Here is a 137719-nt window from a genome sequence, read left to right as displayed (position 1 = left end):
TACACTCACTCTTACCTTGCGCAACAATTTACTGAACTTCTTAATTCACCAGATCGCACTCCTGCATTCTTTAGGTATCACTTACATGCTCCCAAAAGACAACAATACACAAGACCCATCTAAATATAGACCAATTACATGCCTTCCTACAATATACAAAATCCTTACATCATGCATTACAAACAAAATATACCAACACTGTACTGATAACAACATTTTATACGAAGAACAAAAAGGGTGTACCAAGTATTCCAGAGGCTGTAAAGAGCAACTCATTATAGACTCTGTAATACTCGAACAATCCAGACATAACAAACGAAACATACACACTGCATACATTGATTACAAAAAAGCATTCGATTCAGTACCACACTCTTGGTTACAACAAGTACTCTCAATATACAAAGTCAGCAACAATATTACACAATTCCTCAATTACATAATGTCATGTTGGAACACTACGTTAACACTTACACTAAACGACACCAAACTTATTACTGACCCAATACAAATTAAAAGAGGAATTTTTCAAGGCGATTCTTTAAGTCCGCTCTGGTTTTGTCTTGCTCTTAACCCACTTTCACATTTGTTAAACACTACTAACTTTGGGTACAATATTAAACACAACCACGAAATACATCACAACATTACACACCTGTTTTACATGGACGATCTTAAATTATACTCTTCCACAAGCATAAAACTTAATCACCTTCTACACATTACCGAAACATTCTCACGTGACATACAAATGGACTTTGGAATTGATAAATGTAAAACACAACACATCACAGCTGGTAAAAGACAACTTTTAGATTATGAGCTAGAACAGGGTAATTTAATAAATTCCATGGACGAGAATGAAACTTATAAGTATCTTGGTTTTCAGCAAAATACACATATTAAACATACGAGTATAAAACAAACACTTATCACACAATACCTACAAAGAGTACGCAGTATACTTAAAACAAAATTATCACACAATACCTACAAAGAGTACGCAGTATACTTAAAACAAAATTACACGGTAGAAATACAATCAAAGCTATTAACACTTATGCCACACCAGTGCTTACATACTCTTTCGGGATTATACGTTGGACAAATACAGATTTAGAACAAATACAGAGAAACACACGTACACTATTAACAAAACACCATATACATCACCCTCACTCCTCCAGTATACGACTTTACCTTCCTCGTTCGGAAGGAGGTAGAGGACTTACAGATATAAAACTATTACACCAAACAGAAATACACAATTTACGACAATACTTTTATAACAAATCAGATACTTCAGTCTTACACAAAACAGTAACATATGCAGACAAATCTTACACACCACTTAACCTACACGAAACTAATGTACTCCCACCCACATCCAAACTTACATACATCACAAATAACATACAGACATGGAACCAAAAGCCTTTACATGGACGATTTCCACAAGAGGTTGGTCAGGATTGTGTTGACTCTATAGCAACGCACAGTTGGTTGTCTGAATGTGATGTCTTCCCGGAGACTGAGGGTTTCATGTTAGCAATACAAGACCAGGTCATTAACACACACAACTATAAAAAACACATACATAAAGATAAAACAGTGACAAATGATTCTTGTCGACTTTGTTCACAAACATCAGAAACAATCCAACATATAATATCGGCATGCACACGACTTGCACAAACTGAATACAAACATCGACACGATCAGGTAGCTAAAATCATACATCAAAAATTAGCACACAATCTCATAACAGATACGACACCATACTACAAATACACGCCACAGATCATACTCGAAAACAACACACACAAATTATATTGGGACAGGACACTACTCACAGACAATACTATCCACAATAATAGACCAGACATTACACTTATAGATAAAACACAAAAATCCATTTGTATTATAGACATTGCCATCCCCAACACTAACAACTTAACTAAAACACATGCAGAAAACCACCGCAAATACACCGATATAGCTATCGAGCTTAAGACGCAATGGAGAATGAAATCTACTGTTATAGTTCCCATTATTCTTAGTGCTACTGGAGTTATACCAAAGACAAAACACCACAATTTACAACTATTAGGTTTAGACAAAAACACATACAAACATTTACAAAAAGCAGTCATTATCAACACATGCCATATTGTTCGTAAATTTCTAAACATAACACAAGATACTACATACAGAAATGATCCACAACGTATACATGTAAACAACAGTACTCGCTCACAACACGGTACACAACATACTGTAATATCTCCACCTCTAACCCAAACAAGCACACAAATACAACTTACCGAACAAACAAGTACAACAAATGATACAACATATACTACAATCAGAGATTCACCTCTGAAGCAAACCACATTATCACAACCCATTAGTATTCAACCCAAACGCAAAAGCCTAAACAGCACTTTAGACTCACAACATGACACACAACATACTGTAATATTTCCAAACTTAACTCAACCAACCACACAAACACAACTTCCTGAACAAACAAACGCAATAAATACAAGTAACGCAACACGCACTACAAAGACGCCCTCACCCACACGACCTAGCACAGCTGAAAAACACAATACTCTTTCTTCTCAGAAACACACCACGTTATCACAAACACAACCCACTCGTACTCAACCCAAACGCAACAACCTTAACACAGGCTCACAAAATACTGTAATGTCTCCACCAATAACCCATGCAACAACAGAAATACAACTTCAAGAACAAAGAAACACCATAAATACAAGTAACGCAACATGCACTACAAAGACAGGTCCATACAATAAAGTTACACGCCCTAGCACATTTAAAAAACACAAAACTCCTTCTTCACAGAAACACACCACATTTTCACAACCCACTCGTATTCAACCGAAACGCAAAAACCTTAACAGAACTACAGGCTCACAACATACTAAAATATCTCCAGCAAAAACCCAAGCAACCTCTCAAATACAACCTCAAGAACAAAGAAACACCATAAATACAACTAACGCAACATGCACTACAAAGACAGGTCCACCCAATAAAATTACACGCCCTAGCACAGTTAAAAAACACATAACTCCTTCTTCACAGAAACACACCACATTTTCACAACCCACTCGTATTCAACCGCAACGCAAAAACCTTAACAGAACTACAGGCTCACAACATACTAAAATATCTCCACCTAAAACCCAAGCAACTTCACAAATACAACCTCAAGAACAAAGAAACATCATAAATACAAGTAACGCAACATGCACTACAAAGACATGTCCACCCAATAAAGTTACACGCCCTAGCACAATTAAAAAACACATAACTCCTTCTTCACCGAAGCACACCACGTTATCACAACCCACTCGTATTCAACCCAAACGCAGAAACCTATACAGCACTACTAGCTCACAAAATACTGTAATATCTCCATCAATAACCCAAGCAACCTCACAAATACAACCTCAAGAGCAAAGAAACACCATAAACACAAGTAACGCAACATGTACTACAAAGACAGGTCCATCCAATAAAGTTACACGCCCTAGCACAGTTAAAAAACACAATACTCCTTCTTCTCAGAAACAACCCACTCGTATACAACCGAAACGCAAAAACCTTAACACAGGCTCACAAAATACTGCAATATCTCCACCAAAAACCCAAGCAACCTCACAAATACGACCTCAGGAACAAAGAAACACCATAAATACAATTAAAAAACACAAAACTCCTTCTTCACAGAAGCACACCACGTTATCACAACCCACTCGTATTCAACCCAAACGCAAAGCCAAAGAAACACTTACACAATAAACTCCATTTAATAAAATTACAGGAATTATTATAATGATTTTTTTTTGTTTTGTTTTCCTCTTTCCTGATAGCGTTGGCTATTGTGCCCATCAATAGGTATGTTGGTAAGTACGAATTACATTATCCCTAGATGTCCAATGTACGTGTGATTTTTTTTTTTTTTTTTTTAATGACCCTACATAACTTCACCAGACACAGACACTAATCGTTACTTGATTTTAATCCGTGCGATTAGTTAACCAGGCTAGACCTGAGTTCTCACAAGAAACACCGACAATAATAATAATGTTTATTGTGAAAAACACAAATGGTAGGAGTTCAGCCAAAGCTGTTCTTCCACTCCACCAGCAAGTACAGATACATTAAACTAACTTAATTTTAAGTGCAATATAAAAGAAAGAAGATAAACTATAATAACAGAAAGATAACTTACAAATAATGTTAAATAGATGTAAATGAAATAGTTAAGTATAATATCGTTGAGTCAAAGTTATTCAATGGTACAATTCAATCATTTGCGGTTTCAGATTATTTTTAAAAAAATTCTTACTCTTAATGTCTCTCCCTTGAATATATTTATTTAACAAAGTGGGCGCTACTACTGAGTAGCTACATTCATATTTTGAAGTTCTATGGGCTGGAATATTGTACAAATGTTTGAACCTTGTATTCACGCTATGCAAATCAGATCGCAAAATCAACTGGCTGTATAAGTAACCTGGACTTTTATTTACAAGTAGATTATATAAAAACCTAACGTATTGTAAACAAAACGTTTCTTCCATTTTTAAGATTGAGTTTTTGTAATAATATGGCGTAACATGTGCACTATAGTTAATACTAAAAGAGTAACGTAAACAAGTGTTTTGTAACATTTGAATTTTGTTCCTATACACCTTTGTAAGAAAACTGTAATATACAATGCTGCAGTAATTGAAGTTACTCATAACTAGGCTTGTGGCTAAAGACCATTTCAATGAAGACGACAACACCTTTTTTAAATTTATAAATATATTTGAACTTCGCAAAAGATACCTGCAACATTTTAGATACGTGTTTTTCAAAATTTAAATGTTTATCAAACCACACCCCCAGATTCTTCCCCACATCACTAAGCGGAACAGTTACGCCACCTACTTTTATTTGCTCACTTAAGTGCTCTAATGCGCGTTCACGTGAAGTTTTACCACCAATACACATAGCTATTGTTTTAGTCGGATTTAGAATCAAACCATTTGCCACAGACCACTCCGAAACAAGACGCAAATTGTTGTTTAAACTATGCACTGCTTGATTCACTCGAGACGGATTACACGATGTATACATTAGCGTATCGTCCGCATATAGATGAACAGTACAGGCGTCGGTAAGTGACAGCGGTAGATCAGAAGTAAAAATTATAAACAACAAAGGGCCAAGTATACTGCCTTGTGGTACTCCTTTTAGAATCTTAACTTCATTGGAGATCTCACCATAAAGTTTTACGCACTGCGTTCTGTTATCGAGATAACTACAGAACCATTTGATTGAGTTGGCAGAGAGTCCGTAGTATGCCAATTTGGCGAGAAGCAATTTATGGTTAATCACATCAAATGCTTTGCTGTAGTCCATTAGTACCAGTAGGGTGACGTCCTTTTGATCAATTGCTGTAGCAATGTCGTTAGTAATTTTGAGAAGTGCTGTGTTTGTACTGTGAAATGGCCGAAATCCTGATTGAACGTTGGGGATGATATATCGGTGGACATGTTGATGTAATTGTTCGTACACTACTCTTTCCAGAATTTTTGAAAGGGTCGGTAATATACTGATTGGACGCAGGTCGCTCATGGAAGTTGGGCTTGAAATTTTAGGAACAGGAATTATAATGGAGTTCTTCCATAGAGATGGTACTACTGAGTGACTGAGGGAAGTGTTAATAATGTGCGTTATATTGCTGATGCAATAGGGGGCAACAAGTTTTAAAAGCTTTAAGTTAATGTTGTCAATTCCTGTCGCATTTGACTTTAGTTTTTTAATTATTTTAGATACGTCGAGTTCACTAACTGCTTTTAAGTCAAATTTATCCATCACATCCCTTTTACAGTTGTTGTTGTAGAAATGCAAGAGGTTATCGTCAATGTTTGGTGGATTTATTGAATTAATGAAATATTGATTAAGGTCTGAAGGGCGACAAAGACCTGGCGGAATTTGAGGTTTATTAGGCCTATGGATTTGGAGGTTTTGAAGGGTTCTCCAAAGCTTTTGTGGGTTATTCGAATTTAGTTCTAAAACATACTTTACATAACTTTCCTTTTCTCTTCGTATAGCGGCCGTACACACGTTTCTTAAACTTTTGAAATAACGATAATCACTCACTGATTTGGATTTTAAAAACTTTTTATATGCTTTGTCCTTTAGACGAATCATTTCAATCACTGTTTGAGTTATGTAAGGCCGATTTCGTCTCCTATTGCAGGTTATTGTCTTCAGAGGTGCATGCATGTCAAATAAAAACAAAATGGCCTCATTTAGAAAAGAAATTTTAGCATCAACTTCGCTTAATTCTTGAATAAAATCCCAATGCATGTTGCCAGCGTCTCGAGCAAAAAGTACTGGATCAAACAGACTAAAATCACGATAAGTAATAGTTCGCGCCTCAGGAATCTTTACAGGGATCTCAATTTCGCAAAATGTAAGTCGATGGTCTGTCATGTGTAGGTCAACTGTACCCACCTTTTCTGCAGATATTTCCTGACTAATGCAAATCAAGTCTATCAGTGTATGCGAAGAAGCGGTGACACGCGTAGGTTCCTCAACTATTTGTTTCATTTGATACATATCCAGAATTCCCATCAGATGCTTTTGATCTCGCATGCTAGTTTTGTATATGTCTGTATTGAGGTCGCCAACAAGCAAGAGCTGGTCAACGTGTAAGCAAATTTCAGATAAGGATACTTCTAGTTCATTTAGGGCAGTGCTTCGTGAAAATGGTTCCGGAGGGATATAGACGACACCAACACCAACGTTTATTTTATTGACGCAGATTTTCAGCCATAATTGCTCCAAAGTTGAACCTTTTGGAAGAGGTATATCAATTAATTTGAACTTAATGTGTGAGACAATATACCAGCAAACTCCACCTCCTCCCCGAAATGTAAATCAGTAATGGTGTAAAATACTATTAGTAACCAAATATATCATCTTCGTTCGTAATGGTTTTGCTGGCTCCCGGGACCAACTGATCACAGTCGATCTGACATCGTGGCACATCATTTGGTTTGACGCACCCAGGATTGCTGAGGAATTCTGCGACCTGGTCCATGGCATGATGGATACTTTGCCGTACTTTAGATAAGGCAATGTTCGCAAACAAGATCAGCTTGATGCCCGATTTCGCACTGGGAACAAGGCAACATCAAGAATGACCACAATGCTGTATCCGACTGCGTGTTATTGGATGGATTATTAAATAACTTCTAAATTGACGAGTCTGCTCCTACTTCGCGGTACGCCATATCGTCTAATAAGATGTAACTTAAATGTATCAACATCGGAGTAACTGCTCGATACACAAATGAGGACCTTCGATATGGGAAAAATAAGCAAAGCAAAAATGAGGTTAAAAATAAATACTTAACTACAACTGCGGGATTTTTTCTTTCAAGCCACTCAAATCCCGCCAACCTCAAGAAAAAATATTTAAAACGCGAAATTTAAATTTGATCACGTGGCGGCGAATCATATGACTTCATCTGCATATATCTACATTGTCAGATAGGTTGATCTCAACCGAGCCCTTAGGTAATAGGTATACTCCTAGAACTCCATAATCAATAATGCACCTCACGTCATTGATGACTACCTTCACAGTGTGTATTTGTAATTTAACGTCTTATCTGTTCCAAATTCTGCATTCATAAGGCAACACGATGAATTCATCATAATAGAATGAGCTTCCGAAAAATTACTCTTACGCCGCGCGTGCAATTAGAGGACCCGTAACGAATAAAGACGTGACTGATCGCCCCTATTCTTGAAATCCGGTGACAGAAAATGCCTTTTGTCTGAAGTTAGGTACACAAAAATGTCACCATCCGAAAATTATGAAGGTGCATTACTGCATTACGACAACAATAACAACATCAGTCATGTACGACATCATCCCGGATGTAAGTGTCAACGTAATTAGTTGCACAATGTCAAAAGACCCACAAAGAAACTTATTTCCCTCATTTTGTATAAATAGATTAAACTCAAATGTCGTTAATTACCTACAATTGTTTTAACGGAAATGATTATCGTGTAACTTACAACGAAGAGTGATCCCAGGTTTCCTTTATTTGATGTAAAAAAGTATTTTGCGCGAATATCACTTTCAAGTTGGAAAATGAAATTACCTAATAGAAATTTAAACTAATGGGAATATGAATTGTTGGAGACAAGATGATTTAAACAAGGTTATATTACGTGTCAAACACACAAGGCAAGTTTCTGGGCGACATAGGGTTAAAATGGCGATAAGGGAACGCACAGCATCCCTAATTATGCTAATTGAAACCAGTCACTCGTAATTAGAACCCGAGGAAAGGCTTACTTCAATTACAACTGCCATCTTTGTAATTGGTGCCTGTTTCGCTTTCAATTGAACGTTTCAAGTAAAACATTTAACTTTCCATCATAAAAGTGGGTGGGTTGGTGGGTATTTTATAATTCAAGTTACGTTTAGCACTTACGATTAGGTTAGCGCGTAATTCTCTAAGGTAAATTGAATGTAAGTATTAGAGAAAATAGGAACATTTGTACAAATTCGATGATTTGTTTCTTCTCGTCGGGAACGAATGAAATCCCAGTAAAAGAAAAGTAAATCTGGTGGTTTATTCGATGTAGACTGCTGATAGTCCCATTTTGAGACACATAAAACCAGTGATGCTCAAAATTACTACATTACATTCGAACTTTGTAATAACAGAATCCACAATTTGGGACGAACTAAATGTGATGTAATTTTATATAATTGCCTATTTGCTTTATAGTGTTGTTAAGTTTATTACTACGTGTTTTAGAATAAAAACAGAGAGACAACTTCACATTAAGTACATATTTACTGCCTGCATGCTATCATTTTGCGTACATTACGAGGGCTAAACTAAATTTATTGACGAATAAAGCACGGTTAATGGTTTCAGGTATTTATTTAAAATATAGGTATTTTACGTGCTCTTAATACGCAGCGATTTACCTTTACGAGTGATTTCTCTGGTAATTCATCCAGCTTTATCAAAATAGCAATTCGCAACGTTAATTAGGTAAAGATGATTGGAAACAGCTTTAATCCATAAAGAAAGGTAAGGTTAGGTATCATATCAAAATATGAATAATATTAGGGTATAAAACCGATTAACCTCATGATGTGACAGTATTTTAGTCATTCTTGCGGGATTTCTATAGTAGTTTAAGCATTCTACAATTTTAGCACTTTTAGCACGATTATGAAGCTGGCAAAACAGACAGGAACTCAAAATAAGTAAAAGATTTGGATTTTAGATTTTCAAAGGCGCCAATCTCAATTTTTGAACAAGATCTGCTAGCTAACTTGGTAGAGAAAATAGCCCAAACTAAGGCTAGATGTTCTTGGGATCCATTTAAGGCCTCATCAGGCTAAAAATTTATATCAATTAGGTACAGCCAAGTAAAATACATACATGCCACAGTTGTTTCAAGTATAAAATATTTCGACGTTGTTCGATAGAGGTTAGAGTGGGCAGGTTTTTGCGAGTGGGTTTAATAATTTACAGTGTTATTTATTAAGAAGTATCCATAGGGATTTATGTGTATTGTTTTTCCCTCTGTATACTTTTAAATGACAAAATCTCTTCTGAAGGACGCCTAATTTTATGTAACCAAAATAACTTCTTAGCTAAACTAAATAAAGATCAGGCTGTCATATTAATTATTTTGAATGTTATTGCATCCGCTTCCTTTTTAGCGCATTTTTGCAAATTTATTTGTAAAAAGTAGCTTTTAATCTCTGCTGCTGGCTGCAAATGTGGGCGCGTAGAGGAACTCTTGTAGAAAGGCAACGGGTGTACGTGTATCTACAAGGCCGTGAAATTTGTCAACCTTAGGGACATGGCTACATGATGTGGGGTTGGCGACATCTGGGCGTCATCCTCGAGCGTAGTATACTAACGTGAAGGTTTTTCAGTTGTTTCCTATCTTCTACTACAGTTTTGGTCCGATTCTTTTCAAATTGGTGTCGTCGGAAAGATGTTGTAAACGCGCACAACTCCTGCGTGGCGGAATTTTGTATTTTGTCCTAGGGGCGAAATTAACGACCTTTTGCGAATCGCGCGCGCGTCTTCGAGAAGTAGTCAACTTCGGGCGCCTTTTACCTTCCGTTGCGATCTCACGCGGTTTACCGTTTCGTAAATCTCGAATCGCTGTCTCTCTTTCTCGTGTCGCCAATAGAAGCGAATTGTGGGTGAACGGGACGTCGGAAGTGGCTACCGTCAAAGGGAATGTGGTAGCCCCCGACACGATTTTAACCTTAAAGCGAATTGCGGGTGCACGCGGAAAGTGGGAAACGGTTAGGGAATGTAGTAGCCTTCGACAAGATCTGTTATTGATGGTTGAGTCGAAAGTGGCTAATAGAATACTGATCTGCCACACAAAAATGCGCTGAAGCCCCTTCGATTTCACACGAGGACTTTGATAATTTTTTTTTTAATTTTTGTTCGTATGCGATGTATTCAACTGAACAAAAAGTTTGTCAATTCGTATATAGTGCCAGTAACAGTTTAAGGAGCGTAAGCGATTTATTTTCTGTTAAGCCAAGCAACAATATTCAAATTAATTAATATGATTGCCAGATCTTTATTGGTTTTTTAAAAGTTATTATGGATGCATATAATTAGGCGCGCTTCAGAAGAGATTTTGTCGTCTAAAAGTAGACAGGGAAAAACAACACACATAAATCCCTATGTGTACCTACTTCTTAATAAATATCACTGTATATAATTCATAATCTATAACAAACGAATCCTGCGATGTTCGGTTGTAATTACGTGTACATGAAAAATGCATTCCGCCACTCTAAGATACGTAGTTTAATGGTAATTACAGTCATAAACTTCGTAAGAAACACGACTATGAATATATTCTTTGTTCGAGTATGGTTGGTAGGTATGGACATAAGGACGTATACTAAGCAAGTAAACATGCAAAATACAAACAAATGCGATAAATTACCTGGAAGCAGGTCTGCTTAAATATTCGGGTACCAGAACGGGACAATTCCGGAATTGTACCTCGTACAAGAGCGAAGCTTCAGGAATGGTCTGGATAGAATGCTGGTAAGAGAACAGTAAATCAGCAATTGAACCGAATTACAGACGTTACATCTCTGTTGCAAATGTTTTGAGATCACGTGTATATATGCAGACATTGCAGCTTGCACTTGTTACAGCTTCCGAGCTTCGGGTGATCAAAATACGTTGTCGCATTAAAAAACCAACGTTTCTCTGGGGTATTGTCATGAAACGGGGCATTTCTAGAGTTTTCGTACAGAAATTTCTTTACAGAAGCAACAATGTCATCTTTTCTACGTGGAAAACCCTTTCTATAAGTATCTAATATCCAGGATACGAAGATTTTTTCCTCTTTTGGGGTGAAATAAGTGTTAGGACTATGCCGAATTTTTTTAACTAACTTGTTGCTCAATCTGAACCTGGGAATCTCGAATTTTTTGGAAACCGCCTTTTTAGATATCCTCCGCTGGATTTCTTTTAAAGCTTCCCGGATTTTCTTCTCGTTGTATGAGTTCGACCTACAGTAAGTAGTACCTACTAGACCATATGGAACCTGGACAAGTTTTTATTTATTTACTGCATTTTATTTTTTATCGTAATTCGTAAATAGGTGTTTGCACTGTGCCCTTTTAAAGTTACTTAGAATTTACCAGGGAAGGTAGATACGAGCATTCTCCAAATTGTATAACGTGTCATCGATTCTGAAATTCTGACAAGAATTATAGTTTTCCGAGAGCATTCGAGAGCGAAGGCAAATGAAAAGCTTGTTAACAGGAAATAAAACCGAAAATTTACCACGGGATTAAACTTTAATCCCTTTATACAATAGAAATATACTGTTATATATTAATAAAAGAGCGCACAGAGTGAAGGCGAACCTCAAAAAGGTACTCAGAATTTGTTCTGCACTTTTGAGCGCTTATTTTTCAAGTTAGCATGAAATTGACTCTACTTTTTAACACACACACGCAAATTAGATCAAATTCTTTTATTCTTCGGCTCTTAGTTGGCAAGGTGACGGTCCACTTTTCAAAAATGAACCTTTGAGTTTAACTATCGGGGCTCAATTGGGAGTGTTGCTGTTTAAACCTTCAAAAACATTTGATAATAAAAAAAAATGAAAACTGGTTAGCTCTCTTACTTATCCTGCTCTAATAACATGAAGCTTGAATTCACCATTCATTTGATCGGGCCATTTCAGTGAACATCTGAAAATGCGTAAGCACTAGGCATCTACAGGATCTAACTTTCAGATTCGAAAAAAAAACGATTTTATGGTCGGTTTTCAATAAAAAAAATTTTTTTTTAGAAAGAAACCATATTGCTGTTCTACTGGGAGACTGCTGGCAATTTTGCTCAACTAGGAAAGGATCCAAACGGTTTGTCGCGTTGAAGACTACGGTTTTCTTGAAACCTTATACGTGTTATGAGTGTCTCTCTACTTTTCTTTAAAATGAAAAGCTGGATAATATCCGCCTCGTTCTCAAATTTTGTATGATCGAATGCATAAAACATAAATTTACCGTTACACAGTGGTACGTACCATTGTTTTACTGGATAACTTCCAAAACGCTTACATATCCTCGCCTGCTGTAGGAATAAGAAACAATTTTGCATCGTGGCATGGGAAATAATATAAAATAAAAATCGGCAACATCTGCTATCTCCAACCAAGAAAATCTCACACCTTATGAACGCCACGAAATTAGAGATTCATTTCAAATGCGAAACGATGACAGCCTTCGTTATTATTACGAACCGTAATGTATAAAGTAATGCAGGGTGGAAATAAGGAAATTTGTGACAGCATTTCGTATTAGTTTTTAGTAGTGCACCTGAGCTTGATTACTTTTACACCATCGCAAAGGGGACATCATCTTTTATACATTTCTAGTTTTATATCTTTAACGCCAAATCGAACGAAATCTCTCCACTAGGGGGTCTTTTCAGCCCACAATATGACATAGTGTGAAAACGTTTCAATTACCGGTATCATTAGCCACTCAATTATACCTTTTGATTAATATAACTATTAATTACGTGTAATGACCATTAGTGTTGAGTGAATGTGATTAGCCTCAGATATTTTTCATAATGTACCTTTGTCAATGGACTAATCTGCTGGTATGTTGGTAATTATCGCTCAATCCATTACGCAGTTGAAGTATCTACATAATTACCTATTTAATCTTAACTATATGAATTAGATCTAATTACTCTACTTTATAACCCTTCAATGTATGGGGCTTTTGTGGATAGAAATAATTTAATCAAATAATAATTAGGGCTTTCTCTTTTCCAGAATATAAGGCGTCGTCCCAAATTTCTTGTAAACAGTGTCGTATAGATCTTCAGTAAGAATGGCTACACCGTTTCCGACTTCAAGACGGCCGTATACTGACAATGTTGCAAGAAAACGGTGTCCATGTATGATCAAGAGAGAAATTCAAGCTTTCACGTACAGCTTACTACGAGAAACCAGACCAACCTTGGAAGAAAAGGATATACCAGGAGTTGCGCGAAATTTGATTGCTAGAGCAACAGAGGAGCTTGTCACGGAGAGAACTTCCGGGAAGAAAGAATGCAAACGCCCTGCAAGTGGATGAATAGTGATTTAGATAATAATTAGGCATGTTTGTTTGTATTTTAAGGCAATAAATTTGTTATAAACTTGTACATCATTGACGCAAATCTTGCCCTTGTTATTAGTGTTTTTGAAAACAGTAAAAGAACGAAACCGATATTCTAGTCTCAAAGAGTTGCTGGGCTCATTTTGTTTAGTACATATACCCAAACCTTTGATATGTTAAATCGTGAAGTTAGCAATAGCTGGGGATGGTACAACTACACTCGCAAATGGGGTAGGTGTCAAATGCTCGTTGCTTCATAATTAATACAACCCACTCGTTCTGACTGGCGAACTGGTATCATTATTTGCACCGCAATTACACCATATAACAGGCCTGATGGAATTCAAAACCTCTAGTTACATTATGAGAATTAGTAGGAGATAAACTTTATACCTGTCAAATTGCAAGACATTCCTCAATTTCTTGTAGTACGAGTTTTGTCTCTCATTTCTGAATACGCAGTGAGCAACTAATCGAAACGATTCCAGCATCCATAAATCTTAAACTTATCTCAACGAAACTTTTTCTTGCGTAATATGTAGAATAAAGTAAAATGAGCTCAGTTGGAGAAATAAATTATAAAGTGCCTATTGAAATCGAACAAAGACATTTTGGAACAATCGCAACAAAAACCTGTTATGAAAGATTGATTACGAATTTCTCTACAAATAATTCCTTTTAGAATCGAGGCTTCTGTCATCCTTCAAGCCTTAGTTTTATGTATCAGGTCCGCAGTAGCCACATTTAATTGATTTCAACGTGTATAAAATATTGACAGAAGGAGAACTTCACAGGTCAGAACTGGCAACGGTTGCCTGGAGTGGCAAATGTTTAGTGTGCAACCCTATTTGTTAATATAATACTTACAGATTCGGATAAAATGGCAAAGTTGTGTAGTTTTTGATGCTGATGGAAATCCCGATGCGATATTTTGAAAAACAAGTTGTAAATCAGCATATGCATGATTAAAGCGCATTTTTGATAATGCAGGTCAGTATTTTAATAGCGAAGTTTAAAATTATCGATCTCACGAGTAATTTTGGCTGCGTTAAATAATTAATTTTATTTAATTTCAATTGAGGATACGTCTTCATTTTGTAAAACAAATCACAAACTAAATAATAAGTTTTTATACTGGTAGCGCCATCTAACGGTAAAATTATAGCACCTCCGAAACCCATATCGAAATTATTTTCTTCAATTATCGATCTCACAAGTAATCTAACTCAAAATAGACTAGTGCCTGCACATCTACACTATAGCAGAAAGCTTTTAGTGAAAATTTGAATTCTCTAGCTATTGTAGTTGTGGAGATCTCACGCGGACAGCCGGCCTGCCAGCCATAACGAATATAATAGCGTATTTTTTTCAAAAATGCGCTAAAAATAAATCGTTTCGTAGATAAATGTTTTAGTAACAACGAGAGCTATCAAAAAAGCTTCAAATACGAACGTTAATGTGTTTATTATTAAAAAATGTAAATAAAGTACTTAATTTAATCTAATCTGGTTTGGCGATCGGTACGATGACAAAATATCAGAAATTGGTGTAATTACGAAAGGAATATGAATTAAAGGACTCACTTGTTGTTTCGAAGCGTTGTTGAAGCGACAGCGGATTACATCTGGTTAAAATGGCAGCATCGACGAAGGCGATTAATTATAACGACTCCAATATGTTTTGAAGAGTTTATAATTCTCATGTCGCCTCTCCTTAATTCAAAAACTCTTTTTCACTTGTAGACTAGCAACAATTCCAAAAGATTATCAAAATGAATACATTTATTTATGTAAACAATGAAATTAATTTATCATGAACACACTAAAGAAGGAAAGGAAACCCCTACTAAATCCTAATAAAAAATCCTTTAGGTAAATAACTCTATTAAAGCAGGTAACCATTATGCCTATATAAACAAATTCCAATAATTGAAAGTTTATAGAGAATTTTATGGTGACGCACAAATATAAACGCGTTAAAGATGAATCATTTATAGTTCAAATGCAGTACGTAGATAAAGAAAAATAATAGATACCTTTTTTACTGTTGCGGACGAAGGAAGTTGCCCTTGGCTGGGCTGCTGTGTCAACCAAACTTCTTAGCTCTACGTATATTTACTGCACCCCTCTACCACCCCTTCTGGTACACTTCACGGATTAGCTTTAGCAACGGGGCGCTTTCTATACGGCTTTCGTCAATTTTCCGTGGTACCTTCCAGGTCCAATTTCTCCAACACGGCAAATAAGAGCTTAACTCAAGCTGGTGATAATAATTCGCAGTCTTGTAAAAAACAAAGCGCCGACAATGAAATCGAAGCACGTCTTCTTTATTACAACGTTGTTATTTTGGCGAACAATTATGGCACTAAACTTTTCACTCACTTTTATAATTCACTGAGCCCTTAACTATAGGACCAACCCGTTTTTTTTATAACAAATTCTAGCGTTAATTGTTTTATATAAATCACGAATGCTGTAAGAGGCCGAATGCTCGTTTTGTTCCTTCCCGCACATTCCTTAGTCATATGTTATCGCGCCATAATTCCGAATTCTTTGCTTATCTTACTAAAATATTCTTACGTACTTTAATTAGAATTGCAAATTACCGCAATATACAGGATGCTAATCAACGCATCCTAAATTATAAATGAATTTGCGCCTTTGATCATGGAACTGTCTATACAGGTCAATCTGTGAAAAGAATGACATTTTTTGACGGGCTCCTCTTCCTAGTCAGTAGTGCACCGTTGGCTCTTCCGAGCTCTCGACCATTTTGATCTATATTTATCTTCTGCTCTGGAAGTTATGGATCATCAGTTTTCACCTGTAGCCCTAGGAAGGGACTCTCACAGGATGTTAAAGTAACTGGATCAGCTGAATCCCGGTTCTTGATCACTCCTCTATCCCTCCTCCTTTGTCAACTTGGATTGGCACAATCTGCACCGGAGGGCGTATGACTTTCTGAACACAACTTTTGGACAGTTCTTGCATACGAGGTAAGGCCTAAGAGTTATATATCGATGCAATTTATCTTGGGCAGGATATCGTGGGTATAGGGTAGGTATAGGTGTATTTTCCAAGAATATCGAAACAATTCAAATAATTCAAATTGATGATCCCTTATATCAAATTTTTTGTAAATTTATAAATGAATTATAGTGCCTCTCATTTAAAATAACGAAGTGTTAACTTTTGATATACCGGAAATTGAATACAGCTGAAAATATGTTATCCGAAGTGGGGTGATTGAATAACCCATACATATAGTAATTGACCCTACCGAAAACAATTAAAATAGCTACTGTTTTAATTTGCATATATGTATATGATTTAAAGAAAGGTTTTATGGAAAATGTAGTGGGTTTGATTAATATAACATGCAAATTGTAATTAGGGTTAGATTGTGGAGGTTTTGCTAATGGTTGGTATTTCAATAGTGTTAAATAAAAACAGGAAAGCGGAGTGTGGTAATGAAATATGGTTTGCATTCTAGCAACGACAATTAACTTTAGTTGCAGAAATAAACTAGCACGATCAAGCACAATACGAGGGAGGTTGTAACACCCACATGTTTAAAGCAACACTCCTAACTGAAGAGACACCGAATGCAAATTGTGTATACCAACTTCGGTTCATAAGTTTAATTAAGTTCACTATAGGTAATTGCATGAAAAGTTTTAATTAAAATAATGTGTTCGCCATTAGTCGATGCTGAAATGCAAGGGATGAAAAATTAATTTCAAGATGAAAAACTGGCAAAGCCAATTTTCAATTATTCTAAAGTACCACCTGCAGGCAATTTCCCGTTTGCTACTTACATCTACAAACAAACAAATTGGCCCAATATCCCGGCACATCCCGCTAGCAAATTTACCTACATTAATTTAGCGGAACGCCCTCGCACTTGGCGGAGGTCCGTCAGTGTTAATACATGAGTTTGCCGACAAGGCTCGGTATCGATCGACTACGAAATTAATTGAAATTTCGTATGTAAATCACCCCCATACCTAAACAACGCTTTCAGTTAACGCTAAATTTCCCAACCGAACTCGTTCCTATCGAAAGTAGGAAACAAAAGAATTCTTACTATGTAATTAAATTAAATCAGCGCAGGTTTTAATTTAAATAAGTGGCTATTTAAACACCAAGAAACAAACAGACACGCCAGATAATTTAACGTTCAATTTAAATCAAGATCTAAAGCAATATACAATCATTAAGTAGCGACTCCCTTACGTTCTTGTTGATGCCAAATCAGGCAAAATAAAAATATTCTCTTTATTGGTGCCACATATCCGACATTTTAGCATAACCTCTACATAATTTAAAGGCTCCCGGTATTGTGTTTAAAGTAAACGCACTTGCACTTATACTTGTACCATTATTTTATACAGCAAACGTTGTAAACTTTCTTGAGCAGAATACCTTCAAGCTAAATATTTAACGGGTTATTAATCTGTTTATTACTAAAATCAACTGAACACTTCCAAAGTTTTGTTTGGTGTACAGAATTAATTAACTTTGTGTCAAATTAATCATTTTTGTGAGTGTGTGAGATGTCTAATATGACTGTATGTCAACTATAGATATTATTCCAAAGGGCATAACAACCCTGTTCGCCCTTCGTTTCTGCTTATTCAAGAAACATCTTCCCAATGCCAATTTCCGTTTATCATTCAAAAGTTTAGTACAGTATATTTGCGGTTAATGGTTATCCACACATCCTTCCATTGTATGTGCATGTTTTCCTTTAGGTATCTTCTAAAACTCTATAATTACTCCCACATTCTGCAACTGTTGCACGTGGAAGTTCACATTGTTGTAACTGCACCAAACGTTTTTTATAAATGCTGTTACTTTAGAATTGCAATACAAAGCACCAAGTAGCATAAACATGCAATTATGGAAGACATATTATATGCCTATTATTACTTAATAATTCAATTTAATTGTGGCTTGCATGTAAGCCGTTCAATTTATCGAGTTGCACAACGGAAGTAAGGGTAGGGTTGCCATAAAAATCGTACATTGTGCGTTTTCGCTGGCTAACGAAATACCTACGGTAAGTAATCCAAACGTGCATCCTGTATAAACTGGTGCTAATCAGATACGCCCATTTTTAATGAAGTGAGTTTACCTAGAATAAGGACTTTTGATACGAGTGCAAATGGAGTAATTAAAGCGATTTTCATTGCTCCATTGAAAAGTGAAAGACAATTCTGTTAAGAACGTGATAAAATGGTACCCGAATGAATATATTAGCAATAACAGTTTCCATAAAAACGCGAGATACTTAAAAAGCGTATCCGATTCGTAAATAAGAAATTTCCGGCTTGCAGTCACTGCCTTTTTATTCTAATCGATTATTAAAATAGCCGCCCGTGGAGTACGAATTGCCTACCCTACAACATTCAGTTAATAACTGGGAGGTTTTTGGTAACCGTATTAAAATAATTAGATTTAACGTTGGAGTTTTAGAAAATTTACAAACCTTATGTTAAACTTACGAGGTTATAATCTTAAAGCTAAGGTTATAGGTGAATTTTAATTGATGTCCCTCTATAATTGGCAGCAATTAATTTCTAAATGATGAAAGATGAGTAGTACATAATTAATTATACAGGTTGATTTTAGGGCCAACATGAGGATCTCGGGAACCGTAAGAGATAGGTAGGTAGTTTAAATTTGGGAAAGTTGCGAAATTGATGCTTCACAAAATGAAGTTTTGAAAATGAAAAAATTTCTACTTTCGGAATTATTCGGAAAAAATTTTTTTTGCAAAATCGTTTTTATTTTTTACTGAAGTTATTTAATTTATGGTTGGTCGATAATTCAGAATGAACATAATTTCGATCATGTTATTCGAATTTGTTGATTTTATTTAGAATTATTTATTTAATTTGTTCATTTTGTGTGGATAATCCCCTTTTAAATTGTTTGTTTTGTTGTTTGGATGGATTGGCGTGTAATGTTTTGTGAAAAGTTGTCTCACGTTATCTCCGGTCATTGCTATAAGTGCGTTATCGCTGCGTTGGCTAATTAGTGTCAAACTAAGCACGTGTTATCGCACGTTTTCTCGCCTACGTAAACGCAGTTCGGAAAATTGAGAAGAAAGGAAATTGCTTTAAATAGAAGCGACGGACGCTAATCGTGTTTTTCTAGTGGTGTACGTTAGCGGCTTGCTTGTTTGGTGGTGGACGTTGATTTTTTTGTAGTGAAACTTGTGGGGTATCTCAGTCAGCGGGAGTTGAGCGTAGTTTGTTACAAGACATATGTAGTTTTTGTGATAATAAAGGTATTATAGAAGCTGTGTGCTCCAGAGTTGGACTGGGTCAAGCATAGAGTGACCCAGTGACCCGGTGACCCAGTTAGTTTACTGACCCAGTGACCCGGTGACCCAGTTGACCCGGTGACCCAGTTTGACCCGGTGACCCAGCTTGACCCGGTGACCCAGTTTGACCCAGTGACCCAGCTTGACCCGGTGACCCAGCTTGACCCAGTTTGACCCGGTGACCCAGCTTGACCCAGTTTGACCCAGTGACCCAGCTTCACCCGGTGACCCAGCTTGACCCAGTTTGACCCGGTGACCCAGCTTGACCCAGTGACCCATCTTGACCCAGCTTCACTCAGTGACCCGTCCTGACCCGGTAGCCCAATAATTAAATTATTGTTAGGTATCATCCAAAACAATTTCAAGTAACTTTTAATTAAAAAAAAAACTTCCTCAATAATATTCGGCAACAAGCACGTAGCCCAATTTCATTCAAGAGAACTAATACCTAAAAAAATCAAATGCATTTGTTTATAGTTTGTAGTCAAGTAGTCAATGAAAGTATTTAGAGAAAAGATTTATTTGGATTAAGCTACTAGTAGAAAAAAATTAAATGTGAATGAACACCTGTAAGCAAACTGGTAAGCCCTGAAGCAAAGAAATAACATTATTCTAATACAATTCGGGACATGGAAAGTTTTTTACGGCAGTATTAAAGCAAACATCACAGAAATGGCAGTTGTCAAGCAATCGAGTATTATTTTCAACAAACCAGCATTTCATTTATTGCATAATCTGTACACTTGAACCGAGGGCACTGACTTAACTGCGTTATTCAATCAAACTAGGTGACTGGGTCGAATTGGGTCCCCGGGTGAAATTGCGTCGCTGGGTCAAACTGGGTCAAACTGGGTCACTGGGTCAAACTGGGTCACTGGGTCAAACTGGGTCACTGGGTCAAACTGGGTCAAGTTGGGTCACTGGGTCAAACTGGGTCACTGGGTCAACTAACTGAAAAGAGTATGACGTGACCCAGCGACCCAGTGACCCAGTTTAATTTAGTGACCCAGGTGACCCAGTTGACCCAGTGACCCAGTGACCCAGTCCAACTCTGGTGTGCTCTAAGAGAGAAGAGATTTTATCTAATACGTCGTTTAAAGTGAATTTTAAGTTAAGTGAAGCGGAAATTTACTATCTAGATAAGAGTTCCCATGCTAAATTTTTCTGTTGGTACCCAGGGTTATTCCAGGTGTTGTTGTTAAATAATCCTTTGGAATTGTGGAAGTGGTTAAGGCTGCTGAGTTTCCGAAATTAATAAAAATATAGTCTTATCGAGACTTTTCATAGGAATATGCCCTGGAAAAAGTGATTTCGTATAAAGAAATTTCCATACATATGAATATAAACATCAAGAGAAAGCTGAAAAGCACTATAGAAGAACGCAAGTTCTTTTAATACATTTGGTAGTACAAAATAGTTATAATAATGTAAACACATATTTTTAATTATTCAAATAGCGCATGTAATAGCCAACCCATCTACGCAATTTTGGTATGTCGTTGTCGCAGTCTAATCCCGACGACGGCGACGCCACGTTTAATATTCTTAACGTCGACCTTTCATTTTCACGTCGAATATGAGTAAGAGGTTTGACAAATGGCTTCCCTTAACTTTCCGATCATGTAGTAGGAAAGAAACTCTCAAGATAATTCATTAAAATTGGAACAGTTTGATTTGAACTTTGAACCGGCATGGAATAATAAACCATAATCGTTAGCAAAGGTTCGACGAGGGTATAAGATCGGACTTCTAAATGCTTACTTTTTACCATTGCTTAGACATTCTACATTCCAAGTTTTTTTTATTGTGAATTCATAATGTGACTTTAAGAGGTTTTGGCCAACTCTCACAAAATTCAGCAAGCATCACTCAAAATCAGGCATGCAGCGCATAAATTTGCTTCGACAAAAAGGAGTACGAGGAGTTAAGGACACCCATCAATAAAATCGGACAACACATAATTTAACGATAAACTGAATTTACCTGTAAAATATGACGTGTCCGAAGATTAAGTAATTATTGTTTATACTATGTAGTACGCTCTCTAGGTGTCATTGCCACAAGGTTTAAAGAAGAAAATCCCCGTTCTTCCCGGTTCCTGCCGTGCGCACTCATTTCCTGTCATCATGTTTAGAAGAAAGGTGAATTTTCCCACGGGAGAGGAGGGTCAACGGTCATAGCAAAAGCGGCTGGCTGGTGAATCGGCCTGTTGTAGAACCTGGCGACTTCTCCTTCCATCCTGCCGTTCTTCTGATAGTCTCTAAGGAAAGGCCCCGGTGAAAAGCCGCAGGACTTGAAGCATGTGTGAGTGTCCTTTAAAAACCTTTGTATCCACTCCTTACCTTAACCCAGCGACTTAGAGTTTCTTTATTGGCAACGTTGTGTGACTTTTTTAAACTCACAAAAGAAAGGGGGCCCTTGGTCAGAGAAATATATTCTTTTCAGAATACATAAATAAATACTTAATCAGGCATGTTCACCTGTACAGCATAACAAACAAACATGATTCAGGTAACGGTACTTAAAACAAAAGCATGGAGTACGCCATACTTCAATAACAAACGTTTTATGCAAAATGTAAACTTCATGGTTTTTGTATACACAAAGCGTTTCGTATTTTTTTCCCATGCTATTCTTTCAGTTATGACGTGCATTGCCTAACATAGGGGTAGGGAAAAATTTTAGGCTCCCTTAGAGCATTTGTTATTGTTTTCTTGATGTTTGAATACCCATTTCTAAATAATTTTTGTTTCCTGAAGCCAAGAACGCCACCCGCCACGTTATTATAATGTGAACCGTTACATTCCATTTTCTAAAAGTATATAAATATTCTAGGAAATACAGACAAAATAATTTATGTAGTTCCAATTTTTTTCGGGAGTGTGCGGTTGAAGGTCCCTTGATGATTGTGTAATGAAGTGTCGAAAGATTTCGGGGCCGCCGAAAATTGAGGGTACAGTTTTGCCTATATCTCAAAAACGGTGGGTCGTAGAATAAAAATCGAAAGCTCATAAGATTCGCTACAGCCTTGTTTAAATCTTTATCGAAAAATACATCGTTTTCGACCTACGGGTTCTTAAAAGTGTGTAAGTTAAAAAAATCACGTTTTTGTTCGAACTTTTTCCTCTAGAGCTCATTACCGGCTCACTTTTTGCGCACAAATAGGTAACTGTAGGGAATTAAATTTTCTTTAAGAATCATTGACATTTGGTAATTTATCTTCATCCCCAAAAATTAAGCCTAACACTAAGCTATCATGTATATTACGAACCCCTAAAACTAAGATATCGAGTACCTACATTTGAGCTATTAATATACTCATGTTTTATTTGAAAAAATCAACCTTTTGAGGTTTGAAAGTTGATACTAATTCTAAAACACCCTGTAGAAGGGCGACCAAATTTAAATCATTCTCATGTAGCATCAAGTCAGTATTGTTAATTTTGAAATACTTACTTTAAGCAAAGAGTATATAACGTTGTATACTCTTTGCTTTAAGAATTCAAATCAAGGGAGTCATAAGTACAGGCACAGACACCATATACGTAGGTATATGTCGTATTATGTTGTCTGTGGTACAGAACTCAAAAGAAAAGCAGTCAAACTTCAAAAATTTTGAATAACTTGAAAACCTTCCATGTTGAGCATAAGGAAATGTATCAAACGACGTAGATTTTCATGTAGATTTCGAAAATGCAATAAAATACATGGTGTTCTATTCAAAACGAGAAAGTTTCTGACATAAACGGAAGTGAACCGATCATGCTAATATTTCCGTTTGATAGATTATGAAAAAACTATGTTGGTTTGCAAATGTTCAGATTTAAATTATCAAAGAAAGCCTGAATACTTTTAGGTAACGGTTTGCGTGAAACATCCTGTACACTTAGATGTTGTGGAATACGTTTTCAAACGCACTTACAGTTACAGGGACGTGAAGTAGGTACTAAAGGTGACTAGTTGAAATATTGTAGGTATGTTGTTAAAATAGTGGGCGGCAGAATTTAACATTAGTTTTAATGGAATGAAACGTTGGCCGTCCTATTAACAAATTAAATTGAAATTCGATAACCGCCAAGCGTGTAATGAGTGACAAAAAGCAAATGCATATTGAATGCGTGTCGCCCAAGTTGACAAATTTATTCGCTAACAAATTGGCGTTTTTAATCACTATGAGATAAAAATACGAAAAGTAATTTCAATATTTGCGTTAGTGCGTAAACAAGCAAAGGGCGAAAGTTCTGAATGTAATAATATGCCATTTAAATTTCAGAATGGATTTTAACCGGTATTTCTATTTACACTCAAAATTTCGGCGGAACTAAGTTGCTTTATTTAGTGAAATTAGCGAGAGAATATTTCGAGACCTAAAATCTGCTCCTCCTGCTTCGCGCTATGTCAACTTTAGCAATATGCCGAAATCCCTGGGTGAATTTTTTTATGTATACCTCAATTTATGCGCTGTTTTCCGTTTAATCGATGTCGTACGTTTAATTATTGCCAGACAAAAACGCCAACATTGTCAAACCGGAAACTGTTCGTAAAGTATATACGGACCTCACGGTAGATGCGCTTCTGTAACAAGCGTTTGGGGTCGTTTACTGCACAAACACCCAAGACTAAACCCTGCTCCCCTTTATCTCTCAGACTGTATCTATGCAAATTTCCGCCGAGTGTGATCTGCATGCACGCGGTCCGATCCGTCCTTAGGCATCTGGAAACTTTGATCATACTCTCGGACACGGATTTAACACGCCTCTCTCCTTGATTAACCGTGCTAATCCTTGCAAGGTCTTTGATTGAGCTTTTAAGCAAAAAATCGTAATCGGGAACAATTAACATTTAAATGGAAGGCGCGCACGTCTGCTGAATATTCAAAAAGTTGTCAAATTTCGTGTAAACCCACCAAGTGATAAAATTCTGCGTATAATAAATTTGAACAAGCGCTTCTTTTTGTTCCCCATAAAATTACACTTAATAATAATTATATTGTGCGAACGGAGCTTTTGAAAGTACCACAATTATTGTGATTAGATTAATTTGACAAAAAGGTGTAAACCCAGACGCGACGTAATTAAAATCTAGAGATGCAATCGCACTTTAATTGCATTCGCTTGCGGTGGGTACGTTCGGCTTTGCCTGTTACTGATGGCCACGTTAAATTATTATGTGCAATTAACAAGGTATCTTACTGATTGGAAATGTATGAATTAATATGCCACTGTGGTTAATAAATGTGCATGAAGTCAGAAAAAAAGGGTGCTGTTCATTTTAGGTTTCTTTTATAAATGTCACTATTCTATTTTATAGTGCAACGTGGATTAGTTTTTATAGCAGTAGGCCCCTTAAGCTTAGTAGACCAGATTCATTGCTGTGGATTAGCAGATTCTTAAAATTAGGCCACCACTTGATGCTTTTGTCTGTTTCGTAGTGAATTCAGTGTAGCATTATGCATTTGGAGTTCCCGCTGTAAAACTACCTCTGAACTGTCTGAACACTCAGAGTGAGAGGAAAACCCATATTGTTGATCTCAATTCTTGTCATTTGCATAGGCAGGCAAACAAAATTAATTAGAGCAACGTATTTGATCAAACGTCCCAAAGACAGCCTGAATATGCTTCGTTTCTACCTTTACAACAAAGAGCTTAGGGAGATGTAGGGTACATTATGATGCAAAGTAACACCAAAACGGCCGTTTCAACGGTAAGCACCATTGATTGTTCTACTTGATGATATAAACCCAAAATTTGACCTAAATCGACAAGAAGTAACTCAATGGCGTTAAATTACATGATCTCGGAGACCATTTAGCACCATCACGATAAAGAACCGACTCTTTTGAGAGCAGTGGCACACATTGCACCGACATAGTGGAACCAGCCGTTTCTAAGATCCATACCAATCAATTGAAACAAAAAATGCACCTTTACAAGACCCGGTGCCTTTTTCCACTGATAACCAGAACATCTCTATGATCCATTGGAAGAATAAACAACAAGAAAGCAAAAAGGATAATTGGTTCCCAAATTATGGTTTCGAAAATGAAAGAGCCAATCGTTTTTAGATAGTTTCGTCTATGCGCAATCCCTGATAAAACCCTGTTTGAAAAACGTCACAAGTGAATCGTGATACCATTCGTACCCCCATTCACAAAACCGCACATTTACAAAGCGGTCTCACTGCGGTTTTATAACAAGTGGCCGGTTTAGTCTTAGAAGATTTTTTTGGTGAATTTACAAATTTGTCAGTATAGGAAATTTTATACGTATAATTCGCTTCATTGCGAAAAGGAACGGAACTAATATGCAATAAAATGAAGCACATGTCAAAGCAAATAAAAGTCGAAACTTTACGGTGTTGTCAGTTCTAAAAACTGTCGCGACGGAGCCATAAGACGAGTGATCTCTGCAACACCTTTACTTGCATAAAAAATAAAGTGAACGCTTCGGTTGGGGTGGGTACGTTTGATATATGGAATTTGGCCAGTACTTAACCAAAAATTTGATGGGAGAGCGGGATTCTTACTAAAATTTTCGAAGAGAACTTATGCAGGTCAACCGCTGCACTTTTAGATCACGTTTAAACGGAATTATTTGCCAAGCTTTCGAGAACAATATTGTGAGTGTAAGCTATTTTTTGAGATCGCGTAAAAATGTCATTGTTAATTAAAAGTTCGAACCGAAAGCCGTATAACTGCCGTATATAAACCAATCGTTAGCTGTGTAACTGAATATTTGTGCCACCATTTTCGAAGAATTCTTTGTCGTGCATACTTTCTACAGTCAGTGATAGCAGCCCTTTCAAAACTATAATAAGAATTAATTTTGTAGCGCAATAAATAAATAAATAAACAAATAAATAAATAAATAAATAAAATAAAGTCACTGAGGAGTCACTAGACAGTGCGGCCACATAGTGGTGTTGTTTTTTATTCGTAGTTGAGCGACCCGCACTTAACCTAGAAATCCTGGTAACAATTGTGGAAATAATATTATAACCATGGCAAAATATACCAATTCTTTTAAACAAATGAGCTAAATGATAATGGAGCATTATGGCCACACTGCCTTTATACAGTCGTTGTAGCCTGTGTTAAACACTTATTTTATTAATAGGCTTTTATGAGATATTAATATAACGTTCGTTAAATTAAACGTCTAGGGGCTTTTTCTTGGTAACCTTATTCTGGAGTGAAAATTAAATTATTGTGTTCCCATAACAACACTTCCCTCCTTAGACAGGAAATGGAAAAGTAAAATCTACTCTAGACTGTCACATTTTGGTGCCTATACTCCGTCGACCAAGGACCTAATTTTTTGCTCTTATATGAAAAAAGGCATTACCTAGACCGTGGGTTAAAATAGTATATTAAGTAACAAGGGATTAAAAATAGTTTTTGTTCCTGAAAGAATGGTTTAAAGCCCGAGGCCTGCCGAGGGCTTTAAAATTCTTGAGGGAACAAAAACTAGTTTAATCCAGCGTTACTTATACTATTCTTTCCAATACCGACCGATCTGAATCCATTTCAAAATTAATATGCTATAAAAACTATGAAAAAGTAAGGTAGGCGTTTTAGGATGTCATAGTTACGCTCGCTTGTTTGTAACTGTCAACAAAAATTAAGAATTTTTTATTTTAGTAAAATCATGCCTGTAAACCCTTCTAAAAATATTGAAGACGAAAGTGACGAAGCATATGAAGGCGCTTCTTTCATCCCCTAAGATGTAATTTGCTGATAAAGGTTAGTTTGTGTAAAACATTGCATGCTCATGCTTCCAAAGTTTGTGGTTGAATTATGGATATTGGAGGAAGTTGCAGCTTGCAGATCAGAGGAATGGTTGAAAATGAACGTAGACTACATAGAAGATGGAGAATCGATGCTGGTAGTTAGAATTCCAGATACAAAAACTAAAAGTCAAGAGTTGTTACCATTGTTGAGGCGGAGAAGAACTCAGTTATTTGGCATTATATCAGAAGAGCTGGATGTACACTAAGGCCCTTTATAAATTGTGCTTTTCGTATTACCTGTTCTGAAAATAAAGAATATGAATAGGTACTTTCTGAATGTTTTACAAGAAATCAAAAATGAGGGATTAACATTTTTTTTAATCCCTAGGGATTAAAATTACCTATTAATGCACAAAAATTAGGGATTAAATTCAATAAAACCGTGTCGGCATTGCAAAATAGTATATTATATACCGAGGGACTGAAGTAGTACTTTTAATCCCGAAGGTAAAGTTTATGGCCCGACCGAAGGGAGGGCCATAATTTACCTGAGGGATTAAGACCACTACTTCAGTCGCAAGGTATATACGATATTTTTCGTACTTCCGAAACTGAAACACTTAATATGTATTGAGTTAGAGAACGCGTTCTTTCAAAAAATCGCTGCTTAACAAGTTACCATAGGCACGTTGCGTTGGTACGACAATCCCTATGCTATGGTAACAAAAATAATTTGGAAACTGTCATTGCTATAGTGTCATAATTTTGGTGGTGGGTGACAAAAGTGCATTTGATATTGATAAAAAGTAGCCAAACTAGGTACAGAATTGATACCACCGAAATCCAAAAAACTATATGAGCAGCAGTACGATGCGTTTAAGAAGTAGTGCCGCATACAAATTGTGGAACAACCTACTGAAATTGCTTGTTAATAATTACATCCTTCCGGGATTTTCGTCCAAATTTAATCCCGGCGGGACAAAAAGTGACACTTCTGCCTCAATTCTTGAATTGCAGGGAGTAGAACTTCCTAGGGAAGTGGGCGTGGTTTTCTACCAAATGTGTCATACTGTATTCTTGAAAAAATATTAAGGGAGGGAGCTGCTCCCAAGAGAACTAGAAGTTCCCCTACTATTTACCGAGAGAAGAAGCAAACTTAACCTAGAATCGGTAGTGTGTTCATATCGGTTAGGAACTTAAGTTTGGTGATAACAATTTAATATAAGTATTTAAAATGAATATAGACGATTTTAATTTAATATTATTGAATGACATTATTAATGAGAATATTGAGGAAGCAGCAGCACATGTGGCTATTGGGAGGGACGTTTTGTCTCAGACCAATCCATTTGAATTATCGGACAGAAAATTTGTTCAGTTGTTTAGGGTGGATAAGGACCTGTGTCATGAAATAATTGACATGGTTAGCCCCTTTTTAATTCACCCTTCAAGAACCTCTGCTTTGTCTATACAAACCAAGGTAGATAAGAAAATAGTATAGTTGCTTATCAAAGCATGCTCACATACCTAGACTTATTTATTCGTTTTATGCGAATGGAAATGTTAATTATTATCTATTTATGTAGGTACTTGCTGCTTTGAGGTTTTATGGTTCAGGCAGCTATCAAGAAATTACTGGCTCAAACAGTTTTGTGGCCATTAGCCAGCCTTCAGTTAGTCGAGCTGTAAATGAAGTCACAAATGCCTTGAATCGGCCTGAAATTTTAAACAATGAAATAAGGTTCCCTCAAAATGTTGAAGAGTTACAAAATCTTCGAACTAAGTAAATATAAATATTAATTTCTATTTGTAGCAATTTAATTCTGGTCTTTTTTATTTATAATTTTTCATTTAACTTTTTTTAGGTTTTATGAAAAGTATCGATTTCCTGGGGTAATTGGGTGCATTGATTGTACTCATGTGAGTGTTGTAGCTCCACATGCTAATGATGAGCATGTTCCTGAGCATATATATGTGAACCGGAAAAATTATCATTCACTTAATGTACAACTGGTATGTTTATTAGAAGGAAAAACCAAAAATTACTGACATATACTCTTCTTTAAGATTTGTGATCACAACCTGAAAATATTAAATGTAATTGCAAGATTCCCAGGTTCTACTCACGATGCACACATTTGGAGACAATGTGCAGTCTCCAATTTAATGGAACAGTTATATAGGAGAGATCCTGCAAACGTTTTTCTCTTGCTAGGCGACTCAGGTGAGGCTTGGGAGAATGTAAAAAAAACGAACATAAATACCTGACTTGTATAGTACAATATTGTGATTAATTAATTTTAGGATATCCTACTCGCCCATGGTTATTAACTCCGATATTAAATCCTGAAAACCCTGGACAACAACAGTATAATGAAAGAGTATGTTCTGTAAGGTCCATCATTGAACGGTGTAATGGTGTACTTAAAAATCGATTTAGATGTTTATTAAGGTATCGCACTTTACACTATCACCCAACAACAGCTGCCAAAATTGTAAATGCATGTTGTGTTCTCCACAATTTATGCATTGTTAGAAATACACCAGAACCAGATGATCCTCATATAGAAGAGCCTGATTATGGCATGTATAATATACCAAACTTTAACAATAACATCCAACGGGTAGTTAACCCTGATTTGGCAGCTGCAAGGGATTTGCAGCAGAACATTATTGCAAATCATTTTAATGAGTAAGTTTGATTGTACATAATAGTTAGTTAATGTTAATACAAGAGTAAGTACTTTTTTGTTAATTCATAAGTATGTTACATAGATCTAAATTAGTATTATATTACGATTGTTAGGCGTATTCAAGTATCTTGTCTTTAGTTTATAGGTAGGAGTTAAAGATGTTTAACCAGACAAAATCATTTAGGTATATACTTACTAATAATAAATTCAGCAAAATAAATAATGTAATTCTAAAAAAAAACAGTTCACCAGATTGTTATCACAGGAAAAAAAATCAATCTGTTTCTACATCACTCGCTAAATCAATAATAATCTATTTGGAAGACATTTTAATTAAAGAATTTGAAATTTCTGACAAAACTTTAAAATTTTCTTGATGATGCTTTTCACTAGCATCTATTTTTTGTTTATAATAATTTGCTTTATTTTCACAGTGCTTCTTCATTACTTCTAACTTTTTCTCCCTGTACAGTCCGGTAGAAAGAATGCCTTTCTGGCTTATTGCAAGAAATTTTTTATTATTCGATATTGAGTCGGCCAACCTTGCCGACTTTGTGTATCGATTTTTCATACCCTTCATCGGCTGTTTTTTAGCCGATACAGGTACTGGATCTGCTTTACTTGTTGAAGGTAAAGATAAACTGTAATCATGGTGTAGCATGATATCCTCCCCTACTTCATCAGGCATGGCATTTTTCTGCAAGATTTCCATAGATTCCTCTATTACCTAGAATGGTGAAGATTATAAGATAATTACAACATATTATCAAAAATTAGTTATACTTGGAAATTATGTACGTATTATATTTCTTATCATTTTATGGTGAAAAAATAAATTCAGATTTACACAAAATCATGCACATATGGAATTATTTTATCAACTCCAATTCAAATCAATATGAAACGACATTAATATTCCTTAACCGCCAATAAAGCTGTTCAATAATTAGGTACTTACAGTACTTGAGTGTGCTGGCAATTCTGTGGTTTCACTTGATCTTCCACTTATAATAGTGTCAAATATAATGTCCGGTTCGGGTACATCCTCATTTCCCTCGATTGCAACAGGTGTAATTATTTCTAAGATTTTGTCGTCAATTGATTTATCGTCACAGGTCTCTGGGTCGGGAGGAGATAATGGTGGACCACCTCCTGTCCCTTGACTATATCGTTGCTCCTTAGTCTTTCTACTTTTGACATTCTTTTTAATATCCGTCCATGTCTGTTAATAAAGTTAAAGTTTAAAATATGTAGAATGAAATTTGCAGTTCATTTACTAAAATCTCGACTGAAATTATGCTGTCCCCAAGGGACCTAGTCTACACAAAACATACCCAAACAACCTACCTTTCTCCACTGCTTCCAATCCTTTGTAGCCCCTCCAGGAATTGAGTTTAGCAGGCAGGTTACCTCTTTCCACAATGCCATTGCTACTGCATTTGTATAAGTGCCGGTTAATTTGCCCTTATACATGTCAGGCCGGGCGTATACAAAATTTACCAGGGTCTCTTTCTGTTTAGAACTTAATTGCCTAGATTTCACATCCATTTTAAAAGATAAACAATGAAATGTAAAATGACTTAAAATGTAAACAAAACGTTACTGAAAATGAGGTTAATGAAAAAATATGGAATGTCAAAAATTTCCTGCGACTCTATTGGTTGACTAAACTGGCAACGTTGCTCCCCAGGTACTGCTCCCTCCTTTATGTTCCCTAGCGCTTTCAATATTTCAAGAATGTGACATTTTCCTGTCGGGGAATAGAAATGAGGGAACATTCCCTGAAAGCTCCCCGGGAGCACTCCCTTCTCTTTGCTTCAAGAATAGGCGTCGTACTTGTCATAATGGAGTGAAGTTGTCACTTTAGTCTCGGAAGTACGAAAAACAATTAATCTATGCCTATACTAATTAGACTTCCTCTCGGACTTCCTTCTGTAAGTGTTGGCTGTATTGATAGTTCACCTATTTTACCTAGACGAGATTTTTCCAATCCATTAATTCTACTCAGATTACGAGGTGCCTACTTTAAAAAGGCCGAAAAGATGTAAATCATACCCGACTTCAAGAATATCCTTACCTATGATAGCTTGATTTTGCGTTTGTTTTTGCGTATATCAAATAAATTGTGGGAAAATATGTTTTTAATGTACATGTGAAGGGTTTCATAAAATATATCCATTGACGAAGGTCAAGTTAATGATAAGTTAATGCAATCACTATCCAGTAGATATACTATAAAGCCTTTCCACAAGTCTGAGACCGCAAGCACTTTAAGATACAGAGACAGATTTGGATCTAGGTGTGCTCATGAGAACGCGATAAATATTTTTTTACTAAATGTGAAGTGTATTGCAAAACAGAATTATTGATAACGATAAAGTAAACGGTTACCAAGTGAGACAACTCCGTAATAAAACTTTATTTTCATACCTGATTCTTTAATTACGCCATTAGGAGCACCTATATTTTTCGTAGAGATCCAATATATTATCCACCACAAGCCATAAAATTAGGGCAACCTAGGATAAGTTACCCGTGCAATGCAAACGTTACTCATCCATGATTAACATACCGCCAAAGAAATTAATTAGGTACTCTTTGATACCGCTTAACCATTGCCACACTATTGTATTTCACATACTGCATAATTCTTCTCTCTGCCCCATATACACCAATGCCTACTCTCCCAACTAACACAATAATGCGTGGTCCGTATTTGGACGAATGTCAAGACTTTAAATGTCTATCTGAAAAGAGAAGGAGAAGGTCTGGAAGAATCATTTAAACGCAGTTAGAGTTCCTTTACGACAGCTTTCGGAACTGACGCGATGATCATGGTCCACCCTTGCTCAAATTTGTCTAAATGACATGGTCCATTCTTATTACAATATAACACCGCCTAATCCCGGTAAAGGATTTGGGTGATAAACTGCGCATATAATATTCGGCGGCCCGTGTGACGTAGTTCAGTTAAAGCTGGACTGTGGTGCTAAGGGTCCCTGATTAGAATCCGGGTTCGGGCATGGATATTTGTAAATGTATAGTGGGTTGGGGTGGTAGAGCAGCCTTAGCTAGCTGATACCCCGCCCACTCAAAAATAAAGGCAAAATAAAATAAAATAAATACTTGAGAATTTGTTTTCGAGGATTTAGTAGATTGATAAGTGATATGAAACCGCCAAATATAAATGTGCGAGATCGTCGTACTACATGAGTAAGTTGATCTTATTAATACAATGAAGTTCGTCCTCTATATACTATTGTTGGTGCTGGTAATTTTCTCAACAGCATCTGCAGTTTGCCCTCTTGAATGTATGTGTGTTGCTAGTGGTTGTGATAGCAATTGTAATTTGTAAGTATACTTTTCTGCCCTTTTTGTGAGGTGGTTGATATATTGATTGATCGCGATTTCGACTATCATTATCAGGCGTCAAAGCAAACGCTTTCTTATGGAAACTTATGCTACTGCTTGTTCAGAATAAAGTTTTTTAAAGAAAAAGTAGCAAAACCGCTCGGCAGCTATGGCACAGTAAATATATCACAACGACCGAGTTGCATCACTCGAGCTTCCTCTCGACGAGAAACAGTATTTTATTTATTTTTTATTATTTAATCTTTTATACTGACGTTTTATTATGTAATAAGCTTTATTTGTCTTGTGAAATTTACACACTTGGCTAATCTCACTTCAGCGGCTAGCTAATGCTAATCAAAAATTTGCTCTATATAACAGATTTAATATGGGCTCAAGATTCTTTTTTCCTTCATCGCATCATCAAACTTAAAACCGTAATTAATTCGCAAACGTCATTCTGTACCTTCAGTTTTATCTCTTACGCTGACGTGCGTCTTTGGGTCATTAAGGTATTTTGCGGTCAGGAAGAGTTTGGTATTGTGACTTGTGAGACAGTACAGTCGTTTATACTCAACGGTTCAGGGGTGTTCAACGCGCAATTTCAAATGCGCACAGAAAATAAAACACCAAACAGCAAAATTCGTTTACACTAGTGACTTTTTTGCTTTTAATTGAAGCCAGAAAAATAACTTGATCATTGTCTTTAACAAAATCGTTAGTTTTCATCAGAAAGTGTATACTTTGTCCAATTCTTTACCATATCTAGTACATATTTATCTTTTTTTTTTCAGTGGAGCGTGCCCGTCTAATGCGTCCCAGGTTCAGTGCTGTCAACCTTTCTAGTACTGTCACCTCTAAATGTATTATGAAGAAGCTAACATGCGAGTAGTAAATCCGGATTTAAGAATACAAATCAATTGAATCTATGCCATTTTCGTCTTCAAAATTATCTTAAAATACAATAATTATTATTAAATCTAAACGCACTTCTTGTAAATGTAATTATCAATAGGTATGTACCTACTTTTAGCACAGATTTAAATCTGTGCTTTTAGTTAGGAAACTATTTGTGTAAATAATAAAACCGGAAATCGAATTTGTTATGTTACCTTATTATCGAAAGTGTTTTCAATTACGATGATATACTATTGGAGAACTTTGGTTTTTAATTAATATTTAAAACTCATAAAAAGGAACATAGACAAGTGCTGTGGCTTTTATGGGACTCCCATAATGTACCCCACTTATACTTACCTGGAAGGCATTTATTATTAACATTAGAAATTAGAGAGAAATGGGAGAATTAATAGTAGAAAACGACAAGGTAAGTAAAAAGAGATCCCGCATTATTGCCCTTCAAAATCAGCGGAAATGTTGTAAGCTCACTGTATTTACCAAATGATCGCAATTCATGTTATCAAATACTTTACCTAAGAAAGCAATTGCTCAATGACATAACCTCGTATGCATATGTGGAACAGAACGCATCGCAAATCAGCTTGCCAAATAATCGAAAAATCTTAAACATTACAAACAGTCGCAGTAACGAGGTCGTATTAAGAAATAAAAATAGTATATTATATTTATACCAAGGTAAAGAATCAAGTATTATTGCCTAAGCACCAAGATTACATCCCGAGACCTTATTATCAAACTGTAAAGAAAATTGCGAATACTTCCGAAGATATACCAGAAAAACCGAAATGTTGTTATAATTGGAAGGTAGAGTTGGCGCTGCGATTCCTTAAACCCGTCCCATAAACGACCAACTAGCTCACGGTTAAACACAAAATGAGAACTTGGAATCTTCCACAGCGGTAGTTCGTTCTGGGTAAACTGATCTGCCACCCAATTGAATTGATTACTTGATCTTAAAACACGTTTCTACAAAGAAATTGATCCGAACACAAATGCGCACGTATAGGCCAAATGCAAGCAAAACAAAAATGCAACGCTTAGCTTAATGTAACTTAGTTGTCATCCAGAGAAGTGAGCTCAGTTCCCCGAACCATAAACCTTCAAACAGCCAAAAACGTACAAGCCGTAGAGCTCGGACTGCAATTAACTGAAGAATGCCTGAAGGACCTCGCCTTACTTGAAGTAAGCTTCTGTCTTAAGTACGATAATTAACTGGTCAACTGCTTCAGAAGGAAGTAGAAGGTTGCGCTGAAATTTTGTGTTTAAAATTCTAAGGTTACGACTGTTACGAGGATCATTCAACAAGTAAATATTGACTGCTTCGTAATGAAGAAAATAAACCGTTACATTGTCAGTGAATGAAGCACATAGTACCCTTATATTCAGGTCTATTCTATAAAGTATCATGACTGAACGACTACCGTTCTGCGTAATAAGCCTTACCAAACAAAATTAAATGAACATTATTGTCATACAAGTAGCAATAAAAAACAATGCTAGTCGAACACGGACACCTTCCGTAATCTTGGATGTTGTCAGGTTTAGGATTTTCACCATTTAAAGCATAAGGTCATTGGGTTTTTCCCAAGATCATGACATTGGGATTATCCCGGTCACATCACAAGGCAATGACCTTGGGATTCCCCCCGATTACGCCACAAGGTCTCAACCCTGGGGTTTTGCAGGTTACGTCACAAGGTCGCGGCTTTAGATGACGGTCCCTTGGTTAGTGGGCCAAGGTAATGGCCTTAAGGTCGTGACCTTAGACTTTTACCCAAGGTCTTGGCTTTGGGATTTCTATGATCATGTGACAAGATCGTGACCCTGGAACTTCCCCGGTTAATACACAAGTTCCTGGCCTTGAACTTTTCCCGACGAAAGTGAAGAGATCTCCCGGTTGCATAACTAAATTAACTTGTTAATGGACCAAGATTGTGGCATTGGTGCTGCAACTAAGTATTCGAGGAAAATTCCAAGGTCATGACGTTGTGACGTGACCTGGGAATTCCAAATGTCATGGCCTTGGGAAAAACCCAATGACGTTGTGACGTAATCGGTGAAATCCCAAGGTCATGACCTTTTCCAGATTTTCTCGCGCTGAAACACACTGAAATTTTTACGAAATATACTCAAGTCTTTTAAATAAATGAATCAGTAGTGTCGGGTAATTATCAAGTCAAAGATCACTATGCTTTAGCTGTTACTAAAGACGCTTCTCTCTAGGACTTGGGGAATACTGAAAGCTATACCTTGAAGGATGATAAAAGCAATGTCTTGATGGATCATGATTTGGATGATGAAGATTCGAATGCTGATAAACAGGAGGAGGAAGAATCGCGGTACAGTCAATCAAACCCATGAATAATCTGCAACATTGAATGTCTTCAAACCTTGATAAAAGAAACTGGATTTCACAGCAAGCTATGTAATAAGGTTGAGGAAGACAGAAGTTGACCTAATATTCGTATAAGGAAACCTTGTCACATGCTCAAACGAATCAGGAAAAACGCTACTGCTTCCGAACTATCCTTGAACGATTCTTTTGTGCGAAAATTGTAATAGCGTTGTGCATTCTGGTAGGTTTGGAAAAGAAACAAGAGCAGCTATATGATACAATTGCAAAAATACAGATACTGAAGACCTGCTGTTACTCTCTCAGAAGGTATTTCCATTGTCCTGCCTCACATTTTAGGGGAACATAGGTAGTAACTGTGACCCTTATTTCTTCCACGGAGGCGGTGATACCTTCACAAGGATTTGAAATCTTTCTCAGCATTTCGTGAGCTCCAGGAATGTTTTGATCGCCTTACAAATCGATCCCCAAGACTCATTACTGATACTGCTCTGTTCATTTTTTTAAGCAGTGACGCACCAGTAATCGTTCTTTGAAAATAGGTTTTGTCCGTACGGATGCTCATGTCCTGCTCACGAGGGACGTACAACCACATTGACCTCAATCCATGTGTAGAAAGACTTGTAAGGGAAATGAGTTATCAAATCTTGGTCAGTAAGTGACATTGAACAGGTGGATGCCAATATCATGGTGGGCTAAATTTATCCCTATCTAATTGTGTTATGTACCTCTTCATTATTTCACTTGAAATGTAATTTAATTTTTTGACATCCATCAATAATCAATAATACGCTAATGTAAAAGGTTGGTTTGCTATAAACCGTCTAACATTAACGTTTGTCTTGATTCTGTAGAAAAAACGTAAGCTGTTTTGGCATCATATGACACTTTATGTAAGTATATCTAACTCGTCGTATCATCAAATCACTTACAGGAAAACGTGTGAAATATCAAAATAATCTTCAAATTTATAATTTCTTTAAAGAATGAAGACGAATAATAAATATAATACCCTTGGCTACTACAATAAGTTTCGTTCCTAGGCTAAGAATCATTGAAACGTTAAACTCATCCCAGTAATGTAGGTATACCGATATACGATTAAAAACTAAAACATGACTCAAACGGTCTCCATTGGCATCATTTCTTACGATCTGATACGGTTTCAGAATAGACTATTGATGAAAATTCTATTAACTTCCCTACACTTACCCGAACGGAAGGGATATTATACGATACGAAATGGTTTTAGGTGTCACAGGATAGAATGAAACTATGCGCTGTGCTCTGCAACCCACGATACAAAAAAAAATAAATCACACTGCGATTTAATTGAATTTAAAAGAAAAAAGTGTGCAGGGCAACTTTTAATTTAACTCTCTCTCTAATTTCCATTTTACCTGTCACGTTATAAATTAGCTCCCATCGCTTATTAATTGCATTCATTAACGCGAAACTCTCATCCGATTATTCTGGGGAATGCAATTTCATTTTTAATGCGAATAAGTCCGACTCGGTCGATTAATGTAATGTAATGCAATTCCTTTCTCGAAATATAAACGGCGGGTACAAAGGCAAAGTGAAAAACTGTAACTTTTCGTGATTATATTAAAGTTGCGTATCAAAATGTCGCGTGAAATATGAAATTCATTCCTCAAACTTTCGGTCGTGACACTTGGGAGTTGTATAACAAATCTAAGAAAGCAAGTGACATTTTTCATGCTTATGCTATAAGGGTGTTTAACTTTTTACCGCCGTACAAACAAGATTTAATAAATGTTTGGACGCCTTTCGCTGGGTATAACCATTGAATTTAGTGTTTTTAGTCAATGGGATAACCCCAATTACTAATAAGATGCGAGCGACGTCCCTAATTATTACTAATGTTGTAAATAAAAGGTAATTTCAAATTTCATTGGTTTTCGCAATTACCTACTTGGTATTTTGTATTCGACCTACTCATGGCCTTCTTCGTAATGCACCATTTGCTTTGTCTAATTTGGCGGTACGTAGGTAACGCGATTTTGTATTATGAAGTAATGAAAAAGCAGCAATCTTACGCTACCTATCGCCAAATGGGAAAAGCAATACACAACGCCACCTTGTGAGCTTTACATTTTGGAGTTAACAGTTCTATTTCCATACGGCACTACATTTGTAGGATAAAAGAGATACCTACTCTATGTGTATCCGTTAATTTACCTGCACTGTAATTAATTGGGGACTTGTAGTTTAGGATCAGTTTGCAATGAGGCGCCAGGTACACCTCTCTGGTTGTACACGCGCTGAAAATCATCTAATTAATGGTGAAATAAAAAGACTAGGTCATTTAATGCTGTTAATGTAGGAAAAACGAGTGACTTTCTTTACGGTAGGGCTTCATAACTTTTATTTTCGTTTACACAACATTTAATCGCGACACTATATAATACAATTGTATTAAAAAGTGTATATACACTGATAATACGAGTATACAGAGAATTTAAAAATTAATTAGATTATTCTAATTCTGTACATATGAAAATATACGTATAAACTTTGCTATATCAACATTTCTTTTATTTATTAAAGGTACCTATTATTAAATCTCAAAATCTGTTGTCTAATTTTATATGTTTTTTCTCGTCTTGGCATTCCTTCTATTTGCAGCTCATCCTTCTTCAATAGGAACTTTAATAATCAGGGGTCGCAACATGTTTGAAAACCATCCCAATCGTCTTTTCTACAACTTACCCGAATATTATTTAATAATGTAGCGAATATTGCAGAAATCCCGAAAGACATCGAGTAGCCATGAAAGATTAGTAATCGGCGACAAAGAACGAAAGCGAATGTAACGTAATCTTTCCCGGAAATATGACGTATTTTGTTCTAGAATGTTCGACAGTATTCGGGAGCACGTGAGTTTGCTATATAACCAAATCGAATGCGTTTCAGTTCAGTTCCAATTGGACGCCGAAGTTCACGTTGTTATAAATTGTGTATTAGCGAGCGATCAAAAGTGTTTTAACTGTTATAAATTAAATCATTTCAAGAATTTATTGTTAATTAATTGTAAATAAATAAAACTACGTAATTAATTCACGTTACAATATATTACTTTTATTCTCCTCGCTATCAGTCGAATGGTCAAGGATGCTATCGGCCCAACTTACTTTTCTTAGTATCTCTTGATTATATATTTATGTATTTGTGTTTATTTATTTTTTTAATTTATTATCTATTTATTTGCTTAGTTATGTGCACGTTATTCCACGTGAGATATTGTGAGAAGTGGAACGAAGGGTAAGGTTGGAATCTGTAAACGGAACGGATAGGCTTCTTCAAATGTAAAATATAATACAGTGGCCGGATTAATTGCTGTGGATCGAATAACATTAAAAAATCTAATTACTTAGTCTAATATTTGAGTGTCTCTTCGTTGTAAACCGATAAAATATTTTCGATGGTCTCAAAATGCGTTTGATGCCACTGAACTTGTAGCTTAACAGTTTCTAAGGATTGCGTAATTGCCTTCTGGCTGCCTATGAAGTAATTACTATGTTTAAGTGTGAAATCTTTCAACTACAAAGAAAAGAATAACTAACTGTTCGTGTACTCAGGATGTGCTGTAAAGCTTACCTCCTCATAATCTACCTGGTAAATCATTTGTTGAGCAAGACGTTGTATAAGTTCTGATACTGCAAAGCTGCTACCTCCAATACTAAAAACGGGAAGATGTAGATGTAAAGATGAGCCGTTACGCTATTACTAATTGTGTATATCCTCCATACGCTTCCAAAGAAAGTTTTTCGCTACGTAATATCCAATTTCGGTAGCGACAACGGAACCGAACACCTTTGCGACATCTTGTTTTCGAATTTCCGACGAAGGATCTATGGCCCAATCCAAATACCTTTCTAGTAACCATACTTCTCGGGTACAGCCCAGAATGTTTAGTATTAAAGATTGTTCACTCGCCGAGTTTGAAGTCTTATAAAGATTCCAAAGGAAGTTCCATTCGGATTCCTCGCCATGTTTGAGAGCATTGCAGTAGACTATTGGTTGGTTTTTTGGTGGTACTCTAATTGAAAAATGTTTCAGCTACCTTTAATTAAAGGTACTTACGGGTTTTTAATTGGATCTTTCATCAATTGCTCAAATAAACGACGGGAGTCTTTAATGCAATCATCCTTGTTATAGGCACAAAATCTTTCGATCGCAGGTGCAACCATTGCGTGTTGTTCACCCTTTGTTTTGTTATGAATTTGGCGATGTCTCTTCATATACTCCTGCAGTAAAAACATACAAGTTTAGACAAACGTTCTGTAATTCCCTATCCAAAGCGAGTTTACTGGCATCAGTAGTTACCGCACACTTCTCGTAGGTCGTGGCTTTAATCTATACGTACCCTAAATGTACCGAAAACCGATGTTCTCATGACCAATTTACCCAATATCTCTAAATTGAAGTTTGCCATTCCCCAGACTCTAGCATCTGACTCATTTTCTAGATAGCTAAGGACATCAAAAAATACGCTATAATGCAATTTTCCCGCCCATGCCAATGCGGCGGAATCCTCAATGAGCTGAATTCGATTAAAAAGACCAATATTTCCGTGTGATTTACTTTTTAGTGCCGCTATTAAAAGCTTCCAATTGTGTTCGTCGTAATTAACCCTGTAAAGTCCTACAAAAATTCATGAACAGATAATTTTGTTTATGGCCTGTTTTTACCTGAGGTATTCAAATTAAATAATATCCACTGATTTTTATCCGGTAGGTTGTTTATTATTTCTGTTTTTAATGGGCATTCCATCCAAGAATGTGTTCCAGAGTAAGTGGTATTTATCTGTTGCTCCGTGGTGTACGTAATTGGTATCCACCAGCATGATGTGTTGTCTCTTTCTTCGGTGTCCAAAATAAATCGCTCCTAAAGTTTTAGTAGTCACTACATACTATTCTTTACGTGAATTTTTCGTAGGCAATATCATAAGGGCATCTAATTTTTCCGAAAAAAATCGAAAAAACACGTTGCTATGTAAGTAATATTTTAATAAGAAGCATTTGTGCTGGTGACAACAAAAATCCTAGTTGACATTTTTACTCGGATTTTAGCTGGTCAGGATAAAATATGTTATCAGACAAGAATTAATTGGTTTTTCTACAAAAAATGTCACGTGCGAGATAAGCGATGCAGTTGTTTTGTCAGTTCTGGCGACACAGAGAGGTTTCCAGTATAGTCAGATTAATCAATTTGTTATAGGTTCTAGTTCTATTTACGTCGTAGTCTTTGAATTGGACTTGTCTGCAGCTGACCGTGTAGGGAGGTCGATGGTTATTTGGTAGACCACGCAAGTCAGGGATGTGTGTGGTGGACAAGGTGGTCATGACAATCACGTTAGCTTTTCCTGGTCCTCCCAGGGTCCGTCTGACAAGGCTTCCGCTAGGCGTCGGTTGGTGGTCGGTGGCTGGCCTTACGTCTTGGCCTTCGATTAAACCACGGAACTTTGAGCGTGCCCAAACGACGGCTAGGGATTCTCTTTCTGAGATCAGAAGTCTGCTGACATACTCGACGAGACGCAGCTCTTTTGATTAGGGGCAGGGCCAGCGAATCGGACACGAAACGGCGGTTCTGGGAAGATGTTTTTATAAACGGGATGAGTTGCTTGAAATTTTGAGGCGTGGCCATTTGGCTGATGGTGGCCGTCTTTCCCTGGGGTGTAATGATGTGCCCCAGGTATTTAACGTGTTGGTAGGCGAAGTGGAAGTTTTGCCGACGAACGCGAAGTTGGAACTACCCAAACCGATGAAATACGTTATCCAGATCCATAAGGTCCAGGCGTTCAGGTAAGCCAGGAACGGTATTTCGTTGCGAATGCGGTCATCTAACCTCTGGAAATTGGACAGGGCGTTTTTTCAACCCAAAGGACATCACGCAGGCACTGGGACGCATTGTTTTCTGCCAGTATCCTGCTCGCAGGTCTACTGTGTGATGAAGCAGGTCATCGATTCTTAGCAGAGGGTAGCAATCGAAAGCTGTCCTTTCATTTGGTTTGGGACAGCTAACATTAATAGGCGAGTTGACCCGTCTGACCCAGCACCACGGGCGAGGCCCAAGCAAAGTCGCATTCTTTGATTACACCGCTTTGTACCATGGCAGTGAGTTTGTGTGCTGGAAGACGGTAGAGCGGCAGTACGACTGGTCGTGTTTCAGGTTTAACGTGTTACGTGCGTTGACGCATCTGTTAATCTCAGCGGGTAGATCTTGCCCCTCGTCTATCCTTAGCTTTAGGGCGGCAACCTTCAAGTGTAGGTGCTCCGGGTGACGCGGCATCTTTCTGCGGTGCGAGTGCCGGAAAGACAGCATGGGAGTTCCCGGAGTCCCTCAGTTTAGTCCGCATGTTAGGAATCCAGGTCTGTGGTAAGCGGACGCGTGGCGGTGATTCCCTAAAAAATCCTATTAGGACTTCGCGGATCCGTGGAAGGCGGTCCGGGTACCGTCTCGTGCGAAAGGGAACAGTCGATGGGCTGCAGCCGAAAATGGTTGTAGCCTTGTTCTGGGTTCTGCAGGAAACAGTACTGTTCATCGGTATATTTAGAATAAGCTGCGCGTCCTCCAAGTTCATACCCAGGAAGACGCGGTTGTTGGCCTCCGATAAGACTATGAAGGTAGTCTGTAGGAAGCGGTTCTGTAGTCGGACAGGTACGGTGGTTTACAGAACGTCTCGTATCTTCTCATCTGTCGTAATCAGGTTCACTTGTTGCATATGGAGCTGGTAGTTCCTTGCTTGTAGGGGAGAATATAGGGTGGTTCCTGTGAGACTTTGGTGAGCGTCTGTGTACAGATATGCGAATTACTCCCGATTATCCGCGGCCGTAACAAGCGATACCGTTGGTGGCGGGAGCTTTGGTGAGTGCGGCGACTGGATCCGAAGGTGCGGTTGAGGTAGCGGCTTCCTCCCTCGTCTGATTGCGGCACTTTTGTTGGGTGTACCTGGTGAAACATACAGCGAGAGCGCTTGTCCTACTTTGTGGTGCTTGGTTTTGCCGCGTTTTCTGGCCTGGTGGCTTTCTCCATCTTTCGGACTTCCTCGATGAGGGCTTTGAACAGTTTGACCTTCGTTCGGGGGACCGCGCGGCATATTCGGGGGTGTAGCCACCCATAAACCATGCTCACCTGGAACTCTTCCCCAGGGAGTTGGTCTTCCCGAAATTTGGCGATGAGAGTTCTCTTTTGGCTCATGAAGAGCTCTGTGCCTCCTCTCTCCCCCTGCTCCATAGAGAAGATAGTGCGCAGGATCCGATGCACGGGCAGTGGTGGGTCTAAGTTCTTTCTGAGGGGGCGATAGCTCCCTCCTCGGTGTTTACTGTATCTTTTACTTCTTGCCACCAGGTCCCTGCTGTGTCGTGTAATAGCATAGCCCCCTCACTGCATTGGAGCCACTCACGTTTTTGCAGTCCTCGTGGAAGGCGTGGACATCTTTGCTGACGTTGCCGAACTTTGCTGGCACTGCGAGGATCGCTTTTGGAGGTTGCCATTGGACGACCTTAGTTCGTTTAAGTCCATTGTGAGGCAACGACGTTGTTTGCTTCATCTCCTTTTTCTGTCTTTGTTGCCGTGTATTCACTAACAATTAGATTTTGAATTTAAGATTTTAAAAGGAGATAGGGGGCCAAACTTCCACAAGGTAAGAGGATAAGAACATTTTTACTTACTGAGCTAACCGTTGGTTTTGCCAGTGCCGTAGAGATTCAATTTTATGTTATGCAAGTGTGGTCTTCGACCTTCGTTTTTTTAAATTTTATTTCACAAAGGTAGAAACTTTTTTATTGGAAAATATACAATTAAATCATAAATCCGAAAGGGGGGACTTGGGGAATGATAACTAATAGTCGAAGACTAATAATGCAACAACACTGTTATGCCAAAGAAAGTTCCGTATTTAGTAGTGTCATAAAGAAGACGAAAGCAAGTGTGCTTTCAAATTTTTGTAAGTCTTACCATTCCCCGAGGTTGTCTCAACATACCTGTTTAAGTACAGCTGAATTTGATTGATAATCTCTCGTCACCGTAACCAATGGATAACCAACTTGTAGGGACCATGTATCCATAATCTCTCCAATGGTTAGATGTGGCGGTAAAACTTGGTCCTTGTGTGCTTGCACAGTCAAAGCTTGCCACAGATCGTTTTGTTCTGCATTCTCGAATTTATGTTTGTTTAAATAATGAGTTACGCCCTTCTTGAAAGTATCTTCAGAAAGAAAGTTCGATATCATGTGCAGAAGAATTGCACCTTTTGTGTAAGATATCGAATCAAAAATTTGGGTAATATCTCTTGGATCTTCTACAGGGACTGATACCTGAAATGAAAGTCAACCTACCATCTACTCGTATCTACGTTTGGTACGGAAAATTACCGGATGAGACGATTTTAAAGAATCTTGACGAAAAACAGTAAGTAACGTTGTTAAAGTGTTGCGTACTAAAGTGCCATATTCCGGATAAATATAATGCAACGCGATCGTAGCCATGTACGTTGCAAATCCTTCATTTAGCCATATATCCGTCCACCATTTCATTGTTACCAAGTTACCGAACCACTGGTGTGCGACTTCGTGTGCAATAGTAGGTTCAATAATCCCAACACCGTGCCGTACATTCTCGGTGAGTAAATAGGATTCCCTAAATGTTATTAACCCCCAATTTTCCATTGCGGCTTCACCAAAATCCGGGACAGCAATCATATCTAGTTTGGGCAATGGATATGGGATATTAAAATATTCTTCAAAAAAATTCAACACACTAGGACCAAAATTCTTGGCCGTTTGAACCTGAAAAGAGTAACACTATCCACAAATGGTTTCTAAACTAAGATGTTACCTGGTTGATGGCACTACTCCTAGCCCATATTCTAAACGTTGTACTATTGCCGTTTACAGCAAACTGCTCGAATTCAAAGTCTGACACGACGAATGCTACGAGATACGTAGACATCGGAACCGATTCCTCAAAATGGTCCCAAAACCATCCCGGTTTTTTTCTACCGAATACATTAGAGGTAAAAAGTCTCAATGGATACTTACCTCATAGCTTCAGTTTTAAGAAGTGGCATGTTGCTGATACTACTGTACCTTCTTCTTCTGCCGAGACTGATTTTAAAGGACGCCTTCATTGCGGGTTCATCAAAACACGGAAAGGCATTTCGAGCGAAGATTGGCTCAAACTGCGTCACCGATAACCATTTTTTTCTACCCTTTCTTGTGTTGTTGTAACTGCTCCTGTAATAGCCGCTCAAACTTGAACCCAATGTTCCGTTGAAAGGTATAAATATTTCATATCTTTGTTCCATCCGAACGGGTTTGTCTAGTAAAATTTCAAAAAAATCATTTTCCTTATAAAACGAAAAATTGGTTGCCTTCAGTGTATCCCCAGCGTTAGCCTTAGCATTTTTTACGATGATTCGTTTGGTGTTTAGGGTCAATCCCTTTGAATGAAGAACGACCCGATTCGTTTCGTTAATGCAGTTTACCTAAAGCACTTGTGTTCAAAACGTCTCAAGTTGAGTCTCTTACTTCAGAGAGTGGGAAACGAATTTAAAGGTTACTTACGTGAATCCAAACGATTCCAGAAAAGGTAAAAGTTTTTAGGTCAGTAACTATCTTCAAATTGTAGCGTTCGGGTATTAAAGTTTGAGGTAGCCTGATTTCATAGGCCGCAGTTGATGTTCCAGAAGAGGATAACAGTATAAACCACATTCTAAAATATAGGAAAAATGACGAACGTTTAGGGCGAAGAATCTTACAAGGTTCTTTTACCGATAAGGTCTCATAATGGAATAATTATCTAATCTAATTTGTTTAGATGAGGATTGATTCATGAATGTATTTTTTTACAATGGATATGAAAAATTAATCTACACATCGGAGAGCGACGAAACTCGAAACAGCATTTTTTCTGAATGCCCAAATTTTAGTTTAATAAAGGATATGTTACTTACATAATACTGTTCTGCATGTTCACATCAATATTTAACGCCACTGTATTACTGCTTAAAACAGAGATTTCAATAGTTGTTAAAGTTTTATGGTAATGATTTTAAAAAAAAAACACACCATTATGATCGTTAATAACATTGAATGCTTTGTTTCGTAAGCGTTCGTTTTATTTCCCAAGTAATCTTACAATTTTTTTTCTTGTGAATGTCCACCTGTATTATTCTTGCAGGGTTGCCAACGCTATACGTGTGGTATAAGTATATGTCAACTGTGAAAAGCTAGAATCGAAATAGAGCTATTTTCGCGTAGCAACTTGTTAATCTCTTCATCATTTCTTAGCTTATACCACAACAAATTTTAGAGCAAGTAGCACACCGTTGGTAAAGCCTTCCTATTGAAGCTAATTAAATGTTCCTTATAATTTATTTTTAAAAGGTACTGCCCTCCTCAACTAACCTTGCACTCATGGTCTCGTAGATTAAAATATTGTACTTTTCGCACTTTTTGTTAACGACTGCGTGTGGAAAGGAAGCAGGAAGAATATTATCTTAAATGAGGTGGAGATATATTCTACATTGCAAAGAAACCATTATTATATGGCATTTTGTACCAAAATTTCGAAATCCAAATGTACGTGTTGCAACGGGGGCAGTATAAATCTTTTGAATTTTGTATATGGGTAAAATTGCATACGTACCGCTTCATGCGGATCGTATAGGCGCGAGTCAGTTTGTAAGAATCTATTTAATCTGGAACTAACCGCATTTTTTCTAAATTGGCAACTCTACCTGTATTTTCTTCTGTCTCATAAAAAACTGCAATTACCGATCAGCGCTGACCTTGCTCTAGGGTAATTTTTCCATCTCGCAGAAATCTCTAGATCTTGATGACGTTTTTGATTAATACGGACTAAGGGATATTGTGAAATTATTTTTGTATTTGGTACCAGGAAAACCGCAAATTGTTACTATACAGTGATGTCTAAATTTCAAGTAGAAAATTAAGTTTCCTACCTCTATGTGTGTTTTAACGAAACTTAACTGGTGAAGGATCTTTAATTTTTTTATTCAATTGCATTGTATTTATCATCATATCAGAGCTTCAATGTGTGAACTCATTATCCCATTTAAATTGTTACAATATTTAAAGTTAGGTTAACTGTAAAAGATTATCGCCTGATACATATTCGTTGTACAAAACCGCGTTTTATTACTAACTTGCATCTATCTATCCAGAGCGTTCACTAAAATATAACAGTTTTTTTTTCTAAGTTTATTCTCTCATTAAGTAAACATATAAACTGCCATCTTGTAAACCAGTACGAGAATATTGCTATAAATTATATACATAAACACACATTAATCAATAAGCGACGTTCAATTGCTGTATTCGTTTGGTTCTAGAAAGGTACGAATACCAATAAAATAAATTTATTGTCAAAAATAATAAGGGAAAAAATATTCTGGACGCCCGATCAATTTTTGAAACGGAATTAAAGCGCGGCGTCCTTTTTTTCTTTTTCCTTCTATGCTTTTGTCCTTGAAACGAAAGTCTCTGCCCCGAAATTACGTTTATACCACTCGGTATGTAGGTTTTATCGTCCTCGTCCGCTTCCGCGCACCCTATGCATGGGAAATTGTGGGACGATCTTCGGCCCGAAGTGATAGGAATTGAACACATGGATAATGGTATCACCTCCAATAGATGAGGTTGGCCACCGTTGACACCTTGATAATTCGTTCTTTTCGAGTTAGTAGAATTCGATTTCTTTAAACCGGGTTCCTGAAATTGAATTGGATAGAGTAATCGTAGATTGTTGGTTTATCATACGTTGAATGGCGTTTCGGTGGAGGTCCTTTTGGTGTCGCTAGATTTCCAATCATCCTCATCACTACTAGATTCGGAGCTCAATTCGTTGCTAAAGTAGCATTCACCCGAGCCGTACTTTGTGAAGTAGTGCACTACCGCAAACTGGAATGAAACATTGGTCATTTTGCTACACATTTAAGGATTGGTTTAAGCACAAGGATCTTTCTACCAAACCTTAATGTGCATTTTTACCACCCGCGCGTTAGTAAGGGAGGTATTGCATTGGGGTAAAAATGGACCCACCCTCCACTTTTTGACGGAAGCACACCAGGAATCTGAATCAAACGAAATCTCGACAATGTCGGTCTGTATGTACCTGCTCTCATAAACGACTGAACCTATTGGAATGGTTCTTTTGGTCAGAACGCGCAGGCGCAGGTGTGCGCGTGGTATCTGTGCTAGATCAGAGCAAATTTTTTCGTTATGCACGGTACTTTTGGATACGAGAGATTTTGTTCGTGACGTTTAGGAGAGGAAACACCGTAAGAAAAATTATTGTCTAACTTTCCTCGAGCAATTGACAGAATTAATAAAACTGGATTTAAATATAGGAAACCAAGTGGGCTACCCTGAAATTCGAAACTGTTAGGTGGCTGCCTTGGGTTGTTAATAAGTTTTTGCCCTCCCGAGATTAAACTTGCTACTTCAGTCTCTGGGAATAGGGACTAAAGTTGATCTTTTAATCCCAAGGGATAAAAAGTGTTCCCATAACAACCAAAAAATGAAGCGAATTTGACAAGTCTTGTCAATATTTATTTAGCTATATTAACGTTTATAATACAATTTTCACAATTATGTAGATTAATGATTGGAGCAACATGTTCACCTCTTATTTCTTTAATAGCAACGTTTGCACTGGTGCTACTATTTGCATTAACCGTACTCGTACCCTGCTCATGGCCAATTAGAATTTTTTCTGCCGTTTGAATTTTGTTATTCAGGGAATTTTCAACATACCCTTCAGCCACTGTTGCAGACCTCCATCCGCCATGACGTTTAAGAGCACTAACATCAGCACCAGCACCAGCATCAGCTAGCAACGAGGCGGAGGATCGTCTAAAACAGTGGCCTGTGTAGAAATAAGCATCCGAAAGATTCAAGAAAGTAGCGATTTGTCGCGGTAACTTTCCAAAAAAATTTTTTCCAATCGGTTGGACAGTGCACTTATTATCTTTATAATAAACAAAGAATCGGTCATGATTCGTGTTCGGCTTCCTAAGTGACATATATTTTCTGCACAATTCCACAAAGTTAAGATTACTTCTGTCGTTGTTGACAATGGTAAAAGTTCTATCCACATTTGTCTTCGTGTCTCTTATATTAACAACAAGCATATCACCGACGTCGCGAACATCAGTAATCTTTGATGTACACAGCTCATTTCCCCTACATGCCCCAGCGACTCCCAAAGTCAATACAACCTGAAAAGATTACAAAATTACTCAACGTTGTTGGTAGAATATTAACAATTTACCTTGGACAATAGATATTTATCATTTGGAGCATCTATTAAAAACCTGTCCATTTCTTCTCTCGTGAGCACTTTGGACTTCTTCGGTTTATATCCGTCATTTTGACGTTTGATAAACGCAATTAGTTTTGGAAACCTACTAATGTCGATATTTTTCTTGACCAATATTGTGGCCTTGAGCATTGAGTACAAGGACCACAGCGAAGAAGGTGAAAACCCTTGCTGTTTCTCTTCAAAATAAGCGAGCATGACATTTTCAGTGTATTCTTGTACAGTTTTACTTGCACACCATTTTTTAAATTCTTCATACCGCTTGTTATATAAATTTTTCGACTTCGTGGGTAAAAGGCTCTCGACTGCTCGTGCAGCTGCCATCTTTATGCCAAGAGGTTCCTTACATTTATTCTCAGTCATGTTTCTTGCTTACTTAAATCACGAAATGCAAAATGGTTCGTTTTATTTACACCTATTACCTTGGTTACCTAACCAAGCACAAGCTTACTAATGCTTTTTTTAATAGGTCAATTTCTTTAGGTTCAGTTGAATTGCTGGAAGTTTTTAGTTATCCGGGAGGGTAAAAAATTGCGTATATACCACAGGACTAAAGTGCGATCTAATCCCTCAAGTGGTTATTGCCCTCGCTAACGCTCGGGCAATAATTTCCACTCTCGGGATTAAATCTTGCACTTTAGTCCCTTGCTATATAATATACTATTTTGTATACACGATTTGTTGGGCAATCTATTATTGTAACAAAATATATTGTGTTCCATTTAAAATATCAAAGTTGTATTTCATCCCACACTTATAAAGCACCCTGTACTGTACACTTAGCTGGACATATCTAAGGACTTTCGCTGGAACGATCAACGGTATCACTCACCCGAAAGACATTTTATTATTAGCACATTTAAAAAAATATCATGAGAATAGGAAGAGAACAATTTGAAGTGGGCCTTGGAAAGAAGTTCCCCGCCGGTATTATTTAGTTCAACTCTGAGAACGACCACGAAACATTTTGGGCACTGTTTCCACCAAAACTAAATAGAAAGATAATGTAAAATTGTTACAATTATTTGTAATGGAGTTGATTTTTTTTCGAATTTTCGTTAGGGTTGCGGGTTTTTTAGGTGTTAAGTGTAAGAACGTATACGGAGTGGTGGTTCCAAAATTTTATTTTAAAAATCAATCATTCCCGAATGAATTCGGCTAAGGTGCCAGTCCGACGGGCGGCAATACAATCTTAATGTCTTTTACGTGACCAATACAGCAAAATCAGGATTATTCATGATGATAGAACCAAGGTTCAGGTTTTAAAACGGTTGTGGGCTTTGATTGAAGGCCTTTACGCGCCCGTGATTCCTTGTACTAAGAGAAGCTGGTTGCCTAATGATAACAAATCACCACTTTAACCTAATAGAGCCATATTGTGTCTTAGTAAAATTGCAAGGGTAAGGACGCGTTTCGGAAGGATAGCAGTAGGGCATTCGGTTTGGAATCATCCGAACGTCACGTACGTGGTCCAAAATAAAAGGTATCTTCGGAATATTCCGTGAACTGTCGAAAATCAGCGAAGACACAAACCAAAAAAATTCAAGAGGTTAAGGATTTATTATAACATTTCAGTTTTTTAAAGAACCCTAGAAAGGACCCCATCTTCGAGGAGTGCCATACGAATTTTACCATAAGAAAACCATCGATTCAGGGATCAATTTGGGTAAATTGGTTTCAATTGACCACATTGTAATGTATAAAATATATGTGCTTAGATCCATTTAGAAGGTTTGGTTTTGCAATTTTTGGTGCATATTCAAACTATTTGATTTCAATTTCATTAAATAAAACATCATGGAACATATTTTCATCAAATTAATAAGCCATTTTGCATTGCCTTCAACTTCTATAATTAAATGTAATAGTACATTCGGATCAATCAAATTTTGTCGTTTTTCTTTTGAGTTTAGGTAATATTAAATTTTCGTTTCTGAATTATCTACAGAGTACTGACTAAACTGAAAAGGGCGTAGTCATCGTGCAGATTTAATTAAAACGTTGCTAGGAGACTGGTGATGTCGGTTTACCTATATCAATATAGACTGTTAGAATACAATACGACTTCTTTTACAAGCATATGCGTGTATCCGCATGTGAATTATTATTCTTTGGAGGGTTGGTCATAACAAAGCTACCAGTATTGGAATAACTATAACTAGTAATTACAAAAAAAAACGAAACCGTTAGTTAAAGGTGTAAAAAGGGAAATAGTCGACAAAAATATTATTATGGTCATGTTGAAAAATCCTCAACATTAAGTTAGTATACTGTTTCTAGATAAAAAATGCGTAGTAAAAGAACATTGGATTTATCCACCAAACCGAATTGTCAGCAGGTAGCTTGTAGGTTCTAGATCTAAGCTAAGATATCATTGAATGGGCTCGAAAAGTGCAGTAGTGAGATAATCAAAGTAAGGGGAAGGAAGATTAGTGAGATAAGAAAAAGTAACCTTTTGCTAATTTTGAGGCCGAGTTGCTGTTCGTTGAATGCCTAGAAGACGCGCGTCCTGCGTTAAATTTCTTTATTCAATTAAAATTCGTTACGTGATAATCAGGAAGTCAGCTGAATCCGAGTGAAAGTTTTAAGACGATCGACGTACGTAAAAGTTTGGATGTAGCAATTTGTCATTGAAGTTGTCCTTTATTGTTTTCGGTTCGGTTCGATTGCGATCGATTCATCTGTCGGGTGTCTGGCCAGCCAGTATATTTAAAAATGAGTAGAATTACCTTTCTGTGACTTTATCAGAAGATTTCGGTGTGGAGGGTTCGTCTTCTGTCGGTTCGTCGTCAGGAAAATGATATTCAAAATTGGATCCATCGTTTTCAGTTCGGAAACAGTGTACCTGTCACCGTCGCGGACATTGGAACAAGGGTCGGGCTTGATTTTGAACGGATATGCTGTGCCTATATTATACCATACCCCAGGGGTAGCAGACATGCTAAACTCGACAAAAACCTGTCATGATCCAAACATTGCTTTTATCCCTGCCAGTATACATAGATTGCAGGCCGACTATAGAACCTTTGACTCCGGTGGAGCTCTTTGAAGTGTGCGCACTACGTTTGTCATCCTGGTCAATCTTTCACACCACCCCAGGATCTTATACTAGCTCACGCAGTAAGGATCCTCCGTTAAGGCATATTTGACTGGTATGACGCAACAACTCTATCAGCATCTCTGAAGTTTTTTTGTTCAAAGCCCAAGCAAGAAAATCTCCAAACTCATGGTTCCATTATGAGTACTTATAAGGTAATTTGTGTATAAAAAATGTTGCCGTATTGTTGTTAAGTTGGGCAATAATTATAACCGTACAAATCGGAAAAATCCTAAAGGGAGTTGTAAATTGAAACTATTTCATTCTTTGATTGATTGATACGTAAATATATCAAAAACTTTACGTTAATTTGTTGTTTGATTTTGCGAGCAAGCAAATTAGTAAAATAGGTTTTGAAGTCAATTTTCAGAGAAAATAGAACAGGACAAAATTTTCAGTAAGTACGTCACCGTAAAAGTTTATGTTACCAGAGCTAGCCATAACTTTTTGGTGTACACCCCTCTGAATTAATTTGAATGAACGTGAATTAATTAGAATTAACGAGAATTAATGTAAATTAACGGAATTAATTTGAATTAACATGCAATAATTTGAATTAAGTGGAATCATTTGAATTAACGTGAAATAATTTCAATTTACATGAAATAATTTGAATTAACATGATAATTTGTATTATCGTGAAATAATTACTCTGAATTGAGTGAATTAATTGGAATTTAATTGCATTTATACTTTCGTAATTAAGAATCAATTGTGACTAAACGTTATAGCGTGAGAGGAGGTGATGAAGATGGTGAGGGGGAGGGAGTGCTATCGCATGACATGCAGTAATATACAACCCTGTTGCATTGTTTGACATCAATGCAATAACCATAAGAATTTAAATTGTTTTTACCATAGAGTAAATAATATAACTCTATGTCTTTACTTAACTAAGAGACCCGCACATTTAGTTAATGTCTGAATTGATTCGTTTCTTGACTTATACTTCAATTTTGTGCATTGTTTGTCTATTTTAGAGGTAATAATATTCTTTCCAGGAGTGTTTGTGATTAATTTTCATTTTTATGTGGTCTATGGTATAGAAAACTGGCCGGAACTTGATTAACAAATTGGCGATACAGTATCAAACACTTCTGGCGAGAATTGTATGTGTATGCCATTATGACACGGACCACTTGTTCCTAAATATATTATTTCAAAACACTTAGGTATCACCACCTTCTGTTGTTCACTATTACCTGTATAATTGTTGCAAAAATAAAAGTAAACGATAGGAAAACAAAGAAATCGAGAGCAGTTGGATATGGAACCTTTGGCAAATCTGTTCTTGCTTCCAAACCCAAAAACGTCATTGTCAATACGGTCGTTATACCTGAAAACATACAATTTCGAGGGTTGCCTGAAGGTTTAATATTCTCACCTAGAGACACTCGATCGGCGGTCGCCTCACGATTTAACCAAAACGAAACCCACGATAAAACCACTAATAGAATGCACGGCCCATACACTTGGATTAGAAAATTTCCCATATGACGTTGTAGATGGAAACTCACCAAAAGCATGGAATACTCTGAAACATAAAATTAAAGTTACGCCTTGTCTGTCAATGTGTACTCGATGCACAATTGAAATGTAGAGGGAAGTTCATCTCTTAGCTCCTACTGAAGGTAGGAAAAGATATTATGTTTGAACTGAGCGACGGTAGTAAGGTTGACATCATCGAAAAGGTAATTGTTTTAATTTCTTACTAGGCGCCATGAAAAGACTGCAAACACCTGATTTGATATCGCTGTTCACTACGGTATCCGTATGATTAGCTGCGGGTGTTGCAATGAGATCGAATTGTGACAGCTTCATATCTTCAGCGATTGCAACTTGACGAGCTCTATTCCATTGGTAGATGACGTCTTGAGACGTGTATCCGACTGAAAACAGAATTACTATCAACATGCATGAAATAACCAATAGAGCTTATTCAAATGGAGTCATTCAGATAGAAACCGAGTCTTCAACAACTTCATTAATGAATGTAGAAATGTAGATATTAATTAAAATGCACTGTTAATGCAAATTTTGTGCGCATTTATAGTATTTCCAACGTTTTTTTTGCATAAAGCCATTTGACGCAATTGCATCCTCCACTTGAGACGGTTGCTTATTTCCGCTTTGAAACTCCATATAACTCGAACACTTTTTACGTGTTATTTACGATAAGTGTTGTGCAAATACAGTGAAACGTTCCGCTAAGGCATTTACTCAGTAAATAGTGTAAATATACATCATGAAGTCCATCATGTTGCAATGATACTTGTTAGTGCCTCTCGGTTTCTTGCGTGTAAAATTTTTGTTGCAATTTTCTCATTTTGATTAAAATCCTACTTCCAAGAGCTTAAAATTGATAACCGTCTGCTGTATTAACACCCTGAGGGTTCAGACAGTAAGATCTATTTTATTAAAGCTACTGTTAAATAAATTTGAACTATACTTGTGCTGTTTTAAGTCCGATTAGTAAGAAAATTTAACGAAAAACTTGTTTAACATTGAGAAACAAATCGGCAAGGAATGAAGACCGGCTAATGATGACAAAATGAAAAAAAAAATTGACTTGCGGAGGAAAAACCTGTGATAAGAATAGATCAGTATTGAATGCTTAACGATAATTATACGTGGAAAATGTTAGGCGATGTTGGAGATGGAATTCCATCAGCTTGTAAAAAGAATAGGCTGGAAAGTAACAAAGATTAAAGAAGATGCGTGATTGTTCAATAATGAATGTAGTTTTTGGTTATTATGTCATATCGAATGAAGTTTCAAGACTTGAAGTGATAAACACCAACTCAGGATCTATCCAATGCATGGTCCAAGATAATAAATTGATACTTGACGTAGAAATATTATCCTACAGTGTCCATAGTGAATTCTCAGCTAACCGAATCTAGGACGTCGATGAACAAGTGTCGATAGGAAACGGATTGTAACGTAAACTGAATTACGATATTTATTTATACAAAATTAATTATTTATATTCACAGGAAACTAAATTAAAACTTTCCTTAAGTAGATTGATTTATTACAGTTAATTATTATTTATCACTCATTACCTTCTACTAAAATTTATAATACGAGCGCGAATTGCATTATTTAACTAAACACACAATTCATTTTACTTATACAGCAAACAAAAAGCTAATCATTTATCCCCTTGACGGCGACTTGATGGCGCCTTGATGTCGCTTTCGCAAATTTGCTATAGTATAACACAAATGTGACATAAGTTTAAGAAGGGGGACACACTGTTTCTGGTTAACTCTTCGAGTTTTCGTACGGCGGTACCAAACCATCCTCGCTCCAGTCAAAAATCGCAAAGGATTAGAAACATTTCATTCTGGAGTGATTTCGAAAGGTCCGTTCATGTACTTTGCATACCTTTCCAAAAGTAGTAGGAGATATATTGTGCCGACTATAGGCGCGCAAAGAAAGGAAGAACAAGCAATTATTGCTTAGAATATTTTTTCAGAAATGAAAATGCTCTACTACTAGTGTTTGGTGGATCCGTCTGTTTATTTGCGGAACTGGATGTTTGATAGAGATTGTAACCATTTTTGCAAGCTACTTCCGGGTGATCCCCAAATGTAAACAAAACCCTCATTTCTTCTTCTAATCTTCTTCTCTAATCCTTATGCCCTTTCAGGGTTTTAGGTTTCTTTTATTTTATTTTATTTATTATCCCTCCCCTTGGGTCCTCAACAGGCTTGAGTGACCCGCATAATGCTTTTTAGAGATGCCTCTGCAGAAGGTCTTAAGTTGATCTATATTACTCCGGTATTTACCTTACGAATTAGGAAAACTGCAGGAAAACCTAATTCGGAGTAGCCGGCAGAATGCTCGAAACTGGTCTAAGGTAATTTCCGCCACAGATCAAAAATTCACCTCAACACAGGTTCGAACACCCGACCTCCAGATTTATAGTCCAACGCTCTACCATTGAGCCACAAAGCCGTATCAAATTCCTCCATTCTTTCCTGTTTGGCTAGGATTTTCATTCCCTCTACCGTCTTTCCTGTTTCCATTCCTATTCCCCTGATTTGCTTCTTTTTCTTCTTGCTCTTTCCCTTTATTTCTTCGTTGGTTTTCCCATCTTCATTACTCTTCTTGTAAGTTTGTCTGGTTCCATACTCTCTATATGCGCGGATCAATTCAATTTTTTTCTTTTTTCCGTTATTGGCTCTTGTTCTGCTATTTCTCTGATCATGTTACTTCTTACCCTCTCCCATTTGGGTTTTCCAGCAAGTTTTCTGAGATGTTTCATCTCTGTAGCATTTACTTTACTTTCGTCTTTTTTCCTTAGTGTCCAATTTTCATATTCGCGTATGTAATAGTATTAGTATATTGTTATTACATTATATATTTTTCACCCCTATGTCTATGTTTTTATGCCCTAGTATTGTTTTGTTTATTGAGTAATATAATATTGTTTTTTTTAGCTCTGTTAACTCCGCTTCTATGTTCCGATCCTCCATTATTATACTTATTACTTAATTAGGTTTTCCTGTAGTTTTCCTAGTTCGTAAGGTAAACACCGAAGTAGACCTTCTGCAGAGGCACCTCTAAAAAACATTATGAGGGTCACCCTGTAATTGGACGCAAGCCTATTGTGTTGAGGGCCCAGAACAAGAGAGGGACAATAAATAAATACTTCCCAAACATTCATGTTGTTGCTCTTTTCAACAATTTATTGTTGCATTTGATTTCTTTGTCGATCTGGGTGTCTGTTCCTTTTTCGTTTACGATCATTATTTTTGTTTTGTTTGTATTTATTTCATTTTCAAGTTTTCAATTTCTTTAGTCCACTAGTCCAGGCGTTATCTAGATTTCTATCTACCTGTCTATTGTATCAGTATATTATAGGTTTATACATATCACTTCCAAGAAACACTCGTAACTTTCGTAATTATGAACCGATTTGGACCACACTTTAAGGGTTGATGTAGCACAAAAATATTTTTAAAAAATCAAATACTATTTGGCTTTCCTATTAAGTAATTTGTCTTGATTTATTTGTTAGTGTTACCAAATTTCAAGATCTGAAATGGAATATCAAATATGAGTATCAGCAGGTCAACAATTTTGATCCGCATACACTTCTTGACTACGACCCCAATTTGATCACCGCTTTGTAATAAAATTGCAAAACTGAGTCTTATTTTGCGTACACTTACCTAAGGTCTTATTTTAACAAAGTCTTTTTGTTCACATTTTGTCCTACTCACTTATAAATTTGAACCGTATTTAAACATACCGATAGGTTTAAATTTATACAATATTTACACAAAATAAATAAACAATATTTGGATGGATACTATTGCGTTTTTCTTTCTTAATCAACATTTCTTCTTAAATTAATAATTTAAAAAAATTCCTTTCTATTCATTTCGTGTATTTATGTCAGTCATTTAGGGTTGAAAAGTGTAGAACATTAAATGAATGTTGGTTCATAAGCAAGTTAGGAATCGGGATTGTAAAGTTCCGTTGAATGTACCCTTAGTTGAGTAACTGCCTGAATGCGGTTTAGTATTTTAGGAGTTTGATATCTGAAGTGGAAATTTGAGTCATCAATCTAAACTTGTCTAAATTATTTATCTGTGGAGGTATTGGACGTGTAGTTTTTAATTTTATTACAAATATCCAGACACCTGGAGAGATGCTTATGTTTTAAAAAGTAGTTTTTGAATTGCCATAATTAATTAATAGCATATAATTTTTTAACGTTGCCAAATAAAAGTTAAATAAAGTTTCTTATTTTAAGATAAAACTTTATTTATGTAAGTGTATTTACGTTAATGAGACATGGTTGTATCTTTTCGAAATTCGAGTTATTTTCATAGGATTCCTTATTTCGTTAACACGTTTCTTTTAGGTTATGCTATATGTTTTAATTTAATTACGTATCTTTCTTTTACCCATATCGCAATCCGAAACCCATTTATTAATGTGGTTATTCCTTTATGCAATTAATTATATTTTGCGTATATGTATATTCTTTGTCAAGGCAAATACCCACCAGTGTCGAGGATTCGCAAAGCTTGTATTCTTATTTTATTGTTAGTTTATATATTTATTTACTTTTTGACGTGATTTCTGCACGCCTGGCGCCCAAAATTATATGAGCTTTGTCAAACCTTGGTGTCTGGTTTTACTAGAAGACCAGTTCCCCCTGGATAGTGGTGGCTAACTCCCTTTTCCTTCTCGAGGGTTATCTGCATGATATGTGCGCGTGTTAATACCATAGGTAAAGACAATTTTTTGTTTCTCTTTGTAAATTTATTAAAAAAAAGAAAAAAAATATAAATATCAATAATTGGAATTTGTGGTAAAAAACACAAGAATACATTAATATTGTCTTTACGAATGATTAACGTGAGAATCTCGAGATGTCTAACTGATTACCATCCCCACAAGGCAAAGAGCGTGAATATTCGCTACTTATGTCAATGTAAAAGCCCAATAGAACTTTTTGTGAATTATTGGGAATTGAAAAAGGTTGCTTGTTAAATGAAACTTAAACTCGATTCTAAATGTCGTTCTGCGAACGGAATTTCCGTTTAACGTAGAACACCATTTCCTTGTGATTGCATTATTTTCCGTTTATATTTGCACAGATAAAGTATACACTTTATCACAAATCAATCGATTTCAATCGCGTTTTGAGGAAACGCACACAACAAATTTAGCAAAAACGGCGTACCTATCCGTAATGCGATTTAATTTATGCAAACATTTAAATTATCGCGGATTTTCACATTTTTCTGTTTGCGAATCGTCGTTTGCTTAAGCTAATGGGATGAAAAAATGTTAATGTATGCAAATCTAGGTAAGGAGCATATACTTTTAATCTTCTGGCCTCGAAGCGCGGAAAAATGCAAATACACTACGCGGGAAATTTTTGAGGCAAATACGTTTAAAATGGAGCTGAACGTTTGAGAGTTGAATTGAAACATCCTTTTTGCACGCTTGAAAAAGCATATCATGTTTAAGAAGTGTAGTCTATTGAATCATAACAAAATCGCATTACACGCCTTCATTTTTCACGCGTAGTCGACGCACTTTAAAGGGTATATCCTATTTTTCTTCAATGCTGAGTTAATAAAAAAAAGTCAACAAAATGCAAGGCGTGTATGAATTTTTACGGCGCATTCTAAGGAAAATCTAATTTGCGGTTCATCGGTGTTTTAAATTAATCGAACTGTTAACCACAATGAGCCTTCCATCATATAAACAAAATGCGTGATGCGTGATTTTATTCGGATTTAGAGAGGTGTTGTTGAATTCAAAATCGAGGTTGGCAAAATCCTCTCCACGTATACAGTATATTGGGATTCGCATAACGGAATCTATCAAATGGGTTAAACCAATAAGCTCAATGATAAATTTGGCGGTATACAACCACTGTGATGTAATGGAATAAGAATATTAAATATTGATTTGCGCATGACGTGACAATTAATTATTAACTAACTGATTAAGTAAAGCGTTGCGTGCAGTCAGTAATAATCGTAATGTAGTAGATATAGGTAGTTGTTAAGTTGTAAATAAAGTTTTAAGTCATCTTAAGAGTGGTTCTTTTCCCTAAATGTTCTCTCCACCAGAGGGAACATTACAGTAACTATGCTAGCACCCACGTACGTCCTGGATGGTGCGCCGCTTGCACTAAAGGAAACGCAGATCGTAGTTTGTCGAAGCAGTCTTTATGGCAATGCTTAGGATTTTATAGCAAATAGTTGCTCTCGTAACACATTTTTTTGCTGAAAATGCACCGTCTTCAACAGTGTGAGGCCAAAAGACCTAATCACAGATCTTTATAGTGGTTACCCAGAGGCCTTTACAAGCTTCTTTCATATAGGTGTGGGAGGTGGTTTACGTTGTGAGTGCACTTCTATTTCGAACCTTGGACAAGTATCGTGTGACACAGACTTCTTCTTCTATACAGTATGATTGCTACCTAGCAACCCTTAACACACTATGGACTAGTCGTTCTGGTATCAACAGACGTCCAAGAACTCACCTGGGCGGCGATTTGACCCAAAAACACATCAGATTGACCAAAGGCGAAATCGCGTACCTCCTTAATCATTGAACCTTCCAAGCTCCACAACCAGGTCAAGCATTGAAAGGGCCTTTCTAGCAGAATTAGCGGGGCAAAAATTGATTTTTGAAGGTTTGGCAAGCTACCAAATGCTCGACTACAGCACTGAGGGTTTCTGGGTCGCCTCCTGGTTCGGACTGGGTTGGGTGCTGGGTTGGTAAATCAACCTTGCAAACTTTTAAATTATTTAGATTTATCACACCTCCCGCGTACCTTCACCCTAAACTTGAACGACGCGCTTGCTCACAAGTTTTTTTCGCACAAAAGTTTCGACCACGCCTCTAAAAAGACAATTCGATATCAGTGATTCTACACCAGCTAGCTATTTCAACATTATTTCTAAATAATTAGGTTAGATTTCTCAGAGTCTCTGAAAAAGCACCGCCAGAATGCTTGCGCACAGACTATAATGCCAATAAAACAGTGAGACCGCAGTTTTTTTATAGGGTTTAATTGTGTAAATTTTCGCGTCACGCCTACAACATTTTTCTGTGAACAATATGAACCGACTTTCACACGCATCTAGTATGTGTTACTGAGCATGAATTTCTTTTTAAATAATTCTTGTGGTGAAACACCATCTCTTTTCACACTGGTTGCGACTAATTCTCTTTTATGGTTGAAATGTATTACAGACTAAAAGACATATAGGTTGTACTTACATGATCCAAATTTTAACGGGCAGCGCTGTATATCCATAGGAAAATCTTCTAAATTCATAGGGCATCCTGCTTTAATTGTAAGCCTAAAAACAAAAATCTTTTATATACGCAAGTAATACATACCAAAAAAGGGTTATGTTTGTTTATATTGTTAGGAACCATGTAACGGGTGGTCGCTTTAAAATGAAAAAAGTAACTGCTTGAATTTATGTTTTGGTTAGCCTAATTTGTAGCAAGGTCATTCATTTTCGGCGTGATAGAATTTACGCGAGGGAACATTTTCGAATTAGCGACGCCCTCTTCAAATAAAATCGGAATTAAATGTACTGAATTTAAAAACTCGTGATAAACAAAGATTTTTCTTTGTGCGTATCGCTAATTCTAGCAGCCAGTTAAAAACTAGTTTATCAAAGTTGCGTGAAACATTTGTGCAGTACTTTAAGCGATAAATATTCTGTACGCATCATTCGGCAGGAAACTTAAAGACATTTGACTGAGTATTTACTCCCACCATAGAGCTTAATTGATTGGGCAACATGTGTATAAATTGTCTTTGGAATCTGTCCAAAGAAAATTTTGTAAATATTTATACTTTAGAATGCATCGCACCTATCCTGATTTACACTGCGATCATGACGAACTATTGTTAGCAACGAATATGGACTCTCTAGAAAATCGTAGAATAAAAACGAGTGTCTTTTCTCCATAATCTTATCCACAATAAAATCGATTGTACTGATTTGTTACAATACCTGAACTTTTATGTTCCCCGTTTTGGTTACCGTGGCAATGATACATTTTACTTACCTTATTGTAATTCCAATATTTTGAAGAATTCGCCATTTTATAGAATGTGTAAGTATTGTAACATGTTTTCTAAAAACTATGATATCTTGTATTTGCCAAAGGTTCAATTTTTAGATTTTCATTATTAATAATTAATATTATAAGAAATGTTAAATATTTTTTGTCTTTGTTATATACAGTATTTTTAAATTTATTGTTATTCTACTCATATATTTAAATTTCTCTTTTTGTTACTTGCTTGCTTATTTGTTATATGGATTTTGTCCGTTAATTGGATACTCATCTGTTGGGCAAAATATACATTATTATTATTATAACATTTAATATCGTCATTGGTGTGCCTAATAACAATTTTCGTGAAATTAGAGCTGGTTTGTAGCAGTTTCAATACGCATGGACATTTTTTATGGGCACGTTACCAGGGTGGTACTAAAAGTTCATTATACCATTGCAGTGGTCTATTTCTACATTTTTTAAAGGGGGTGGCGTTTTTCCGTGTAGAGAGAGGATCGATTGCAACCTGAAAGTAATGTCATCCACATCAGTTTCTGTAAGTTGTTTCAAATGTTGTGGATAAATTAGTGGTCGATTATTTTTAGGAATTTGTATATTGATCTTGCTTAAAGTAACTTTGATATTCCTGAAGAAATTGGCCTATGCAAACCTTTTGTATAACAACATTCTGTATTCTATTTCGTTCATTGATAAGAATTTCACTATTCTCATTCTTTTCGTCACTTTGTCACTTTGTTTAGCATTGAAATTCTATAATATATCGAACACGAGAATCTATCAGTAATTCATTATTTGATGAAGAGAAGATCTCTAGATAACAATCAAATTTAACAGAGTGAAACCAATATTTTGTATAGGTACACGGACTTTGTGTTTATTAATATATTCAATCAACTAAAGTAATATGCGTATTTATTAGAGTTCTAACGAACCAGAACGTTAGATCTTGAATTTCAGATCTTAGAAAGAAATAAGAGGCCAAACTTCGGCAAGGTAAGGGGTATATGGGCTCTTCAACCCTTGTAATTGTTAGTAACACGTTAAAACCATCATGATTATAATATAAAATCAAGACGTTCAACAAAGAGTTTCAAGTATTTTGTTGTCATGTATACATGTGGGCTATGCCAGGTTCTTTGTCCATAAAAGGTTTTCCTGGTACCGTCTTGTTGTGTGCGTAATATATTTATTTGTTCTTGTCTTTTCTTACGCACATAATTCTGCGTTTTATTCAATTCACTTCCCGATTATGTCTCACATTCGAGCACAGAACTTATTACACATCACACAACGTAGTAGTTCATTCGTATCACCCATATCGAGCAGACTGCTACCGAGATTCAAAAGTGGCGCGAAACGTCTCGTTTCGAATTGAAAGTTAGGTGCCTCTGCTCGTAGTTTTTGTCCAGAGTTGCCAACTGTAAGTATAGGGTAAGTTATAATCGCAGTACCGGTTTCGGGGGACCCCTAGGATCATTACAAACTCCAACGCGGAGCAGGGAAATCTGTATTTCTTGCTGACAACGGTAAAGATCCTCCATAGCTTTCTTATTATAAGTCGCCTGGTTAAACTTTTCAGAACAATTGAAGGGTTATCTGGAGCTCTAACCAGAACTGAAAAATGTTACCAAGAAATGGCTCCAAATATTCTTCTAGGAATGTTCATTTGTACCGTCAGACTTAAGCTGATCTTAAAAACCTTAAAACGTAATTTAAATTCCATGGCAATGACCGTTTTGTGAATATGGATCCTGACGGTGAAAACGACGTTATAAACTTTACCACAGAGCTCTAGAAGGGCTATCTGGAACTAAAACCATAACTCAACAGTTTTGACAAAAAATAGCAGCAAGTTTTCCTTTGGCACTTGGAACACGAAAAAACCTCAATCTACTTTTATGGAAAGAGCTTTTGGCATTAAGAGGCACAAACAAAATTTCTTGGAGAAGGTTGGTGTTAAAAATTGAGCCTCAGTAGTTGTAACACCTTACGCGATAAAATTCGGTGGTAAAATTTGCAAAATTTGAGACAAATTGGTCGTCAGTTATGAAAATGAAATACAAAATTCAGCCCCATCTTGGATTTTGATTGACTTCCTAGTTAATGAGGAATTTGAGTATGTTAAAATGGACACTTTTCGCAATAAAATGCAGAAAGGATCTGTTGTGTCAAGGTCAAGGGAATTTTTACACCATTTTAACTGTACTACTGCCACCTAGTGTCTGGGTGACAAATTAAAATATTACAGTTTCAATTCAATGTAGCGCTTTCAATTGATACCCCGATATTATTCAGACGATCTAACTGCTACTAATCGTAGTCGGCTGCAAATCTGGACTTGGTTACAATCTGTTCTATGTCATCGGTACCTTTGGTAATTACAAATTTAATGGTAGTGTGCATTTTACTTATATCGACAAATGAAGCGAGAGATGCCAACGTTATTTCAAAAATTATTTGACGCTTACTATGTAAGGTAAGTGTATAAGGCAAAACGCACGTCTGCTCTCTTGAAAGCGCCCTTTCACACTACTTGTCTGATATTGTAAAAATCTACATTTAAATACTTTCAGTGAAATATGTTGGCGTAAAATAAACCTGCATATATGAAGGCATATCGGTGCATACTCCATAGAAATTGAAATAAATGGATTACTAGTTTCCTATTAAATTTTTGCCAATATTGAAAGGATATACTATGCATTTAAAAATAGGATCCTCTTTGGTGTGCCATAAAGTATTAAGTCTGGTGAAAATTCCAGAGGTAAACATTTGCGTATTAATCTTATATAAGAGAAGTAATTCCACTCACGTTCTACAAATCCACAGATGATTCAGATATTTGTTTAAACCGCTTCGTATTATACGATTGCATTGTATTAACTATAATAGTTTTCATCTTTCATAGCTCATTGTAAAACGAGACGCATGAAACATATTTAATCACACGAAAATTCCGGATCATCAATCATGCGGCGAATGCAAATCATTTTATCCAAATTTTACTTTGAACAATCCCGGAAGGATCTCATAAAAATGTAAAGTGGCTATAATTCACTTCAAACATAATTTTCATCAACTATCGCTTTATTAACCATTACATTAATGGAAATTCGTCTGCTTCATTTGCAAGATTAGTCGAAGTTTCTGCGTAACTTGTCAAAGAAACGCGGAAGATCCGCTTAGAAACAAACTTTGAGGTGCAAATTGCACAAAACTAAATCAGCAGATCGCACTGTTGAGAATAATTGCATTACTTGAAGGGGCAAGTTGATTTTAATACGAAGTTTGCTTTCCTGATGTGTTTCGAAAGTTCTTATAACTGTAACTGGAAATAGAAAATGGTTGCGATTATTAAATTTTCCATCCATACATCACTTTCACAAAGTTTATATAAAATAGAGTGGTTTTTTACTAAATAAGGGTATTAGGGAAATAGAGACAAAATTTATATTACTACACCATTCGAAATGCATTAGATTTCTAACGTTAAGTGTTTCTAATAATGAAGTGTATCGTATGGTTGGCATACGTTTTGCGTGAAATGAACCTGCGGAAGTCAAAATTCTGCATCGTATTTTGTAGTCTGTATACTGGCGGGTCTTCGTCTTCCATTCAGTTGTCACTTTGTGAGTGACATATTCTGCGCCCCACATTCCTATACGTACTACAAAGTCTGCACCTTTCAGAACTCAAAAAGTGTTTCGCAGAATATAAAACTTGAGAGATGAGATAAATTTTGTAGTTTACGATTCGCTGTTGCGTACTGCACAGTCTCCCAATCAACTTGGGTACACACGATATTGTAGATTTCATTCAACACTGAATAAATAAGTAAATGAATCTATCAATTTACGACGATTAAGTTATTATGACAGATTTAGCATGGCGTCATTTCCTCGGTCATTTCCGCACATTTTAAATTGAATACAAATATACGTCGTTCTCATGGTTTTTCCGCGGAAGTAGGGTATCAGTCTTCGCTAAACGGTATTATTATTATTATCAATAATTTAACGATATTCGAAAATAAGAATCGCTCATTAACAATTAATACCATTTTTCTCTAGTTTTCTACTCCTATACTTTAATTGATATATTATTAAACATTTGCTACCTGTACTTAAATAATAGTCATTTAGATACAGATTTTCATTAAGATACAAAGTTTACGACCAATAGAAATGCAGTATCACGGGGACAAGACGCATAATTTATGAAAATCAAAGGTGCCATAACAATGACATTTTAAATTTATTAGTTTTGACAACTGCTGGGCATAGCGTATTGGTGGTTCGTTTTCTGATGAATTAAAATTCCAATCGGCGCCGGCGGTTATTTTGAATAAATTTGACAGTGACTCTGCTGAAACGCACTCATGCTTTGAGGTCGCTAACTTCGCTAACTGCACACAATAAAAATCTCAAATTTTGGATCACTTTTGAAGCCATCGTAGCATCACCTCTTTATAGCTCATCTTAGTCGTAGAAAAAATAGTGTATGAAACTCGCATTTCATGGCTATTAATGGCGTCCTTAAATGGTCATTTCATAATATACCATTTTCTACGCGAAGGTCAAAATTTAAACAAATGCGAGTATATATTGATTATACTTATATCAGCTAGTATGGGTACTTGATAATTTTTGAATTTTTAAATAAAAATGCGAATAAATCTCTTTTATTTTATAGCATATGTTAAATGACATTTTAATAGGTTTGAATGAGTAAGCTAAGCCGTTCTTTAACCGTATGGATAGATAAAGTGGTCACTTTAACCGTAAGGGCAGATAAAGTGAAACAGTTGGTTGTGCATTCTAATGGCATCTGTCATTCTTATATCAAACGCAAGATATAAAATGACGTTGTGTTTCTATGGAAATGATCGCAACGGCAGAACCTAAGCTTGCTATTTTTGACGTCTCTCAAATATATTCAGAGTTGTCAGAAGCGTTACAATAATTTATATGGCTTCTGCTACAAAATAAAGTTTTGTATTTTACACGACGATAAAGGGAAACTAAGCATCTCGTGAAAGTTAATTAACATATTTCACTCAATGGTTAAAACATCCCTTTATCGTCTTGTATAATAAATAACGATTGATAAGTTTATAGTCAAACGCAACAACAGCTTGCAGAACAATTAAATATCACCCAACAAACCATTTCTAATCGTTTGAAAGCCATGAGAAAGATCCTGAAGCTGGGTTCCACATGAACTCACTGAACGGCAGCAATAAAGCCGAAGAAAGAAAGATAGTCTTTTTTGCATCGAATAGTGACTGGCGATGAAAAGTGGGTCTATTTTCAAAAAGATGACATGTGAATCCCGGCCATCCGACCGCAGGCCAAACCGCCTCGAAAAGAAGCTATTAAAACCTGTCGAAACAGTTACAGGGGACCGTTGTCGACAACAACAAATTGAATTGAACCCTGCAATTCGTTAAAAACGCCTTCCGGGTGATACAAGACGATTTTTCTTGATAACAACGCGCACCAACACATAGGGGAAAACCGGCCAACGAAACGGTAGAGTAGCTTAATTAGCAGCAACTAACCTATGGGGCTTATCTACGAAACCTGACCCCTGCTGATTATGACTTTTTTGCATCGATGGGCCATGCACTGACCGAGCAGCGCTTCATTTCCTACAAAAATGTGAAAAAATGGTTTTATGACTGGTTCAAGGCAAAAAATGAAGAATTTTTTGGCGAGTCGTCCACAAATAGATATGCACGAGAGATGGGAAAAGTGTATAGCTAGCAATGGGCAATGGCCATTACTTGTACCGTTTTCTCACAAGAAGCATTTAAAGTTCTAATTTGTAGATCTTAAACCTAATCCATCAGGAGATATAAGTGAAAGTAACTGTCCCTCGTCATGGTTGAAATGGTTTGGGTGCTTAAAGATCTCAATGCCCCCGCAGATTTTTCTTTGGTAGAAGAAGAGGGAATGGGATAGAGACCGAGATGCTGCTAACTGTTCCAAAATTACAATCGCATATTTTGTGCGCAAATGGGTAAACAAAAACCTCCAAGTTAACGGCACAATCTAAAATGGCTGCGATGAAGTTGAAGAAAGCCCAACCGCGGATGGAGCTTGGTGGAGTAAGGACGGCCGGTCAAGACTCAAGCTGTTAACAGCAACCAAAGCAACTTCAAGACACTCAGTCCCTTTCTGGATGTAATGGGACTAGGAAGAACCAGATCCCTTCATAGTGGAAATCAACTCACATTCCCCTTAGGGGATACTGCGAGCAAGAGATCTGGTCGGCAGGGATGGCAGAATCCCCATACGCTATCTGCGATTCAACCACAGCACGGCGCATCAGTTGAAGGGGTGGGGTTAATATGGCACACCCTTTCGTAACCTCTGGACTGGTATACGCACTACGCAGAACCTAGGGATGTCTGGAAAATTTCGTCAAAGAAGCCACCCCCAAAGGAAACAGGAATCGAGCTGGAAACCGAAATGCCGAGAACCGTATCACCCCAAAAACTAATTTCCTGCTGGGCGCTCAAGATGTTTATGGGGTAAATGTAGGTTGCTCTCAAAAGCAAACAAAATGGCCGTGCCGAAGATTTTGATCGTCCTACTCATCTAAGGCTAAGGCGCTTTGGCACTTGAGTTAGGACCTGTTACAGTGTCATATGTTTTCTTCTGAGCCAGATTTTTGACGGAAATGCACGGTTTGAAGCACCAGAAATATCCGAATCAAATAAAATGCCTGTTTATACTCTCATCTCCGCCTAAACGGCTAAACCGATTGGAACCAAATTTGGTACACATATTCTTAGACAGGGAGAGAAGAAGTGGTGTCTCTACAGGCCACAGCAATTTTTTTTCTTTGTGGTCCCTTCATTCCACCCTTTTGAATTTTTATCTGTAAAAATTTCCTTATATCTATAATAAATCGCTATAATTAAATGACGAATCAGCAGAAATGCGATTGTTTTATGTTAGTTAAAGTTGAGATATTCTGTATAGTAACATTGTACTTCATTTGATTTTTGTTTAAAATCCGTAAATGTTACAATATAATTAACTGTTAAAGAGATATCACTAAATTGTCTCACGAACTGTAACTGCCGTCCTGTGAAAACTATAAATACACACAGTCGGGGTACGAAACGAAATTGTTACCATATTTCACTGAAGTTGAAGTTCTTTACATTTAGTAAAAACTAGACTAACCATTAATCTGGCAAACCCCAAGCTAACAGTGCCGACGGAAATGTAATTTACACCTATTCCCAAAGAGGTTGTTACAATTCCTGTGTATAAAAACCGTTAAAAAGGGCGCTGTCGTAGTTTATGGAGTGTGCGGAGGCAATTAAACGTGGAGGCGACTACTTACCTCGATGAATATAGCACTCTCCCATCTTGATAGAGCCGCACGAATTTGTTAGGCGTTGTGATTGTATGCAAATAAGACTGTTTTCCATTATAAAAATATGTGTCCGGTTTCCATATTCTTGCCAGCATCGATATGCTGAGCGCGAGGGTGTCTTTCGAATTTCCGGCGAAAGCCAATCGCTTATCCACCCAAGATTGTCGAAAGTAACAGTCCATTGAATAGGTCTGAAAAATAATCGAAATGTATAAATATTCAATGGAGGAATAAGGATTTCCATCTTGTAGAGTTACTCGCAGCTGTACCATATTTACAACAATTAATCAGATTTTCCTAAATGCAAAAATGTGTGAAAACGTACCTAGAGCCGCATTAAATTTATTAAATTATTTCCCCAGCGGTTAAGCTCGAATGGATAATGGCGTTGTGATGAGAATTTTAATTTCTGGTTCATACTAAAGTAGTAGAGATCTACCTTTTAGAAGCTCTGATTAATCTTGAATACCATTCATACTTGCATAAATACATAAAACAGAGATTCTACCAATGCTTTTGTTCAATAATAAGGGAAGGGGTTGCTCGAATTATACGGTTGACGTCCTTATTGACCAATAGGTTTTCATTCCATCCCTTTGCCAAAAACGACTTTATTATCCACTTCACGTCACATGTCCTCTAAATTTTTTTACATCAGCACTTATATAGCTAATTTTACTAATTAGTTTGTCTGTTCTAATAATGAAGCGTCTACCTACTTGTAAACTTTGTAAGAGTGTTTAATTAGCACGAATTTACTACACGAAGCTCATTATCTCTGGTTTGTGCATTATGATATTTACACTTTTACATCGCATCTTTTGGCAGCGTTGATGAAAAGTAATGGACCATACTTACCATATCAACCTCGGAAATTGGCCCCATACTCCTAACCATTATATCTACCTCTATTATAGCTGGTGGTCCTATAATGAAAACGACAGTGAATTGCAGTGTCGCCCACCTTCTGTGCGTGATTACCTCCAAAATCGGGACGTACGCTATTGTCGTATCCACGCAGTAAATTATCTAAGAGTGTTGAAATGTTCTGGTGATTGTTTCTTTGGCGTATTTTACTTGCCTTTGTAGTTAGCGAAAGAGCCCAATTCATTTCGGTAATGAAGAAAAGTATTAGGAAGCGTTGAAGCATTTCACCTGAAAATAAAATTTAAATCTTTTAACGTTAGAGATCACGTGGTGTGTGCCTTAGACATCAAAAGAATTTAATGGGATTGAATATTACGGAAAATAAGCAGCTTTTGAAAGTGAGTCTGATGAACGGAAGCTCGATTACAAGGCAAATTTAGTTACGGGGCCGCTTTGAATAAGTAAATTAAGAAATTTGGTTAAGTTCGATTTTGGTGTCGGAATTCTTTGGGGAATGTAAATATTTCAGTGGAGCGTAAAATTTAATTTCAGTAAAAATTAGTGGCATTCTTTCATGATTCAGTATTTGCGAATAAATCGAAAGCAATGCAGTTCGTTTAAAAGTATTTGAATTAAAGCTGATGTCGCATAGTCTTCTGCCAGTTTCAATCAAATAAGGGGAGGTACTGGTCGATGATATTAGAAAATGGGAGGTAGACTGAAATCTTATTGTTTTATGTTTTATTGTTAATTTAATTTGAAAATTAAAATTATGTTAGCGATTTCGAAAAAGTGACCACGTGGCAATTTAACTATAGCACAATGTAACAAGAACTTTAACTATAGCACAATGTAACAAGAACTTTGGATTTGGATTTAAATTTTTGAATTTTTCCGGCAGAAATACGTAAAGTAGAATTTTTAACCTGTAAAAAATGTCATGGCCCTGCAGTATCTTTCCAAACAAATATTGTTCATGATAATGTAACGAATTTATCTGAATGACCATTGGGAGCCAATGAAATATGCATCATTTTTCTGCAAGGATTTTCAATGGTCTTTTTTGTTGTCTAATGGCCCTAGTCGCCTTCCAGTCTGGTGTAGGGATAGAATTACATCCGTTTTAACATGAATATAACCTTACATTTTTGAGTCATCATGAAGTAAAGCTATTGCGAAAAATGCTCATTGTTTTGTTTTTCATATAATTAACAGCTGTTCGGGATTGGTTAAAAAAATACCAATAACCAATAGGAAATTTAAATGGCGCCATTTTTTTTGGATTATCATTCAGAATAATAGTAGGGAACATTCCCATTTCTCGTTTTTCCGTAAAGAAAAACCAGAATTGTATCAACAATTATTTAAAAAAAACATTAATGCGACGCTACGCTGTTTAAGAAACCTTTGCTTTTGCTTGCGGGGTGAACTGCCAAAATCATTGTATTATTTCATCTTCAGACCCACTGTCGATGTAAGAGGGAGTTTCCAGCTATATCAACATCATTCTCCAGCCTGAAGTATATATAGAACATCGTAATTTTATTGCATCCTTTTTATTATTCTTAACACAGTTTAAAAAGAAAGTAGATTTGCCAATTGAAGTTTAATTAGTCAAACGGTCAATAGAAATTATTATCCAATTTTATGTGTCCATCTTGTTTGTGTAACATATATCTCATAAATTTGTTGATTTCGAAACAATTTCTATAGTACTGTGGCAGATGATTCGCGAGGAAGCTATGACTGTAGCAATTGATGCAATGTAAATTTCTTAAAAAAAACACCGTGGTAACAAAAATTATGATTTTTTTCCTAATGACGTGCATGGGGAACAGTTTTCCACTTGTCGAAAAACTAATGTGGACACAGACCATTAAAACCTCGTTTTGGATAATCCATTGCGCCTGTTAAATTGTACCTATTAAATTTGCATCAATATTATTGTATAAAATACGCCGTGCGGACGTTTTGTTGGGCATCAGCACCTAAAATAACGATGGATCCTGTATATGACATTTAATTTTTATTTTGACGTTAAATGTGGTTCTAAAACTCGATCATATTAGTTAAATTCGTCAAGGTCAAGGTTTTGTATTAGACTAATTGTTTAATTGTTACATTTACTTTGGGCAAAGTAACAAAATTACCTAGACATAAGCACACAGTAAGCTCAGCAAGAGTACAGGTGGGTCGAAGTGAATATCGAGGTTCTTATACACTAGCAAAACGAAGCAAAAGGGAAAGGTAGCAGTAGTAAATCGAAATAGGCGCTGCTTAGTCTTTAGTAAATTTCAGAAGAGGAAAGAGGATTCTTACCTAAAGGGGGAAACAAGGGGGACTAAGAGATCCTTGTTCTGGACTTGATAAGCTAAAGAAATAAAATACTCGACAGGAATAGAACATAAACGCTAATTGATGTTATGATCGACGGTAATTTAAGAACTAATCTCAAAATATTACAAATAAGACACTGTAATATAAATCTGCATGGTCAATATTTAAATTAAAATTAACGTCTAGTAGAAAGGGGATCAACACGTAGTCAGAGAAAATATTAAATTCAAAACACTTCCACAGAAACCAAAAAAAGCTGTAATCGTTAAATGAATATCAAACAAAGGTAGTAATTACAATTCCATTGTATGTATGTAGTTTGTGTTTATTTTATTGTAGTTATTTTGTGTTAGTAAATTACTGAACATCTGAAAATTATTTGCGTAGTTAGTAAAAGTATATTTCCGGTCTGCGATAAGAAATGTTATCGCTGTGTACGCTAATCAAATTTTAAAATAAAGACTTGTTATCGCCATTTTAGAAAAGACAGGCGCAGTTTGATTTTTCGAAAACGCCCATTATGCTGTTAAGGAAAAAGAAGTCGTCGCGTTAACAGTGAACGTTAAGTCGGTTTAAGCGGAAGCGTATTTTCCCGCTACGAACAAGTTTAATCGGAGTGCTGTGCTTATCGGGCGTTTGTCGCTTAAGAGTAGGTTTTCAGGTTATCAGTTAAAGAGAGTTTGTCCCCCATCAAAAGGGCCAATGCTATAATTGTTATTCTAACGAAGTCAGTGTCGTTTATATCGAAGTTTTAGAGCAATCTAAGAAGTGAAGTTCCGAGGTATACTCATTTTGTGTCTATTTGTGCGTCTGTTTGTTTGAAAATCGCAGTTATGGTCGGAAATTTTGCATTATTGACACTACGTTATTTTAAGATTTGATTTAAATAATTATGTATCGATCGCTTGTTTGCGTGGTATGTGTTATTATTCTGGCCCTGAACGCCTGTTTTTCTTTCAGCCTGATTATTTTATGTCAAATAAATTTATTTCATCTGTAAATTATTGGTTTGGTCGTTAATCGAGCCCAAAATTACGGCTAAAATGTGTTAATTTTAATCTTTGCAATTTTGGAGGTAAACAAGCTATTTGAAAAATTCAACTCTCTATTCACGTCAATATCGAAATTTTCGTTGTGGAAGAGGCTAGACCTGCTCCAGAAAGATTATAATTAATTCTTTCAAAGGTGAGCTAGCTGGACAGGTATTTTGTGGGTAGTCTAGTGGTCGTATGCTCATTAATAAATTAATAAATAAATGATGACGAAACAAGTTATTTCTACAAATGTTCACCGTTATGGAATTTCCGAAACAGTGCTTCAATCGTCTGTGTCCACGTTATTTCTTTTAGCCACCCTTCATCGTTAACTATAGAATTGTTAACTAATAGAATCGATATTAATTATAGAAATATTGCTTGGAGTCGCTACGATTTCTGTTTTTTCTTATAATGATGACGCATTGGAAGATGTGCACTCAGTACGTAGAAATAACACCAATCTGCGAAACGGAATTTAAGATCTCGTACTTTTTCTGTTTAAAAAGATTGCGAATGAAAAGTCTAGTCGCCTGTCCCGAGGATATACAGTTAAAATAAACCTTCGTCTCAATTTTCTGAATATCACGTATTTAGCTGGTATCGAGAATCCGAGCACTAAGCTGTAAATCAATGTTTTCTAACTGAAATAAGGTTTTATTATTCTTGCTGTTATGCCTCTGACTGGCAAAATTAATAATAGCGAACCGTCTAGAATAAGAGTACCTTGCTGACAAGTCATGCTTATTAAATCTTGTTCCAATAAAATCCGAAACGCAATACCATAACTGCAGGTGTTTTATTAGTGGTTGGTATTTTCATCCCCCAACTTTAGCGGTTTATGCAACTGTGCTCAATGCATTGTAATCAAAAAGAGTTCGCAATCTCTCTCGCTTGGCTGATTTGGCAACAGAATGTAATAGACTCTTTATTTATACTAGCTTGAGTTACCTATACAACTGAAATTATAAAATGTCTTTAATAGTAATAAAACCCTTACCACAATAGTAACAAAAATTACACTATTATCTGCAGATGACGCATTTGGTAATATGTTTTATTGTGTTAATGTTAGCCTTTACAAAATTAGTAATTCATCAACGCTGTACCGTGAAATAAAACAATTTTATTCAAAACGGTACAATAAAGAAGTAATTAGACGTTCAATTTTAGTGGAAAAATTACACATTATCCTACCTACCCAAATAACCACTGTGGCCTTTTCTCACGTGGATAAAGAACCTTATTCCATACATGATAAGTAAATAGATAGCTATTACTTCATCAAAATTCAAATTCTCTGTCGGTTCTTCAATTAAAAAATTAATCGAAATCGAACTATGAGATCCGCCGGCATATCCTCATGCATTAAAAATGAGGTAAATTTTTAGTTAAAAAAAATGGTAAATTATACCTACTGCTACTTTATGTTACTTTCTGCAAATTTAATAACGTAATTTTTCGTGCGTTTTTTTTCATTTGTTTCATTAGTTCAAGACGCAGCCTTGCAATAAATGAAAAGGTAGAAGCGAAATTGTTCTTTCAATTACAGCTGCGCTCTAGTAACATGTACCTCTACAAAACAAACGAACCTTTTAAATTTTTTGGATCGTTCTGTTTGTAAGAGAAAAATAGTTTAGTTGTTGATATACCCGTAGAACAACACAAGTATTTGGTTTGTAGAACACGAACGCCGTAATATTATTTCATTCCAACCACCTTTTTAGTCGGAATGAGGGAGCGATCCACATGATTTGCGTGTGTTGTTACAGAGAGATTGCTCTTTCCGTATATTGATCATCTGTAACCCACTCGTGAGATGCCCAATAGAGAACTGAAAATTGTGACGTATTTCAATTGAATTTTAATTAGACGCATGGTCCAAGTGATTCAAAGTATATGTTGAAGATATTGGAGTTCAGGATTTTACAAAAGAATAAATTGTTTAAAACTAATAGAAGGTTCAAATTAGGAATTTAGTTTGCTTTAAAAATGTTTCTTTGATTCTTTCCTAATTTTGTAGGTATCCCTTTAGTCTCTTTTTTCTGATCTCTATTGCATTTTCCCAAGATAAAAGGTCATTAGCCAGAAATCAAAAATTGAACTGAAATTTTGTGTAGAGATAGATGATCGGTAAAGGCGCGTTTTTCGTAACACGATTTTAATGTTGCGGTTTTGACCACTCTCAAGAGCTACTTCATAAAATCAATTCCGTTACGCCATCAATGACAATTCAATTTCAAACATATAGTATAATAAGCATAACCCAACTTGGAGTCGACGTTCATTTATCCTTTTTTTTGCTAGAATGAATTTCAAAGTTGTACTCTCAAAGTTGTGTCATAAAATATAATAATAATCGTGGGTATTCTAGGAAGTAGAAAGGTTTTCTTCAAATGAAGCAGATTGTAACGTTTTTTTTTTAACTTTAAATATTCCCTTTAAGTAATACCTTAATGTCAAAACCTTACTACAGTTTAATTGAATTTTTTGAAGACTCATTTTAATTTTCCAAACAATGGTTTTTTTGCTTTGATGTTATTTTGACGATCCTGTGACGCGTTATATTTGTCTTTATAGGGAATAAAGTTATTATTGTTATTATTATTATGTTTATGTCATCTGTACAATGTACATTTTCTCTGTAAGCTCGTGTAAGTTACTTTTGTTTGTAAATTGTTTATTTCATAGTTCATTGTTATTCCGCTAGAGGTCATGAAGATTCACTATTTTGAAATTATTCCCTACATCCTACTTTTCTTAACGCTTGCGTGCGTACTGTCTGTACTGTAGAACAGATTCGATCGTGACTTGAAAGGAAGAAGATTAACCCTGCTATATTTTTTACTGTGACAAATGACCGCGTGACAATTTTGATGAAGTTTTTCTCTTGTGATTTGCTTGCAACACTTCACTTAATTCTTTTAGACTTATCTTCTGGTTAACTTTTATTCCTGTTACTTCTTTGTTATCTACTTGAATATTACTACCTACGTCGACATGTGTTGTGGAATATTTACCTACGCCGAATTTGAACTGTTACACCTTTGGAAAGTTACCTGACTGCCATCTTAAGATAGTCGACATCACGTGATCTGATCCAGTGGTCACATACCAATTATTTACATCGGACAACGTATGTGTATAAACACGAGCAGCTCTTTGCCTTAATGCCAGTTTACGTTTGAACCTATGTATGACCTCACTCTTTTTATAATTGAATTTATAATTGAAGAGTCATTTAAATCACGTAGGTATGATTTTCAAAAAGATCAAATGAATTTTACTTAGTAATAACAAGTTGTTAATTTTCGAGATTACTTTTTTTAGCGCATTTCCACAAAAATAAAAAAAATGCGCTATTGTGGTCACTTTGTCCGTCCATCCAAACAAGGGATCTTATAGGATTCAAATCAGTTAAAAAAATTCTATATTTTAAATTTATTTTCCAATCAAAGGAACCCACTGACTTTGGTGTCAGGTTGAGTTCATATTTTTTTCTCAGAATCAAAAAAGGATTCCACTAAAATTTATTAAATGAAACCAAGGGTTTATTTATTACTTAATTTGACACGGTAATATGTTAAGGCGTGGTTGAAGTGTAAATGTACTTAATTAAATTAGCCCCAATCCAATTTCAAATAATTAAGATATCACTAGAGGTAAAAAATAAGATGACAATTTCGAAGTAAATTTAGTATTTCTATTATGACAGGTAGATTTAGCATTAAAATGAAAAATGTATGTAAAAATGAGATGAATTCTTAAACAACTCGTAACATTTTCTGATTTTCCATAATATTGATCGCTTAATTTAAAAAACAACTTTTAGAGTTTATCTTCAAAATGACATACGTATATCTGTGCGATTGTTAGTCCTTGTGCAATAAATAAGTTGCTTCCCGCGACACAATGTATATAGGTAAACTTCTATGTCCTCTATACTTTTAGTTTACCATGACCATCCCTATCTTGTACAAGTACCATAACCGCACTAAACGAAAACCTATAAGCGAGCCATCAAGTTTCACGTTTCTTGAATACAGTGCTTACGGTACTTACGGCATTAATGCCGGCCCGTGTAGCGCAGTGCCGGCCCGTGTAGCGCAGTTCAGTGGAAGCTCGACTGCGGTACAGGGTCCCTGGTTCGAATCCGGGTTCGGGCATGGATATTTGTAAATGTATAGTGGGTTGGGTTGGTAGAGCAGCCTCGGTTGAAACCCCGCCCACTTAAAAATAAAGGCAAAATAAAAATAAAAATAAAAAATAATTACTACTATGTTACCAAGTAATAATGTGCTTAAAATTGATATCATACCAGAGATATGCCGGCAGGATCAAAAAGCGACGTCGCTATGAACGCTTGGCCGCCACAAGCCAGTTATCCCTGTGGTAACTTTTCTGACACCTCTTGCTTAAAACTCCTAAAAGCCAAAAGGATCGATAGGCCCCGCGGTGAAATATTAATTGGGAATTAAAATAATTTTTTTAAATTTAGATAGGTATATCAAAGAAATCAGTCCTACCAACCAATTTTTAGTGATGTTTTTGCCGGCCTAGGCCGGAGAATGATCAGTTTCTGGACGCATCTGGCTACGGAAAACAAAGCTTTGATGCACGGAAACACAGACGTATTTGTGTAAACTGCTTAAATAAAGCATAAATAGTATACTGATATTTATTGAAATGAATGAAAATGAAAGCATGCAATCTAAATAGCATAGAATAGAAGGGCTGTTAACTTATTTTTAATACCAAAAGATCTTGCGTTGGATCTGAACAATGCAAGGCGACCTGCCACACGTCAGATACAAGTTTGACAGCGCAAATATTATACTCGTAGAAAGTTTTATAAGTGAAAATGTGCGTCACTGTGACGTGGCGACTATCCAATTTTTCATGTTTGAATACCCTTCCTCCATCCAAGCTGCGTCGTGTAATTGATAAAAAGCATTGTGTTCTTTTGTTGTCTACAATTTCAAAGCTTTTAAGCGCAATTTAAACGCTAACGTATAAAAATACTGTGCAAAGAATACATCACATTTCACACACTTTAGCGTCTCGATTTGATCTTTAAGCCGTCCTTACAATTGACAAGGAAGTTTAACTGAAACGTGCGAAAAAGATGAGGAAATTTAATCCTTAGAATCTCGCCCCAACTTACAACCGGTAGGATGGATCAAACAGACGGATTTCTTAAATGCGGGCAATTGTGCATGTTGCTCTTTTAAAACTGAAATTCGGTCGAGAAAAAAGTAACCCGAATTTTTTGTGGAAAGCTGCTAACCAACACACACAAAGTGATATAGTAAAAGTACAAATGGCACATTAATAGAAACTCAAATTGAAAGACACGTAAGAGTAAAAGCGGGCTATTTATGCAACGAAATGAATTTTTCCAACTCACCAGACCTTTTAGTTTCAGACGCAATGCAGAAAATTAAGTGGAAATAGAATGTCGTGGAAAACTGTCGCGCGCGTCGCAGCTCTTAATATTTTGAAGTACCTAACGTAAATCAAAGGTAAGTAATTCAATTTTCATCTTCGAATAAGTTGAGGAGTTTTCAAGACTGACAGCAAAACTGAAATGAGCCTTGGTTTTTCAATCGTGTGTACTCTTTGATCTAAATAATTGTGGACACCCAAAATCGAACAACCGCAAGGATGTTTAATTATTTGAGGTCCATCTTATAATTTCATCCTTAATAGTACACTTGTAAAATAAATGCCACGTTGCAGCCACTTCGTCTAGTTGCTGCCCAATAAGCATATCACTAATTTTTGGGACAAACAGTCAACTGAAATCCAATTTATCTGCGACACCCTAGTACTACGGAATTATGAACTTAATTAAGGTTTTGGTCCACATAGTATTTCCAAAAACGTTTCTCCTATTTATTTATTTATTTATTTATTTATTTATTTATTTATTTATTTATTTATTTATTTATTTATTTATTTATTTATTTATTTATTTATTTATTTATTTATTTATCTAATGATATACGAATTAGTTCATTTTCAGATGTATTTCTCATTATTAACGAACCTCGAGATCGTTTATAATTTTGTATTTTGTCTGTCCGTCTGTCTGTTCGCTTGTCCGTGTGGACGGTAACTTTGTATGGAAACGTCCGATCACTTGAAACACATATTCTTCAGGATATAAGAAAGGTCTCTATTGTTAGCTACGTAGACCAACGGGGCAAAAAAGTACAGCCCAAAAACTGCTCAAACCTCCATAAAAAGGGCTTCTTTTATAATTCTTGTCACAAAGATCATATGAATGTCCGGTTTTCTGTGTTAGTAAATATTCTTTAAACCTCAGGTAACTATGCAGATGAATAAAACAAAATTGCGCATGCGCAACCCAATTTTTGTATTTGCGCAATCCCAATTTTTTTATTTGTTAAGATATTTAAATGAAATTTAATATGTAGACACCTCAAGTAAAATTAAAACTAACGCAGACTCAAAAAATTTGTTTTGCGGATGCGCAAACTTGTTTTTTTTGTTTGTTATTTTTAAGCGAAATTTTTTATCTGGGCCCCTCGAATAAAAGCAAGTAAGTAAAGTTCCGTTTCAAACAATTTGTTGTACAAGCTATTCCGATTCAATACTAATTTGTTATAATGAAATACGTTTAATATAAATATTTAACCTGAGTATTTCTTTAATTTCTTTCAAGGCTATCATATCGAAATCGATTTCTCTCAATATATTGCATATTTATCACAAATATTCAGTCCACACTCAACCAGATTTCGCGCACTTCGTTCCGGAGCATACACTTACTTCACTTAACGATGTTTCCCCGGCTTTGTCTTTTTCACAAAGTTTTGCCAATTATATACGCCAATAATCACTCGCGAAACTCAATTATAATGAGTTGAGTTCTTTGTATTCAGTTCAATCTCAAGAAGCTTTACAGAAAAGTACCTACTATATATATCACGTAATCCACTCATCAATTCTAAAAAGTGCTTTATATTTTTATTAATTCCTCAATAAAGAAATAATCAGGAAACGTCAAATTTGTTGTTCCCAAGTGATTTTATTGATATTTCTACTTGTGCCTGTTACATAAAATTATTAGGGTAGGTGAAATATGAGTTTTACTCCAAATCAGAACTTTAATTCAAAAGTAATTTACAAAGAGGAATCAAGTCGTATTCAGGAAATAATTATCGAAAAAGACTTTCGCAGGAATTTCTTTTTACATATGTTAGAACTAGCATATAAACCTAATCATACGTCTGTTGGGCGGTCCGTTCTACTTTTAAGAAATTTTTCAGATTTTGACAACAAAACAAAAAAGTTTATTAATAATCGTATGCCACTAATACAGTTAATTAATACATTTGATATTTCATATTGACAGCCTTTGCTAATTAAATTTTTTTTAGCAATTTTTGAAAAATTACATAATTATGCTACCAAGCGAATAGACAACGAAAAACGTCTGCAATGTGCTAGCGCCCTATTATTTTCTTCCTCAATATTATATTAAAATGAATGGCAGATGTTTATTAATAAACTTTTGTTTGTTATGCCGTCAAAGTTAAAAAAATTACATAAAAAGAGAACTAACCGTTCAACAGAAGTATGATATACGTTTACACGCTAGTTCTAACCTATCGCAAAAAATATGTCGTTATCGTTCGCGTGCGCTCACGGAGTTTCGACATATTACTATAAGAATGCGCGGCATATAAAGTGAAATTAGAAATTAGAAAACAGCCTTCTGGTGATCGAGGAAGCTAATGCTATAAAAAGAAGTGGAAAAATAAGAAACACAGACTAAGAGGAGCGTAAAAAAATGTTTAATCTCGCCTTGGACTTTTCTTGAAAATACAAAGTGGATTCAAATGACCTGAATAATAAAGGCAAACTGTTTGCTTCGTTTTTTTAAGGAAATAATCTAGGCGATGAAAAAGGTAGGAACAATAAACTATTATATACTCAGAAAAAACTCTTGGTTGTGGTTGATCCATGCTCAAAATGGGGTGATGACCCATGAATGAAATAAACGACTCAATTCCTCAAAACCTTCCCCATGGATATTTAATTGTTAACAGACAGATATATTGTGAAATGTTACGACATGTTTCGATTGTTAATCATCTTCAGATAACAAACTAAAATATTTAAAGTTAAACCGTTGACTACTATTATATAAACGGGTAACAATCAATGATTTAAATGATTACGTGTCATACTGCTTCATATGCTTTAGGGGACTGCTTGCGAGATCTCACAATTACAACAGGCAGTAATAATGAATAGTAATGATGAGGCGTACCTTTCCTAATAAAAAGAATTCTAGCGAATGGTACACCACTGGTATAAAAACAACTAAAAAAACCCAAAAGAAAATCCCTAATTATAAAACTAAATATTAACCCTGACCTAAAATAAAAACAAAAGAAAACAAAAGAATGCTTTTTGAGGGGTTTGAAGGCGCCAAAACTAAATAACAATTAAAGGGCAAAAAGGAACGTAACAGCGCACGCGAAAGCATTAAAGAAAGATCAGGAGAGAGAGGCGGAAGAATACAGAAATATGCATTCAGGTGATCTCTAGCGGTAGACTAAAGAAACGGTGAAAAACAACAAATAGAATATAAAATTTTAGAAAACGTCACACGCAACACATATCAACGAATGGTAGCCTAGGGGAATTTTTCTACTAAAGAGGTATCTTTGGAGATCGACTCTAAATTATACAGAACACATGTATTTTGTTGTAACTCAGAAAACTGTAAAATATTAGAGTGAATGTGTAAAGAATATCAAGTAGAAAATCAAGTTCCCTATTTTTTATTTTTTTTTACGAAGGAGCTTTAGTTTTGAATTAATTGGATCTTTTAATTATTGTCATATTAAGTTTTGGGTAATGAACTCAACCCCTTTTAAGTATTAATTTGTACTAACGCCTTAGGATATTAATTTTTTGTTACGGTTATGCCAAGGTTCTTATAAAATTTAAATCAGTTTAGCTGTGAAAGTGATCACTTAGGGACCTATCGCCTTCTCTTTTATGCAATCGAATCAATCATAAAGTAGTTAGTTCAGTAGTCAATTATAAAGTAGTCAGTTCAAATCATTTCATCACACCATCTAAAACGGAATAGGCACAGTTGCGTGGAAGCACGACTGCGGCACTAAGGGTCCCTGGTTCGAATCCGGGTTCGGGTATGGATGATTGTAAGTGTATAGTTGGTTGGGTAGGTAGTCCAATGTAAAACAATAAAACATTCTTTTTCATCATAAGTTCAAATGAACGAAGCCCTAGAAGGTCTTCTGCGATGAATATTTTATACTATTTTTCCCGTTTGGAAATTTATTAATTTGGAAATTGAGACTTTATTTTGATATTCCTTTAGCAACCACTACTTGGTAGGTACTTTTGTATTTATAGTCCGTTCAAACCTCCAAGCCACCTTATGAGAATAACAAAACCAATTTCAAAGATGTTGTATCAGTTGCTATAATAGATTTTACGTTTGACAACAAATAGAAATAGTTCGTAAGAGTCCATTTTGAAGTTGTAGGTTTAGACAGATTATAATTTCCCATTTAATTATGTACGACTTACAACAGTCAGTCAAGTCCACAAGTTTAGTACCTAGTACGTATTCTATAATTATTGCTGTTAAACAATGAAAAAGTACAAACTCTTGGAAAAGTCACAAAACCCACAAAAAGCGTATGGAAATCATTCATTCTAATGGTGAAACCAGGAAAAATACCCAAATAAAAACTAATTTGAAACCGCTCTTTAATAAGGCTAGTGGCAATATCACGTCTATACACAATAATGGAATGAGAGACTCGAATAAATTGTCGTCGAATTTCTTTTGTCGTCCGTCGCATCTACGTCTTTTGGGTAACAGGCATTTCGTACAATTATAATTACACGGAGGATCCTCAAAATGCATTACGGTATTCTTCCAGCATCCCCAATTCTCGTCTAATGAATTGAACCGGATTATCCTCATTTCGGGAAAAAACGCGCTATCAGTGTAAGCAAGCGCAATTGATCTTTTGCTGTGCCATTGGATTTTACATGCAATTGCAGGAACGTTTACATGTGTCCGGGTAAAAAGGAGTAAAGAACTAAATTTTACAACCTGCACACTTTCTTCTCCAATATCTAATCCATGTACAATAACATTGAACTGTTCACTTTTAAGATATTACGTTCGAAATTGGAAGTTTCAGTGAATATTTCCATCATAAATTTCGAACTGCTTTCCGACACTGCGACCAATTGAAATATTCTCATCCGTACCCTGTTATTAAAGTAATTATTAGAAATCCCACGAAACCCGTGTGGGCCGAAAGATCCTAAAATTTTCCAGCCATACAGTTCGGGATTGTATCTTCGAGCAACGAACCCTAAATGAGATCGCTGCTATCGATATGTCAAGCTCAAAACTTTCGGAGTTCTCCAATCCTTCTTATAGCTTGAAGGTATTTCGCACGTCATTAAATTTACATTACAACATATCGATTTGCATTAATGAGTTTAAAATTATCTCCGTTTATCAGTTTGTGAGTGATATCTAATTCACGGCCTTAAACGCTTACAATGTATTTACTGTTGCACTTAAGCTTCTTATACGTGGCAGCAAATTGATCTGTACAACCCTAGTCGGGTGTTTATGTGATGTAATGGAGAGATAGAGGGCAAATCTTGAACAAATTGCGTCCTTCGGTGCTTTTAATAATCCCCATGTGCTCTACGGCGCGCTAATAATTCTACACCAAACCGTTCTCGTCATTTTTACATTACGTACGGTGAAATGTTAAAATTGAAAACGACTCAGTGGGCATGCCGATCATGTAATTGCATATTCATCTCGATAACTCCTTTTTATTGTTGCTTTACGGTTTGGTTTCAGAATTACCTCGATAAAGCTTTATGATGCGATTATGTCTGTCTTTAAAATTACTAGGAACACAGTTTTGCCAGTTTTATGAATGTTCGAAAATAAAATTTATGTATTTTATATTGACAGTGACAAAGTAATCGCAATGGATATGTAGAAAACTGCTACACACTAATCTCTCGCGTTATTCTAATAATAAACAAAAATATTTTACCGTTAGTATCACTATTGGTCTTGGTATTAGAATCAAATATTTATATTATAATAAATAGGCCTTATTATAACCCTTACCTCTATGGGTTGAATTGTAGTTTATATCGTAGCCAATTTTGAATTGAGATTTATGAAGTGAGGAAGTTGGAATCCTTTCTAGTTTTCGACTATGGAATCACGAATTGTTCATCCGTATTACAGAATTTTCGGGAATTTTAATTAATAATGCAAAAAATAGTTTTTAAGCTTTTCGCCAGCAATTTCATTGTGACAACCCAATTTGCAAAAGGTTTTTTTTGCACAGTTACCAAATTACCGGACTTTGTTTAACGCAAAATCGTATGAGAAGTGTTACGTTTTTTCGCGATTTATACTATATGCGTTTCAATGGCATAGTCATATCTATGAACAGTAGCATCAATTTTTTGAGTGACAGTAATTCGCGAATCTCAATGATATTATTCAATGAAGTGTTATTAAGGATTATTATACAAAAACCCCAATAAATCCATATAATACAAACGGCTTCAATTCGTCCATAGATTGATATCTTTAGGAAAATATATCCAATATTGCTTGAAAATTGTGGATTGTTAGTTTCAACGAAATATAACTAACGAAAACTTTCCTTGAAGATAAACTACTTGCATAAATGCATAAATAAAACAGTAAATGATACTAAAATAAAATTTACACTTCTATGTTTATGGATTGCAAGCAAGCAAATTTTCCATTACTACGACAGTTTGTTGTGATCAGGGTTTTTACATAGTTTTGAACGTTTCTTATTAACACTAAAGGAGAACCTTACACTGAGCCTTCTGTTTATTAATATTTTTTCCGAATGCACTCGTTTAGAACAAATTTGTCATTACAAACTCTAACGACATGATCTTTTGTTTCGTGGTGGCGAAATAACTTCACACCTTTGTAGCGAAAAAAATACTACACCAGGACATTTAATTAGTTAGTTCTCGATCGTGAACGGTTGTTGTAATTTATGTGACAGGGAATACGTTTACTCCCCGTTACAGTTACTATAAGTTCCAAAACAAACATGTTTAATAAATTCACTTACAGATGTTCGTTTTTTAAACCCAGTACTCGTATAACGAAGTCATGTACTGAATTTTCTAGTATTTTTATTTGTAGTTAGCCCTCGAAATTTCTAGACTAGGCTTTATGATGTTCGAAAAAACAGCACACTAGCTCTGATTGGTCCTAATCTCTCGATAAAATAACCATACTTTGAGCTACACGGTTCAAAACCGAATCTCCTCAACAACATCCCCGGAATAATCCCTTCCTACTCTTTGTTAATCAGTTAACGCCGTTTTCAGGTTGGGTCTAGCATTAGCATCCTACGCTAGTTTCACTTGGCAAAGCTTGTGGATTCAGTACACTAAACTAATCGAGACAAGAATTATCTATTGTTATCGCCGACAAGTTGGAGTTTACGTTTTCCGAAAGCCATTAAAAGGCCAACACGCTACCGCTACCAAATTTAAATACGCGAGAAGAAAATGAATATATGTAAAAAAATATTATGGCTAACTTTTAACATGGAAATTACGACTCCCACACGGTTCTATATTTACTAAACTTCTGGAATTACCGAGCCTATACTTTTATCGCCCTATGAGAATTTTTAAAAAAACTTATAATCGTACGCACTCCTTAAAAATCTCCAAAATTTCAGCTTATAAAAATTAGAAAAAAAAATTACATCCACATTAAAAGCTACCTTTATAATCTCTCAACATACCAATTACCATTAAGGATTTCTTTTAGCTTTTAGCGAATTTTTAAACATGAGATTTGTTCTGCTTAATTTAAAATCTTGAAATTTTTGTAATAAGCAGCCGTGAAAGTGTGTAGGATGCCTTCAAATGTTTATGCCTAAAGAGTCCCCCTCTCCGGGAAATTTGCTGATGTTTTATCAAACAAAAGTGATATAACTTTTACAATGTGTAAAATGTTGAATGTATTGCCTAGTAAAGCACTGCGATACTTTAGTTTGGGGGTGGGGGATCTCTACAAATGGAATTGTTTCCTAGCCACTTCCATCTCATCACACGATCTCTTCTCGACTATAATATCGTCTATGTAGCTCAGTGGCAGAGCGTTTGGGCTAAATAACCGGAGGTTGGGTGTTCGAACCTGGGTTGAGGTAACAATTTTGCATCTGTGACAGAGATGGGAATTTCCTTAGATCAGTTTCGAGTATTCTGCCCACTACTCCGAATTAGGTTTTCATAAGGTAAACACCGGGGTAGCACAGAACAACTTAAGACCTTTTACAGGAGCACCTCTAAAAAGCATTATCCGGGTCACTTTGTAATTGGGCGCAAGCCTGTTGAAGGCCCACAACAAAAGAGGACTAATAAATAAATAAATAACTAAATAAATAAATAAATAAATAAATAAATAAATAAATAAATAAATAAATAAATAAATAAATAAACAAAATATCAGCTGCAATCAAGAAACGTGGTATCTAACTATAGTAATGATATCAAATAAAAAGAATTTTTCCGATTTACTTATGGAGCAAAGCAATGTACATTTGAACTTGAATTTGATTTTGGGATACCTACCATTAATACTAATGAAATGTCAAACTAATGTCAGTTTTGCCAAAACTAAGAAAAATAACTTAATCACTAACGGATATTCATTGACGTACCTAATTGCTGCAATTTCCAGCGCAAGCTTAACGTTTGTCTAATTAAATATAATAATATAAATAAGTAGGTTTCTTTATATTATAGCATCAGATGTCAAATTGGCACTTCAATAGGTTTGAATGAGTAGGCTAAGTGTCTCTTTAGCACTAAGGATAGATAAGTGAAACAAATCATGGTAAATTCCAATGACATTTGCCATACTTATTAAAACTGGGACGATAAGTACGAATGAAAATGAAGTTCAGAACAGAATATAATATTATTTCCATGGAAACGACGGAAGAAACTAAGCTTACTATTTTGGACGTCTAAATTAAATAGCTATAGGATTTTCAAAAGTTTTATAACCATTTCTATAGCTTATAGTATAAAATAAGGGTTTGTATTATACACAACGATATCTTTATCGTCTTGTATAATAAATAACTATTAACGATTGTGGAATCTTAAGAATCTTTCAGACCATGATGTTGCTAAAGAATGTGTGGCATTCAGATTAGAAGAGGACATTATGAATTTTTATCGAGAGGAATGTACTGTATCACAGAGTCAATATTTTGTAGTTATATTATGATCATAGACAAACAAGTGCAGCAAGCATAAAATTAAAAAGTAGGTTAGCAGAATCCAGAATTAAGCGAGATATAACAATAGACTTGTAATTTAAGGACCACATTCGATTCGACCTAAAAAGAACTACTGCAATGTAAATAGATCACATTGTTCCATATTTATCGTTCGCAAACGCAAACACATGTTACCTTCTATTTTTTACCGTACCGGATTTACTCTCCTTCGTTTAGTCTTTATTAAATAAATTCCACCCCTGCGTTTTAATATTGTAATTGCGTTAGAGTTTAGACACGCTTCACTCATAAACCATTTTAAGAAAATTATATCAAAATATGCGAGCGGATAACTTCGCACAAATTGGAATTGATCTTGCTGCCGGTCAAATTTTTGACGGTGCAAAATGTGTTTTAAATGATGAATGAATTCCCGGCTGAATTATGAAAAAGGAAAACGTCCGGTTATTATCCCCGTGTCACACTTCCTTGTGGTCAGGGGACGGCGTTGTGGATTAAAATTGTAATTCCCTCAATTATTCTTTTAGGGAAATTCTTCTAGCAAAATTTGCGATATCCACAGATATTACTGTGCGCGGAGGCCACACGCATATTAGGGGCTCACGAAAATAGAGGTGTGCAGAGTCCACACATAGGACCATGGGTAGTAAAGGTCCAGACCTTGTTTCAGTCTTAAATTTAGCCTTTTTCTTCTTAAAATTTGTAATTTCTTCTCATACACATCAGGCATCTGCTGCCAAGCAAAGTCCCAATATTGACTGAAATTAATCATTTGGGAGACACAGTGACCTCGATCGACTTCCGAAATTTCAAGTAATTTATTAAGCAAATATTTACCAACACCTGAAATAAATCTTGGATACGAACAGGAAAATCTGACATGAAGACTACCCGGGTGGCACAATGGATTCGAATGAACACACCATTCATTGATTGACGAAATTTATTCCGTCACAATATAACAATATAACTTTTGTTGGAACAGCGAGTTGGGATCGCCGGTTCGTCTCCATGTTTCCACTTTGTTAGCGTCCCTCTCGGATTAACAAAAAAGAACGTAAAATTTATATGGAGACCTTCATTCCGCAAACTGGAATTCCTTATTGCAGTACATATTCTAAATTGTCCAGATTTCATCCTGAAACGTGAACGCGTTATTTACTACCTTTCTCGCTCATTAACTGCTCAAGAGCGAATAATACTTCACTACCGAATACGAGTGTTTGACAGTTATTTAGTGACCTGACCAATTAATGCTCCGAAAAAATAAAGTTAAGTGAAGCTAGCCAAGTATTTCATGGCAAAATTAGCCCCAAAATTTCGGTCCAAACAACCTAAACGATTGGTCAACACCTACGAACTACAAGAAGGCCAGGGAACATCTCTAAACATTTGGCACATCCAAGACCTAAAAACTTTTGATATCGGATATAACTAGTACTTATATTTTCAGGAACTGACTAGTGAATGACTACACCATCCATGTTTACTTTCCCATTCATAACAAGGGATGAATCGGCTGGTTGATTGGGAATGTTAGAGCAGGTCTACCTTAAAAGGTTACGTTCACTTCTTTTATTTCGTTCCGCACCTGTTTGTATCTCTATCTTTTCTTCTTTTTTTGGTAATTTGGTAATTCGGTAATTGCAGTTTAATATTAAAAAGACATTCTTTAAATTTTCAACTTTCATTTCTAAATTCCAGCTACTCCACCTACCCTTCATCTTCAATAAAGCGTTCGTTTTAAATTTATCAATTTCCAATATCAATTTTTCATTAACACTATTACGTCTAGTACCCATATCCATATAATAATATTAGATATGAACTTCCCACAGAACAATTGATCATCAGAGAGGTTTTACTATTAATTGTTAGAACCTCAGGATGTAACAATGTCTTTAGAGCGACAGTCGTAGAAAAAGTAGAGGTATAGTACGAAAGTTAGACTGGTTACGAACAATTAGTGAGGTTACTGCACTTTGCTTTACCTCGTGTACAATGTTTTATTCGTTCATAGTCGGTTTTCATTCTCGTTTTCCTTGAAGTTTCAATACTAAATATTCACACAAGATCGTTAGGATACGAATTTTTTCCCCTAAGCCACTCTCAAACCTTAACGCGGTAGCTTTATAATCGAATTCGATTACGTATCCACCTATTTAAGAAAAAAATCGCACTCTCATAAATTCTGCCATAAAGACTGATAGGATTTAGATACCCACAAATCCTATATAATCCTAGCTTAATTCCAACGTTACACGATTTCAACATTAGATACATCGTAACAGCCGGACGACAGTAAATTACACAAATTGTTAACGACAAACTTTTATTGTTTCGAGTAGACTCCACACGACGAATCCACAAAAACGTGGATCTTCTATTTAATCCTATATTTAATTAAACACAGAATTAATTGCGAGTGTATGTGCAAAAACTTAATTTGAATATTTGCTGGGCAAGACTAGTGCAGATTAATTATGGACGTATCTACTCTCAATTTAATAGGTGAAACATTATACATACAATTTGTATGCATAACAACAAAAAACAATTTTTCCATTAATTTAATTACTTTGGTTTAGACTTTAGTTTCTGTCCCGGAAAATTGAGTTACGCGACTCTTCGGCGATAATAGAAGCGACTTTAAAAAATTCATGTTGCGCTGTGTTCTTTTAAGGATACATGTATTTTGCCTTAGCGTTATAGCATGGCTATTTAAACAAATTGGGTTCGGAATTTGTAAGAAAAACCTCTACGGAAACGAAGGAAGCAGTACACCCCTAATGTTGTAACTTACTTTTATATAGAAGGATTTGCAGACATTCGCGTTCTCTATGTAGGTACGTTTTTTCTCTACGCAGCACTGTTTCCGTTCGCGAACAGTTTTTCTTGAGTAATTTTTCTAATTTTGGGCATGTTTACAACCTAATTTCATTACAATAATAGGAATACGGCTGTATATTGTATAATAATGTGAATAGGAAGTGCTTATACTAACAAGTGTTATTTATTTAGAAGTAGATTTCCTATGTCTACTTTTAAATTACAAAAACCTTCTGTTAGACGCCTAATTTTATGCAACCAAAATAACTCATGCGCACGCATTCTTTACTGTCATTCTGGACTTTAATAAAAGCGACAGTAAATAGTTTGATTTTAGGTAATGATGAAAAGCTATTAAATTTGGCCACTATGCTGGAAACGGTCCTGTTCGGTTAATCACCCACGTAGCCTCAACCCACCCACAATATGAGATTCTTCTTAAAATTAAAATGTTTAATTTGATATCCTCCGTTAAAACTCAGAGTTATTTACCGGTGTGTTATGTGCATCACATTTAAACAACCACTAATTTCAAAGTGACTAACATATAAAAAATTCAAGGATTTCGCAATCCATGCAACCATCGAACACATTGGAAATGATAATCGTACAACGCCATATTATGTAAAACACAATAACCCTTTCATCCGAAATCACTTGCTCCACTCGCTCGCTCGTGTCGCAAACGTAAACTTTCTGAATAATAAGCCTCATAACGTGCTCGTAATCCTATTAAAGGAGAGGTGCCAGAATTTTAAATTGCAATTAACAAAACAATTTTGCGCACTTAAGTAAGTACCGTATCGACAGTATTCGCGACTTTTCCTTCACCTACCTATCACGGCCGAGTACGGTACAATCATCATTTGATGCGACACCGCTGTCTTTTCTGCTTGAAGGAAACTAGTAATAAATATTCCAATTAATTAATGTGAGATCCACTTCATTTGTTTTACGAAGTGATTCTGGTTGCATACAATTAATCGTTCTTCAGAAGAGTTTTTGTCATTTAAAAGTGAACATAGGGAAAACATACACACAAATCCCTATGTCTGCTTCTAAATGAATATCACTGTATATGCAAATTGAAGCGCATGTGAGTTCAGTTTCAACTTAGATGCGCTTATTATAAGTTGTAAATTATAAATAATAATTAGTGTTATATAATTTAAATTAAAATTTTTTTGATCCTTACTTGTAAATAAATAGAACTACGTAATTAAATTTACGTTACATTAGTGTCAAGTGTCGGGTTATTTTTAAGTGTGTAATTAGTGAAAATTTATGGCAATAGTGACAAGAAAAATGAAACAACTGATGTAATTAATGCAAGAAATATAACTCGGTCAGGCCAAAATGAAAGCCGGGTTCGAAGCTGGTCAACAATCAACGGAAGTTAAATTTGAGACAGGTCAACAAACCATATAAGCTAAAATAGTCGCTGGCCAGCAAGAAATAAGAATTGTGATTCAAGAAGGGATACAGAGTGTCCAAAATGAGATACAGAGTGTCCACGATGAGATCATACGGTAGAAAAAGAAATGACAGCTAAAAATAATAAACTACGACGAGAATTTACGTTATTGGTCGAAGAACGCGAAAAAAGTGATGGGTCATCTACGAGGGTTGTCCAGAAAGTAACAGACGTTTTGAAGTAAAAAATTGTAAAATTATAAAGAAAATCTTTTAATATAATACATTTAGGCGCTATACTCTTGGGCTATTGATGTGATATGATGGATCCATGGGATTCCTTAAAAACGTTATTTGGTTCAAATATTCTAACCCGAACTGTGACAAGGGGGTTAGAGCGCGTATTTGTAGGTCATATAAGAAGGTGTTAAGGGTCCCGGTTTGGACATGGATATTTGTAAATGTATGCTAGTGGGTTGGGATGGTAGAGCGCCCCCTCAAAAATAAAGGCAAAATAAATAAATGTTCAAGTTCCTTTAAATTCCAATACCTTATTTATAAGTTATAACCATTTAGTGAGATTTTGATTTTTCTCAAATCATGGGTGCAATGTACATTTTGATAAATGTTAAAAATAACTCCCTCAAAGCATTTGTAATTAACCATTTCACGGCGTAAGTGTTTTATCCATTAACATGATTTTTTTAGTTTAGATCAATTTTTTTTTAATACTCAGAAGCGAAGAACGCCCGTCATTTGTAACATAAACCATTACAAAATCTAGAGTTTGGCTGTGTTCGTAGCTTTTCGTTGCATGTTCCTTTAATTTAAAACTGATAAATAGACTGGGCAAGTCGTAAAACTGGCTACCCGAAACAAGTCTAAACATTTCTGAGCTTTTCTACATAGACTTCCAGCTATGGCGAAACCTAGTAATATTATATCGGTAGGATTCAGTATTCGAAGGAAAGTGAAGATACCAGGCATAGCGAGAAAACTATTTCTTGTGGAATGTATGGCAGAATAACCTACCCATCTAGATGGATTAACTCTTTTTCATTGGTACATTAGCTCAATTGGGATAAGACTGTGTTACCACAAATTTCCTGTCAAACATAGCAAACATGCTTAATTTCCAATTGAAGTTAATGAAACTTTATAAACGTCAACCGAAAATAAATTTGGAAAGCTTAATAGAATAGACTTTCCCTTTAGGAATCTCTTAAGCCGTGTAAATTATAAGAACAATACTGGCACAATTAAAGAGGTCAATCGTTGTATCCTAATTAGAAATGTACCAACGCTAGTCTATAAGTGAACGCAAATACAGAGCTCATCCCGTGTATACAACAGACTGAAGACGAGGGTAAAATAGCGGTAAATGTGGATAGCGCACATAGACGGTTTCGTCCCAAGACATTAATGATCCGTTAACAAACTAAGTAGAAAGTTATTGGCATACCCTTCCCCCAAATAAAACAATCAAAAGTTCTCAAATTAGTTATTAATTCCAACACGCGCGTGTCTACTATTAGTTCATCAGGTGGAATTTCCGTAGGGGTGGGAGCTTATTAAAATAAGCTAAACTGACTTCGTTCAAAGACTCACATACCATTTCGGTTTGCGTCGCATAAATTAAATTTAACTTCAGAATTTAGCTGCAACTTAATTAATTCGTGTAATGAATAAAGAACAAACAAATCTGGAGGCAACAGATGCGTATTTTTTACTGCATACTGAGACGCTCATTACAAGTTTCTTGATTTAGTAACGTTGAGGTTTGGAAATTTAGGCAGTAACGGAGCTCACAACTAATACCAATGACACGGTATACGCAACGTGTTTGATATATTAATCGTTTCTGTTTACATTTACAACTTCCCATTCTATTAAGTTGTATGAAGTCAAGTCATTAATACACAAGTCACAATTTAAACCTTAGGCATAGAGGGCTACTAACTATACCTCAACATAAAACAGCACTATTTGAGCGGTCATTTAGCTACACCATTGCTGTGATGTACAATGCATTGCCGTCGCCTCTTAAGAGTTTACCAACTCGTCAGTTCAAAAAACAATTGTTTAACCTTTTATTTCACTCTTTAATTTGATTTCGTGTTACTGTTTATTATTCCTGTTCGTATTGTCTTTTATCTTTCAATCTGTTCATTCATCATTTCACTATACTTAGTAAGTAGTTATTCTAAAATAATTTTATTTTCTTTCGCTGTTTTGTTCTGTACAAATATTCTCTGTTTTGTCATGGTGTAGATGGAAGAGCAGCGTTTTGCTGAATCTATGCCATGAGGTTCTAAAAAATTTTTTTTTTTTTTGGAATAAATATGATTATTATTATTATTATTATTATTAATAAGAGTATGACGTGTTACAAGATCCAAATGAGGTGATGTTAATTGTATTGTGTACAAAGCACCAGAAAGTTACTTTCATTTTATAATTTCCACTTTTGGCTGACAGAGGGATGAAGAACGTGCGGCGCAGGTGATGGGGGTTTTAGGATCCAAGAGTAAGAAAATATTAGTTCCGATGGGGGACGGAAGAGTTCAAGTACCTATAGTGTGTTGTTTTTGTTCCCATTAAACAGTTCATACATTACATCAGTTGCCCTTATCAAGTCACATTAACTGAATCTGAATTTTTACTTTGTATGGTGGATACATTTTTAACTAATTCGTAGCACAGGGTTTCGCTTATTGTCTCATAATTTGACATTTGCTGATGATAAGATTTTTCTCAAGTTGTCATTTCTCACATCACCAACAAAGCCAAAGCCATAAAAAGGTTAAACCACTCACAAGCACCTGTCCAGCTATATACCTCAATTTAGTTCAGGTACTAACAAAAAAATACTTATAACTTTTTTCTAAGGAACCTTCGGGCTCCCTCGCGACGGAAATGTCGATATTAACGTGAATATTATTGATTTGAGAAATTCAGCAGTCTTAATTAATTTAATTAATTAAAGAATTTCATTTAATAACTGATGTAATTCTAGGTACGAAATAGAAAAATGTTATTAAAGAACTGGGGATAATTTGGTCTCGAATAATCACTAAACTCACTATTTAAAGATGAATAAATGCACTCAGGATCAAAATAACAAATACCACGCAACAATTAATTAAAGAAACCTTAATTACCCTCTAATTAACTCTCTTTAAATGGTACTGGGGAGCTCCTTCGTAAACGTAAAACATGCTTCCGCATATCTGGACTTATAACATTCATACTGATTTATTCGGGAACTTTACAATTAAACAAGGCTGACTGTCTCTTCAAAAATACTCGATAACGACAACACTGACTGCAAACAAATACGCTCAAATACGGCTACTTTGCACAAAAACTCGATTCTCGTCTTCAATCAAAAATGAACCACTATTGACATTTAACGTTCAAAAATAATTGAAATTAGATATACAGAGTGAGCCATTGTTATTGCAGGTGGCGAATCGAAATGAAACGTTCGCTTGACGTAGTTTACAATTTTACATGACCATGTTTATTTATTTGTTTTTTCCATAAACCTTTTACAGTATAGTGCAGTGTACATAGTGACGAATTAAAAGGCTGACATTTAAATGAAGCTTATACTATTAAAAAAAGTAACAAAGATTACTAATTTACTTAATTAAACAGGGCAAAATTGAGTGGAATAAAAAAGATATACTAGACAGATGAAAAGGTTCGATAGACAAGATTTCCAGCTCAGAATCCCTTTATAAATAAACGCAAAAGTTGATGGACGTATCATAAATGCATTACACACTTTGGTTATGCGCAACGTTTAAGTTGAATGTGCGTACAAAAAACCTTTTTGTATAAAATAGTTTTATTAAATGGTTTCGTAACGTACGTACCTATATCATAGTTTTGTTCCTAATATTTCAAGAATCGAAATAAAATCAATTTTCTGGTTGGTCATGGCGTACAATAGTTTCGGCTCCGTTAACCGTGTTTCAGTACTCAGGTCGTCACTCTCAGCACTCGAAATACTCGCGAACGAGTCACAGTCTTTTTTTGACTGGTACCCGGATGATATCCTACTGCACGATTTGGATCAACCTTCGCCAAGTTCTTATGACATTGCTTTGCTAAATGACCAATTTGACGACACCAAGAACACTTTTATTCGAGGTTAACGATTTTATTATTTATGCCCTGCAGACACAATCTCATTAGTTATTTTAGTAAAATATTTATTAAACATGCTATTAAAATAAATAATAATAATAATTTATTGATTTATTTCTCATCAAACAGCACACAGCAAAGGCCTAATTACAGATGAGAAAATAAAACTAAAGCCAAGACTAAAACGAACCACAAATTTGCTTATTTATGAAAAAAATTCTATTAAAAGCATCTTTTTCTGTATAAAGCTGGGAAAATGCAAAAAAAAGTAACAATAAAAGCCAATAAGGAAATACTGATACACTGTCCTTCAACGACAAGAAAAATCAATTCAATACATTTAACTTAAATTTCCCATACCAATACAAAATAAATCCCCATATATCAAAATTATTACGTTAAAATTGAACTTAAACTTCCAATGAATCCCCTAATTCAATAATGATAGAGTAAGTTCCATAATAATTCCCAAAAAATAAAATGATATTTCTAGCATTCTTACTTTGAATGTAATAAACGCTGTTGCAGAAGACTGCTCTTACCGAACGAATAACAGGCTAAAACCAAAAGAAAATAAAATCGAAATTCACAAGCTATGTGTCTTGGTAATTAAATTAATTAATGTGTGAATGCTTGAGGAGCCACTTGTAACCAAAGTCAGGATCGATTACATTGTCAAAGCACAACGGCCTCAGAGATTCAAGGGAAAATTATTGCAACCTGCTTTGGGCACATCTTGTAATTAAGTTTTCTTTTATTTGACGTTTACGCATGCGCATTTCATACGTCCTTAAAGATTTCTCTTAATTAAAATACAGGCAACCTGTTTCTGTTTAGATTTTGATGCGAGAACTGAGCTCACTTCTTGGTGTCAACTATATTGAAGGCAAAAGTTGCCTTATATGTTTTACTTGTACTTGGTCCTATACGTACGAATTTTTGCCCTGAATATCAAGCTATTTGGGGAAACTTGTTTTAAGATTCAGTAATTAGTTTAATGAATCACTATTGACTTGGGATTTATTCTTTTGGGAGAAATTAATTTGGAGCTTTCTGGCAAGTTTAAAGTACACTCGGGGGAATTCGTATATGAGAATACTTTGTGAATAGGTGTAGCCGCCAAGCGGGAGGTTTTGGTTCGATTCCCTGTGTACGTAGAATTTTTTTATTTTATATATTTGTCATTTCTACATTTCTCCAGACTAATGCTGATCGTTGGTATAGGATATCACACAGGACCATAGGGGCTGGTATTTCTAGTATGACCAGAACGAACTACCGCTGTGGAAGCTCTCCAGCTCTATTTCATTTTCCAACCAAAAGTGGAAATGAAAACCAATCGCCATATTTTGTTTGTGCTGGCAGTTGTATAAAACTTATATTTCGAAGTTTAAATGACACCCTTATGCATCTTTGGAAAACATGCCAGTCGTATTTGTAAAATGATCCCATCTTTGCAAGTTCACACCGTTGAATGTAAACGTTCACACGCTATTTACTTTCGACCGTTAAAAACGCATGAATTTACTTTATATAACGCAGTATAAAAACGCCGATTTATTCATGCTGTCAAATTGTCTGATCATTATATCACGGTAGTATTAATAATTCAATGGAAGAGTGACATGAATAGATCGTAAAACATAAATCCAAACAAATTGTTAGAAACGTCATAACCACCGAAAGTTGAGGACACTTGGAATTATTTTCGAATGAATTTAATAAATATTCTGCATATGTCCGTTGTATCGCATACAAATTGAGAGCACTAAGAAAGATAATTGAATTATGTTTAATTTTCCATAATTTTGTTAATAACTTCCTTGGAGGTAATTACATCGTGCATTAATTACTTGTTTAGGTGTTGCTAAGTCATTTGCCTTTTCACACCGATGTCACCGAGTTAATCAATTTCTGTCAACTCTTTATTAGTACTTTTCTAGGTCATTAGTCGCTTAATTTTTAACAGAATCGTTATACAGCCATTCGTTTTTTTCACTAAACACAAGTACATTATTTACCATCTGTCCAGGCCGCGATGTCGCCAATTTTGCATGTACCATTCCCCCAAATTAAAAATTGAATATTAATGACGAAATTTCAAAGCAAAAATAAACTAATTAGCCTTAATCAAAATCGCGCTTTCATTTTTGTCTTCCATTACCATAACGAGGATTTGCTAATAGAGCGTTTATTAATATTTACGGTACGCCCAGGATTTGCGGTTAATGTGTAAGAAGGATTAAACCATTTCTTTTATATGAAATAAATTCGTCACTTTACGTGGGGTCAAAATAGGGGAGCGAGGTAAAGTGCACCGGAAAAGTTATAAGAAGTATTATTACTCAGATACTTTTGACAAATGAGTTCTGTCTCGTTTATCATTTGTGATTGGCCTAGGGCGAGAAATTAATATAAGTCATCATATTGGCATGTTTTTCAGCTCGATTCCTAATAAATGAATGGTATTTTATCTAACTAACGTGCGTATATATTAAGTTTGGGCATTTAATAGCTTTATTTGCACACAATTTAGCTGGCAGCAAGTTGGCATCATAAAGCTTGTGTCATAGTAATAAATTTCCCCTTTTCGTCGTAGCCGTAGCAGTTTTGTAAGGAACCTGAAATTATTAACTTTTAGTTCTTATTCATTTAGATCGGCTTCAGAAACAAAAGCGCTTTTCGGACTTCACCATGCGTCATTTATCTGTATGTTTGCGGTCAACGAAATACGTGTCGTGTCTGCATATCCAATTTTCAATTTTTTATGATGATATAGTATTGCATTAGTGATTTACGTAAACCATTTCCGGACGAGAAGCTATATTTCTACGTAATTTTCTTTAAAAAGTGGTACCAAATAAAAAAAGTTTCCTGGTCATAAATAGAACAATGGCCCAACGTTTCGCTATATTAGAAATTTTTTCCCGGAGTCTCCAATTTCAAGGCGATTTGAAAGCAGTAGTCGTTTAGTCACCTTCGTCATTCTTATAATCATAAGAAGTTTGTTCTATTGTACCGTAAAACTGCCTATGAGCATCCGACGAAGGACGGCCATTTCAAGACAGTACAACTAGAAAACGTATTGTGATCTTATGTGTATAATCGTTGTAAATCTGAATTGTTCTCTATTTGAGTTTGGGCTCTTTGGTAAAGCAAATTAAGAAAAATAATAATTCTCTTTTATTGCTGCAGTCTAATATAGGTGTACATTTTGAGTGTTTTACCGGAACGGCACCAATTTATGTAGCTTGTTTATTGCAAATATTTCATGATTATGTAAGTGTTTAAATAAGGCCCTATTGACAAGGAAGTAATTTTCTTTTGGGTCATTTTCTTGTTATTCTTCTTGTTAATGACCACGGAACTTTCTTTACCTTTTAAAGAAAAGGCGAAGTTTTCGTTTCATTTTCGTACACTTATTTTAATGAACGTAAAAATGTTCCTTCGAACCATTTTTTACACTTAGCTTTTCGTCCGGAAATGGTTCACCGTAATTGACTGCGTATAAACAATTAGCGTATTGTTCGTTTGAAACTAAAATAGTCAAATATTCATTGGTTAGTGTCTTTCTTACTATCAACCTCAATTGGTTATAAAGGTCTTTAATCAATTCTACTCAATTTCACGTTGACTTTATTTCATAGTAATGTAATACTATATACTCCATTCAAAATAATTTTGATCTATACTCCCGCAATCTTGACGCGAAAATCAATAAAAGAACAAGAACCCATTGAAAATTGGGTTTGTAGAAATGACACATATTTCGTTGACCTCAAGCATCCAGATAAATTTCTTACATCATTATGACCAAAGTTTGTTTGGGAAGATACTGCGGAACCTTGACATTTTTTACAACCAAAAATTTATTTATTGTTCATTTGAGCTTTGAACTTGCCATTGTGTACGAAAAATGGTCATTATTGGGGCTAAGATCGAGTCTTTTGAACGGGTGAGCGGCGAGCGACATCTACTCTCGAAGCCTATCTGCAATCGTTGTTAATTTCCAATCAGTTGAAACCCGACGTACAAGATTAGTACATCCGGCGACATTGCAAGCCAATATGGTACAGAATGCTGTCTTTACTATTTCCGTTTTGTGCGAATTATCAGTGAATTAAACTGAATTACGTAAGATTCTGTGCGTACAAATACACGGCATACTTACTAATTTAGATTGACTTATTTATAATTACATCCATCAGGAATGTTTTGAGTTTACTTAGGAATTTTTTTCCTCTTAGACTAACTGTGTGGATTGCTTTTTGTTTCGTTGTGCAATCCTAATAATTGTATTCAATTTCTAAACATGCTACCAATAAGTTGGGGTTAGTATTTTCCACATGGAACTAACTAATTAATTAAATTATAAGTGAAGAAAAATCATGGTCCACAAGCTGGCGGTCGCCTTCTGGCGTTGCTGCTCAGCCAGGGCGCGCTGGGCCTCGGATGGATCAGCATTTTTGGCAGGTCGTCAAAAAAGGTAACGAGATCTTCGAGTTAGTCAACGGAAAAGGTTGGGAGGCCAGTGGTGCTCTTCAGTATTTGGAGTGCGGCCACCATTGCATTAAACGGTATTCATACAGATGTTGGATGCGAGGTGTAAGTTATACTTTTGTTCCCCTCTTGCATTATTTATTATTAACATAAATCGGAGCACAAAGTTTTTAAATATTATTCAGCTTTTCAACTACGATATTTTCCCTACTATTTTCCATGCTCACAAATCAGCGATGGCAATTTTTTCATTTTCTTAAATTAACTCTACGTTAAACCACTTCCACTACATAAAAAAAAAGGGAAACGGACTGCAAATTTTGTGCCTTTTTTAACTGAACTTACCGAAAAATTCGCGCAATCATTGTACATTTGTTGTTTGGCACAAGGATCTTTCGCCAAAAGGTCCACTCATCTACAAACAATTTTTGGAAAACTTTGGGAAAATACTTATAAGAGGGAACTTGAGATGATTGATTTACAGTGACGCGAATAACATTTGAGGCTAACTTTTTTTAGGAATTTTAGGGAACTTTAGGAAAACTTGGTGAACTTTAGAGGAACTAGTGAAGAATTGGATGGTACTGTAAGGGTAAATTTGATAAGATTGATATGAACTTGACTTGGAGAAATTCAACAGGAAATTAAAAAGTGAACGTGAAAGTAATTTGAACTGACCCATCCGCACTTCAGCAATATAGGTAATTTATGCTATCCTATTCATTGTGTATTTTTCAGATACAAGATTTCTTATTTGATAACAGCTTTTAAAGTTGGCCGCGGAAAGTGGTCCAACTCTGTGCGAAAGCATCGAGAAGTGATTCCAACGTTAAACCTTTTCAAAGTAATCCGCTCGAATAGGCCTCCTAACACGTACCCAAAATACTTCTATTAAAACGTATTTATACCTCTATGGTGCGTTACATTTGCATATACAAATTGGATTCTTAGATATTGAGGGCAGCAAATAAACAGATTTAAAATTATTTGAATAATAAATGTTACGCAATCACCAGCTCGGGCACGTGTGCTAAATGCCTCGGTTACGAAATGTGCATGCACTGAACTTTAAATGAGAAACGTAATGCATTTTCAAATCTAATCGTAGCAGGCAAGTTCAAGTCAAAGTCAGCCAGGCAAAGGCTAATTTTATTTATCATTTAATTTAAAAGAGATAAGCTGTTCATCTGGCTAGCGCAATTAAAGCTGTCATCAAAAGCTAGGTTTCAGGAACATTACAAAAGCCCTCTCCATGTTCATGGGTTGTTTCATTTTTAAGAAGAATCGCCTACTCTGACAATTGCATTATACATTTAACGCTCAATAACTTCAATACCAAGTGACTGCCTTTCTATTTCGCTTATTTCGTAAAGCGCCAATTTTCGCTCTATATTCGGAACGTATAAAATTCACGTCTCGTGGCGACTAGTTCTGAGGAATTTATGTACGAATCGTATACAGGGTGGTGTTTTTAAGTGGACCATTAGAAGTATTTCAGGAACGGTTTCGAATTTTGATTCGGGACTCATTACCTTTTTTGAATAGTCGATCAAAAGGAATCATTTAAAAATATTTTCAAGATGGCCGCTTTTTCGGGTGTATCAGAACGATATCGGAACTTACTTATTTCAAATAGCACTATCTTTTCTAGCACAATTTTTTCTTGCGCATTTTTGCACTAATAAAAAATATACAGGTTGCGTTGAAAAGTAGAATGTGATATCAAAGTTAATTTTTATAAATGAAAGTAATTTTCAAAGTTAATTTTCAAATTATTTTTATTATGCGTAGAATTCCAAAGTAAAATTTAAAAATACTGTTCCATTAAAAAATCAGCTCTTTTTAACAATCCTTGAATTTAATGTAACTAACTATTATGGCTTTGCCATGTTAAATAGGTATTTTCGAAATAAACTGCTTAATTGTGTACGTGGGGGACCTTATTATTGATCGAATTGGCATAATCACCTGCAAACTAGTTCAACTACAGTGAAAACATCCATTCATGCCAAAATTAGGTAATCCCATTTCTAATCTACAAACATTAAAGAAGCGTGATGTACACGATGCGCGCATTTTCAGCGTAACAACAGTGATAATTTCATCTGCCTACAACTGGTATTGTCTGCACGTTATAAAGATTAGCACAACGACTGGCAATTAACATTTTTACTGTATTCGAGCAGAGACCGCACTTTTTCGTTTCTTACAAAATAATTTTCGCGAATTACAGTTATTTGACATTCCTACCCCGCACACTTCAATGCTATCGTATGCAGAATTCATTGAAATCGTATCAAACAAATGCGCTTCAATAGGAATCGTTCTTTAAATAAAAACCAATACACCAGGTACCCCGAAAAGGTTTTATTTACATCACAATGCCTTTTGACGTATCCTTTTATTGGAAAAACACCGCCACTCTTTGCCTCAGACGCGAACTCCTCTTATTTAGTTACGGTTGACTAAAATAGTTACTAGATGCTTGAAAGGCAGTGAATCTACACGCCAACCTACTCCATATGCTTCCATTACCTTAGAGGGCTTTTAAGTCAATATCTCGGTTTTGAAAACAATTGCGGGAAGAGATCCGTTTGTGTTTGGCTGAAGAGGTGCACTATGAGCCCGCATTTACAATTCGACTGATGGTTTCCGTAATGAGAAAATATTGTAAAGAAGGATCGAAGGGAATGTTAACACAAAAGTGAAATACGACTGGGAATTTAGACGTTTTACGGTTATAAGGGAAGCTTTTCCTGATCTCGAGCGTATTGGTTGTAATGGTATTGGCGTTGTCTGTCACAGGGATGCCTAAGGTGCACCAGAGTGCTTTAGTAAGTTTGCGCAGTGGACACTTTAAATTTTATTAAATACCATTTTAGTTAGGTATTTTAATTTTGAAAATATTCTATTTGATGTATTTCAATCGGAACAGAAAGTGTTTAAAAATCACGTTACAACACTAGCAGATACGGAACAGTTGCTGTTAATGGTATTGATTTTTGAGTTTTAAACGACGGTACAAATGTAAATGTAGTTATAAACAAGTTTTATGGCAGTATAATATCCTGCCTTTAATTTAACGTCTGTACCTGGTTCAATGGAAGCACAGAACGAATACAAAAGTTCTCCGTTAACAGTTCAAATTAAAAAAGAGGTCACTTATAAATTGTAAAAATTTAAACTTTCCAGTTAGACATTTATTGCCAAATGTCATAGTAGTGATAGTATTGCACCCGATCTGACAGTTTTTTTCGGTTTTGCTTTACTTAACTACATTTTTATGTGCAACACGTAAAAATAATTGGACTTGATGATGGTCGTACAATTCCATTAGTTAGAATGTTGTCCAACTCGGCGATGGGCATCTTTTTAAATTTTTATTGTTATGGTTCAAGTGTTCTCGCGACGTGATAGAATTACATCAGCCTGTGGGCGTCGAATTTTTTTATTTCTTTTTATTTTATTGCCTTTATTTTATAGTGGGCGGGTGTTAGCAATTTGCTACTCTTCCCAATCAGCCCACTATACAATCACAAACAGCAATGCCTTACCTGGGAATCGAACCCAGGATCCTTGTAGCCAAAGTTAGAGCTACTAACATAAGCTCATCTCAGCTACGCAGGTCGGCTCATCTTTGAAAGTAAGGGACGATACCCATTTGTCTCCAAAAATCAACATCTAATAAATCGTGACAGCAATTTCCACAGCTTTTTACCGTGACATATTCTTTTCCACATTTGTGGCAGAACTTCATTTTAGGTTCGGGACAAACTCTGCTAGTGTGCTTCGGTTTTGGACAATTCCAACGCATGATACTTAAGCATTCCGGAGTTTCAAATGGGCATTGGTTAAAGTCGTTGTGACTAGTTGGATGGTTGGCTAGTTCCTACCTCAACTAGATGTGCAAAAGGGTTGCTCTGCTTGTGGTAAGCCAAATCTCGCCCCATTCACAGCCGGTAGTTTGTAGAAGTTGATTATTCCGTTGGACAAGTTTTCCATTACACAATTACCCGTTCTGCCTCAAATTTCATCGTGTAAGGCTAATTCGTAACCATATGGTATAAATCATAAAATTGTATTTACGTTGCAAGGACAAAATGAAGCGAAGGAATTAAAAAAACAGAGTGAATGGAAATGAGTACACCGATGAAGGTGATATCAAATCAAACACAACACTAAACTACAAATAAAAAATAATGAAGGCAATGAGCCCGTAACAAACCCCCTCCGCACGTATCATGCAGTTCTACCAGATAAAGGGTTTTATCTGTGGTTCTATTTTATGCATCCTTTGCGACTCTTCCACATCTTCATTACTACTCCTTTGCACCTTCTTACTTTACTTACTTCCGGCCTACCTCCTTGGTTCCTCTTTCCTTTGTAGTTCCTTCTTCCTGTCTATTGATTACCGATTTATTCCTCCTCATCTGGTCATGTCATCTGTTCTAATTGATCTCATTATTCAATCTAATGGTAATTAACACAATTCTGGACATGTAATAAAACAATATTTGACATTCACCTTCTGAAGATGTAAATCACAGAGGAGAAGAGAAGAGTAAAGTAGAAAATTGAAGTGCTACAACCAAAGCTGAAAATTAAAGTATATAAATTAACTAAATCCCAAAAATCCCCCCCCCCCCCTCCATAATTCCTCAGAAAACGGCGTGTACAGTTTCGGAAAAACCGTCACATCCCCCCCCCCACACACACACCCTTACACTTACTGACGCATATCGAAGAAAATGAAAAATATTAACATGTATTACAACATTTAAAGAATTGTCTCAACATATAAGGCGCTAATAATCGTAGCAATTGAAGCGTCAAATAAATTACTAAATCAAAAAAATAAATTTAATTAAAACCCTAAAATCCACTCCACACAAACGTGTTCAATATGCAACCCTCCCCCCTTCCAAAAGAATTGTCTCAACATATAAGGCGCTAATAATCGTAGCAATTGAAGCGTCAAATAAATTACTAAATCAAAAAAATAAATTTAATTAAAACCCTAAAATCCACTCCACACAAACGTGTTCAATATGCAACCCTCCCCCCTTCCAAATAAATCCCCATAAAGAAAAAAGCTCACACCGAACCTGTGAGACGATAGACTGCCTCTGAAGCCCACCCCATAGGAGAAAAAATAAGGAAAGCGAGAGAGAGAGAGAGTGAAAATGACAGCAAAGAGGTGACTGTAAGTTCCCAAAGTAGACCTAGCCTAACATTTCCAACCAACCACCCTATAATTGCTCAGAAAAAACCGTCACAACATTTTACGGTCTTGTCGCACCCCCTTCCTTCCTTCCTTGTTCGTCGCGTCTTCTTTTCTCACGTTTCCTTTCTTTGCGCCTTTTTCCTTTAAGGCTTCCGAACGATTCGTCTCTTTTATTTGGCATTTTCCTTCATGATGCCTTAAAGCCTTTTCACATTTTCCTTACTCTGCTCTGCTCACCTTACATAAGCTTCACGACTTGTGGATTGCAATAAAAACAGACGCGAGTCGGCAGTTTTGCGTTGGTTCCGTTTTGGTTTTCAACCCGACAACGATTCCAGATAATAAGTGTGGATTGCGGTTGGTGGAAAAGCGTGCCGGAAGTGTCCGAAGGGTTGCGGGCGCTAACGGCTACGGCTTCTTTCATTAAGGATATCTCCCATAGTGGCATATAAATCAACAATAAGTGTCAACGTCCCGCTCTAATTACCTACAGGATAAATTCTGAAAAAAATGCCACGGGGTGCAGATATATCAAGACTGCCACCCCAGTTGCGTTAGCTATCCACAACCCTTAAGTAACGTCAAATTTGTTTTTCGACCCGAAATTCAATCCAGGACTCCATTGTTCTACTACCAACTGCAAGTCTAGCTGTGGATGCATGAAGGCTGGCATATTTTGAAACATTACCTGTACCAACTACCAAGGGAGCTGTTTGAACTCTCCACCAATACTAGCAGAAGATGAAGAGGACGCAGACGATTCTGATGGAGAGGATTTGAACGCACATCTGAATTGGACATTATCTTCGTTCACGAACTTTCACATTTTTGTTGTGGGTATAGTCGAACTTTCGAGGCAAAAAGCCAGTGTCAATGATTCTTGAAAGAAATTTAATTCCCTAGAACCATCCACTTAAACTTAGGAGTGAACAGGAAATGAGCCAGGGGAAAAGCTGGACCGAAAACGTAAGTTTTTTTAAAAATAGCTCACATTCAAGAGCCCGTAGCTGGAAAACGATGCGTTGTTTGGAAAATATGTATAGAAACATCGTTGTAGAAAATTTTATGAACTTTACATTTTTTCCTACGATCAATTTTCAAGATATAGTCAAAACACCGCAAATCTCTACCTTCAATCCCCTCTCCTAACTCCGGCGGCAGTAACTAGAAAACCTCGATGTCCAAATCAGTTTCCCTTTTTTTCCGTAAGGTCGTCTCACTATTCTATTCTTTACAGTCTTACACTATGGCATTATAAACCGACGAGTGGATAAAGCGTCTGATCCTAAAACTGAGGGTTTTTATTGTGCTAAAAAAATTGCCATTTATATACGTGCCATACTCACCTACACTGGTAATTGTCCTTTCAAATAAATTGTCAGCGAAAAGGAAGTGAAGCCTTCATTTGTGAATTGTATAGCACTGCCTCTTATTTGATGGGAAACCCGCAACTTGTTTCCATCCCGAATAGCCGCTTACGCTATTCCGCCACCCCAATTAAAATGATAGACAAATTGGAAAATGCACACGCCGCCGTTCCTGATACAGCATTAGAGTACAAACATAATGAAATTGTAAACCAATTTCTGACGAGGAACGCAAGCAAGCAAGCAAGCATTATCTACGTCACTGTCAGAATCCGACACAATAGAATTATCTGTCCTCTCTGCTTCTAACTTAATTACTCAAAAACTGGTTCAATGTTTTATGTATTTTATTTGACCGTGTAATAGTATCCGTATGCATTATTTATGAGCCCTTTCATTAATTCGGTAACACATTCCCAGATTTCAAATTAGTGGAATTGTGGTAAATAGTTTATTTCTTATACCATCAGGCGTCGCGTCGAAAGCGCTTCGACACGTACGATTCCAATCTAATATTCTTTCCATTTGTTGTCGTATGAGAGCGTTTAACTGCGTGCCCTTTCAAAAATGATGTAAAATTTTTAAAATATACACTCGAGTACCTATTGATTAAAAAGCTTGTGAAAGTGCTTTACTGCTCGCATCGTTTAGTTGAAAAAGCTCAGTTCTTCGACGGTTAGTGTTCCTTACATCTCCTTAGCGGAACTTGCTTTCAAAGACGACTCGAGAAAGTGGCTTTTCATTTATTTTTAACAATGTAACATACAAAAAATATGCTCACATTCACTGGCATGTAATGTAAATCTCATAAAGTCCCATCTAAAATAATATTTTACGTCAAGTCACCCTCTCTTTCTGTTTTTGCTAAAATCGTTTGCAAAATGGCATTTTGTAATATTTATAACTTTACTAAACGTATTTCACGGTTTAGTGACTGTATAGTTTAATAGTGTGCTATAATCTCCGAAAAGCTGTGAAAAGTGATGATTTAATCGTTTTGTTATACGATGTCATTCAAAGTAAATTGTGTCGTCGTAACCATTTTACTGCTGGGTTCTTAAAGTTTGTCAATTGTTACCTTCTTTATGGAATACATAGACAACTTTTGTGGTTAGCGTTGCAGTCTCCAATGAGAATGTGCTATTCCTTTGTCCGGTTTTACGTCCATGCCTTTTTTTCGAGTGTATTGTTCCTGCGACCAATTATTCACGGTTACTCACTCACCATTTTGTTTGCCAAATCGTCAAACGAGATAATTCCTCGTCGACTCTCATCCCATAAACTTTAAATAGGCATGATCGTCGCGTGAAATCCTGTAACTAAAACTACGCCCTGAAAACAATCAGGAATGTCGATGTCTGTGAAGGAGACCGATATGGCTATTTATCGAGATCAGTTTCTTCACTTTCGCTTAACCGACTTTGTGGTTCAATGGTAGAGCATAGGGCTATAAATCCGGAGGTCGGGTGTTCGAACCTGGGTTGAGGTGAATTTTTCATCTGTGGCAAAGATGGGAATTACCTTAGACCAGTTTCGAGCATTCTGCCGGCTAGTCCGAATTAGGTTTTCCTGCAGTTTTCCTAGCTCGTAAGGTAAATACCCGAGTAGTAGCGGGTCACTCTGTAATTGGGCGCAAGCCTGTTGAGGGCCCAGAACAAGAGAGGAATAATAAATAAATAAATCTTTTGGGTATATAACACTGGACACTATCACTAGAAACATCACCATAGCTTCTTTCATTTTCACCACAACACAAAAGGATCGCTTCTCTTGCTTTTGGGCCTACCCATTTTCAGTTACCCCTTGTGTTATATCGAAAAAAACTACCACTAGGATATTTATTAAATAGAAAACCTTAATGCATAATGATGGAGAAACGGCAATTCATTATGAAATATCACGTAATTCAAATTTTATTCCAACTTACAAATTTATTAAGGGCACTTTCGTTAAATAAGAATAGTGTTGCCAAATATAGTAGTTCAACACTCGAAACATTTTCTAAATCAAATGGTTTTTTGGTTTGAATTATTCACCAATTCGAGGGTAAAGGTTTATTCATTCAATACATGACAATGATGATGAACTCTTCATTATCAAACAATGGATGTGCATTTTGTCAAAAAGGTTGGTACTTATTATTATATTGAAGAAAATTGAAAGAATATTTTTTTTATTATACCTGAATCACAATCTCCGTTTTAAATACTCAAATGCGTGCGAAAAAAGGCCTTTAAAACACACGTGCTTTAAAGTTGCTAAGTAACGATACTTCAAGTATGACTTTTGAAACTGTCATCTGGGACTGAAATAAAAAATCCTCTTAGGTCGCTTTCTGTAAATGCAGAACATTTCTTTGGGTTGTACCTATCCTTTGCTTGAAGCTTTCACAAACGCGCGTAATTTAGGGTATGCTTCCAAATCTGTTTCACTTTTAATCGTAGCATTGTTTGAACTTCTGAATGTATGCACCAAAAGATACAAGATTTAAATACCTTTGACATTTCCTTCATATATGGCAGCATTATCGATGCATTTAAGACTTTATTCGTAAGTAACTTCCTATATTCATCCATGGAAACAACTTTTCATATTCTTTATAATAGGCTTTACTGGAGTTGGATTTTACACCTACCAACGTTTGTTTAGATTTTACAGCAAGCGATTTAATGGACGACGTATTATCTTTTTCAACGGAAATCGTTTTATTTACAGACGATGATTTTATAAGCAAACGTCAAGTGACATTTCCATGGCGATCGTGAAATTTCGAACACCCAGCCCACTTAATTAAACATGTATTCGAGTATAACGTCAATATAATTTCATTGTATTTCCTATTTTTAAATTACGCTGCAGGTATAATAAAAAATACTATAAGATACACGTGTATAATTGGTCTTTAAAGCACTTGCAACGTTAATGGCACTCCGCTTTGCGTCGTGCCCTTAAACTCGTTGCGCGTGCTTTAAAGACGTGATTATACACTTGTATCTTAATATACTATTTTGAAACGATATAAACATGTTAAAAGCAATAATTATGGTTACTCTGCTTCATAAAAACAAGAGTAGAAAGAAGAATCTCAAGAAAATAATTCAATGAGCTAGGTGAAGGTAGTGAAATTGCGGAGGCGGCAGTATATCACACACACATGCTTGAGTTCAAAAAACAGTTTTATTGGCTACAGATGTTGTAAGCGTGGTAAACAGCCTTTTGAAAAATCAGACTGCGCGGTTTTTTATTAGACAGTTTAAGTAAATAGTAGTATACCACCACCCCCGCCACTTTTTGTGGTGCCAGGTCGGGAAGGAAATTCCCCTTGTGAAGTGACTATTATAACGAACAACCTTGTGTGTGTTGGTTTTTGGTTATGTGTATCTTAGCTAACGTCTCGTGTGGTTTGTGCCTAGGGTGAGGCGGATGAACACTGATTTTTCTTGTGCTTTATTTTGATTATCTCTGAGAACTGAATAATGATGAATTTTAATTCATTCGCCTTTTAATTATGTTTTGGTCAGAAAGATTTGAATTAAGAAATTGAATGACGATTCCTGTAACATTTCTTCTGAAATTTTTAGATTTTAATTTGTGGAAAATACATAATTTTTGAAATACTCTTCAGAGATTGCAAAAATTTTCCAGTTTAATTTTATAGCTCCATGGGAAAGATTAATTACAACCTTTCTGTATCTGAAATAAAATTTTGATGTTTTACTCTTCTGAACTTTAATTTTTAGAACATACTTGAAATATCACACGGATTTCGTACAAAAAATTTTGCGCGAATATGTAGAACTAAAGCAACGGGGAAGCGGAAGATGTAACTGAACAAGTGATGCGCGAAGAAAACAAGGGATTCGAGGTCGAGCTTTCGAATAGAAACGTGTCAATGTTAGTTGGGTGATATATATTTATTTAAAGCAGCAGGTCCTTTAAGTTGGAAGGATAAACTTGTGAAATTGAAATTAGCGTGATAATAGTTGTAGGTAATAGGCGAAATAAGTGAAATGTCGTTACAACAAATTACCGATAGTGAATCGACTTGAGTAAACAGTACTAAAAGATTAACCAAGACGAGTATCGGGAATAAATCGTACGAATTGCTGAAGCAAGAACGACAATATTAACAATTAAAAATGTCGGATGCATTTTACTTAGTAGGGACTAACAAATTGTTGATTTTCGGGATTACTTTTTTATATTTTTCCATAAAAAACAATAACATTTGAAAATGAACTTTACATACCAACTGTATATCCTATAGAAAATTCGATTGTACACAAATTCATTCCTCAGAGCAATAGTATAGTCAAATGCGAAAAAACGAAATCTTTTCTTTGTTTTTTGTTTATAACAATATGTTCCGGGAGTTTTAGGGACTATGACTATGATTTTGGGATTTAGCACATTTTTTTTACATACTACTTAGTTTCATTGAGTGAAGTGACAACATCTAGCTCAAACCGCAATTTGACTGGACCGGACTACTAGTACCTTTTAACATCAGGAATACCCTCGGGAATACCCGTGGATACGTTTACAGAAAAATTAATACAGACAGGGAGAGAAGAGCTAAACAGTTTTGTAGGAAGAATATTTCCAACTTAATATATCCTAGAGAATGGTTGATATCACGATAAACACTGAAAAAGATCATTCATTTAGTAAAAAATGTAAATAAATTCGAACAAAATCCTGTATTTTAAATTGCAAACGACATTTAATCCCAGTAAATAGCAAGCATACTAGGTTAGAAAAACAGAAATGTGAAAGGGTAACATCAATCAATCGTGCTTTGGGAAAATAGGCGACCTAATAAACTCGTCACGCTTTTACTTAGAAGTTCAAATTCCTCTTTTATGGGAAAGCGCATAGTCCATATTATATTGCAAACAAGCTTCCAGCTTAAACCGAACGAAAGTTGTCTATGTACATATTTTGCAATTTAAACGACAAGGTTAGCATAGGAATTTGTTTTTCCTTCACTTTGACGTAAAGGTAAAGCGACCTAATAAAAGTTGTAATGGGTCCAGAATACATAATACCTACAAACAACCCAAACTTGCTCGAACCCAACCAAAAATCGATTTCCGACAGATGTTTGATGAAACTTAAGTTACGTTACTCTGCTGATTGATTGCAAACAAACAAAACTTTGTGGAGGGATCTGTTTTCAATGTCCAGCGCAACAGAATCTGGACGGGGAAAGGAGGGTGGTGGATATATCGAAATAGGTTAACTTATAATGTAAAAGTTTGTTCATTTTACTAATAGCTATAATGAATGAATAAAAGGGTTTGTTTTGCAACTTCGCGTTAAAATCACCAACTCTAGGCATGAATTTTAATACTACAGGCTAATTTTTCTGAAACCAATGCGTGTTCGAAAGGCTCTTATTCTTAAATAACTTAAAAAAACTCAAAACGATTTTCGCTAAAAGCCGTTACGTACATAAGTACATAGGTTGTGCTCACATAAATTTTCAAATGAACCCATCATTTATCCATACAAGCGTTTTTGGTTTGGTTATGTTCAACCTCAAAAATTTCTCCACTAAATAATATATTGGAAATTGTATAGTTGTATTATATATAAATGCTCGTCGAGATATTCTAAAATATCAATTTTCCAAGAGTCGAGGCCTACAGATGTTACATGTCTAAACTACTTTAAGATCCATTAATTTAACTATAAAGCCAAGAATTATTAGTAGTCCAATCAAAATGTTGTAAGGGTACTGCAATTTGATAAATAGCAATTAATGCGAGTTTGTTATGCATAGTAGAATCAGAGAACCCTAAACTTTTAGTTTGTACCGAGAGTTAAGGATTAACGTCATGCGTTTCATATGCATGGAATCGTGATCTATTACGAGGAGAAACAGTCTTTTTCGGGACAGAGCAGCTCGTCTATAATATAACTATTATCATTGCATAACTAAAATAGCTATTATGCATAACATACATAAATTTGAACTCTACAATTAAATCCTCTCGTCCTTTTCAGAGTGCGATACTACTAGCGCCACATATGGAAAAATAGTCCAGGCTAAATAGCTCTAAAATAACTTATTTTAAAAAAAAATAGTTAACGGGCGAAACCGGGTTTTTCAGGCATTAGAAATTGGGAAAAAATAATTAAAACAGCAGAATTTTTCCGCGGGTAAAATCCCGAGGGCTGAAAAGGGTGGAAAGTGGTGTTTTGCAAATTGTGGCAAAACTATTAATTTTAGACGAAAATGTTAAATGTAAAAGTTATAGCCATGAGCAACTTTTGTATCTGCACTATTTTCACATAACCTCCAACTTTCCTAGAAAAACCGGAAAAACTGTTTTTATTCTTTTTTTTTGCGAAAAAAATGTCGTAGGGGTTTCAAATTTGGAGGAAACATAGCATGTTTTATGATAAAAAAGAAGATAATTTTTTGGACCTGTAAAGTTGAACCGTTTCCTAGATCTCACAATTTCTGAAAAAAACCACCTCTTTTTCAAGGGGATGGAAAATCTATTTTTTTTCATCGTACGGAGGTGCGCGGGGTAGCAAAATTTTCGTAACGACTTACATTTTAATAATCAAAAATAAAAAATATTATAATAAAATAGAAAAATTTTAAGAAAAGTGGCAAAAATGGGGGGAACAGTTTTAAGATATACCGTTTTTGACAGTAGGTAAATGGTTTTTTTTTGCAAATAAATTAACATATTGGATCCGCGCTAATAAAAAGTTTTTGAAATCTGTCTTCTCTCTCCTCTGTTGCTAAAATTATTTCTTTTGCTTCCTAGTGCCCCACTGCCTTAATTAAGCAACTGTATTATTTCTTTTTTCTGCATTTTACTGCAATAAAAGCAATTTGAAGTAAAATCGAATTCTTTTGCTTCCTGAACAATTTGTTTTTGTTCACTAACTCTTCTTCCTGCCTGTTTTACAGCTGATTGGATTAAGTTGGGCCTGTTGATCGTTAATTTACAGGAAATATAAATAAAATCCTGATAAAGTTTATTCCAGGATTTAATTCAAATCATTATTTTGCTTTCGCCGATAAAACTAACGTTCTTATTGCAGATTTTGCAAGTTTATCAACAAGCCCAACACAATTGCATCAGCATAAATCAGGCAGGAAGAAGAGTCAGTGAACAAAAAGAAATTGTTCAGGAATCAGGAAGCAAGATAATAATAAGATTTTATTTCGAATTGCTTTTATTGCGGTAAAAATGCAGAAAAAAGAAATAATAAAGATGTTTTAACTAAAACAATTGAACATAAGATAACAAAAGAGAATATTCAAGCAAACATTAAAGAGAAGCAAGAAAACAAATTTCTTTTTTAACATCCAACATGTTGATTTATCATGTCAAAAACCGTGTATATCTTAAAACTGTTTCTCCAGTTTTTGGCGATTCTCTCGAATTTTTGCTGTAGGAATAATAGTTTTTTATTTTTGTTTATTAAAATATAAGCCTTACCGAAAATTTTGCTACCTCGCGCACCTCTATACGATGAAAAAAAATAGATTTTTCATCCCCTTGAAAAAGAGGTGGTTTTTTTTTAAATCGTGAGATCTTGGAAACGGTTCAACTTTATGAGCCCAAAAATTAATAGCTTTGCCACAATTTGCAAAACACCACTTTCCACCCCTTTCAACCCCCGGGATTTCACCCGCGGAAAAATTCAGCTGGTTTAATTATTTTTTCAGATTTGAAAAGCGCTGCGGTGTTTGAATTTTTTTGGAAGGTGCTTTTAGCTTAGTTAAGTTAGACAGATGTTTCTACGTATTTACAATAATTAATGTTTGATAACAAAAGTGCGTTTAGTTATACAGGGTGTTCCTAAATATCATGTAAATACGGAAGGAGCTAATCCATTGGCTTATTTCATGTCTAAAAGTTCATATAAACATTAAACATACGTCCGCAAACGCTTCGTTGCCGATCTACAGGGTGTTATATAGTCCTACCACATACTTTACTATTTAAACCTATAATTTATGAACATATTCAAACACAAAATGCAATGCAAACTGTCAAAACGAAAAAAAACTAAAAAATCCAGGGCCTGAACCATCTTAAAAATTATACTTTCGTTTAGCTAACTACCGAAAATTGATTTTTATTTTTTTTTCTCAGTAATGACAAATACGAAAAAATTACAAGAGACCAAAACGTTTCTAAACAAATCAGGAAATTTAATTCTTGTTTCGCAGTCTATCAGTGGCACACCGAAGAAAAGTATAGGGGTAAAAAGCAGAACATGACCCCTGTAGATCTGTATGACAGTGCCTGTAATGACCACTGTAGATTCTCAGTACCACTGAATGACCAACGATGTAATCCTTTCAGCGTAACTTATATTTCAAATCTGAGCTAAATATTTCCATAATTGCAGGAGATATAAAGAAAAAATATAAAAATCTTGAAATTTTAACACCCTATAGATCGGTAACGAAGTGTCTGCGGCCCTATGTTTTCGTCATAACATAATCCAGAGAATTAGTCCCTTCCGTATTTACATCTGATGTAGGAACACCCTGTATAACTAGCACCTTTAGCAAAAATTTTTAACCATGCAGAAAAACATCCGGAAGTTCAATTTTACGTTTAATGGGTGCTGACTATTGAGTAAACAACTGAAAGTACCTACTTACGCAAAAATTTATCGAATAAGAAACTGATTTATACGAATCGACAACATTCCTGGTCGTTACCCGCTTATCCACTGGGAATTAATGTTTTTTTTTAAATTTATATGTAAAGTGGAGAGTGAAGAATTAATATGCATTTCCGAAGCGCTTTTTTTTAACTTTTCCATAATTCAACATGAAACCCCTTCACCAAACATAAACAATAAAGTTACCATGTTAAAGCAACAAGAGGATAAAACTAATTACAGATTTTTTGCGATGCTGCACGCCCAAATTTGCAATCTCAATTTCAAATTACAGCACTTTTCCAACACCGTCTGTAATCACTTTCACAATTTTCTAAGTAGTGAAACTAAATTTCAAGTGCCACTTCTGGTATTAGGGCTATCCACTACACTTTAAATGTTAATAGTCTAAGATTTATTCAGTCACTGCCATTTGGTAACCGTACTCAATTACGTAGCAGATTTTGAGCGTCGGAAATATTTACGAAAGAAACTTTCAAAACCTTTTATTAAGACAAATTTTCAATAACACGAAGAGACAATTTGTAATTATATGGGGGAATTAATTAACCGGGGTAAGAATCGGTTGTGTTTTCGAAACTATAATAATTAACGACAACATATTCTTCAAATTAATAAACACTTAACTTGTTGGAAATTGTGTGAAAGTGTTTGAGTAACGCAATTATTAGAAATAAATTAGAAAAGATCCTGTAATAGCTACTTACCAAAAAGTTCAAAAATAATAGGGAGTCATTTATTGGAAAGTGCAGTACGAGAAAGTATCTTGAAAATTGATTTTTAACTAAATAAAAGTTTAGGAAAACTTTGCGCGCAGTGGACGGTCAATGAAAAGTTGTCGAAGTAAGTTTCGTCCTTTCTGAAATTGTTTGGTTATTCGTTGCGACGCTCCGTGACGCCGCGATACTGACGGGTTACGCCGGCATGAAGGAGATTTATCACAAGAATGACGCGCACCGCAAGGCGCGCAAATGTAGCGCGAGTTTTTCTAACATTGCACGTTAAAATAATGATACTTTAATCTCATACTCTTGCTGTACAAGATCCTTAATCTCCGACGGCCTGATGAGCTCATAACTTTGAAAAAGTTTAGTCTTCCCAACAATTAACCATCATCCCTCACCTCACTACTTAATTGGAAGTTTTCGCGATGCCAATAAGTAGACTACCACGAAAATTTGTTGGAATATCCTCTTCTATATGCAAATGGCACCCTTTTTTTCGGATACTACTAAAATCCCCGATTTTCCAACTGAAATCAGTTGCAGAAACTTCCAGTAATCGAAAACAGGAGTTTACATTTCGCCCTAGTAAAAGTTTGGACGCAGTCTAATTTAGAAATCGCTTTCGCGTGAAATCAAATAAATTAAGATTTTGTATTTTGTTTTTTCAACATTTGTTTACACCCAATGCTCGTTTCGTTTTTGAGGTTAGTTCAAAAGCTATATGCAGACATAATTTAGACATTATTATGGAAAAACCTTAGCCTTAGATGATTAATGTTGTTATAAGTCTTTCCTTAATTGTGAATCTACTACAGTAAGATATATAGGTAGTATCATCTTATATTATAGCAAGTTATGCTGAAAATGAACTCAAATCCTCTTTGAGTTGAAACGTGTAATTGAGATTCAGTAAGTAAGCCCTGTGTGATCCTCATTTTTAGCGATTTTTGATTCTGAAAGAGGAGCTTATTGTTCCACTAACTGTCGGCTGTTTACAAATCGATCGACATTTCGACAACGGAATATCGTAGAACTTTCATTTTGAAAAAAAGGCGTTAATTAATTAGAGGAAAATAAGTAGGGATAATCTGGAGAGATTTTTGAAGGCGTTCGGGATACGGGAGCGTTAACCGTACTGTTCAAAAATATAGTTTTCTTCCGGTTCTGATTGAAAATGAGTAACCACGTCGGTTGCTGCGATAAAATTCGTTTTGAAATCGCTAGTTTTCTGGCATAATAAAACCAAGTCATAGAAATGTAAATTGCCAACTACATACTAAAATACAGTACAATTAAAAAATACCTATGTGAATTAATTAACCGTGTTTGTTTTGGAAGACTATCGTGCATTAAATAAAAGCTATCGTTTAGTAGTCGTATTTCCTTCGCACATATTCGATCAAGGACAACCCCAAATAAAAGTTTTAATGTTTCCGTTGGCACAAAGGTTTATCATTAATTTTCGGTATTAAGTGATATAGCGGCGACCAAACGTTCGTATTTAAAAATAAACATTAATAAAATATCGTTAACCCTCAACTGCACGCATCGACGGAGTTAAGACCGTCTACGAGTCAAATTTTGAAATGAGTAGGGGGAAACGCCTTTCGTTTGCTCTCAGGGAAGTAGAATACAATGTTAAATTAGTGTTAAGGGGTGGGATTGAAGCAAACAAAGTAAAAACATCGTTTTTTGAATCACTTGAAAAACAGTAGGAACATTAGTTAAAAAAATCGAAACAATCGAGCAAATGGAGCAACGTGAAAAAATATTGATGTGAAAATACGCGCGAAATGGAGGATTAAGATCAATTTTCGTAACCTGCATTTGGTGGGTAATTGCCATGGAAAATTGGATTTGTTTTCTTAAACATATCAATCTATAGGTAAATTGGATCCGTTTGGATTACATGAAATTTATCCTTTATGGACGGACCCATTGGAATTGGATTTGATAGAGAAAAGTTGGTTTGTGTAAAGTTCAATAAAGAGAATCTCCAATCTGACAAGTTATAGGGTTTTCGCTATAAAAAGCGTTGCACGTCATTGATTTAATGACGTCAACAATACACGGCATTGCCAAATATTTCTAAGGTATGCTGATATATTAATCTTTTATTTAGGAAACACTTTTAGGTTATGTCTTATGTTTCTACCATCCAGAGGAACTAGAAAATTCAGAGATCATTTTTTGGGCTCTCTGTGTGAAACCAACCTACTGTGCCTAAATAAAACCCCTTCCTACTGTGCCGCGACGGGTTCAAGGAAAGTGCAGTCTACTAAGTCTGTAGTACCTACTATTAGCATTTTGTTTATAACGTATCGCTGCCGTTGTGAGCAGAAAGATGAGGAATGTGGGCATTGCGGCATTATGTAAATGTTTCGGAAGTTATAAACCATTGCATTGCCCATCAGCAAATAAATATCAAGTTAATGCTTGCTTGAAATCTTGACTGGTTTACGTTATTTTACAAGAGCAGCATATGGCCAACTGTTGCTGTAGTGGAATTTGGGACTAGTAAGTTCAACCGAGACAAAAACACAAGAAATTTTATTGAACTACGAAAAATGATAATCAACATATGCTGATATGATCGTAAAAAGGTTTCAAAAAATTCCATTCTCTTATTGTGTAACCAATCTTGAATATCTGCTTTTCTCCACGAGTTGTTCGAATTTTGTGTCAATAAGGCATTGTGGTAAGATACGATAACACTTGGTTCTTCTAAATTTACTAATAATTGTTTTTCAAACCATTGTAAAAAGTTTTCCCGATTCATTTCCCCGTGGTAATCGCCAGTACTTTTAGATTTAAATACGAGATCTGCTCCAGAAATGAATCCATTCTCGCATGCAGCACAATGTATCTAAAATGTCACAAATGTAAATGGCATCAACAATTTAATAAAAGTCACCTTTTGCCATCAGTTTTGCTTTTTACACTTCTTTTATTCAATGACTGTGTGTCTGTAACTTTCCTCTTTCGGCAAACTTTCCTTGGTGGGGATATCAAAGCTTCGTTTTGTTTAACAGCTTGGGAAATTCTGCTGACTGTAGAAATGTTTAAATTTAATGCTGCCGCAACGCGCTGAAGGTAATCACATTTAGTAGAAGTAGTCCAGTAAGAATAGATCAAAAAATGGCAAATAGGGGAACTAAATCATGTATTACTCATTCCTTCGGAAATGTGTAGCAGAAGGTTCTCTGATCAACATATAATAAAGTCCCCTCGAGTACCGGGTGTGCTAGAGGGGTGAGGGGGGAGACCGTGGTTTTGATGGTCACATTTTATAGTTTTTTACTTACAATTCGAAAACGGTGTGTTCTAGAAAAAAATTCTTTTCATATAAGTACAAGCTCATTAAATTTGCTACAACTTTGATTCTATACACTTTCTTAAAAACCCACCGTTTTTAAGTTTTTGACCCACCAAAATTGAATATGTGGATTATACACAGCGATCCGCCAGCACCGGCCAATGTCGTAAGTTCCATCTTCTGCCGCTGAACTACTGGAACTGGATGCGGCCCGAGGTGTGGGTGTCGTAAGACGAGCATCAACTGCACTTCAGCTTGTGGATGTGAAAGTGCGTACTTTAACGGCCCACCGGTCCTCGAGGACGGCGATGAAGAAGACAACATCGACACATTCACTTTTTCGGACAGCGAAAATTAGTCTTAGGTACTGTTAATATCTGATGTTACAAATTGTATATAGCACGATCCACCTTCGAATTACTACCTCTCCTTTATGCAGTTACGATGAGGTTTCCTGGAGGGAAAAAAACAAAGGAAATCATGATGTAGCTACCTATTGGTCATATACTACATTGATATGTAATGTAATCCACATATATGAAAATATTCAACCTTGGATAGTCAGTAACATAAAAACGATGCGTTTTTTCATAATTATGTATCTACTCAAAGTTATAGCAAATTTAATAAGCTTTCATTCTTAAGTACAAACTTTTTTGCTATAGCGTACCTTTTCCACGGTGTAAGCAAAAAACTATAAAATGGGACCTTCAGAGCCACTCTGGCTCCCCTCCCCCCTTTAGCACAGCCGGTAGTCGGGGGGACTTTACTTTACGTTGATTAGGGAAACGTCCCTTACACAATTCCGAAGGAACTGGTAATACATGAATTACTTCCTCTATTTTTCCTATTCTGGGCTAAAGTAGTCCCCCATTATCTCGTTCCTGTTCAAAATATTGAATTAAAGAGGCAACGAGTTCCTTCGCTTTACCGTTCAAATGTTTCGGCATTGTGGCGAGTACGAATGCAAATAACGGTAGAATGTACACAAACAAACAGCAATTTTGTTCTGAAAAGAACACATTTTTTTGCACTAAGAGCGAAGAAGAATAATAACAACCACAAGAATAACCGAAAACTTTCACACGCAAAAACCGAACCAAAGTGTCAAATGTCAACAAATAACGAAATAACGTTTGACAACATTGTAAAAAAAATTCTGAAACTGCCAACTTATTCTCCTAAAAAGTAACTAAATAATAATGAATATAAATCCGCCAAATCTTGATTTAAATTGGCATGCCATTTTCTTCTGTTGATGACGTGTACCGCTATTTATAGCGAAAACCGTATATACAGTGTATTTTGTATAGTTAAATAAATTGCCGTGTACTGTTGTTAGGTTCTATATTGAATTAAAGATAGTTTAAAAGATCGTAGTCACGAAATTACTCTATTTAGGTTAAAATTCCTAGTAATGGTTGTAAATGGAGCATCTGTAGGGGAAATATAAATTGGATCTATTTCATGGCTGGTTTCTTGTCAATATATTCAAAGCTTTATAGTAATTTTGTATTTTATTTGGCCAGTAAGTTAGTAAACCAGGTTCTACGGTTGTTTTTCAGTAAGGGAGACGAGGAGAACCTGTCATTAACCCATCATCGTCAAGTTTAAATGAAGTGCTAGCCGTGGGTCTTTTAAATATTTTTCGCTACAAGGATTTCAAGTTCAATTCAGTAACTTCAATATTTTTATTCAAATAAGGTGACGCTCCAGTTAGCCCTGTACAAAACGGCAATATTTTCTTTACAAAGACATAATTTATGCAGCTAACGGTAGGTAGGTGAATTTAGTAAGTAATCTAGTTAGTTATGACTTCGCATCCGTAAGTATTTATATAAGTAGGGGACAATAGTAGGGGTAAATGATGAAATTTTAATAATGTTGTGTTACCTTTTAAGCGAATCAACGAAAAAATCTAAAATTTAGGATGGATTTAATTGCTTTCAAATATCAAAGACCATTCACTTTGAACGAGATTTTTCAATGACTGTACTCATACACCGTTTGCATATATCTCTTTCTGTAATCCAGCCAGGTTAAAATTTTTATGTGCGACCCACTGACGTAACTAAATGGGTCTTTGAAAGAAAAGATTAATTATGCGCCAAATACAGGGTGTTCTGCGTGGCTGAATTTAAATTTTACGCCCCATAAACAGAATTTTTCATCAACTGCGTTGAATACAAACTTTCGAAACTGCAATAACTTTAAGGTGTATTTACTTTGAATGTATTCAAAGGTATTGAGTTGTAATAATGAAGAAAGGAGAGAAATTGCAGCGCTTTCGAGAATATATTATCGTCATAATGTACCCCATTCGAAAGCAATTGCTTCCGGATCAATGAAATTTATTTACCACACACAAATTGTAAAAGTAAATATGTCCTCAATATCTTCCCAGATTTGTGCGAACGTAGGACAAATTTTTATTCACATTCTTTTTAACATTACATCGGTACTCCAGCTGTGGGACGCCGTGATTCAATATTACATACGTATCTGGTTGTAAGCAAATCTAGATGTGATTCTCAGAGCCGAATTTTAAACGTGACAGCCAACGCCTCTTGACGAAAGTATAAAAGAATTCAAATATTTGGTATTAGAAAACATGGCACAGAGTAGTCGGCACGCAGTTTTCTTATACGATCGAATCCAATATAATATTTGAATTATGTAGTGCGGTATGTTAATAACTGTTATTATTCTCTGTAGATTCAGTTTTATATTCAGGCAACGACTACCCTTTCGGTGAACAAAACGCGCAACTTTCTCATGCTAATTGCGAACCGCTTAGCTAAACTTGACACTTCGAAGTTGACCAGTTCGGAAACAAGATGAAACATTAAAAATGTTGCAAATAAAAGATCTTATTTTCGAAAGTTTTACGAGCAAGTTTTACGTAATTCAAAGACATCCACACTATCTTACGTTTTCAAACTTTACCTATTCTGGGTTTACCATGGCTAAACGCAAAATTAGGAACTCATTAAGCTCAATGCAAAGAATCTTTAAAGGCGATCAAGAATTTTTAGAAGTTTTCAGCAGTCTTCACTCCTAATGACTATTAAAAGCTCTTAATAAGGTTGCTTGAAGATTCTGGAATTAAACTGAAAGCTTTCAAAATCTCAATAATTGGCTTCAATGGGTGTCTTTTATAGTATTCGTGAATTTTAAGAGCCTTTAAGATCTTGCAAACCCCAATACCTCTTCAGAGCTTTTAGGTCTTTAAAAGCTTTTTAAGTTTTAGAGGTCTTTCTTTGTTGGTCTTTAAAATGGCATCTAAGAACCAAGTATCTCCGTGACCTGCACAGGTTTTTAGTAGCTGCACTGCGTTTCTATAAACGCCGATTAAACTACTATTGAAAAAAAACCTTCAATTTATGAGAGCTCCTGCCCAAACGAGTCCTAAAACAAACAATTGCGAAAGTGTCCCCCGAGTATATCCGCTCGGCATTAATGTTTAACTTGACTGTATAATCCCAGAATCGGATCCTGAATACAAATTAGTGCACTACAGGAGACTAAAATTTCTAACAATAATGGACAATAAAACAAAAACACGATCAAGAATCAAATAACGGATATTACACAATTACAGGTAGGTACGCTAACCGCTAAATTAATCACAATATTAATGAATTAGGAATAAATAAAATAAATTGTTACAAAGATGATCGTTTAAATGTTCCTTACAGAGGAATTATCCCAAATAATTATTAATAATAAATTTACACATGATCCACCCATTGATTTAGCTCTGTTTGTTATATGTTGTTCCTGAAGAGAAGTTGACTTTGCCCTTGTGTGCGCATTCCCCAACGTAATAGCCTCCGTCAGTTTCTTGAATAGAAACTGGTTTTTATGTCCTTAGTTAAGGTGGATGTCAATCGAAATGGAAAATTCCCCTGACTTACTATTAAACGAAATGACAGATAATTCAAATGGTACAGTGGTTCTTAAACAAGCAATGCAGTGACCGGCAATTAATAAGTTTTACGAAAAATAAACCCTTACATACACTTTAAAAGAATTTAAGAGACTCGGGTTAATAATGTTTGGAGATTTTAAGAGTCCATTAAGTCACGAAACCATGGTACGGTTTTCATCCTACTTTAAAGGCAAGGTACATACATAATTTTATGCACGGATGAAGATATTCTATTCCAGAAATTACAAAAAAAACGCACTGTTCTAGCTGCATGTGTCTCAAGTACCATCGAGTGTACCATCAAGTGTACCATCTACCGCCATTTACCACATTTTTTTTATGTAAACCTTATTTTTTATACTGAATTCGGAAAAAGGTCTTGTTCTGGGCCCTCAATAGGCTTGCACCCAATTACAGAGTTACCGGCATAAATCTTGTTAGAGATGCCTTTGCAGAAGGTCTTAAGTTGTTCTATACTACTCCGGTATTTACCTTACGAATTAGGAAATAAAACTGCAGGAAACCCTAATTCGGAGTAGCCAGTAGATTGCTCGAAACTGGTCTAAGGTAATTTCCATCTCTGCCACAGATGACAAATTCACCTCAACCCAGGTTCGAACACCCGACCTCCGGATTTATAGCCCAACGCTCTACCATTGAGCCACAAACCCGCTTATGTGATAATTACAGAATAATATATCTTTTTTAAGACAAAAATTGGCCTACTCCAAGATTTTTTTCAAAAGGTTACTAAAAGATGAATTGTGACAGTTCCAGACGCTCCACTCGCATTCTATTCCATGTGAATTATGTAAGAACACTACCTACTCTTACAGAGCAACTTAGAATGTCGCTATATGATATGAGCTTTGAATCGTAAATAAACGGACATCTTTAAAATACTTAATATTTTAATAAATTAATCAGCTATAATTAAATATAATTCTGTCAAACTTCAAAATTCTCCAATGAAAGCCAAAAGTAGTACTTACATTACATTTATACTTTATATGTATTAAATTAATAAAGCAAGTTAATGGTTGTGTACATATTTTATGAAGCCACAAATTGCTTCCATATGCTTCGATTCTGTACTAATGAAAGTATCATGCATCCCATTAAGCCCGTCGCTCAAAAGGCAGAGCCACTTTTAATCTACGGCGCCTTCTATCGATATACCTTAATTGTTTATTTTTCTTATGCACTTGTCTGCTTCGTATCGGCTACGTGAGCGCGAATAGTGTTCCCACAATCTAAATGTAATAGACTATTCTAGATTCAGTCGTTCAGCGGGGATTATTGGTATATAATTATATACCTGCTTGCAGTATTTTCACTACTCTCTACTACTCACTCAGAGAGTGTCTTTACGAAGCGATAGCGAACTTATCGCAAGACCGGAGATAAACTTTAAAAATAATACAATTACTTCTACCTGCCCCTAATCTTTCTCAAGCGTAATTCAACATTACAATTGTTTAAACAAAATTAAACATCTAACAATTCTTAAACATTTAGCAACATTGAGTCATTGAGGGGGTAAAGCTAGTTGACAACCAACACGTTTTCACTTCGTTGATTAGGCTTTAAATAAGTTGATTGATGATCGTAATTTTGTAAAGAAAAAGCAATATTTTCAAATGAGGCGCATTTTCATATGGCGGGTATGTGAACAAGCAAAACTGCAGGATTGTGTAGTAGCATAAATTTTGGAGTGGTGGCGTAATTGTACCATTTTTTCCAGGATGAAATTAGTCCTGCCGATCAACGGTGACCCCTACCGGGATATTATAAATGACTTTTTTTGCAGAAATTGGCAGATATCACGGTCGAGGAAATCTGGTTTCAGCAGGACTTGAACGGTGTCATTTTCCATACTCGGAATATCATAAAAAATCCATTTTTCTTGTGCTCATTACTCATAATGCTCATTCCAAAAATATCGAAACTTACTAAAATTTGACAAATTCATAAATCAAGTCCAACTAATGAAAAAGAAAACTATCGTCCGGTCGTGGTTTTGTCTGGGCCGGCAAAGACTTACAACAATCTTACATAAACTATAAAGGGTGGTGACTTGTGCGACAAAGCATAGGATTTCCAATGCCGAATCCGTAATATTCCAACTGAATACTTTTTACTCCTAATTTAGAGGAATTTTATGTATATATAAAAATTCATATTGTATCGTTAACGTGCTAATTTATCATGTAATATATCAAGGTTTGTATAATGTGCGGGGAGATTCATTCGAGGTCTGGCTCGCATCAGCTTTATTTTTAGAGTATAAGATAATTTGGGCGGTAAATTGTGAATAAGTGCGGTATATACTACTATGTGCAATGGTATGCGGTCACTATACCACTTACTTAGTTAGCTCAAATTACACAACATGGTTTTTTTAAACTTTCCTTCGAGACACAACAAGAAAATCCTAACATTGACTTAAAACTTGCGAAAGTCTGTTAATAATACTCCAAATAAACCGATCAGGACAAAAAAATAAACTATGTTCGGCGAAACGCACACTGTGATACGAATCTGACAGACTCTTCTCACAAACAAAAACCAGTGACTTTTAAAACATCACAACTGGCTCGAAGACAACAACCCTTACCTTTGTGGCTGCTCGGATAGTAAGTAGTAATATGTAAGTGTATTACACTTCCTTCATTCTTGATAAACACAAACTCGGAATTCCATGAGTATAAAAACTTCTTCACAACATTGAACTGCATTCTTTAACTAATATAAGAACGATTATGTTTTCTTTATTTAAAATTGCATAGCCGACTGGACTCCCGGTACCAAAAAATTAGCGGCACAGATAAATAAAATCTCTTTCAAAATAACCCGCGACAGCCCCGTCTACTCTTCATTCTTACTATTTAACCAAAAACCACCTCCTTTAATAAAATCAACATCGGTATTCCCGACGATACTCGAAATTCTATCTACGCGGCCAGAACTGATAACTACCTGCATCGCTTATCTCGCACGTGACATTGTTGAAAAACCAATTAATTCTTGTCCGATAACAACTTTTTATTAACATCTGATCGGATAAATCTTTAGACTCACGTAAAAATATCCATTAAACGTGCCAGTTTTAAATTTGATACAAACTAAATACAAGAATTTAAAGAAATAAATAATTACCGACTGAATTTACAATAAGAAACTAACATTAAAAGATAATTCAACAAAATTTTCCCATTCTGTGTCTATTTGAAATAAAGAATATTGTGCAGGTCTTATGAAATAACTTGAATTGTGTTACATACCTACACGTATTCTTACACTACAACGTAGCTTGCTTTCATCTTGGTCACTGGTTCAACCTAAAGAAACGACACCTCCGCCCCATGCAGGGGGTTATACGTTAACAAAACAAAAACCCTAAAAACATTACTTTGTGATCGGAAGTCCAACATACGACATGGCTAAGTTGAATTTGAAACGCCGACGACTGTAATAGTAGTGAAGCCATTTGAATCAAAAGCAGTTAAAGTCAGGCAAGTTAGTAATCGTTCGGTACATGTACAGATATCGTCCATTATACCACCGAACACGATAGAAAAGCATATAAGCCGTGGAAGAGAATATGACATTTTATGTTAAAGGATCATGTACTTTATGCTAATGCATTCGGTCCTTACCAATAAGTTCGCCTTTACTTGTCAATTTAACTTTTTACGGTGGTATGGAAATTCATATTTCATCGTTACGCTGCCCGTTTTCGTAGATCTTGTTGTTTATATCTTCATATACATAACACTTTAAAAAAATTGACCAAGCCCCAAGGGATGTTCTCGATGGGCCAGATTCGGTCGATCGTCACAAGCTTATCTCTCACTTTTATGCTCGCTTGAAATTACAAGCCACTTGGCCATTTTCTTGTATAGCAAACTTAATAACGGAACAGTTTGCGGATGTACACATCCGCAGTAATATAGTTGCCAATTTCTAAATTAAGTCGTACTCGACTTTTTATGGTGGTAGAGAATAGAGTCGGTATCAAAATGCGAATAAGTTATACGGCACACTACAACTCTATAGCGTGTATGACCCCATTTCTCAGAGTATAATTTCAAATACTTTCCTCATTTTCAGAAATCGCGTCTTTATTAAATTCATCACTTTATGAACACGTAACCAGTCGTGCAGGAAATTAGTTTCTACATCTAGTGTACACTAGAAGCGCATCAGATTATTTCGACTGCGCCAAAGGGAATGCAATCAGGTTTGCGTTGCGAGAACTCTAAAAAACAGCAACGTAACTGACTTTTTTGCGAGAAAAATCGTACTCCGCTTTAGTAAATTAGCATTGGTATTGGATCAATCTAGTTGAATATTTATCAACATTGGATACGGGAACTGTAAAGTTTAAGTGATATTCCAAAGTATCATAACTGTGATTTCTTTATGTGTTTGTTACTTACTCATAGAATATTGTTGTCTTTTACCGTTATATCAATGTACTTATTTTATTGGTTACCTACATTTGGTTTAATTTGACTTGTCCTATATCCAGAAATTGTGATCTATTGGATTAATAAACATTATTATTATTATCAGAACATAAAAGACGCGTTCTGAGTCAAGTCAATTAGTTTGATATTTATGTTTGTATTACGTCTTCCTCAGGTTTTCGGGCGGAAGACGAATTGAATTCGTGAAAAATTTGCGGTTGTCGTAACATTACACTTCTCGAGGCTTCTCACTTACTTTTTATTTATTATGTGACGGAGACTAACAATAGCCGAAAATGACAGTGATTTAAGTTTGCTAAATAAAGCTTTCGTCAGACGTATTTGAAAAGTTATGGAAGAAAAATGATATTCGCTAGTAAATAAAGTTTCTAGTCGTCGTTGGCAACTGTGGAAAAAATTGAGGAACTTTTGTCAGCTCCTTGCGACACAATACCTCTTTTTGTTTATTTAGGTTATTAATAGAATTCTGGCGAGAAAGTTATTTGGGATTTTACTGAAAATCTCATCTATAGCAATTCATTTCCGAGTCTGGTCAGGGATATGAAGGTTCGCAATCGATGACAGCAGTGAGAGCTTTTTATTGCCTGTTATATTACATCTATCTATTTTATAGACATTACGTATATTACCTACGCTTTTAATGGAATGAGACAAGGAAAGAGAATTTAGAATATTATACAATAGTGATGTTACGTCACTTACAAACGGTAATAGTAAAGTCTCTGTCTTCTCGATATCTACATCAAAGTTTACCTCGGTGTAGAATAAAAAGCTTGGAAACTAAGCTGATGATGCTTGGGAACTTCAGTTCTTTGACTTCAATAATATCACTCGAATCTCGATTTAGACCACACTGACTTTTATAGTATTGATTCTTTGATGGAGAACAAAACTCCCTTTAACAGGTACTGGGAAGATTCTTCGTAAACTTCACAATTAAAAAATACTGACTGTCTTCAAAAATCCTCGCTAACCACAAAACTGACTGTACGGATATGATTCAACATAAAAAAATCGATTCGCGTCTTCCACCAAAAAAGAACGACGATTAACGTCCGGTTCACTTATTAAAAACGGTTTCCCTTTCCATTTACTTCCTTCCTCCTTCCATTACAAAAATAACACTAATCAACTTTGCAGCGATAACTTTTACAAATACTAGGCAGATAATTCATAAGTGAATAAATCTAGTCGTGATTCAATTTACAATTACCCAAATAAAATAAACAGAACAATTATTTAAACAAAATCAAATATCAAATAATTAAATAATTTTGATACAACATAAACACTGCCCTCGATCTCAAATAAACAACTACATCCAACGTTAACAATAATTGAAATGCACATACAACGCGATCCATCATTATTGCCTGTGCCGAAACCAAATAAAACGTCCGCCAGACAACATTTCGACATCTTGAATATGCATCCATTATATGGGCACCTTATGCAAATAAATACCAGCAGGCCATTGAAATGGTCCAGAAAAAATTCATAAGACGTATGCAGTACCGACTTACATCAACATATCCCCTCTTTGACCACTATTCGGATCTTTTGCAAACATTTTGTATGAAAAGCTTGAGTGACCGCAGAAGAAATCATCTTTTAATTTTCTTTTATAAACTTTTAAATAATCAAGTGAGTTCATCACATTTGCTCTCACTAATTAATTTCAATGTTCCGGACCACAGAACTAGATGTAAATTCATATTATTTAAGATACCTCAATCTAAATCCATTTTATTAAATCACACAGCACCGATTACACGCATGATGACAACGTTTAATAGCTTTCATTCTTTGGAAATTTTCGATTTAACATGATCGCATTTTAAGAAACAGTTAATGATTATTTAGTTAGTTTTTTTTTGTTTTTTCGTTACCTTATACTCATCAATTATTTTTATTCATAATTCATATCACGGAATTTAAGAGTTATTTTAGTCCTCAAAACTGTCATTGGATACAATGTATCTGTTGTTTTGAGTATTCAATAAATAAATAAATAAATAAATTTCCACCCTGTATATAAAGGTGTTTCGAAGCTTTGAGCAGCATTAGCCGTTGAGATTTCGTAGACGTCGAACCCATGTCCGTTTGGGGCAGATTTCACAGTTGTTCATTTGGCCAGTTACCAGGAAGATTCTTTGAATTAGAGGCTGAAGAACGTCTTCTCCGCCTTCAGTAACAAGTTTTGCATGAGGATTTCATCACCATGAGGATAACATCACCATGAGGATAATTAAAAGTTCGGGTGGGCCACACACGTTCTATTTCGAGAGACACCACGCGAGAGTTGGTGGCGCAAAGAAGTTTCATCAAGTACGTCAGGCCATTGGGGCAGTGCTGGGTACTGCTCGCGAGTGTTCCGCTCGAAAAAGCGCTCCAAGCGGAAAAAGCGCTCGCTCGCACTTTTCGGAGCAGCCGCTTGGTGCTCGATACTCGAGCGTTTGCTTAAAGTGCTCGGCGCTCGAGCGCTTTTTTTTCTGCGCACGAACGGTTTTTCCGCTCATGAGCGTTTTTTTCCGCTCGTGAGCTCTTTTTCCGTTCGCGAGTGCTTTTTCCGCTCGCGAGCGGTTTTTTCCGCTCCCAAGCGCTTTTTCCGCTCCTGAGAGTTTTTTTTCGCTCGTTAGCGCTTTTAACTGCCCTCAGGCGCTGAAGGGTTAAGCGCCGCTCGCGAGCGTTTTTTTCCACTCCCGAGCGGTTTTTTCCGCTCCCGAGCGCCTTTTCCGCTCTTGATCGTTTTTTCCGCTCGTGATAAACCGCTCGAGCACTTGTAGGAGTGCTCGGAACTCGCAAGCGGTTTCGCTTTGAAAAACAACTCGATGCTCGCGAGCATTTTTGAGACAATTAGATCGCTCGAGCGGTTTTTTAGAACGCCCGACCCAGCTCTGATTGAGCGGCACGCCACTTTGTTTGGTTCGGGTAGAATGGTGGTCGAAAGGGTGTGACTTTTTGGAGAGTTAGTGGATGCTGTGATCGAGAGGGCCGCGTTTTCGGCGAATGTGAACCAAAACTTTTGGATTAGGTCGAGACGTGGTCGGAAGGCTCTACACTCATATTTAATCGTGCTGGAGAGCTGAGTTAGCTGTCGTATTTTTCTTAGCAAGGTCTCCTTCAAATTTGCTCGAACATGTTCCGCCATTTCGCAGTGTATACAAATAACACGTTCAATCGATTCTTTTGATAAACCGTTATTTTGTAATTTAACCCATTCTTGTTTTAAAGTGAAGAAAGCGTCTAGTTATTCCATACTGTTATGATAAAATCTAATAGGTCACGCGCCAGGAAACCAGTGTCCGAAATATCTCGTTACTTCTTTAGCTATACCTATTCGATATAGAATTGTGGTATTTGTTTTTTAGTATTGTTTTTTACTTGGTGGTAGCTTTGCCGTTTCAAAAATGTGGTTTTTAATTTGTATTTTTTCAAAAGAAATAATTTACACATATACCGCTTCATAGCGAACATGGACAAAAGTCTGTTTGGAATAAGAGCGATAACAAAGTGCATTTTCGAGATAAAAAGCTAGTGAGACCGAGTTGTAAAAGAGTAAAAACATATAAAGTTAACTTCTAAATTTCTAGTAATTCGTAGAGCAAGCAAATTAGGATTTGTGACAAATTGCGGATTACCTGCAATGTTATGTGTGCGAATAAACGAATTACAGTCATTTCTAGGGCGAAGAAAACATTTTTAGAGGCCTGATTCGTAGCAAGTTCTTTTTTATTATACCTGAATCACAATCTCCGTTTTAAACACTCAAATGCGTGCGAAAAAGGACCTTTAAAACACACGTGCTTTAAAGTTGCTAAGTAACGATACTTCAAGTATGACTTTTGAAACTGTCATCTGGATGAAATAAGAAATCCTCTTAGGTCGCTTTCTGTAAATGCAGAACATTTCTTTGGCTTTTGTACCTATCCTTTGGTTGAAGCTTTCACAAACGCGCGTAATTTAGGGTATGCTTCCAAATCTGTTCCACTTTTTAATCGCAGCATTGCTTTAAAGTTTTCAATGAATGCACCAAAATATAGAAGATTTAAATACCTTTGACATTTCCTTCATATATGCTAGCATTATCGATGCATTTAAGACTGTATTCGTAAGTAACTTCCTATTCATCCACGGAAACAACTTTTCATATTCTTTATAATAGGCTTTGCTGGAGTTGGATTTTACACCTACCAACGTTTGTTTAGATTTTACAACAATCGATTTAATGGACGGTGTATTATCTTTTTCAACGGAAATCGTTTTATTCACAAAGACGACGATTTTTATAAGCAAACGTCAAGTGACATTTCCATGGCAATCGTGAAATTACGAACACCCAGCCCACTTAATTAGACATGTATTCGAGTATAACGTCAATATGATTTCATTGTATTTCCTATTTTTAAATTATACTGCAGGTATAATAAAAAATACTATAAGATACACGTGTATAATTGGTCTTTAAAACACTTGCAACGTTAAAGGCACTCCGCTTTGCGTCGTGCCCTTAAACTCGTTGCGCGTGCTTTAAAGACTTGATTATACACTTGTATCTTAATATACTATTATTTACGAGTGTTAATAAAATACCCGAAGGAACATTTTCGAGTCGGAGAATCGCTTTTCAAATAAAACGGAATTTGCAAAAGTAAAACAAAAACACCAATAAACCACAATAATATGTTAAAACCCGTTTCGACAGCAAAGCTGTCATCATCAGCGAACGAGAAACGCGTTCGATATTTTAATATATCATTGTGGTTTACTGGTGTTTTTGTTTTACTTTTGCAAGTTCAGCCACAAGTAGTTCCAGTGCTTCCAGAAAGGGGATTATATGCCTTACATTTTTTGGGAACAAGATTGGACAGCCAAATCTGCGAAGTGGAAAAATATACAGTGATTGTCATAATTAGGTATCCATGCTTTTTAGTCGTTAAAAAAGAATAATAACTAATACAAAAACAGGCTCTCTAATGGTGATAAAAGTATATCATTTATTACAAATTTACGGAGCGAAACTTGCTTGCGTAAGAAATATAGAATCTCCTGAAAAAATAAGTTTGCAATTCGGTAGATAAACCAGGCTTGTATTGGTAATTGTATCCTCGAAAAGAAGCAGACAGAAAGGCGTTAAATCTAATTTATATTTACAGTGGGAGTTATCGATGTGATTTCAGATGTAGGTATTGTATCATGTATCCTATTTCGGATTTAGAATACTATTGAACGCTATTCTTATAAAATTACGTAAGTAGTTGAATTGATCGGCTATAGCCGAACTCGAAATGAATCATTCATAGCCCCGAAGATTTCGGTCTCGTTTGGGATGTGTCACAAAGACTAATAAAATTCGTACAATTGTGCTCATTTTTAGTAATGCAACAGACTGTTCTGCATATCTTTAATAGCTTAATCAATTAAATTTTTGATATTAATTATTCTAGTTTTAGCATCTTGCAACAGTATTTTGGAGGAAAAAATCTCGGCTTTCTCTTAAAATAAAAATTATTTTTTAAATCCTCATTCATTTTGAACAAATTTGATCTCATTTTTCTTTGTCCGGCGCCGACGCATAGTTGTCGCTTATTTTTAGGAAATTGATCCTGAAGTAAAACAATTTTTATTTTTTTAAGCGAAAACCATGCGTTTAAGTAAAACCAGAAGATCAAATTTGCTCAAAAATGAATGAGGATTTAAAAAATATTTTTTTATTTTAAGAGAAAGCAGTGGTGTAGTATTTTTTTCTCCAAACATATTCAATACAAAAGCTTTACGGACTAAATTTCATAATTTATTCATTATTCATAAGTTATTATTAAAAAACTCATTTTTTTAAAACGTTATCACCCCATATCTCAAAAATTAAAACAACAAACGTTCATGGGAAGATTTTTTCTTAAAATGGGTCTAAGAATCATCTCATTAAATATTAGCATGTCTTTAAGGAACACCCTGTATATCGAGGACATTTCTGGAGAATCTCTGAAATGTTTGAAATTCAAACCCAAAAAAGTTTGTAATAATCTGCAAAAAAAAACTGAAAAAAGGAAACGCCGAAATAAAATTGAATGCCCTCTTGAGAAATATCAGAAGAATATCTCAAAAACCCTGATGGGAGAATCCTTAATGAGTGAGATTATGAATATGGGAAAGATTTCCCAGATGGAATCCCATTTTATTGATTTGAATAATTTGAAAACCAATAAGAGTATTCAGAAAATTTATATGGCGCGGCAGGGAATAAATTGCGTACAAAATTGAGGTACACAAATAATTTCATAATTTTACATCAGGCATAGGTGTGAAGTTGGAGGCTCATTTTAAGAATGTTAATAACCCGAACTCCACAGAAGGACAATATTTGTGTAAAATTAGCACAAAATTATTGTATGAACAGAAATTGGATATCTCGATATTTAGGAACGCAACATTTTCTGGAATACCATGGATGGGACGAAATATAACTAGGTACTCTAAGTTTAATTCGTATAAATTGTGCAATAAATGTAGGTATGCGTTCGTTCCATGTGGCACTTAAACAAGCTTGATCACAAAATAAAAAGCCACATAATGTGTCCAGGAATGTGCGGTATAAAATAATTGTTAAAGTTGGAAAGCTTACTCTGAGGGTTTGATCGAACCTAAATAAAAAAAACTACAACCATAGACGTACGATCGTCATAATAATGCCGTAAAAGGCCATTGGAGCACGTTAAATGGGCTGGAAAATTCTGTAACAGTATACTGATCACAATCGCAAAGCAAACCATTAATGATAATAATATCATTTCATATCGTGTTGTACCTTGTTAATTTTACAATACATAGAACTTGTTATTAATTTCGACATTTTAGTACAATGAAACTGAAACGCATTAAGAAAATCGCTTTAAGCAAATCATTCCTAGTAAAAAGTAATTACATTATCTTTCCAGAGTACGAGACTGTCATCCGGCAAAAGAACAACGGATCATTAACTTTTCATTTGATAAAGGTATCGGCTACCTTTCAGTCACTGTTGAACGGATTTATTTGATTCAGTGGCTAAAACTGCTACCTATTCTAATTCCAACATAGAGTCCCAGACTTTATTTATTACCCTAAGTTTCAGCTTTTCCGTGAGAAATGCATCCCATTTAACTCTACATAAGATTCTAGCTGTTTGGTTGTGTACAGGGTTTTTTTCAAACGAACTTGTAACGTGACAAGTGATCCATAACGAAATAGGACCGAATTTTAAAGCATAGTAATCCACCAGAGGTCTGCTTTTGATATTTTGAATTCGGAAAATATTTAGGGATGTTTAGTGGTAAAAGTTTCTTGAACTGCGTGCGTTTTTCTGATATTTGACGTTGAGTTCGTAATTTTATCCTTTCGTTATTCATTGTCAAACTTTATTTTTCAGTTAGAAAACTCTTCTTTTCAGAACAAAATTGAAATGTTCATTGCTTTTCGCCTTTGAAGCATCTCAGTAAAGGTTCTCTGATTATTCATTATTTATTATCTCTCTGCGCCGAATTACAGAGTGACCCGCATAATGCTTTTTAAAGGTGCCCATTATATGCTATGCTAATGAATTATAATTACAAGATTTAGATTTTTCTGTATATGAAGGGATCTTCAGAGTGTATAGGAATTTTTCAGACATTGAAAGGTTGCGAGCGCATTCCTTAGGCCGAAAGGCATTCGCTTGTATCTGTATAGGCCAAGGGGAGTCCAAATCCGAAATACTTTAAACAATATTACTTAATTACCAGGTGCCATGAAGGGGCTTTAATTAATTCGAAAAAGATAGGTAGGGATTAATTGGATGAGATTTTTTAAGCCATTACGGTTTGAGCAGCTTAGGAGAATTTGCAAATAAGCGACCACGTGATAAGTACCCACATAAGGTAGAGTAACG

General features: G+C 35.7%; 5 protein-coding genes and 1 long non-coding RNA gene across 10 annotated transcripts; 2 read left to right on the top strand and 4 right to left on the bottom strand.

Annotated features, from left to right (window-relative positions):
- The first annotated feature begins 28811 nt into the window (after positions 1–28811).
- Positions 28812–30672, top strand: LOC116169790 (putative nuclease HARBI1). 2 transcript variants are annotated; one of them, XR_004145075.1, is made up of 5 exons: positions 28812–28978; positions 29395–29591; positions 29674–29821; positions 29876–30032; positions 30113–30671. XR_004145075.1 is itself a non-coding variant. In XM_031485960.1 (5 exons), the coding sequence occupies exons 1-5, from the start codon at positions 29043–29045 to the stop codon at positions 30502–30504; spliced, it is 1140 nt and encodes a 379-aa protein (XP_031341820.1). In that variant the 5' UTR covers positions 28812–29042; the 3' UTR covers positions 30505–30672. The 2 variants fall into 2 exon arrangements, 1 of the variants encoding a protein (XP_031341820.1); XM_031485960.1 differs by having other exon boundaries at positions 28812–29288; positions 30113–30672.
- Positions 30673–30716: 44 nt separating this feature from the next.
- LOC116169791 lies at positions 30717–33176 on the bottom strand. Of its 3 annotated transcripts, XM_031485962.1 has the most exons (5): positions 33074–33176; positions 32932–33020; positions 31849–32032; positions 31460–31723; positions 30717–31228 (listed from the first exon to the last, which is right to left on the bottom strand). In XM_031485962.1, exons 3-5 carry the CDS (start codon positions 31972–31974, stop codon positions 30815–30817), a joined length of 804 nt encoding a protein of 267 aa, XP_031341822.1. In that variant the 5' UTR covers positions 31975–32032; positions 32932–33020; positions 33074–33176; the 3' UTR covers positions 30717–30814. The 3 variants fall into 3 exon arrangements, with proteins under 3 accessions (XP_031341822.1, XP_031341823.1, XP_031341821.1); XM_031485963.1 differs by having other exon boundaries at positions 32932–33098; XM_031485961.1 differs by lacking the exons at positions 32932–33020; positions 33074–33176 and having other exon boundaries at positions 31849–32654.
- A 499-nt stretch (positions 33177–33675) lies between these two features.
- On the top strand, positions 33676–34951 carry LOC116167537. Its single transcript, XR_004144561.1, has 2 exons — positions 33676–33852; positions 34647–34951. It is a non-coding gene; the product is annotated as an uncharacterized LOC116167537 (long non-coding RNA).
- Positions 34952–40202: 5251 nt separating this feature from the next.
- Positions 40203–47209, bottom strand: LOC116168598 (aminopeptidase N-like). Its single transcript, XM_031484524.1, has 12 exons — positions 47106–47209; positions 46717–46864; positions 46192–46637; positions 45989–46148; positions 45526–45939; positions 45136–45468; positions 41842–42037; positions 41517–41794; positions 41234–41397; positions 40878–41189; positions 40748–40829; positions 40203–40690 (listed from the first exon to the last, which is right to left on the bottom strand). Exons 1-12 carry the CDS (start codon positions 47120–47122, stop codon positions 40526–40528), a joined length of 2715 nt encoding a protein of 904 aa, XP_031340384.1. The 5' UTR covers positions 47123–47209; the 3' UTR covers positions 40203–40525.
- Positions 47210–48409: 1200 nt separating this feature from the next.
- LOC116169874 (gamma-aminobutyric acid receptor alpha-like) lies at positions 48410–118226 on the bottom strand. 2 transcript variants are annotated; one of them, XM_031486057.1, is made up of 10 exons: positions 118056–118226; positions 71556–71729; positions 71433–71500; positions 70542–70765; positions 62361–62443; positions 55304–55480; positions 54976–55125; positions 54794–54927; positions 48934–49074; positions 48410–48885 (listed from the first exon to the last, which is right to left on the bottom strand). In XM_031486057.1, the coding sequence occupies exons 2-10, from the start codon at positions 71722–71724 to the stop codon at positions 48466–48468; spliced, it is 1566 nt and encodes a 521-aa protein (XP_031341917.1). In that variant the 5' UTR covers positions 71725–71729; positions 118056–118226; the 3' UTR covers positions 48410–48465. The 2 variants fall into 2 exon arrangements, with proteins under 2 accessions (XP_031341917.1, XP_031341918.1); XM_031486058.1 differs by having other exon boundaries at positions 55331–55480.
- LOC116169875 lies at positions 49710–50895 on the bottom strand. The gene is made up of 2 exons (XM_031486059.1): positions 50447–50895; positions 49710–50393 (listed from the first exon to the last, which is right to left on the bottom strand). Exons 1-2 carry the CDS (start codon positions 50855–50857, stop codon positions 49725–49727), a joined length of 1080 nt encoding a protein of 359 aa, XP_031341919.1. The 5' UTR covers positions 50858–50895; the 3' UTR covers positions 49710–49724.
- Positions 118227–137719: the final 19493 nt, after the last annotated feature.

This window comes from Photinus pyralis, unplaced genomic scaffold, assembly GCF_008802855.1.
Source record: "Photinus pyralis isolate 1611_PpyrPB1 unplaced genomic scaffold, Ppyr1.3 Ppyr1.4_LG4, whole genome shotgun sequence".
Taxonomy (NCBI): Eukaryota; Metazoa; Arthropoda; class Insecta; order Coleoptera; family Lampyridae; genus Photinus; species Photinus pyralis.
This window is presented reverse-complemented; position numbering and strand designations above follow the sequence as displayed.

Coding starts and splice junctions, on each gene's coding strand:
- LOC116169790 (XM_031485960.1), top strand. CDS start 29,043: ATGAATATAGACGATTTTAATTTAATATTATTGAATGACATTATTAAT. Junction 29,289..29,394: donor CTTTGTCTATACAAACCAAG/GTAGATAAGAAA, acceptor CTATTTATGTAG/GTACTTGCTGCTTTGAGGTT. Junction 29,822..29,875: donor ATTCACTTAATGTACAACTG/GTATGTTTATTA, acceptor CTCTTCTTTAAG/ATTTGTGATCACAACCTGAA.
- LOC116169874 (XM_031486057.1), bottom strand. CDS start 71,724: ATGCTTCAACGCTTCCTAATACTTTTCTTCATTACCGAAATGAATTGG. Junction 71,501..71,555: donor CGTACGTCCCGATTTTGGAG/GTAATCACGCAC, acceptor TTTTCATTATAG/GACCACCAGCTATAATAGAG. Junction 55,481..62,360: donor CCCGTTAAAATTTGGATCAT/GTAAGTACAACC, acceptor TTCTGTTTTCAG/TCGGATACACGTCTCAAGAC.
- LOC116169875 (XM_031486059.1), bottom strand. CDS start 50,857: ATGACTGAGAATAAATGTAAGGAACCTCTTGGCATAAAGATGGCAGCT. Junction 50,394..50,446: donor ATAAATATCTATTGTCCAAG/GTAAATTGTTAA, acceptor TAATCTTTTCAG/GTTGTATTGACTTTGGGAGT.
- LOC116168598 (XM_031484524.1), bottom strand. Junction 45,940..45,988: donor GGAGTAGTGCCATCAACCAG/GTAACATCTTAG, acceptor TACTCTTTTCAG/GTTCAAACGGCCAAGAATTT. Junction 41,795..41,841: donor ATTTAATTTGAATACCTCAG/GTAAAAACAGGC, acceptor GAATTTTTGTAG/GACTTTACAGGGTTAATTAC.
- LOC116169791 (XM_031485961.1), bottom strand. CDS start 32,049: ATGGATGTGAAATCTAGGCAATTAAGTTCTAAACAGAAAGAGACCCTG. Junction 31,724..31,848: donor ATTGGAAGCAGTGGAGAAAG/GTAGGTTGTTTG, acceptor CTTTATTAACAG/ACATGGACGGATATTAAAAA. Junction 31,229..31,459: donor TGCCAGCACACTCAAGTACT/GTAAGTACCTAA, acceptor TCACCATTCTAG/GTAATAGAGGAATCTATGGA.